Source organism: Carcharhinus amblyrhynchos, chromosome 15 (assembly GCF_965287045.1).
Source record: "Carcharhinus amblyrhynchos chromosome 15, sCarAmb.v2.hapA, whole genome shotgun sequence".
Lineage (NCBI taxonomy): Eukaryota > Metazoa > Chordata > Chondrichthyes > Carcharhiniformes > Carcharhinidae > Carcharhinus > Carcharhinus amblyrhynchos.
Window position 1 is genome coordinate 32,407,318 of NC_137338.1, and position 144,179 is coordinate 32,551,496.

Sequence of the window (144,179 nt, forward strand, 5' to 3'; positions counted from 1 at the left end):
TACCTCATTCCTGTACTCTGTCTCATCAAATGGAATCACGTTCCAAACAAAGTTCACATTCCTTGGGTAGGTAGTAACTTCACTTCACCTTTGAGCTGTGAAGTGAGTGATCGGGAGGAATATAAAGTATACAGGAAGGTCGAACATTGACTATTTCCTTGCAGAATCTCACAGCAGTTATTCTCAGTATTTGTCAGAATCAGAAGTGTTGGAGGTCTTTTGGCTTCATGAATTACTCAGGAACACATCAAGAAAAACTTGCATCTATATATCTATCACAACCACAGGATGTCCCAAAGCACTTAACAGCTAATTTGTTACAACAATGACTGTACTTCAAAAGTACTACAAAGGGTCGTGAATGAAGCCCAGTCCATCATGCAAATCAGCCTCCCATCCGTTGACTGTCTATACTTGCCGTAGACTCGAAAAAGCAACCAGCATAATTAAGGACCCCACGCACCCCGGACATACTCTCTTCCACCTTTTTCCATGAGGAAAATGATATAAAAGTGAGACCAACTGACTCAAAAACAGCTTCTTCCCTGCTACCATCAGACTTTTGAATGGACCTGCCTCGCATTAAGTTGATCTTTCTCTATGCCCTAACTATGACTGTAACACCAGATTCTGCACTTTCTCCTTTCCTTCTCTAAAAATGGTATGCTGTTTGTATAGCATACACGAAACAATACTTTTCACTGTATACCAATAGGTGACAATAATAAATCAAATCAAATAATGTGGATAACAACATTGTGGAGTACACCAGGACAAATATAAATACTACATCAATTTTGCCATTATATGCATATCTCCAAAGCTCCCTGATGCTTATAAAACTTCTCATGGAAATATATCTGCTTAGAATACAAAAGTCCAAAGTTCCTACGGGTTTGGATCAATAATTTTATTGTTTTATCAGTGTTCCATTTGTTACCAAAAAAAAATTAATTGAATTCAGTAACTAAGTGCACTGTGTAGCAGAAATGTAATGATTAAAGAACAGGAAAATCACAGCTTTGACCCTTGGTTTGCATTGCTGTAAGGATGGTACAGTTGGTCTCAACACCCAGCAACCATGAGAAGGATGGAGCAGAGGAAAGAATGTAGAAGGGAAATAATCAGTTAGGTGAACCTGGTCTTGATCAATTTTTAGAAAAATATATTGATATCTGGTCAGGACCGGTCTGGACAGACTAAACCCACCTCTTCCCACTGATAGATCAGCTGAGGTGGTGTGTTTTGGCTTCTCTGCAAAGTAAGCAGTCTGAACATGCAATGGTTTTGCAGCATGTGCGGTGCTTTCAGCTGGGGACATCACTAAAGGATAAAATACATTTTAGATTCTGCTAGAGGATGTCAAAATTCAGTCATGATCTTACTGAATGGCAGAGGAGATTTGAGGGACTTTACAGCTGACTGCTGCTCCATCCTCTTCCAATGCTGTGCAATTATCTACATTTCACTTTGTCTGGGATCCAGTTTGAATTCGGTCAGGCTTTGACAGACATGTTAAGAATCTTATTTTCACTTCTAAGTCAGGATTTTGGGCATCCTCTATTTCCCAACCAACCAAGGACTGTTTCATTCTTCTAAAAATGGTACACATTATTTCAGATCTCAGAATTATACCAATTATCATAGAATCTCTACAGTGCAGAAGGAGGCCATTCGGCCCATCGAGCCTTCACCAACAAACTTCCACCCAGCCCCTATCACCGTAACCCCACATATTTACCAATATGATCCCCCGACACAAAGGGGCAATTTATCATGGCCAATCAACCTAACCCTCACAGGTTTGGACTGTGGGGGGGAAACCGAAGCACCTGGAGGAAACCCATGCAGGCAGGGGGAGAACTTGCAAGCTCCACACAGACAATGACCCAAGGCCAGAATTGAATCCAGGTCCCTGGCGCTGTGAGGCAGCAGTGCTAACCACCGTGCTGCCCCAAAAATATGGAAAACCTCATGAATTTGCATGTCATCTTTGCGCAGGAGCCAGGTTGGTCTTCTCTGTATTGTTCCCATTTTAGTACATGTGCTACCTTCTTTAAAAAATGGTACATATCATTTAAGATCTCAGAATTACACCAATTATCATACAATCGTAGAATTCCTACAGTACAGAAGGAGGCCATTCAGCCCTTCAAGTCTGCACTGACAACAATCTCACTCAGCCCCTATCTCCATAACCCCATGTATTTAAGTTGCTAATCCTCCTGACACTAATTTAGCATGGCCAATTAATCTAACCCGCACATCTTTGGACTGCGGGGGGAAACCGGAGCACCTGGAGGAAACCCATGCAGACACAGGGAGAATGTACAAACTCCACACAGATAGTGAACCTGAGGCCAGAATTGAACATGGGTCCCTGGCACTGAGAGGCAGCAGTGCTAACCACCGTGCCGCATGATCAACAGTCCCTACGTCCTATAAGTGATAACCAGTGTAGTTCCCAGGAAGACCTTGTGGTGCAGTGATTGTGCCCTACCTCTGGACAAGAAGCTCTGAATTTGAATCCAACACCAGGACTTGCTGGCCACAGAAGGAGCATTCAATGTGGTTCAATGTGTTGATAATCAGCTCGAGAATCTTTCCAACACTTTCTCACCATTCACCAAAGGTTAAAAAAAAGTGTGTGAAGAAACACTAAAAAAGTACAGATCCTAAATACACATATATCTTAAATAATCATTGACCATCATTTAAGCGCACCATGATTAACTCTTCCACAAGGATTGCACTCCAAACAGATTTTGTCTTATGTTCTTTGCCATCTTGCAAATATAACCCAGTAGCCACAGTTCCTAGTTGATAGATGGTTAGCTAAAGCCAACCAGTTTTCTGATTTCATGGTACACGGGACCTGCCAATTCTTTTGCTTTTTCAGCTCCACGATTTAAGACTTGTTCGAGGAAACCTTTCTCTGCTCTAAGTTTTTCAATTTCGTTCTTAATTGGTGCAAATTTCTCAATGACAGCCTCTGCCACCAGATATTTGTAGCGGGCAGTGTCCAGCCCTTTGCTTTGATGCACAACCTCTTTGACAGTCATTCCAGTCACTGCTGAGTGCACAGCTACCAGATTTGATACCCCGGGACGTGTCTCTGGGTCATACGTCACTTCGGAGGTGAAGTCTGTCACTGCTTTGCGAAACTTCAATAATATCTCCTCGGGTGTATCAGTGATATTCACAGTTGCTAACTTTTGAGGGTCTGACTTTGACATCTTTGCAACAGGGTTCCTCAATGATTTAATTTTTCTAGTTTCACCTGCGTAAAAGAAAGGAATAATGGAAAAATGCTTATTAGTGAATTAATACTGAAACATTAAATGAATATTCAATATTGCAATCATTCTTTCATGTAGATTCATTCTAACAGTGGTTGGATCTGATGTTGCTCCACTTCAACATGGACCAGGCAAAAACAATTCTATTCACTTCACATCTGTAACGTCATGCCCAAGATTTCCATTCTATCCCTTTTCCTGACAGCTTTCTTGTATTGAATCAGTGTGAAACCTCAGTGCACTGTATTGCCCTGAATCAAACTACAAACTTCACATCTGCATTGCCATCAAGACTACCCCCTTTATCTGATCCAATGCTGTCCTGCGTATACAGCACGTTGGCACAGTGGTTAGCACTGTTGCCTCACAGCACCAGGGACCTGGGTTCGATTCCTGGCTTGGGTCACTGTCTGTGCAGAGTCTGCATGTTCTCCCCATGTCTGTATGGGTTTCCGCTGGGTGCTCCGGTTTTCTCTCATGGTCTAAAAGATGTGCCGGTTAGGTGCATTGGTCATTCTTTCTCAGTGCACCGGAACAGGTGCTGGAGTGTGGCAACTAGGGGATTTTCACAGTAACTTTATTGCAGAGTTGATGTAAGCCTACTTGTGACTAATAAATAAACTTTAACTTCAGATGCAATGCAAAAACTGAACTGTAATCTCCAGTGGAGATCGTGGAAGTTGATTACCTTTTCAGCAATGACTTATATCCCAGACTGTGGACATAATGTGAGTTGCAAGAAAGTAGCTTCTGGGGGAAAAGACATGTTTGGTGTTTTCCCCCTTCCAGGAATACATAACAAAATGAGTTAAATACCAACTGCAACGCTGGCCTCTGTGTGCTAGTCTGGTGTTTTAATTATACTGTATTGGTGCGTGTGCTGTGAAGGTCACAGCTGAAGAACATTCACTAGGCACCCGTGCGCTTGCAGGTAAAAAGATCTCACTCTCGGTTTCCTGGAAGCAAGTCACAAATCAGCAAACCCACAGTGGAAAAGGAAACAGAGCAACTCCTTTCAGCTAACCTGCAGAACAAAGAATCGCTGAACCAGCTACTCAAATGCCAAAATGAGCACGACCAGAATCACCCGACTCAATGTCTACAATATTTTACCATCTCCTTCTCATGGACAAGCCAAAGGCTGATTCATTTTCTTAAAAACTTTTATTTTTGGACTCACTTCTCATTTCTAATGTGTGTGTATGTGATTGCACTTTTACCATTTGTTTCTTCATGTTTTAGTGACTAACATATTCACTCTTTTTAGCTCAAAAAAAAAAGTGGTTAAATTGTCTTCTTTTAAAACATAAATACATTTGGACTGGGAAAAGATATCCAAAAGGGAAGGGATTATTTTAAAATGTACTTTGTAGTGACGAACCAAGGGGGTTGAGTAAAGGGGAGCAAGTTCACTGTCTCCTCCCCACCCCCTGCCTTCATCAGGAGGATAACAATTTGGGACTTCTCATCCAGAATCATAAACTGAGGGACCTTGCCTGGGTGGGGGCTGGTCGAGACAGGCAAGAGTAACCGCCCCTTACCTCAAGACAGTATTTAACTGAGTGTGGCATTAAAAGGCCTTAGCAAGACTGGAGTCAATGAGAATTGGGGGAAAAACTCTCCACTGGTGGGAGTCATACGCAGCACAAAGGAAGATTGTTACGGTTGCTGGAGGTCAATGAACTCAATCACAGGGCATTGCTGGGTTCCTCAGGGCAGTTAGCATCTGAGGACAGACCACTTTTCATCCATCAGATCAGAAGTGGGGATTCTGATTGATGTTGGAATAATTTCAATACCATTTGCAATTCCACAGAAACAAGACCTAGACAACATTCAGGCTTGAGCTGAAAGTTGTCAAAAATAGTCACACCACACAAGTGCCAGGCAAAGACCATCTCCAACAAGGGAGAATCTAACCATCATCCTTTGATGTTCAATGCATTACCATTGTTGAATCCTCACAATGAACATCCTGGTGGTTGCCATTGAATAGAAACTGAACAGCATTAGCCACATAAATACTGTGGTTACAAGAGCAGGTCAGAGCTAGGAATTCTGGAGCAAGTAACTCATCTCTTGATTCCTCAGCCCCCCGCCCCCCAAAAGCTTGTCCAACATTTACAAGGCACAAGTCAAGAGTGTGATGAAATACTCTTCACTTGCCTGGATGAGTGCAGCTCCAACAACACTCAAGAAGCTTGACACCATCCAGGGCAAAGCAGTCCACTTGATTGCTAATTCTTCCTCAAACATTCACTGCTTCCACCAGCAACGCGCAGTAGCAGCAGTGTTTATCATCTACAAGATGCACTGCAGGAACGCACCAAGGTTCCTTAGACAGTAGCTTCCAAACCCATGACTACTACCATCTAGAAGTCACGATATGGAGATGCTGGCATTGGACTGGAGCGACACAGTAAAAAGTCTCATAACACCCAGGTTAAAGTCGAACAGGTTTATTTGAAATCACAAGCTTTCAGAGTGCTGCTCCTTCATCAGGTGAGTTACCTGGTTGTTGTGAGACTTCTTACTGTGATCATCTAGAAGGACAAGGGTAGCAGACACATGAGAACACCACCACCTGGAAGTTCCTCCTCAAGTCACAACCATCCTGACTTGGTTGTCAGGAAACCTGGTGTTGTCAGACTTCTTACTCTTCTAAATGATCACAGTATTGTCGTTCTTTTACTGTTGCTCTGTCAAAATCCTGGAACTCACTCCATAACAGCACTGTGGATGTACCTACACCACATGGACTGTAGCGGTTCAAGAAGGCAGCTCGCCAACACCTTATCAAGGGGAACTACGGATGGGCAACAAATTTATATAGATGATCTGGAGGAGGGAACCGAGTGCAGGGTGTCGAAATTTGCTGATGACACCAAGATTGGGGGAAAGGCAAATTGTGCGGAGGGTGTGGAGAGTCTGCAGAAGGATCTAGATAGGCTGGGCGAATGGGCCAGGAAATGGCAAATGGAATTTAATGTTGGCAAGTGCGAGGTGGTCCACTTTGGTAGGAAGAATGGTAGGAAGGACTATTACTTACGTGGCGAAAAACTGCAGCAGGCGACGGTGCAGAGGGACCTCGGGGTCCTTGTGCATGAGTCGCAAAAACCCAGCTTGCAGGTGCAGCAGGTGGTCAGGAAGGCGAATGGGATGCTGGCCTTCATAGCGAGGGGGATTGAATATAAAAGTAGGGAGGTCTTGCTGCGGCTGTATAGGGCATTGGTGAGGCCGCGGCTGGAGTACTGTGTGCAGTTTTGGGCGCCGCACCTGCGCAAGGATATTTTGGCCCTGGAGGGAGTGCAGAGGAGGTTTACTAGGCTGATACCGGAGTTGAGGGAATTGAGCTATGAGGAGAGGCTGAATAAACTAGGCTTGTACTCGTTAGAGTTTAGAAGAATGAGGGGAGATCTCATTGAGACGTATAAGATGATGAATGGGATGGATAGGATAGAGGTGGAGAGACTCTTCCCGCTCAAAAAAGACAGTAGGACTAGGGGGCACAGCCTCAAGATAAAGGGGAGGCGGTTTAGAACGGAGTTGAGGAGGAACTTCTTCACTCAAAGGGTGGTGAATCTCTGGAATTCTCTGCCCGTTGAAGTGGTGGAGGCTGCCTCGCTAAATATTTTTAAGAAGCGGGTTGATGGGTTCTTGATAAGAGAGGGGATTAAGGGTTATGGGGAGAGGGCGGGAAAGTGGAACTGAGCCACAACAGATCAGCCATGATCTTATTGAATGGCGGGGCAGGCTCGAAGGGCTAGATGGCCTACTCCTGCTCCTATTTCTTATGTTCTTATGTTATGTTCTTATGTAAATGTTGCTCTAGCCAGAGACACTGACATTCTGTGAAAGAATAACAAAAATAAATCCTGTAGCTATTTTGATTACTTGGTAAGCTACTGCCTACTTGGTTTACTCCAATACCCTGTGAAACTCTTCACTCATGTGTTACATGAAAGGAACTGTAAGAGTGTTAGTGGGTCTTATTGTACTCACTTAGAATAGCTTTCGGTATTGGAAAGAAACAGCCATATTGATTGTTGAAGATTCGGGCTATATCCTGTGCCAGCTCCAAGTGTTGTACCTGATCCTCCCCAACAGGTACATGCATTGATCTTATAGGAGAAAAGAAAAATCAATAATGATGAGATCCTTCCAAAAGAATTAAAAAGATAACCGTTTAAAGAAAGGGTTAATAACAAGAAATTTAGCAATACTATAATGCGCAATGCTTGCCTGGAGCACTGGGTCTCCTCGGGGTTAACACACAAACGGGGTTCCTCGAGTATTCCTGCCCTCCAACAAATGGCAATCTTTGCACCAAGAGCTCATTGGTAGCACTGAAATGAGGCCTGGTTTCCAAAACGTTTGGAAGCTCTCAATGGTAACTTTATGCCAGTGGTGCGGGCACTCTATCTACGTCAGAAACTCCCCCAGGCAGGAGTCAAAGACTGTATCAGAGAAGAGCCCTGACTGATCACTCATGACACAGTGGTTGAAAAGGTTTTAAGACAACAGTAGTGAAACTATTGCAGACTATATTCAGATGGTGAGTCTGTCCAGAATCTTGGGTGGAAAGTGATGCAATATTGCCGAGAATGGGCAGTCTCACACCAGTTGAATTTGACACCAAATGATTTGCAATTCCGTTGTGGTGGAAAACTGGACTTAAGGTACCCATGGAGTTCCTTAAGTCTCTTGGTCTATTTTCAAATCTATCTCCAGTTAACTTAATATTTACTACGTGCAGGCACTGCTGCCTGAACTCCCTAAACATTTCAAAAACCTCATCCATGGCATGTGGGCATCACTGGCTAGGGCAGCATTTATTGTGTGTTATGGGTGGTGCAATCAGCAGTAATTATCCCCATTTCTAACCATATGATGTCAGGAAACAGGGGTAGTTTTAAAGTAAGCAATATTTCAGTTGAGACAAAAAAGTATGTCTCAGGAAGATGGTTAAAGGAACGAAGAACAAGAAGCTGAACAAAGTCTTGTTGGGTAAAGTTAAAGTACAAAACGGAGAGAGTGCTCCGAGTTAAAGAAACATGGAAGGTAGGAGCAGGAGGAGGTCATTTGTCCTGTTCCGCCCATTCATCACGATAATGGCTAATCGATCAACTCAATAGCCTAAATCCTGCTTTTTCCCCATAAACTTTGATCCCATTTGCCCCAAGTCGCCTCTTGAATACATTCAATGTTTTGGCATCAACTACTATCTGTGGTAATGAATTCCACAGGCTCACCATTCTTTGGGTGAAGAAGTGTCTCTTCACCTCTGTCCTAAATGGTCTACCCTGAATTCTCAGACTGTGACCCCTGGTTCTGGACTCCCTCACCATTGGGAACATCCTACCTGCATCTACCCTGTCTAGTCCTGTTAGAATTTTATAAGTTTCTATGGTATCCCCCCTCATTCATCGGAACTCCAGCAATAACAATCCTAACCTAGTCAATCTCCCCTCTTATATCAGTCCAATTATCCCCGGAATCAGCCTGGTAAACCTTCACTGCTCTCCCTCAAAAGCAAGAACATCCTTCCTCAGAAAAGGTGATCAAAACTGCACACAATTCTCTAGGTGTGGCTTCACCAAGGTTCTGTATAACTGCAACAATACATCCCTGCTCCTATACTCTAAACCTCTTGCAATGAAGACCAACATACCATTTGTCTTCTTTACCACCTGTTGCACCTGAATGTTTACCTTCAGCGACTGGTGCACAAGAACAACCAGTTCCTGCTGTACACTCCTCCCTGCCAATTTACAACCATTCAGGTATTAATCTGCCACCTTGTTTTTGCTTCCAAAGTGAATAACCTCACATTTATCCAAATTGTACTGCATCTGCCATTGATTTGCCCACTCACCCAACCTGTCCAGATCATGCTGAAGGATCTCTGCATTCTCTCACAGTTCAGTCTCCCACCCAACTTTGTATCATCTGCAAACTTTGAGATGTTACATTTTGTTCTTTTATCCATATCATTAATATATATTGTGAATAGCTGGGGTCCCAGTGCCAATCCTTGTGGTACCCCACTAGTTACTGCCTGCCAATTTGAAAGGCACCCATTAATTCCTACGCTTTGTTTCCTCTCTGCCAACCAGTTTTCTATCCATCTCAATACACTTCACCTAATCCCATGCATTTTAATCTTGCATGATTTAATCTTGATGTACCCCAGGATACTGTGGGAGGCGAGGGAAGTGATTGCAGAGCCCCTGGCGATGATCTTTGCATCGTCAATGGAGACGGGACAGGTTCCGGAAGATTGGAGGATTGCGGATGTAGGTCCTATTTTCAAGAAAGGGAACAGAGATAGCCCGGGACATTACCGACCGGTGAGTCTGACCTCAGTGGTTGGTAAGCTGATGGAGAGGCTTTTGAGGGACAAGATTTACGAGCATTTGGAGAGGTTTGACATGATCAGAAATAGTCAGCATGGATTTGTCAAGGGCAGGTCGTGCCTTACAAGCCTAGTTGAGTTCTTCGATAATGTGACTGAACACATTGATGAAGGAAGTGCAGTGGACGTGGTGTACATGGACTTCAGCAAGGCGTTTGATAAGGTCCCCCATGCAAGACTTCTTGAGAAGGTGAGAGGGCATGGGATCCAAGGGCCTTTGGCCTTGTGGATCCAGAACTGGCTTGCCTGCAGAAGGCAGAGAGTGGTTGTGAATGGGTCTTTTTCTGCATGGAGGTCAGTCACCAGTGGAGTGCCCCAGGGATCTGTTCTAGGACCCTTGCTGTTTGTCATTTTCATAAATGACCTAGATGAGGAAGTGGAGGGATGGGTAAGTAAGTTCGCTGATGACACGAAGGTCGGTGGTGTTGTGGATGGTCTGGAAGGATGTCAAAAGTTGCAGCAGGACATAAATAGGATGCAGGACTGGGCGGAGAAGTGGCAGATGGACTTCAACGCGGATAAATGTGTAGTCGTCCATTTTGGCAGAACCAACGGGATGAACGAGTACACTATCAAGGGCAGGAGTCTTAGTAGTGTTGAAGAGCAGAAGGATCTTGGGGTCCGGGTCCACAGGACTCTTAAATCGGCCTCGCAGGTGGAGGATGTGGTCAAGAAGGCGTATGGTGTACTGGCCTTCATTAATCGAGGGATTGAGTTTAGGAATCGGGAGGTAATGCTGCAACTTTATAAGACCCTTGTCAGGCCTCATTTGGAGTACTGTGCGCAGTTCTGGTCGCCTCACTACAGGAAAGACGTAGAAGCTATTGAAAGGGTACAGAGGAGATTTACAAGGATGTTGCCTGGACTGGGAGGCATGCCTTATGAAGTTAGGTTGAGGGAGCTGGGACTCTTTTTCCTGGAGAGACGAAGGTTGAGAGGCGACCTGATAGAAGTTTATAAAATGTTGAGAGGAATAGATAGGGTGAATTCTCAGAGGCTATTTCCCCAGGTTGAAATGGTCGCTACGAGAGGACACAGATTTAAGGTGCGGGGAGGAAAGTACAGAAGTGATGTTAGGGGTAAGTTTTTCACTCAGAGGGTGGTGAGTGAATAGAATCGGCTGCCATCAGTGGCGGTGGAGGCGAACTCGCTGGGGTCTTTTAAAAGACTTCTGGATGAGTATATGGGGTTTAATGGGATTGGGGGTTATAGATAGGTCTATAGATTGGTAGGTGTTGATGTGATCGGCGCAACTCGTGGGCCGAAGGGCCTGTTTGTGCTGTAGTGTTCTATGTTCTATGATAATCTCTTATGCGGGACTTCGTCAAACACTTTCTGAAAGTCCAAATATGCTACATCAACTGGCTTCCTCTCATCAACTCTACTAGTTACATCTTCAAAGAATTCAACAGATTGGTCAAGCATGATTTCCCTTTCATAAATCCATGCTGACTCTGTCCGATCCTGCCACTGCTTTCTAAATGCTCTGCTATAAAGTTCTTGATAATGGTTTCGAGAATTTCCCCCCCCACACACCCCCCAAGCTGAATGTCCAGGGGTATCAAGTGTTTAGGAAGGATAGGAAGGAGGAAAAAGGGGGGGGCGTAGCTCTGCTGATTAAGGATAGCATCAGGGTGGTAGTAAGGGATGATATAGGAACCAAAGAGCAGAACGTGGAATCGTTGTGGGTGGAGATTAGGAACAGCAAAGGGAGGAAGACATTGGTGGGTGTCGTTTATAGGCCCCCGAATAATGATCTGGAGGTGGGGCGGGCTGTTAACGCACAAATAAATGCAACGTGCAGGAATGGAATGGCGGTAATTATGGGGGATTTCAATCTACATATTGATTGGTCGACCCATGTTGGACGCAGTGGGCTTGAGGAGGAGTTCTTGGAATGCTGCCGGGATAGTTTCCTCGAACAGTGTGTGTTGGAGCCGACGAGGGAGCGAGCTATCTTGGATCTGGTGTTATGTAATGAGGCGGGTAGAATTAGGGACCTTGTGGTGAAGGATCCTCTTGGGAAGAGTGATCATTGTATGGTGGAGTTTCTGATGCAGTTGGAGGAGGAGAAAGTGGGTTCCCGGACATGTGTCCTTTGTTTGAACAGAGGGGAGTATGGTAGGATGAGAGAGGAATTGGCAAATGTTGATTGGGGGAGTGTGTTGGAAGGTAGGTCTGCTGAGGAACAGTGGACGATCTTTAAGGAGATCTTTCTTGGTGCTCAGCAGAAATTTATTCCGATGGTTAAAAAGGATCGGAGGAGGAGAGGTAATCAGCCGTGGATAATGAAGGAGGTGAAGGAAAGTGTTAAATTAAAAGCGGATGCATTTAGAGTAGCTAAGAGTAGTGGGTGAGAAGAGGATTGGGAGAGGTTTAAATGTCAACAAAGAATGACGAAGAAATTGATAAAGAAGGGTAGGATAAACCATGAAGCTGGGCTAGCGCTCAATATAAAAAAGGATAGCAAGAGTTTTTATAAATACATAAAAAGGAAGAGGCTGGCTAGGGTGAACGTTGGACTCTTAGAGGATGAGAGGGGGGACTTAGCGGTAGGGGATGGGGAAATGGCTGAGGCCCTGAATAACTTTTTTGTTTCGGTCTTTATGGAGGAGGACGTGAATAATTTGCCAGGTGTTAGCGATGGAAAGATGGTAGGAGTGAAGGGCCTGAATGACATTATTGTTACTAGAGAGACGGTGCTCGACAGACTGGAGGGACTGATTGTGGACAAGTCCCCAGGACCGGATGGAATGCATCCTAGGGTTCTGAAGGAAATGGCGGAGGTGATAGTGGATGCCTTGGTGATTATTTTCCAAACGTCGCTGGATTCCGGAGGAGTGCCGGAAGATTGGAAAATCTCAAAATTACGCCGTTGTTTAAGAAGGGTGGCAGGCAAAAGGTGGGGAATTATAGGCCGGTTAGTTTAACGTCTGTTGTAGGAAAAATGTTAGAATCTGTGATCAAGGAGAAAGTAGCGAGGCATCTTGAGGAGAATTGTTTGATAGAGCAGATGCAGCACGGTTTCGTTACGGGGAAGTCGTGTCTGACGAATTTATTGGAGTTCTATGAGGATGTGTCTAGGGCGGTGGATAGAGGAGAGGCGGTGGATGTGGTCTTTCTTGATTTTCAGAAGGCTTTTGACAAGGTGCCTCATAAGAGGTTATTGCAGAAGGTCAGGGGGCATGGAGTTGGGGGTAGGGTGTTAGCGTGGATAGAGGATTGGCTGTCAAATAGAAGGCAGAGAGTGGGGGTCAATGGGTGCTATTCGGATTGGCGGTTGGTGACTAGTGGAGTGCCCCAGGGGTCGGTGCTGGGGCCTCAGCTATTCACCATTTATATAGATGATGTAGAAGCTATTGAAAGGGTGCAGAGGAGATTTACAAGGATGTTGCCTGGACTGGGAGGCATGCCTTATGAAGTTAGGTTGAGGGAGCTGGGACTCTTTTCCCTGGAGAGACGAAGGTTGAGAGGCGACCTGATAGAAGTTTACAAAATGTTGAGAGGAATAGATAGGGTGGACTCTCAGAGGCTATTTCCCCGGTTTGAAATGGTCGCTACGAGAGGACACAGATTTAAGGTGCGGGGAGGGAGGTTCAGAAGTGATGTTAGGGGTAAGTTTTTCACTCAGAGGGTGGTGAGTGAATGGAATCGGCTGCCGTCAGTGGTGGTGGAGGCGAACTCGCTGGGGTCTTTTAAAAGACTTCTGGATGAGTATATGGGGTTTAATGAGATTGAGGGTTGTAGATAGGTCTGTAGGTTGGTAGGTGATGTGATCGGCGCAACTTGTGGGCCAAAGGGCCTGTTTGTGCTGTAGTGTTCTATGTTCTATGTTCTATGATCTGGAGGAGGGAACCGAGTGTATAGTGTCAAAATTTGCTGATGACACCAAGATTGGTGGAACGGCAAATTGTGCGGTGGGTGTGGAGAGTCTGCAGAAGGATCTAGATAGGCTGGGCGAATGGGCCAGGAAATGGCAAATGGAATTTAATGTTGGCAAATGTGAGGTTGTCCACTTTGGTAGGAACAATGGTCGGAAGGACTATTACGTACGTGGCGAAAAACTGCAGCATGCGACGGTGCAGAGGGACCTCGGGGTCCTTGTGCATGAGTCGCAAAAACCCAGCCTGCAGGTGCAGTAGGTGGTCAGGAAGGTGAATGGGATGCTGGCCTTCATAGCGAGGGGGATTGAATATAAAAGTAGGGAGGTCTTGCTGCGGCTGTATAGGGCACTGGTGAGGCCGCAGCTGGAGTACTGTGTGCAGTTTTGGTCGCCGCACTTACGCAAGGATATTTTGGCCTTGGAGGGAGTGCAGAGGAGGTTTACTAGGCTGATTCCGGAGTTGAGGGGGTTGAACTATGAGGAGAGGCTGAATAAACTAGGCTTGTACTCGTTAGAGTTTAGAAGAATGAGGGGAGATCTCATTGAGACATATAAGATGATGAATGGGATGGATAGGATAGAGGTGGAGAGGCTCTTCCCGCTCAGAAAGGACAGTAGGACTAGAGGGCACAGCCTCAGGATAAAGGGGGGGGCGGTTTAGAATGGAGTTGAGGAGGAACTTCTTCACTCAAAGGGTGGTGAATCTCTGGAATTCTCTGCCCGTTGAAGTGGAGGCTGCCTCGCTCAATATTTTTAAGACGCGGGTTGATAGGTTTTTGATAGGCAAGGGGATTAAGGGTTATGGGGAGAGGGCAGGAATGTGGAACTGAGCCACGACAGATCAGCCATGATCTTAACGAATGGCGGGGCAGGCTCGAGGGGCTAGATGGCCTACTCCTGCTCCTATTTCTTATGTTCTTATGTAGTTTGAGTACAATTCTGCTGCTACTGAAGGCCTACAGCGAGTCATGGTTGTCCAGTCTGAGTTGTTAGATCTGATTTGATTTATTATTGTCACATGTATTAGTTTTACAGTGAAAAGTAATGTTTCTTGCATGCTAAAAAGACAAAGCATACCGTACATAGGGAAGGAAAGGAGAGAGTGCAGAATGTAATGTTACAGTCATAGCTAGGGTGTAGAGAAAGATCTACTTAATGCAAGATAGGTCCATTCAAAAGTCTGATGACAGCAGGGAAGAAGTTGCTTTTGAGTCGGTTGGTACGTGACCTCAGACTTTTGTACCTTTTTCCCGACGGAAGAAGGTAGAAAAGAGAATGTGCAGGGAGCGTGGGGTCCTTTGCGAGGTAGCGGGAAGTGTAGATAGTGTCAAAGGATGGGAGGCTGGTTGAGTGATGGACTGGGCTTCATTCACAACTCTTTGTAGTTTCTTGTGGTTTACGACAGAGCAGGAGCCATTGCAAGCTATGATACAACCAGAAAGAATGCTTTCTATGGTACATTTGTAAAAGTTGGTGACAGCCGCAGTGGACACGCTAAATTCCTTAGTCTTCTGAGAAAGTAGAAGCAGTGGTGGGCTTCCTCAACTGTAATGTCAACATGGTGGAACTAGGACTGGTTGTTGGTGATCTGAACACCTAAAAATTTGAAGTTCTTGACCTTTTAGCACAAAGGCAGTGCCACACAACATGATGGTGGGTATCCTCAATGTGAATTTGTCTTCTAAGGACAGTGTGGTGGTCACTCCTCATATTGTCATGGGCAGGTGCTTTTGCAACAGGCGGGTTGGTGAGGATGAGATTAAGTACTTGTGTCCCTTTTATTGGTTCCCTCACCACCTGCCGCAGACCCAGTCCAGCAGTTATGTCATTGAGGACACTGCTGACTCAGTTTGTAGTAGCCACTCTTGGTTATGGACATCCCCCAACCAGAGCACATTCTGTGCACTTGACACCCTCAGGTGCACAGGGATAACTTCTGCACAGAATGATTGAAGTTCCATCTAGGCAGTTTAAATGAGGTACCAATAGACCGATGTATCAATAGATCGATGAGCAAATCCGCAAATCTAATCAGAGCTACTGGTACGCTGATAAATATCTCTTACTTGTATAACAGAATATCTGCGGACTGCAGGACTGGATAAGTGAACAGTCCCAAACTTCCTTCGTCCTTCTGGCCAGAGCTTTTCATCTGCAAAATGATAGTAAAATACTAATCATTACAAGGATTCAACAATTTGCTTTTAATTTAAAGCAGTTTTCTGCTCTCAATAGTTTTACTCTGGCTGGACTTTTAATGCAGTCTTCGTTGAGGAAACTGGAGTCTTGCTTACAGGCATGTTCTGAAGCTGCCCTTTACTTCCTTCTGAACAAAAACATACATAAATAAAATGCTTATTATCAAAACACAGAAGGATACCTAATGTTTCACCCTTTGGGTAAGATGAAAGAAATTGAACCCATTTTAGAAAGCATCTTTAGATCCACAGGATATCCAAAATGTTTTACAAACAATGAATAACTTTTGAAGAGTAATTATTGTTATCTAGGGAAACACAACAGCCAAGTTATACGCAACAAGATCCAACAAACATCTACAATATCTGTTTTTGCTGGTTTGGTTTGAAGGAAACATGTTGGGAAGGACACTAGAATCATAGAATCCCTACAGTGCAGAAGGAGGCCATTCAGCCCACTAAGCCTGCGCCAACAACAATCTCAACCAGGCTCTATCCTCATAACCCCAAGTATTTACCCTGCTAGTTCCCTTGACCCCCTAAGGTTCAATTTATCATGGCCAATCAAACAAACCCCCACATCTTTGGTGTGTGGGAGGGAACCAAAACACCCAGAGGGAACCCATGCAGACTCAGGGAGAATGTACAAACTCGACACAGGTAGTGACCCAAGGCTGGAATTGAACCCAGGGTGCTGGCGCTGTGAGAGAGCAGTGCTAACCACTGTGCCACCGTTAATGCCACTGTTTTTCCCAATTAAAGCAATGGGATTTTTTACATTCCTTTGAACAGATAGATTTTAAACTGATGTCCTACCTATCTGAAGAAAATCACCCCCATTAATATGGCCTTCTCAGTACTACATTGAAGTGTCAACTTTGATGCTTAAATCTTAGAGCTGGATTTAAACCAGTGACTTTTTGACTCTGGGACATTTGTTTTGCCACATAGCTAAGGTGACACATTAAGACTTAACAAGCGGAACTGCACACTTCACACTGTCACGCTCATGTTTAGCCTTTATAGAGTGAGAGTACAAAATGAGTTGCACCAGTTCAGAGTTTGGTCACTTTGTAACTTTCTTTTTGAACTAAAAGACAAGTTGAAGCACAGCCAATGGTTCTTGAAATAAAATAAATGCTACTTAAAACCCACTAATTAATTAATCTCTTTGCTAAACAATTTAACAAGTTTAAAGTTTATTTATTAGTGTCACAAGTAGGCTAACATTAATACTGCAACGAAGTTACTGTGAAAATCCTCTAGTCGCCACACTCCGGCACCTGTTCGGGTATACCGAGGGAGAATTTAGCATGGCTAATTCACCTAACCAGCATGTCTTTCGGACGTGGGAGGAAACCGGAGCACCCGGGAGGAAACCTACGCAAACACAGGGAGAACCTGCAAACTTTACTCAGAGATCCAAGTTGGGAATCGAACCCGGGTCCTTGCTGCTGTGAGGTAGTAGTGCTAACCACTGTGCCACCGTGCTGTTTCTGAGGTTCCTGATTGCCATTGACTGAGTCTGAAACACTAATATTTAACTTACTTGAAGAAAAGTTTAAATTTAATGCACGGAGACAGGATATGTGCAACTGCAATCTGAACTTATTTTTTTCTTTCACGGGACATTGGCGGCACTGGTGTTGCCCATCCTTAATTGCCCTTGACGTTTTCCAATACCATTGCCTATATTGCCGCAGGAAAACAGCAGCTGTTCGAAGTAAAGTCTGTCGGGACTCATTACTATCAACGATTCAACAAGAGAGAGTACCTTCCACTGAGGTAAATGACGTAATCGTGGCATACTCGTCAGACAACATAGAATCCAAGCTAGTTCTGTATGTTCAGAGACCTGTAAGAAAATACATGTAAGCAGGTTGGTGGAGTAGGAAATGTATACCGAGTTTGGGAAGCTCCCAGCCATTGGAGCAGGTGACGGCAACTGATGGCATGCACGCCAACGGGGGCATGCTTGCCAATGGAGGCACACGATATGATTTTGGGTGGCACTCACACTGCTAGTCCAATTAATGGCACAATAAGTTCTAAATCTAATATTTTGTCATGTACTTATTCCGAGGAAGTATGTTACATTTGTGATCAAAGCGTGACACTTATTCATCAACTAACCTATTTTATAAAGTCATTGTTTTCCCCTGTGTCGTCAAAAATGGAGATTTGCTGAACTAGCAAGTGGTCCAGCCAGACACCTGATGCCGTGCAGCAGTTTCAAGACAACAGCCACGGCAACGAAGAGTTTGGTCCAGCTGCCTTTTAATCAAGGAAAAACGTTCTTGAGACGTCATCTCCCACACTGGTGCTAATGGCCAAAATACTGGCATACCAAACACTATGATTTCAACAAAAAAAGCGGCAGTTAGTTCACCCGATACCCATGTCTCCAAAAATGAAAAGGAATCAACTCCAGTTAAACACCTAGATTTCAATCTTGGGAATATATATATCCTGTGTCTAATGTCGAGTAAGTATATCACTTGACTGTCCCCAAGCTGTACAGTGATAACATCTTCCAGCAGTTACTGTCTGACCCCAAAGTGAACAGAACTCCAGACAAAAGCCTGTGCTCTCTACCATCCAGCTCCTAAGAAAGCAGGTTATCAGGGCTAGTAGATTTGTCACCACTAATTTAGGAATTTCTGTAGTACTTTTTTTAAACTGGTTTTTCAAATTTCCTCATTCTCGCTAGATGCTTAATTTCCCATTGTGCTCAGAATGTCTTTTTTGAGACTTTTACTATGAAGACAGAAACAACGTATCTGGTTAATGTATCTGCCGTTTCTTTATTCCTCATTATAATTATAATTTCACCTTTCTCTGCCTCTAATGGGCCCAGGTTTACTGTCACAACTTGCTTCCCATTTACCTAGCTATGAATGTTTACAATCATTTTTTAAGTCGCCTGATAGTTTACTCTCAACTCTTACCATTAAAAAATAATTTTCCAACTATCAGATCTTTCATTTCTCAAGGGTTTCATGGAACAAAATAAGATGATCCTAAAGTCATTTCCATCATGCATGCATGGCCAATCCACCTAACCCACACATCTTTGGGCTGTGGGAGGAAACCAGGCACCCTGAGAAAACCCATGCAGACACTGGGAGAATGTGCAAACTCCATGCAGACAGTGATTCTTGCCAGGAGTCAAAGCTGGGTCCCTGGCACAGTGAGGCAGCAGTGCTAACCACTCTGCAACTGTGCCCCCTTTTAGCCTCCTTTTTTTTTAAAAAAGGATGAAATTTATTAATCTTGCATTTTCATTGTAGTGGGGAGGTGGGTTCCTCTGATAGATAGTGAGTGGATAGGGAAAATGGTTTGCACAGACATTGAGTTGGGTCAATATATTTCCACACCCCTAGGCTTTTACTAGAAATCCAGCAATGTAGATTAGGACAATTATATTTTCCCAATCTCTCACTCATGGTTACATAGTTTCAGTAACGAGTATTCAGCCCCATAATCACAGAAGCCAGTTTTCAACCAATTTGATTCACTTCAACATGATATTAAGAAACGGCTGAGTAAACTGGATACAGCAAAGGCTGTTATACTCTGGATCGCCAGTGGGTAAAAGAAGAAATCACAGCTAGTCTTTATTTGGAAAAGATTTATTCACAGGGTGAAACATTACAAGTATATATCACCTGACTTCACTCTACTTCTGTGTCAGAAGTGTCACTTTATATATTGGTGAATAACCATCTAATCAACGCCCTCCACCTGTATGTACTTAACCTCAACTGATACCATTAACAAAGGCTATAGATTGTGACAAAAATTGCAGCTGGAGTATGGAAGACATCCAGAATGAACACATCTCCAGCCAAGTGGATTTAGTTCAGTTACAACAACACTGGCATCCATTCAACAAAGTGCAAAACTGTTCAGTATGTATGTCCTGTTCACAAAAAGCAAAACAAATCCAATCCAGCCATTTATCAGCCCATTATCCTAGCCTCACTCATCAGCAGTATGATGGAGGAAGGCATCAACAGTGCTATTAAGTGACACGTACCCTGCTCATCGAGGCACAGTTTGGATTCTGCCACGGCCACTTCACTCCTGGCCTCATTACAGCCTTGGATCAAACATGGACGAAAGAGTGGAATCCTAGACAGTGAAACAGTCTGAGACCTGGGCAACATTCACTCTTGGGCTGATCAGTAGCATTCATCATTCATGTTATGCAAGCACCAAGCAATGACTCTCTCCAAAAAAAAATCTAATCACCTCCCCATGACATTCAATGGCATTACCATCACTGTAGCATGACATAAAAACAAAACTTGCTTTGGAAAAACAATACCTTAAAACATTTCAGATGATCTTGAATTCAATATTTTAGAACAAGGTAAACGTGGTTCTCAACTAAAATAACACGCACTGAGTGAATTTTCACAACGATAAGAATGAACTGAAACATGACTGCAAAAAAATTACAATTTACCATTACAGTAGAGCTCCCCAGCTTTGTATTGTAATAAATACTACTCACTACTTTAAATACTACTTTGAAACAATCCTATACTGGAAAGCTGAGGCTTGAAGTGCCACAGCATAAGGCCTCAATCAAGACCAGAGTGAGCATGATCAGGAGCAGGAGAAAGCAGATTTAAGTAATAAAATGCTCTGAAGCAGAAAAAGGAAAAAAAAATTTTTAAAAATTCAGCCACAAGATTTTGCAGCAATCCCTATAAAAACATCCAATTAATGGCATGAAGTTATTTTCCCAATTCAAGACACATTGTAACAACCACCTGTGTGTCCAACTACAAAAAGCTGGTTCAGTGCTGCCGAGTCTGTTTGGATCTTAAAGCCCAGTTAAGTCAAGTATTTTCTTTGGATGAATGTGTTATTTGTACATGTGGAATGCAAAATGTTCAATAATCTTCAGGAGGTCTACAGCTCTGCCAAAGTTAAGGGGGGAGCGAGAAATAAAAAGATTTAGACGTTAGCTGGAACTGACCTTGGATTGTTGAAAGAGGACTGATTGCTCAGGGTTAATACCGCATGCCAAGAGACTGGCTGTCATGTCGAGAATGTTTTGCCTAAGTGCGCCGGCATCCTGAGGAACAGTGATGGAGTGCAGGTCCACAATGCTATATAGAATGGAGCTGTATGCATCTTGCAGCCTTACCCAGCTCTCTATAGCTCCGAGATAGTTTCCTAGGTGAGGGACTCCAGTTGGCTGGATTCCAGAGAAGACTCGGTTAGCAACCTGCAATTGAAAAGAAATATAGCTTGCCTTATAATGTACAACTTACTAAATAATTGGTCTTAAGAGTATACAATCGTGTATCCAGCCAATGGATTATATCAGCACTTTGAACAAACCTGTAGCACGACTGTATAATGATCTGGATCCATGCACTGATTGTATAATAATCCAGATCAGTGCACTGTTTGTATAATGATGTAGATCCGTACAATGATGGTATAATGATCCACATATAGGTTATTTTTGCATTATACATTACATTCTCAATTTACTCTTTCCCCCTCAAATAACGCTGACACGCTTTGGTATATAGTTGCAAGGATACTGGCTACCCCATTAGAAGTCACCCAATTGACCATTTTTCACGAGTGAGTCCAGGCATGGAGTATTTTCGGGCTACTTGATGACAGGGTACATATTTCTCAGCCAAGCCCACTCTGGTCCTCACTCAAAACCCAGGTTCCAGGTGGTGTCAACAAGTAGCAAGAAAGAGCTGGAACGCTAGCCCAAGGAGCCAGGGTCAATCACTGCAGCAGAGGTCAGCTAATTGAAATCCGGGGCTGTTCTGCTCATACACCTTAGTGCCATACTGGAGACTGCACACATCAACATCGGCTCTGAATTTTAGCTTTAAACACAGCACATTTTATTCAAAGAAGAAACAATTTCATGCATTGCACCGTTGCAAAAGTAATAGCAGAGGGTCAAAGGTTCCTCCTTCCTCGAGATCTGTAGGTGATGAAAAAGATTTGCCTGAAGGCACAATGTCTTTATGGAATGTTGCGGTTTAATGCAAAACAACGAACAGACAACTGGAAACTGAAAAATCCCATCTCAGATCAAACTACTTGTCCGAAAAACTAAGACTATGGATTGGCTCTCTCAGGAAATTTTAGTTTCAGAAGAATGGTGCAAGGAGACATTTAAGTGGGATTAGCTCAGGCACTATTTGGAAACATTTGCTGCAGGGAAGGTGCTGAGGTTTTAATTTGAAGGTTGGCTGTTGGTTTTAGGATTTCTCAGTCAACTGCTTGTGAGTGAATACATGTAAGCAAAGAGGTAGAGGAAGGGCCCAATGGAAAGCTGGGTTCTATGGTACTGTAACAGGACCATATAAAATCTTAAGACTGTTCCACACCTCAAAGTGGGACTGTTTATAAATGCGTATCAGTTTACTCCTGACAAACAAGTACTGGAACAAGTGCATCCAGAGTTCCAGCTATCCTTAGGAACTGCATTCACAAAACATTTAAGCTGGTTTAGTTGGTGAGGTCCGAGTGTTGGACTAATCAAAAGAGTGAAGTGCTAGATCACATGTTACGAATTACGCTTACGCTTTCCCTTTCAACATTTTATCCGTTAACAAGTCACAAGACTGAGGTAAAAAATCAATTTGCATTTCTTTACAGTAATGCATCCCGGAAGCATTACTCTACGTGATGGAAAAGGTTAAATGCTGAATCATATGAATCCCTGCAGTGCAAAATGATGGTCTGATGTCTCAGGCAAAAGAAATCAACGCAGAAACATTCAGATATACACCTGCCAAAAAAAGTGGCTTCTTGTTTTGGTATGGTGCGTTTTCAAAATTTGAATCAATTTATGCAATTTAATGTTCCAGTGCAATGAAGTTCCTACAATATTAATAGTAACATTTGTACAGCCTTTTCATTTCACACCAAATAAATGCTAATGGACTACTAATGTGTTTCTGGAATGCCAGAATTTCATCAGGTTAAAAATGGGTTCACACAGCTCCTTCAAGCCTGCTTGCAAAGGCATAAAAAAGTTAAAAAAAAATAAAGCAATGGCAGTTTTACAGCCATGTTCCATATGAAAGCCATTCAAGGCAGGAGAGTTTTACCAAGCTGGCTGAGCAACCCAAGAATAGTCAGGAGTTTCAGTGCCACTGTTTGAGTATGACATTAGGATCATCTCTCAGTAGCACATCTCATTTAGCATCGTGGAAGATGTCTGTGCAGCAGACACAGTCACATCAAATTCCAGAGCAATTTCTTGTTACACCTTCAAATTGCAGTGATGCCCTCTGCTATAAGTGCCCAAGTACTGAAGTCGCTATCATAATTCCAAGAGCATGTTGGGATTGTTTTCCATAAGAGCACATTTGATTAGAAGTGTTAAGAATCATGAACAGGCTCAATAATGAGAAACTTTTTTCAGTGGCAGCTGGGTCAGTAACAAGAGGGCACAGATTTAAACTAATTGTCAAAAGAAGCAGAGACAACATGAGGAAAATATATTTTAAAGTATATCGGGTGGAATTCTCTGGCTGTTCACGCCAACGGGATTCTCCCATCCTGCTGCGGTGAACAGAGATTTGGCTGAGCGTTAAATTCTCTGTCCTCTCTGGCAGTGACGATGGGGCGTGAACGGCCGGAGAATTGCAGCCATAATATGTACATATATATGAACTATACCAAAGAGATGGCACAGACACGATGGATTGAATGGCCTCCTTTGCAGATTCTATGAAAGTGAGTGCTTTATTGAGGCAGAAGTAACCAGACATGGTAAATAACGGCCGAAGCTTTCAGGCTGTTCACGATGGTGGGATCCTCCGGTCCTGCCATTAGCTTGCCCTCACTGCTGGCTTCCCGGCAGCAAACCCATTGACAACAGTGAGACTATGAGACACTGCCGCCGGCCAATGGTGGCCACCTCCCGCTGCTATGAAACACATGGCGGGTTGCGCAGTAAATCCTACCCAATGGTTAAAGAGCTTGGGATGGTGGCCAGAAGCAAAAGGAACAGTTGGCTTCAGGAGGGGAAATAGCAAAATGGAGATATTTATGGCGAGGGTTCCATAGAGCGCGACTGAGATGGCTGAAGCTTCTACACACTGATGGAGCAATAGAGGAAGGAGGCGCACAAAAGGGGACAGAGTTGAAAGAGCGAAGGGCAAATGTTGAACCACGACTAAAGAATATTTAATGGCATAAAACTGAAACACAGTTCCTTTTGTTTTGGACACAGTCAAATGTAATTATAATAAACTCTATTACAATTCTCTTCTTACAACAAGCCATCTCACTGGTCCCCAAAGCGATTTCCTATAGTCAGTAAAGTTCAAACTTTAATAATACACCCCCACAAATAACCACTTGCCAACTCACTGAATTAATGAAGAAATTTGACAGTGCACCACAGATTCAATGCCAGCTTTCAATAAAAATAATTCCAACAGTCCAGCTAACTTCCCTAATATAACAGAGTGTGTTCACCACTCGATTTATAAAAACATTTAAATTCACTGTGACAAATGCATTGACTCTTATGCAGTATTTGAATGTGATTTAGCAGCAAATTTAACTGACATTTAAGAAAAATTCTGTGCTATTAAGTCTGGCACAATAGAGTAAACTCATCTAATGTCCTGTGCTCTGTGGAGATGAGACAAAGGTTGGAGTCTCAGTCCTCATCACAGGGAGACTTTGCTCTTCACTGACTCATTGGGCACATGCCAAGTTGAATTAAGGTGCATCTTCACATGAAGGGACAAAAGGTTAAACACCCACCAAATGATAAATGAACACAAGCTGCTCTCACACAAACCATCAGTTACAAAATCACAAAAACAGAAATCTCCTTAGGTAGGAGTGCTTCCCCATGGAGTGAGTGTGTGTGTGTGTGTGTGTGTGTATATATGTGCATGATTGCGGATTTAGAAGCAGAAAAATTATCTTTTCATTTATAAACTTGAATGTTAATAATATAGTTTACTGCTTAGAGATAAGTCAATCTTAAAGAGGTGAAAACTGGACACTTAAAGGCACTCAAGGTCCTTGGGAAGAGTCAGCATGGTTTTATGAAAGGGAAATCATGTTTAACCAAGTTGTTACCAATTATTATTAGGTTAGGTGCAATTGCCTGAACAGGCACCGGAGTGTGGCAATTGGGGAATTTCACAGTAACTTCATTGCAGTGTTAATGTAAGCCTTACTTGTGACTAATAAATAAACTTTAGAGTTCTTTGAAGGAGTAATGTGCTATGGATAAAGGGAGTCCGTCGATGTACTGTATTTAGAGTTCCAGAAGGTATTTGATAAGGCGCCACATCAAAGATCATTGCAGAAAATAGAAGCTGATGGTGTAGGTGTTACATGCACACCTGGATTGAAGATTGGTTGGCTGGCAGGAAACAGAGAATATGCATGATCTTTGTCTGTTTGGCAACATGTGATGACTGAAATCCTGTATTAAAGCTGAAGAGAGCAAAGGCATGGTGGGTAAATTTACAGACGGTACAAAGATAGCTAGGAAGATATGTTGTGTAGAAGGCATAAGGGTCAAGATTCTCCAGCTTCCCACCTGCATGTTTCCTGCTGATGGGAGGTGGCGTGTTGTTTGCTAGCGACGGGGTTCTCTGGTCCCGCCGCTGTCAATGGAAATTCCCAGCGCCGTCACTCCAAGTCAGTGGGAAACTTGTGGGTGGGGGCACACAGCCAGTGGGACCAGAGAATCTGATCAGTGTGAATGGCTGGAGAATCCCAGCCAAGGAGTTTACAGGCGGATATAGATAGCTTGAGCGAGTGGGCAAAAATCTGTTAACTGGAATATAATGTGGAAAAATGTGGAATTGCTCACTTTGGCAAGAAGAGTGAAACAGCAATATGCTACTTAAACAGAAAATGATTGCTGAATGTTGGGGTGCAAGTGTTGTGCCCGTCACAAAAAGTTAGCACGCAGTATAGCATGCAATCAAGAGGACTAAAAGAATGCTATCCTTCACTAGAGGGGTCCAGGAAAAGTTGGTGAGCGCAGGGCCCCGTTACCTGTAAATCTATTTCTGGCTTCGAGCCAAGGCAACTGACATAATGATCAGGAATGCTGCAGTGAGTAAAATCAAGGATGCACCTGAGGCCAGAGTAGGAACAGCACATTGATCTCAAAGTGTAACCTAGAACTCGCTGCCAGGGGAGGTAGTGGAAGCAAATATGATAGTGACTTCTAAGGGGTGTCTTAACAAATACATGAATTAGGGTGGGAATAGAGGGATATGGTCCCCAGAAGGGTATGGGACTTTAGTTCAGTCGGGCAGCATGATTGGTGCAGGCTTCATGGGCTGAAGGGCTTATTCCTGTGCTATAATTTTCTTTGTTCTTTGTAATGAGGGCTCAAGTTAGAGAGGCTGGCAAAAAAAAAAGAATATTGTCAAGTCTGAAGGTAACAAAGCCATGAATGTGGATTTCAGCAGATCAGATAGAGCGGAATGGAGGTTGACAATGTCACAGAGATGTCTTATTTGCCACATTCTCTTCTTTACGCGGTCTCACATATAGTGCAGGACTGGCAGACTGGCACCCATGGCTGAAAACCAAGGCTAAAGTCGTCATGATGGTGGCAACGTTGGTTCAAATCCAAGTTATTCCAACAATCATATAATGCTTTTATGGGCAGTATGGTGGTACTGTGGCTAGCACTGCTGCCTCACAGTGCCAGGGACCCAGGTTCGATTCTGGCCTTGGGTGACTGTGTGGAGTTAGCATATTCTCCCCGCTTCAGCTAAATTGTCCCTGGGTGTCATAAGAACATAAGAAATAGGAGCAGGAGTAGGCCATCTAGCCCTTCGAGCCTGCCCCGCCATTCAATAAGATCATGGCTGATCTGTCGCTGCTCAGTTCCACTTTCCCGCCCTCTCCCCATAACCCTTAATCCCCTCTCTTATCAAAAACCCATCAACCCGCGTCTTAAAAATATTTAGCGAGGCAGCCTCCGCCACTTCAACGGGCAGAGAATTCCAGAGATTCACCACCCTTTGAGTGAAGAAGTTCCTCCTCAACTCCGTTCTAAACCACCCCCCCTTTATCTTGAGGCTGTGCCCCCTAGTCCTACTGTCTTTTTTGAGCGGGAAGAGTCTCTCCACCTCTATCCTATCCATCCCATTCATCATCTTATACGTCTCAATGAGATCTCCCCTCATTCTTCTAAACTCCAACGAGTACAAGCCCAGTTTATTCAGCCTCTCCTCATAGCTCAACCCCCTCAACTCCGGTATCAGCCTAGTAAACCTCCTCTGCACTCCCTCCAAGGCCAAAATATCTTTGCGCAGGTGCGGCGCCCAAAACTGCACACAGTACTCCAGCTGCGGCCTCACCAATGCCCTATACAGCTGCAGCAAGACCTCCCTACTTTTATATTCAATCCCCCTTGCTATGAAGGCCAGCATCCCATTTGCCTTCCTGACCACCTGCTGCACCTGCAAGCTGGGTTTTTGCGACTCATGCACAAGGACCCCGAGGTCCCTCTGCACCGTCGCCTGCTGCAGTTTTTCGCCCCGTAAGTAATAGTCCTTCCTACCATTCTTCCTACCAAAGTGGACCACCTCACACTTGCCAACATTAAATTCCATTTGCCATTTCCTGGCCCATTCGCCCAGCCTATCTAGATCCTTCTGCCAGGGGAACTATATGTGGGGTTAAGTAGGTTAGGGCCTGAATGGGATTGTTATTGGTGCAGGCTCAATGGGCTAAATGGCTTCCTTCTGCACTGCAGCATTTCTACGATACGCTAAACCAACTTATCTTGGTTAATAGAAAGTTCCAACATGTTCACATGATACACCTGCTGCTTATATTGCCAGGATGGAAATACGATCACCTAATTTCCATCATTGCACTTTCCAACAAAGGTGTCTGGAACTCATTTCACCACACTGGCAGTAACTCTAGCACTCTGGAATCTGACCGTGTGGCTAGCTTTTTGCACTGCATTTGTACCAGACTTTCTGTTGGTTCTGCTCCAGATTCCTCAAAAGTGTGTCTGCCAAAGTAATCTGTTCTCTATTAACTGGAGAACATATTCAACTACATGCCTCAGTGGACATAAGCTCGATGGCAATCTGGATATCCGGGCGCATAGTTTGCCATTGTCAATTCAGTGGTTTGTGAGGTTGCCAGGGGATCAATCATATCCGTAAATGACCTTTTAAATGGTTCCTTAATTATGGATTTGCATCTAGGTTTCAGTTAGCTATTCACCCTATTCTCTGGCACAGGTCATATGGTCTACTACAGTCTCAACTGAAACTTGCTTGCACACAACAAAGAGATCAAACCCTGTGGGTCTGGATGGATCAGGATATTCACTGTTTAAACTTGGTAGGGGAAGATTGTCACTGCACACCTTGTGTGGTAAAATCATAGGCCAGCTGATTAAAAAGTTATGATTTTGTTCAAATGCGTTTACCTGCCTCAGAGCTCCCACACGTGAAGATTTGATGACTGTTTGACATTTTCTATTCAAATTTACCATAATTTGACAAATAACCAATTCTTATAGAATCATTGTGTCACGATTTCTGAAACTGTTCCAAATGTTGAGAGAGAGAAAATGGTTTATTGTGCGCAAATATGGTCTCCAAAGGGTCTTACTACAGTGACTATACTTCAAAAACTACTTCTTTGGCTGTAAATTCTTCGATGAATTTGAAAGTCGCTAGATAAATGCAAGTTTTTTTTAAAAACACAAAGCTATCATGCAAATTTGTTGGATCCCTTCATTTATTTCTTAAACTTCATTCAGCAATTCCAAAAATATCAAATTCCTACATCAGAATGAAAAATGTTTTTGCTTCATTCTTCTGCCCTCCCCCATTTTCTCAGAGAACAGATACCTCCATTCAGGAGATCAATGGGCACCACACTGGAGTCAATCCAGGCTTGACATCGACGTGGTACGATTAGTTCTTGAGACAGGAATATCAGGAGGGTTAGTGTGTTAGGCAGCCAGGGTGACAGCAGGAAAGAAGACAATATTAATCACTCAGCCATGGCACTCTGCATGAGTGATTAAATGCAAAGAATACATGCTAGGGCTATAGTAGGATATGAAATTTAACCCATCACTGAGCAATAGCTAATAATTCATATCCAACAAAGTCATTCACTTTCCATGCAAGCATGGTGGCACAGTGGTTAGCACTGCTGTGTTACAGTGCCATGGACCGGGGTTTGATTCCTGGCTTGGGTTGCTGTCTGTGAGGAGTCTGCACGGGTTTCCTTTGGGTGTTCCAGTTTCCTCACAGCCTTTAAGATGTGCTGGTTTGGTGCATTGGCCATGCTGAATTTTCCCTCAATGTACCCGAAAGGTGCTGGAGTGTGGCAACTAGGGAATTTTCAAGGTAACTTCATTTCAGTGTAAGCCTACTTGTGACACTAACAAAATAAACAACTTAATGATCCACCTAACCTGCATATTTTTGGATTGTGGAAGGAAACTGGAGAACCTGGTGAAATCCCACATGTACACAGGGAGAACATGCAAATTCCACACAGACAAGATACCCAAAGTTGGAATCAAACCCGTGTTCTTGGAGCTGAGAGGCTACGGCGCTAACCACAGCACCACTGTGCCACCCAGCCAACAAAGTAACTTTGATAAATAATTTATTCAACAAGTAAATGGGCGGTACGGTAGCACAGTGGTTAGCACTGCGGCTTCACAGCTCCAGGGACCTGGGTTCGACTTCAGGCTTGGGTCACTGTCTGTGTGGAGTTTGCACATTCTCCTCGTGTCTGCATGGGTTTCCTCCGGGTGCTCCAGTTGCCTCCCACAGTCCAAAGATGTGTGGGTTAGGTTGATTGGCCATGCTAAGAAATTGCCCTTAGCGTCCTGAGATACATAGGTTAGAGGGGTTAGTGCCTGAGTATGTAAGGATATGTAGGTAGGGCCTGGGTGGGATTATGGTCGGTGCAGACATGATGGGCCGAATGGCCTCTTTCTGGACTGTAGCGTTTCTATGATTTCTATGATAAGTAAATGAAAGTTATAACCTCCAAATAGAAAACTTTGTTGAATCCTTGACATGTTGGAAGGAGCAAATATTTCAGAAATCGTATTTCACGAGATGCCCCCTTTCAACAATGTCATTGGTTAGAACCCAGATGTGGACATCCAACTGGAGGCAATTTTTCCCTTTTGGAATTCTAAAGGCTAATAAATATGCACATTGATACATTCAAAAAACAGGGATTCCTTGACCAGTAAGTGAATGATTATTGTCTCTTCTATTTAAATTTTGTGAAGGATTAATGCCATGAAAGAAACTTTCCATCTCAGCTATTATGGGCTGTCAATCGCCACTTCAATTCTGGAATCATGCGGTGCTGTTCCTTGTTCTGAAGCGATCATGTTTCCGCGCATCCCCATTTGTTGAAAATCTGCCAAATCATTGCTACTGATGCTGGCAGTGGTGTATTGCTATTGTCACTGGACTAGTAATCCAGAGGGCCAAGGTAATGCTTTGTGAACTTGGGTTTGAATCCCACCATTCAGATGATGAAATCCAAATTCAATAAAAATCTGGAATTAAAAGGCTAATTAGGATCATAAAACCAGTCAATTGTTGTAAAAATGCATCTCGTTCACTAATGTCCTTCCTGTGACGTTTCATTTTTTCTAGTTGATTGTTGTCAAATTGGATTTTTATACTTGCATTGTTTAACATGACATTTACAATCCACCTGCCGTAAGATTTCAAAAGTCAGAAATTAACACTACATATTGATATTGGTTCATACAACATAGCTAGAAAGCCCTCGACTTCCCACCAAGATCCAGGGATTTTAACAAGATGCATTTATTTAGCAGTTCTAATGGAAGCAAACATCACAAAAATATTATACTTAGGAATAAAGAATAAAAAAGATGTGAACCAAAAGATAGCCAGTTTGGAAGGCGTGACCAACAGCTTGGTTGAACGAGTGTATTTCATTGAGCCTCAAATACTATTCCCCTTCAGAGAAATGGAGGAGGAGTTCCATAATCACTACCTCACTTGCTAGATTCAAGAAAGACTTGTACTTAAATCTTGCCTTTCACAAGCTCAGAACATCCCAAAGCACTTTACAGTAAATTAGGTCTCTTGTAGTATAGGAAACATACCATCCAACAGATGCACAGCAAGCACTTAGTCAAAAACTGGTCATTATCACAACATTTTTTTTTGAGAGATAGATACAGGTCAGGACACTGGGGAAAATCTGCACTGTTCATCTTCAAAATAGTGCCATGGGATCTTTTCTGTCCATTTCAGAGAGTAAGCTGGGGTTTAAGAAGTCTTAACAATACAGCTCTCTCCTGATACTTCACTGGAGTATCAGCATATTTTGTGTCCAAGGCTCTGGGGTGGGACTGGAACCAACATTCTGACTCAGATGCTGGGGCTACCCAGTGAGCAACAGCCAACACTTAGAAGCAATATACTGTAATGCAACATCTTGTGTATTGATCTGCCACTACTACGTAAATCCTGTTCTGTTAGCCACATTATTCAATCATAGGTCTATCCTCAGCATGATGGCTAAAGGAAGCTGATTGATCAGTTGCCGAGAGAAATGACAGCTTTAAAAAAAAAATACAATCAGCGGTTTGTGATAGAACCTCTTGAGTATCAGCAGTAACAAAGTGGTCTGCAGTCAAGCTGCTCATTGCAACAAGTCTTAGAAAGCAGAGGCCAAATGATAAAAGCACTTGTCACAAAGGAGTCGTGAGGAAAACAGCATTATGGAGATTAATGCTGTCATAGGACAGAATATATTAGGTGGGAACACATTGCATGAACTTTAATGTTTTTGTCTGATTTGCATTTTCTACCAAAAATTGAAAGAAACTCTTCCCAAATTAAAAATTTGGTAAGAATTAAGTAATAATGAGTAAAGACTAACTTCATTTTCTCCATCATCAATCCTGCAGACAGACATAAAGAGCTCCTGTGTTCAATAGAATACCCCAGAGCTGGAGAACAACTCCAACACAAAGGGGGCAGGAGAACTTAAGGGTTGTAGCATCACAAATTATGAACCTACACTACACCAAGACAGTTTTTATTTTCCTTTGGAAGAGACTGCCTCAACCTTTAAACTGCTACAATTAATAAACATATGCAGGAACCCAGTCCTACTGCCCTTAACATGCCACCTCCCCATCAAAAACAGTACACAGGGTGAGACAGTTATCCTGTTGGAAGCTTGCTCGAAATTTGACAGAGCCTCGGAAATTTACTGCAATCGACTGTATGCCAAACTTGAAGTCCAGTGAACTCAACAGTAGGAAAATACAGTTTTGTGTGGATGGTTTTTGTACACTCCCAACATCAGTCCACACATCTGTCCCCTATAGCAAATGGTAGGTTATATTCTTTTTACAGAAACAAATACATAATAGAAATCTAATTAAGGAGCCGAGCAGCATGGCATATGACCCAAAAACAAAGTAATACACAGCTGGATGTTGTGAATTACCAATCGGTACAATTTTTAAACAACTCGTTTAACAACCTGTCGTTTGCACTTCTCATGATATAGTATTCAAAGTCAGCTCAGGGAGAGGAAAGAGAAAAGGCTCTCCAAAAAAGGACTGTTAGCCCAATGCCAGCCTAAACTCTGCGATTTGTTCATTACTCACCTGTAGTGTTCCACCTTCTCACCTGAAGGGGAAGTTATCTAAAAGCAGAGAACAGAAAATTTATAAACAGCAAACCTCTCTTTTCATTTTGTTCAGAAACAATGTTTTTTAATTTAAAAAAATTAATACATCTCAGCAGCTGACCTTTGTGAGACATTGATTACATTGAACTTTGAGCTGCTTGCGAAGCAAATATGATCGCATGTCTTGAACACTCATTTTATTTTAAAATATCACCAACTTCAGTAGACTTATACAACTTGCATCCAACACCGTCTTTATTCCGATGAATGCAGGAAGAATAGGGATGGAAAGAGAAGTGGTATGAAGAGGTGGTATTGAGGGGGAGAATGGTACAACTATATAGCCTTTAACATAAAAACATACCAAGGAACTTCATAGGAGAATTACAAAATAAAGCTTGACATCAAGCTATGTGAGAACAAGTTTCAGATGATCAAAAGCTTGATCAACGTGTTAGATTCTATGTAACATCTTAAAAGGAGGAAAGCAAGGTAGAGAGGCGTAGGAAGGGTATTGCAGAGCATGTGGCCTAGGAAACTAAACATGGCCACCAATGGTGCCATGATTAAAACAGACTTTTTACAATGCACTAGGAGCCAGAATTAGAGGACAGAGATATCTTGAGGGCTGTGGAGCTGAAGCAGATTACAGAGAGATAGGGAGGGGCAAGGAATCAAGACATTGCTTGACTGGGAGCGATTGCAAACACGGGGCAATAGGGAAATGGGACTCGGTGTGGGTTATGACAAGGGCAGCCAAGGATGGCCTCAATTTTATGGAGGGTAGAATATGGGCAGCCAGCCAGGGGTACATCGGAGAAGTCAAGTTTTGAGGCCGCTAACCAGTTATGCCGATTGAGGATTTCAGCAGCAGAACAGCAAAGTCAGGATCAAAGTCAAGTGATGGTTGAGCTGTAAAAATAGGTGGATTAGTCATAGAGGTTTACAATATGGAAACAGGCCCTTCGGCCCAACTTGTCCATGCCGCCATTTTTTTTTAAAACCCCTAAGTTAATCCCAATTGCCTACATTTGGCCCATATCCCTCTATACCCATTGTACCCATGTAATTATCTAAATGCTTTTAAAAATCAAAATTGTACCCGCCTCTACTACTACCCCTGGCAGCTTGTTCCAGACACGCACCACCCTCTGTGTGAAAAAATTGCCCCCCCGGACACTTTTGTATCTCTCTCCTCTCACCTTAAACCTATGCCTTCTAGTTTTATACTCCCCTACCTTTGGGAAAAGATATTGACTGTTTAGCTGATCTGTGCCCCTCATTATTTTACCAACCTCTAAAAGATCACCCCTCATCCTCCTACGCTCCAGAGAAAAAAAGTCCCAGCCCATCCAGCCTCTCCTTATAACTCAATCCAACAAGTCCCGGTAGCATCCCAGTAAATCTTTTCTGGTTTATCTCGAGGGCTGTGGAGTTTCTAGTTTAATAATATATTTTCTAGTTTAATAATATACTTTCTATAATAGGGTGACCAGAATCGCACACAGTATTCCCAGTGTGGCCTTACCAATATCTTGTACAACTTCAACAAGACATTCCAACACCTGTATTCAATAGTGACAGCAGAAATATGGAAGTCGGAAGTTGTTCTCATCAAATGTGACACCAAAGTTGTGAACATACTGACTTAATCACAGACTGTTTCAAGGAAGAGAGTTGGAGTTGGTACCTAAGGAATGCAGTTGCCTAGGGACCAAAAACAATGCCTTTAGCCTTCCCATACTTAATTGGAGGAAATTTCTGGATGTCAGGCAAGCAGTCTTATAGTTTAGCAACAGCAGAGGAGTTGAGAGAGGTGGTGGTGAGATAGAGCTGAGTGCCATCAATATTCATGTGAAAACTAATGTTGTGTCTTCAGCCGATGCCACAAAAGGGCAGCATTTAGATGAGAATAAGGGGCTAAGGACAGATCTTATACTCCATCTGCCAGACCCTTGCCCATTAACTAAGACTATCCATATCCCTCTGCAGACTTTCAGCATCCTCTGCACACTTTGCTCTGCCACTCATCTTAGTGTCATCTGTAGTGACATACTACACTTGGTCCCCAACTCCAAATCATCTATGTAAGTTGTAAACAATAGTGGTCCGAACATTGATCCCTGAGGCATACCACCAATCATTTATTGCCAACCGGAAAAACACCCATTTACTCCCACTCTTTGGCACTATGAACGGAACAGAGATCACTCAAGCTACAGTTATCTAACTAAGGAATATAATTTAATAATAATATTAATTATTTAATTATAAATATAATTATAATTTCCATAATTATTCTCGTTATGGAAAGAGAATAATTTATAAAATGGAACTGTATGGAAAAAAAGATCTTACTCTTGTCGAACAATCTCTAGATCCATAGGATGGCACGGAGGTTAGCGCTGTCAGTGTGGAGTTTGCACATTCTCCCCATGTCTGCGTGGGTTTCCTGCGTGTGCTCTGGTTTCCTCTCAGTTCGAAAAGCTGGCTAGGTGCATTGGCCATGCTAAATTCTCCCTCAATGTACCCAAACAGTGTGACAACTAGGGGATTTTCACAGTAACTTCACTGCAGTGTTAATATGCGCATACTTAAGAACATAAGAACATAAGAAATAGGAGCAGGAGTAGGCCATCTGGCCCTTCGAGCCTGCCCCGCCATTCAATAAGATCATGGCTGATCTGTCGTGGCTCAGTTCCACTTTCCCGCCCTCTCCCCATAACCCTTAATCCCTTCTCTTATCAAAAACCCATCAACCCGCTTCTTAAAAATATTTAGCGAGGCAGCCTCCACCACTTCAACGGGCAGAGAATTCCAGAGATTCACCACCCTTTGAGTGAAGAAGTTCCTCCTCAACTCCGTTCTGAACCGCCCCCCCTTTATCTTGAGGCTGTGCCCCCTAGTCCTACTGTCTTTTTTGAGCGGGAAGAGTCTTTCCACCTCTATCCTATCCATCCCATTCATCATCTTATACGTCTCAATGAGATCTCCCCTCATTCTTCTAAACTCTAACGAGTACAAGCCTAGTTTATTCAGCCTCTCCTCATAGCTCAACCCCCTCAACTCCGGTATCAGCCTAGTAAACCTCCTCTGCACTCCCTCCAAGGCCAAAATATCCTTGCGCAGGTGCGGCGCCCAAAACTGCACACAGTACTCCAGCTGCGGCCTCACCAATGCCCTATACAGCTGCAGCAAGACCTCCCTACTTTTATATTCAATCCCCCTCGCTATGAAGGCCAGCATCCCATTCGCCTTCCTGACCACCTGCTGCACCTGCAGGCTGGGTTGTGACACTAATAAATAAACAAACTGAAAAAAGGAAGTCACAGCCTGAAGAACTCTTCCATAAAGCTGCTGATATCTGCGACTCAAGAGCTAAACAGATGAAGTATAAACATGAACATGTGGAATAGGAAGTTAATTATCAGTTGTGGTTCTGTGCTTCTCAAAAATTGAACAACTACTTGAAAAACTGTAGGCAAAAAGAACGACAACACTGGAGACAGAGAGACAGAGAGAGAGAGAGAGAGACCCCAGCACAATGTACCCAACCCATGTCACAGAATCAATGAACTAAAACATCCCACAGGCTGCCATGTTGCAAGAACCCATGCGATACACAGTGCCCTAAACCTGGGGAACATCTTCCAATGAAAACAAGTGCAAAATTATAACAGATTTGGGCACATTCTAACCTCTTCACATCTAAAGTGAAGCAAATTCCTGCCTGCCCTCCTCCACCTGCTAAAACAAAGGATTCATACACATTCTAACCCCTTACTAAAGCATTCCAGCACTAAATCCTCACCCTGAACTGAAAACCAATGCCGAGGTGGAACAGATACATAATTCAGTGCAGCTTCATTAACTTGGCACTCTCATCCTCTAAAATGAGAAGAATAATTAATCTGATCCAGTGATATCCATCCCATGGGCCATTATCTATTTTTGCGCAGTACCCCTGGTTTGCTAACTCTCTCCTCACTTGCTTCATTTCTCTGAAGAAATTGGCCATTTCCCATTCCGTCATTGTCTTCTGTTGGTCCCTCTCCTGATCATCATCAAGACACATGCTTCCCTTAATATAGCAAAATACACCATGGCACTTCACAGGTATGTTATCAAAGAGAAGTTGACCTGAGCTGTGCAAGATGACCGAAAGCTTTGTCAAAGAAATAGGCTTCAAGAGACCTTTTAGGAAAGGTCTCAATGAGAGACAGAGGGCTTTAGGAAGGGAAGTCTAGAGTTTAGAAGGCCAGGTAGCTGAAATCACCAAAACCAATGGCAGAGTAATTAAAATAAAGAATGCACCAGAGGCCAAAGTTTGAGGAGCACAGAGGTCTCTGAGCATTATAGGCAGCACTCCCTCTAACTTCTGTTTGCTGTGTGCAGCTGGCTTGGTGCTTGCATGGCAAATTCCTGATTGCTATGTAGGGAATGTTAACGGTATGGCTAACTGCAGAAATAGAGAAGAATAAGACCGTGAAGTGTTTTGAAAACAAGAATGAGGATTTTAAAACTGAAACATTGTCATGCTTCAGTGAGCAAAGGGTGATGGATGATTGGAAATTGGGCTGTAATTGAACTGGGACAGGGGTGGAAATAGGTAGTCTTGGTGATGAAACAGATATGTGGTCAGAAGGCTATCTTGGGTTCAAATACAACACCAATGCTGTGAACAGTCTTTACCATTAAGGAGTGGGATGGAGTCAGTTATTAGGGAACGGTGCTTGTGGCAGGGACTGAAAACAATGGCTTTGGGCTTCAAACTACATTGTTGGAGGGAACTTCTTGATCATCCAATATTGGGTATGATACAAATAGTCTTGACGTTTTCAGCTTTGACCTTAAATCTGCTGTTTCAAATGGATGTGAATTCCACAGCAATATTTCACATCAGAGCATGGGGATTATTCCCGATATCCTGAACAATATTCACCCTTAATCAATGTCACTAAAAAACCTGATTATCTGGTCATTATCACATTGTTGCTCCAGAGAGCCCAGAGCCCACTGTGCACAAATTGACTGCCACATTTATTACAATAGTGACTGTATTTCAAAAGTATTTTGGTGATTATAGAATATTGTGGTATGACCTAATGTTGTGGAATCATAGAATCCCTGGAGTGCAGGAAGGGGCCATTGGAACCACAGTCTGCACCGATTCTCCAATAGCGCATCTTACCCAGACCCTATTCCCATAACTCCACATATTTACCCCGCTAATCCCTCTATTCTACATAGTTTTGGGCACTAAGGGACAAATTTAGCCAATCCACCTAACCTGTACATCTTTAGACTGTGGAAGGAAACCGGAGCACACAGAGGAAACCCACACAGACACGGGGAGAATGTGCAAACTCCATATTAACAGTCACCCAAAGCCAGAATCAAACCTGGGTCCCTGGTGCTGTGAGGCAGCAGTGTTAACCATCGTGCAATGCAAATCATTTTTCTTCTGTGCCAATTTAGAGGCAGTGGTTGGGCTATGAGAGCTGTTGCTAAAATAAAACTGGCGATCATTAGTGTACGTGTGGAATCCAATGTGTTTTTGGATGGTTTCGCACAAAATGTTCCCTTATTCAAAACTTCCGAACCCAGCTTCAGATTCAGTAACCCCAACGCTTCCGAACCTTCTTGGCCTGAGAATTAGACTTTCTTGTCAGTTCCTTTGTGAAACATTCGGGGAGATTAGCTAATGAAAATATAAAACTAAGGGCAGAAGGTATAATCTGGAAGGATGACTGATTCAAACTGCATGCTTGTGCCCTATTATTCCCTACCTTTGCATTCCAACTTATCTGAAGAGTGCGTGCACTTCATCTTCACTCCATGTATAATGCTGCTGGAAATTAATGAATACAATATCGATATTCCAAAAATAATTCAACCTGGAAAAGCGATTGCTGCTTCATTCTGGAATATTCTATGCATTACGGGGTGACTTGCCTTGCATTCCATTTACACCCTTACAACCAACTGACAACAGAACAATTGGGACATTTTTAAAAACGTTTCCAGTCCTCAGACAGGTACTCACTTGTCTGAAAGCTAAGCAACCCCCGACAGAGTTGGTCATTGGAAACATGCACATGCTATTGTAACTCTCAAATGCACCATTTCTGGGTTTCAGGAAACTCCTCATATTCAATAAATGTTATTCAACCGATTGCAAGGAGGCACTTACATGACTTTTATAAATGTACTACATGGCAGAACCACAGTTTAGTAAATTTATAGGAGGAAAGTCCTAGTAAATGGTGAGCAGTGGCATTGTCACAAACCACATTAAGTTACATGCCATAATTTTTTTTGTCCTTTGCAAACAAGCCGTTGGTTTGAGTAATGCTCACGTGGCAAAAGAAAGGATCTGTTCATTAAATTTGCGGTTCGTGGTCAAGACAGGTAAGATTGATGCTTTCCTCCATAGTTCCCACTGAGAAGGGCGGAACAAGCACAGAGACCTCTTGTAAGAGCTGGAGTGTTTGGGGGAAACTACACTCCATGGGGTTCTGTCATAGAAAGCATTAACACTTAAACTGCCTGCTTGGACTTGACCTGAGGAGCACTGGAACATCTTTCTGGGCTTCAACAGATACAAAATTTCCTTCATATAACACCTGTATACTGTAGTGTAATGTTCTCTAAAACAGACAATTTGAGAAGTGCACTAATCCAAATGGTGGTCATGGACTGATTGAGATATACTATTTTCAGATAAAGGCTTTCCCGAGTCCTATCTAAATCCAGACTATATTTCATCACATAAATGACAACAAGTTAACTTTTAAATACACATATTTGTCCACATTCAGTACAGAAAAGTGTAAAATGTGAGAAAAAAGGCAGAAAAGATATTGCACGCAAAATACTCATTAATTATTTCAGAACGCCATCAAAATAATGGAATCAATGTGAATGTTTTCTATTTATTTTTCCTTGGTGACTCAGAGCAGTTACGTCAAATTATCAAAATTATTTTATGGAGATAAATTATTCAATTGAAATGGATTTGACAATAGAATGAGCACGGTACCTCATTAAATATTAATGGCCAACTCTTTAACAATTCTTACTAACAGAGTTTTAACAAGCTCTAAATTGGTCCATTTCTATAATCTTTACATGGGGACACATAAAAACAGGCAAACAGGATTAGGAATGGAACAGCACACAGTGGGTCTATACAAGTTTACTTCAGACCAAATTCATAGACACATTCATAGTCTGGACATTTCTACTGATGACAGATCTTTTTTTTAAAAATTGATAAGCTGTTGCTTAATTTTGTGCTTGCACATAACTATTCTGGATGTTTGACGCAATGGAAATTTCACAACTACGATCCAAACCCATGACAAATGTTTAAAACAGAAGTTCCAAGTTTTCTTCTTCAGCATTGTGCTGCTGTCCTCGATGGTGAGGAGGTAGTGGCTGTCTGAGTCACATGCATTCGGCGGCTGCCTCTATTATATAATTCCATGATCCGCTAAACCAAAGACTGCATTACTTAACAAGGTAGTTTTCACCCTGAAATAGCAGTGAGATTGGGAACAATCTAAAGCAGATAGTTGGAACTATCTGCTTTAGAAAACAAGTTGGAATATTGGTTTAGGACAATATTCCTGACTCTTACCTTCATTGAATGGAAATCAGATGCTCCAGATCTAAAATTACTGGGGCACTTCTCTAATGGAACTTATGGACTTCTGTAACAAAACTTCCATGCAAAGGTTTCTACAAAGTCTTCATGGGGCAATTTTGGTCGATTGCACATCATGTTCGGTGGGCATGCAGTGTTCTAACCTTTACAAAAAAATTACTATATACACCATCATACAAATTATTGGGGTGGTTAGTTGACAAGTAAGCAATTTTACTTTTTAATCTTTTACTATTGTTCCCAAATGACAGGCCAACCTAAGCTGTGTATTGGCTGAGAGACGGCCAGGAGATCTTTCCCTCCAATCCTCATTCCTTTTCTATAGAGACTGCCAATTACCTGACAGAGGCAAGACTCAGACCAAGAGCTTCTTGTATAAGGACTGGTTGGGATAGGTCTGAATTCAGTAATCTGGTGATTACTGGCTCTTCAAAGTTGCAGAATTTCAATAAATGAATTTAAGGATATAATCATAGAGTTATATTTCCAAGCCAGAAGAAGCCTTTAAGTTTTATTCATAGTAAGACTACTTGCATAGTGGTTGACTATGTTGACACTTTGTATCTAAGCTTGGAACAAATCCTGTCATGGATAGCATGATGTTAACTGTAAGCAACTCAAGTGGCAGGGGATTTTCCAGTTCCTCCTACCTAGTGGGACATCATGGATTTTACTGAAATACATGGCAATTTAGATGACCTGTGAGGTGAGGTGAAGTGAAGTGACGTGGGATGCTGTGGAGTGGGGCGGTGGGGTGGCATTACAACAGTGCTTGCATTTCAAAACTACTTCAATGACTAAATAATCATTTTGAGGTACCTTGAAGTGAAAGACACTATAAAAATACATTCTTTCACACCCATAGATGGATATGGGCCAAATGTGGGCAATTGGGACTAGCTTAGGGGTTAAAAATAAGAGCAGCATGGACAAGTTGGGCCAAAGGGCCTGTTTCCATGCTGTTAACGTCTATGACTATAAAATTAATTGTAAATCTATCCAGTAAATCAGAATAAAAGCATTTTCTATAAGCATTTTCAGCAGACACTAGTATTGAAATCGTCCAATGACAAACCAAATTCACTTTCCCTTTGACTTCGCCCCACTACCTCTTGGCATTGTCTCCCACATTGCACCCGATAACATACCTTTCCTTCTGTTCTTTTCTCAACCTTAACTATTTGATCTCCTTAAGGCTATCACATTTGTAAATTTTCCCACTTCGGATGTGCGTGAAACATTAACTCTCTATCTCCCTCCACAAACTTTCGGGAAGGGAATCTGCCATCCTTACCTTGTCTGGCCTACTTGTGACTCCAGATCCACAGCAATGTGGCTTACTCTCAAATGTTCTCTGAAACGGAGGGCAGTTAGGAACAGGCAATGAATACTGACCCAGCCAGTGACATCCCATTAATGAATTAAAAACAAAACATCTGTTGAGCATTTCCTGATTTTGTTGTAACTATGAAGACTGGAACTGAATCCAGGTTTCAGAGGAGAAAGGAGAATGAACAATAGCCAGTCGTTAACAACAGGGACAGTTTACTTTATTTATCCTAAACTTAAATCCAGTTCTCAGTGATTAAAAAATGCACTCCTTTTTTCAGTATGTTCCTAGCTCATGCATTTTTAAATGTCTAAACATTCTTGCAAAGAGCATTTGTACTGTAAATGAGGTGGTCATTTAAAAGAAAAGTAGCGGGACACTGAACCCAGAGTTGTACTGTAAATGAAGCCTGAACTTGCATTCAGAAGCACCTTGCCACACTGGAGTGAAGGAATGCCATTCTAATTCAACCCAGAGATATGCTGGCCCGTACTCTGTACTATTCTGTACTATGTTGCAAAGCAAAAATTGCTTTCCAATAACGCCAATCTTACAAGCTTGCATTTAAATAATGCATTAGTTACAAATTTATTCTTCAAATAAAACTGGAAAACTTTTGATTTATAGATTTTTTTCAAAATTTTGCCAAGAAATTGTGGCATCCAAATGATTGGACTTGGTTGTAAACACAACTAGCAACTCGGGCACGAATAGCACCTATTTTGCAAAGTGTTTTTTTTAATTGAGTTTCTGCTCAAACTAATTTATCATCTATTTAACTTTGAAATATCTCAAAGTGCTCAGCACAAGGGGGAAAAGGGAATGTAGACAGATAGAGCTAACATGGGTTTTGAAAAGGTCAGGAAAACTTAGAAGAGGAGCTTTATTTAAGGTGGTGTTGTCTATGAAGAGGGCAGTGCACAAGGAACAAAGTTGAAGATAGAAGGGTGCAAGTATAGAAATGGTTGAAGAAGTTTCAGTGGTTGGTTGGGATGAGGCTATGAAGGGATTTGAAGATGGGGGGCAGGGGACAGGGGTGTAGTGGAAAATGACAAGAAACTCAGATTCAATATGTTGGGGGCAATGTGGCAGTTAATCTGCACATCAAGTCCCAGGAAACAATGAGGCAAACGATCAGTCAATCTTGTTTGATGCATATGTCCAGCCTATTATGTTTTATTTTTACTTCAGATTTTCAACATTAAGAGATGTCCTTTTATCTCTTATTTAAAACAAAATGTCTGGAATACTGGGATCTGCTATTGTGAATTTCAGAACTGAACTTGACTTTTAGGGTTCGTCAAAACCATTTGACCTGCCCATAAAAAGGAACAACACCTGGTGGTTAAAAATTAATCTTACACCAGCACAGGGCCTTGCATTCAAATGGAACGTTGACATCAATATCACGATAATCAACCCAAACAAAAGCCGTACGCTGATTCAAATTGCAAAGAGATTTTACTACGTGCAAAGTTTTCAATTAATCGGCACCCTTAACCAGAGATTTGATTCATACTTTAGATTAGAACAAGAGTCACAAATTGGAGTTTGTCATTCTCGTTGATAATGAAGTGCTGCTGTGTGTATGCTTGGCAAAAATCCAGGAACCCTGCAGCCAACAAGAACAACGTTGCCCCAAAACCTTTACAAACCAACTCCTAATGAGGTTTAAGAGCCCCATGGTTAAGTTTCTGTAATAAATCCTGAATAACACCATCATTACCTACAATTTCTCTTATTTCTGACAATGGCTTAAAACTCTGCATTGTACGCTGAAGAAACCTCCAATTACCTTCCGACAAGCAGACTGATTCACAATTAGCAATGTTGCTTTTTTAAATGAAATCATTCATTTTCATAAATACCTAGGGACCTGTGATTTGAGTTAGCACTCCATAAATTTCTGGAGTCACATGCCTCATCTGGCACGGTCACTGGAATGCATTAACCTTCAGGGGAATACAGGGCGACATTTGTAAACCCAGAACAACAAAACTAAAGCAAGCTTTGAATCTTCCAATTTGTTGCGAGGAAGAATGCTGAAGGACAGGGCTGATGGAATAATTGTACAATATTCAAAGGTTCATCAGCATCTGAATTCATAAGAATAGTTGGGTAGCTTGGGGAGATCCTTCATGTGATGAAGACGTCCAGCCAAATCATATACCTACTATTGTGATTCAGATGCTGACACAGGTGCCGTATATTGCTAGCACTTGCTGTCATTTGTGGCTTTTCTTATCTCTTTGTATATTCTCACCGAAGAAAGTCAGTTTAGAACAACGCTTCTGTTCATCTGCCTTTGTTACTTGTGGAATAACACGACTGCAAAAATGTGTGGGGCCATATCACATGACCCAATGCTTTAGTGTCAGAGCCACACCAATCACTGTAATAGAGGGAAGCAAAGGAAAGCAGAAGTATTAAGTATACATTACAAATATCAAAGGATGATAAAGGTACATTGGAATGTTGCCTACAATAAATCACCTAAAACATCTGGAGCTGTCTCATACTTTTTCATCAAGGCTGCTTATGAGCTGAGATCAACAACTTAACTACTTTGTAATTAGTGCCAGGAGTAAACTTCCTGCTTTAGTGGAAATGGTTACTTTCATCTGTTCAAGTTACCCAAAAGGTGAACTATTGTTGTCAGATAATTTAACACATTGCATTCAATGTTACTGGGAAAGCAAAATCATGTATGCCAATATACTTCAATAATGTGTGAATATCTCATGAAATATTCTAAATTCAGCATCTTAAATTGCTCTTCCTGGATGATTCTCTAGCCACGCTCGTGTGAGAAATGGAGATTCTCGCCCCACCTTTACATGGTCCCCGCCCATTAGAAATCCAATAGCGGGCAGGATAGGAGAATTCCAGCCCCCTGTGTCTGCATGGGTTTCCTCTGGGTCCTCCAGTTTTCCCACAGTCCAAAGACGTGCAAGTTAGTTGAACTGGCACAGTGGTTAACACTGCTGCCTCAAAGCACCAGGGATCCAGGTTTGATTCTCAGCTTGGGTCACTGTCTATGCGGAGTCTGCACGTTCTCACTGTATCTGCGTAGGTTTCCTCTGAGTGCTGCAGTTTCCTCCCACAGTCCAATGATGTGCAGGCAAGGTGGAGTAGCCATGCTAAATTCTCCCTCAGTATACCCAAACAGGCGCTGGAGGATGGCAACTCGGGGATTTTCACAGTAATTTTATTGCAGTGTTAATGCAAGCCTACTTGTGACACTAATAAATAAACTAATTATCCACAGTAAATGTGTGGGGCCATGGGGATAGGGCTTGGGTAAGATATTCTGTCAGAGAGTTGGTGCAGACTCAATGGCCTCCTTCTGCACTGACATAATTCTATGGTTGCTACCATTAGTAGTTGTCTTCTAACAATCAGTATTTGACCCCAAGGTGTTCAGAACATATTCCAGTGTCATTGCTTGTGACATAATGAGCTTTGTGCAACCATAGACACCTCCATATATAAATTCCCTGGCCTCTGCACAACCGATGATAGTACCAATTCCTGTTTTTGTGGGGTGCCAAAAGTGCTGGCAGAATATCAATCTCTGCTTTGGTTGCCACCTCTGCTGCACTGTTTCAAATAGCCAGTATTACGTGTTGCAATCTTAACTTGAATTAATAATATAATCGGCCTAGGCACAATAGAATGACTCAGCAGAGGCTCACAAACTTGCTTTTGTTTCAGCTTCAAGAATCACCTGCACAACTACATACAACTTGCACGAATGCATGTGCCAGCTCTCCACTTTCGAAGCCAAGCTCCCAGTGGATCTACATTACTGGACTGAACATCCTTTGCATGAGAAATTAAACTCACGATTCCTCTTTCTGTTCCAGTGCAGAGAATTTTCCCAGTTTCCCCGTCAATATCCCTCTTTTAAGATAAAATGCTGCAACACTTAAAAAAAAAAGCTTGACTGGCAATTCATCCTATGGCAGTTTGTGGGACATTGCTGACACATTCAACTTCACAATAACAAACATGGCACTTAAAGTTACATTCCCAAGCCTCACTCTGGCACCTGTTTGGATACGCTGACGAGAATTTAGCATCGCCAATTCACCTAACCTGCACATCTTTGGACTGTGGGAGCAAACTAAAGTACCTGGAGGAAACCCACGCAGACATGGGGAGAATGTCAGACTCCACACAGAAAGTGATCCAAGCCAGGCATCAAACCCAGGTCCCTGGCGCTGTGAGGCAATAGTGCTGACCATTGTGCCACTTTGAATATAAGAACATAAGAAATAGGAGCAGGAGTAGGTCATCTAGCCCCTCGAGCCTGCCCCGCCATTCAATAAGATCATGGCTGATCTGAAGTGGCTCAGTTCCACTTTCCCGCTTTCACCCCATAATCCTTAATTCCCTTGCCTACCAAAAACCTATCTACCCGCGTCTTAAATATATTTAGCGAGGTAGCCTCCACCACTTCAACGGGCAGAGAATTCCAGAGATTCACCACCCTTTGAGTGAAGAAGAGATCTCATTGAGACGTATAAGATGATGAATGGGATGGATAGGATAGAGGTGGAGGGACTCTTCCCGCTCAAAAAAGACAGTAGGACTAGGGGGCACAGCCTCAAGATAAAGGGGAGGCGGTTTAGAACGGAGTTGAGGAGGAACTTCTTCACTCAAAGGGTGGTGAATCTCTGGAATTCTCTGCCCGTTGAAGTGGTGGAGGTTGCCTCGCTAAATATTTTTAAGAAGCGGGTTGATGGGTTCTTGATAAGAGAGGGGTTAAGGGTTATGGGGAGAGGGCGGGAAAGTGGAACTGAGCCACGACAGATCAGCCATGATCTTATTGAATGGCGGGGCAGGCTCGAAGGGCTAGATGGCCTACTCCTGCTCCTATTTCTTATGTTCTTATGTTACTCTGTTCTAAACTGCGCCCCCCCCCCCCTTATCTTGAGGCTGTGCCCCCTAGTCCTGCTGTCCTTTCTGAGCGGGAAGAACCTCTCCACCTCTACCCTATCCATCCCATTCATCATCTTATACGTCTCAATAAGATCCCCCCTCATCCTTCTAAACTCCAACGAGTACAAGCCCAGTCTATTCGAAGATCATTGCAAACACATGAAACAAAAACCATCACAGTAAAAGGAGTATTTAAATGTCCTCGTAAGGAACAAAAACTTGCACTCATATAACATTTTTCCGAAAGCAGAGCACTCCAAGTGCTTTACAGCAAATAAAGTATTTCTGAAGTGTCGTCATTATTGTAACGCAGGATACATGCCAGACAATGTTGTGCACAGCAAGTCCCCATAAACAACAATGCAATGATGAGCGGTTAGTTTTATTTCTTTTTATGACGTTGATTGAGGAATAAACATTGCTCCAAACACCAAGGAGAATTTGGCTGCAAATAGTACTATAGGAGCTTTTACATCTACCTTAGAGGGCCAACAGGGTCTCAGACTAACATCACCTGAAAAACAGTACCTCTGTTTTTGAAATTAGTTGAGGCCAAAATGTTGTCTGATTTCAAGGAGAAATTACATATAACTCTCGGGGCTAAAGGAATATGGGAGAAATGGGGGTGATCAGGATGCCAGGATGGAATCATAGAGTTTTACAGCATGGAGACAGGCCCTTTGGCCAAGCTGTACATGTTGTCCAGTTTTTACCACCGAGCTAGTTCCAATTGCCCGCATTTGGCCCATATCCCTCCATGCCCGTCTTACTTATGTAACTGTCTAAATGCTTTGAAAAGATAAAATTGTACCCACCTCTTTTACTGCCTCTGGCAGCTCGTTCCAGACACTCACCACACTGAGCGAAAAAATCTCCCCCCTCTCATCTTAGCCCTATGCCCTCTAGTTTCAGACTCCCCTATCTTTGAGAAAAGATGTTGACTATCTACCTCATCTAAGCCCTTCATTATTTGATAGACCTCTAAAAGATCACCCCTAAGCCTTGTACAGTCCAGGGGAAAAAGTCCCAGTCTATCCAGCTTCTCTTTATAACTCAAACCATCAAGTCCCAGTAGTATCCTAGTACATATTTTATGTGCTCTTTCTAGTTTAATAATATCTTTTCTATAATAAAGGTGACCAGAACTGTACACAGCATTCCAAGTGTGGCCTTACTAATGTCTTGTCCAACTTCAACAAGACATCCCAACTCCTGTATTCAATGTTCTGACCAATGAAACCAAGCATGCCGACTGCTTTCTTCACCACCTTGTCCACCTGTGACTCCACTTTCAAGAAAGAAGTTATGACCTGTACTCCTAGAGCTATTTGTTCTATAATTCTCCCCAATGCCCTACCATTAACTGAGTAGGTTCTGCCCCGATTCAATCTATAAAAATGCATCATCTCACATTTATCTAAATTAAGCTCTATCTGCTATTCATTAGCCCACTGGCCCAACTGATCAAGACCCCTTTGCAATCCTAGATAACCTTCTTCACTGTCCACTGTGCCACCAATCTTGGTGTCATCTGCAAACTTACAAACCATGCCTTTAGATTCTCATCCAAAGGATATCAAATTTGATGATCAATCATAATCAAAATGAATGTCAGAGCAGGCTTGAAGGGTCAAATGGCCTACTCCTGCTTCTAGTTTCTACATTTCTATAACACAGTTCATTAGCATACTTCTTTAGTATCTGAAAAGTCTATTCAATAGCTCTTATATAATAATACAATATTAAAATATAGATTTCATATCACTCTAACCCTTAGATTATTTAAAGCTTCTTGCACATTTTTGAGCGCCACGGAATGAATATCAATACTGGAAAGGATGTTAAAATTGACAGCTCTCCTTGAATGGAAGCCCCCCAAAATGATTATCCAACGAACAGCGAGTATTCAGGTTATAATATGAATTGATGAAGTAGAAATGAAAATATTTACCCTTCAGTCCTGTCATAGCTTGACAATGATATTGTTTCTATAGTAAGGAAAACAAAAGCCGGAGCTTTGAGAAATAAAACAATGAGTTTATTTTCCTCATGCTTGCAGCCAGTACTATTATGATAAATTACCAATCTCGTGCCAGGAGCAAAACAAATCACAAGCTGGACAACCAACATCCCATTAGCAACTTTACTGCCACATCAATCATACACAAAAGCCAAATTAACCAATTCAAAGTATCTCCTGCATTAATCAGATTCATTTACCACCCAATCAGCTGAATGTTAATAGCTGGGGGTGCAAGAGGCCTATTCAAATCAAATTAAGCAGCCAGCATAATCAAGGACCCCATGCATCCCAGACATACTCTCTTCCACCTTCTTCTGTTGGGAAAAAGATACAAAAGTCTGAGGATACGTACCAACCAACTGGCGTTTAGATAGTGCTTTTAAAATAGTCAAATGTGCTTCAAAGGAGCGTTATCAAACATAACTTGACACCAATCCACATAAGGAGAAATTAGAACAGGTGACCAAAAGCTGGAAGCAAGAGGTCAGTTTTTTGGCATGTCTTGGAGGAGGAGAGGAGTTTAGGGAGAGAATTCTTCCCTGCTGTCATCAGACTTTTTGAATGAACCTACTTCGCATTAAGTTGTTCTTTCTCTACACCCTAGCTATGACTGTAACACTACATTTATGCTCCTATGAACAGTATGCTTTGCCGCATGCAAGGAACAATACTTTTCATTGTATACAAATACATGTGACAATAATAAATCAAATCTGGCATTTCTGCTTTTCAGATGGAGTGATAACCACAGGATAGGGGCTGCAGTCATCAACAAATGGAAGCCATCATTTTCAATCACACTTACTGGGGCCAGATATAAGTTTTGTAATGTCACAGAAATGTCACCAATTATCAACAATTCTTTAAGTATCCAACTATTGTTCTTCAGAGTGGACATCACGAGTGGGACTCTTCAGAAAAGTCAGGATGTAATGCAACTGCTGGACTTGAAGCAAATGGCCTATTTTCAGCATTATCCAATAAAATGAAATTAATGGAATTGTAAATTATAGCGGGTGAATTCAACTTCAAATCAGGTACAGAAAGAGGAATAAATAGTAAGATAAATTGCACTGAGAGAAAAATAGGAGAAAATTATTTAAATTTAAAGTTCAACAGTTTAAAGAATCTCTAACAATAACTAAAGTAAGAAGAAATGCGATCTTCCATTTGTAGAACAGTTAATTTTTAATGCCAATCAGATTGTTTGGCACTAATTGACCCATATCATGTCATTAAGGATACTTAGACTGCAACCAGCAAGACTTCCTTTCTGTGGCGAGTTCAGTTCCTATCTACTGCATAAGTACAGCAACTTCATACTATTCCATGGTGAAGCAGGTAGTCGAATACTATTTTCACAAAGTTAATGTCAGAGTAGCATGCTTCTGACAGCAACTTTGAAATTATCACGTTTTTCCATGCATCTACCCATAGTTTCAGGATAAGGGCTAAACCTTTTAGAACTGACATGAGGAGACATTTCTTCACCGAGGGGGTGGCGAATGTGTGGAATTCACTATCACAGGAAATAATTGAGGCCAAAACATTATCTGGTTTCAAGAAGAAATTAGATACAGCTCATGGGGTTAAAGGGATCAAGGGATTTGGCGGGGTGGGGGGAGAGATACTGAATTTGATGATCTACCATGATCAAAATGAATGCAGAGCAGGCTCGAAAGGCTGAATGGCCTACTCCAGCTTCTAGCTTCTACCCTCACCTACTGACTGCATTTGCACATAAATAAACATGTTTAGACACATCATTATGATCATGAAAGTTGCCTTTTCTCTGCAGTGTTCCAAGCTTCTTGCTCAAGGCTTTCTGTCGCTGAAGTGGCTGTGGGGGTACAAAAACAAACCTTATTAAAACTAATTTATTGTGGCTCCAGAGTGTGCTGCAAGTGACGTAGTACAGTAGCTTCATAGCAATTTCTGCTAAACTACATTCCTTTGAGCAATCAGGACATTATTGGACAAAACATTAAATATCGAGTCAGGTGTCAGTTGCTGCTGCAATATGCATTAAGTTATGGGAAATCTGTTGCTTGTCAACACCCTCAGTAAACTGACCAATGGCCTTTGCTACAACTTCCAACCTCTCATTTTCCACCCGTTTGAACAGGGAGGAGAGCAAGAAAAATCTAAAACAATGGACAAAAGAAACCGCTCTGAAATGGCAATTACTGGCTGGTCTGCTTCCTCCAGAATCCAAGGTCCTTAAATATAAAACAGAAACAGAAAATGCTGGAAAAATTCAGCAGGCTAGCCCCAAAAACTAATGACATTTGCTACTGAATAAACCTGATGGACTTTAACCTGGTGTTGAGAGACTTCTTACTGTGTTTACCCCAGTCCAACGCCGGCATCTCCACATCATGAAAGAGAGTAGAGCCAACATTGAATCTGAAACGTGGCTGTACTCTCTCTCCACAGATGCTGTCGGAACTACTGAGTTTTTCCAGCATTTTCTGTTTTTGTTCTAGATTCCAGTGACCACAGTATTTTGCCCTTACTTTCAAATATAATATTGTTGCTCCATAGGGCGTTACAAGCACGAGCAAAGAATGGATTTTACAGGATTGAGATTGCTCTAGAGTTGGTGGCACAAACCAAATGGTAATAGTATTTGGCAAAATGTATCTTTGGGTATCTGCAGCTTTTTCGCTATGGCCCAAGGCCTTGAAGAACAGGTTTTGAACCCTAAGGGGAGCAGAGAATATAAAAATGATTTGTAAAACATAGAAAATAATGTGATCATGCAAATAGATCTCTTAAAATTCTCAGGCAGACAAGTGTATGTGCAAGTACTAAAAGAAGAATGGTGTAAAGAAGTTTAATAGAGTATTATTATTAGGGCAGCCTTCCTTTCTACACTCCTTCCCACCGCCTATACAATGTTACGACATTGGTAACCAGACAATACTAACATGTAATAAAAACAAGAAATGCTGATCATATACAGCAAGTCTGTCTGAAAAGGCAGGTTAACACTTTGACCAGAATTTGGAGAAAGGAGTCATAGCAAAAATATTAACCTATCTTTTTCTTTCTAAGTGCAGACAAACCTGCAATATATTTCCAGAATTTTCATGTTTTAGCTCAGCGCTGCACATTCCCCCCATGTCTGCATGGATTTCCTCCGGGTGGTCCGGTTTCCTACCAACTTCCAAAGATGTGCGGGTTAGGTTGATTGGCTGTGCTAAATTCCCGTAACAGAGAGAAACAAGATTCAAGCTGACAAGATAAGGCATTGCATCCCATCTTGGGCTTGATCTGATGCTTGATCTTAGCCAAAAGACTGCAAATGTGCAATACATAATGTTCCGTCCAACTGAAAAATATGCAGAAAGCTGGAGTGGTATTTAATACTTAAAGGATGGTTTTAATGATGTGAATTCTGTTCCCGCAAAGCCAAGCGATATCCCTAGCCAAGAGCAGGAACAACTGAAACCATAATTCCACATATTTATCCTGCTAATCCCTCTAACCTAGGCATCCCAGGATACTAAGTGGCAATTTAGCACGGTCAATGCACCTAACCTATACATCTTTGAACTGTCGGAGGAAACCACAGCACCCGGAGGAAACCCACGCAGACACAGGGAGACTGTGCAAACTCCACACAGACAGTGACCCAAGCCAGGAATCAATCCTAGGTTCCTATCGCTGTGAGACAGCAGTGCTAACCACTGTGCCGCCCATTAAGGAGAGGGTACAGGTAAGGGAAGAGGCCGAGGATGTCCCAATAATAGAGGGAGTAGGGGGCGTGAGTATAGTTGGTGGCGTTGCGGCAAATAGGGTCCAGGTGAAGGCTGGGATGAAAGCGCTTTATCTGAATGCACGAAGCATTCGGAATAAAGTGGATGAGCTGGTGGCGCAGATCGACACAAATGGATACGATCTGGTGGCCATTACAGAGACGTGGCTGCAGGGTGACAGGGACTGGGAGCTGAATGTACAGGGCTATCAAGTGTTTAGGAAGGATAGGCAGGAGGGAAAAGGGGGGGGGCGTAGCTCTGATGATTAAGAATAGCATCACGGTGGTAACAAGGGATGATATTGGAGCCAAGGAGCAGAGGGTGGAATCGTTGTGGGTGGAGATGAGGAACAGCAAAGGGAGGAAGACGCTGGTGGGTGTCGTCTATAGGCCCCCGAATAATGATCTGGAGGTGGGGCGGGCTGTTAACGCGCAAATAAGTGCGGCGTGCAGGAATGGGACGGCCATAGTTATGGGGGATTTCAATCTGCATATTGACTGGTCGACCCATGTTAGACGCGGGGGGCTCGAGGAAGAGTTCTTGGAATGCTGCCGGGATAGTTTCCTCGAACAGTGTGTGTTGGAGCCGACGAGGGAGCGAGCTATCTTGGATCTGGTGTTATGTAATGAGGCGGGTAGAATTAGGGACCTTGTGGTGAAGGATCCTCTTGGGGAGAGTGATCATTGTATGGTGGAGTTTCTGGTGCAGATGGAGGAGGAGAAAGTGGGTTCCCGGACACGCGTCCTTTGTTTGAATAGAGGGGAGTACGGTAGGATGAGAGAAGAATTGGCGAATGTGGACTGGGGGAGCGCGTTGGAGGGAGGGTCTGCTGAGGAGCAGTGGAGGATCTTTAAGGAGATCTTTCTTGGTGCTCAGCGGAAATTTATTCCGATGGCCAAAAAGGATAGTAGGAGGAGAGGTAATAAGCCGTGGATAACGAAGGAGGTGAAGGAAAGTGTTAAACTAAAAGCGGAGGAATTTAGAGTAGCTAAGAGTAGTGGGCGAGAAGAGGATTGGGAGAGGTTTAAATGTCAACAAAGATTGACAAAGAAGTTGATAAAGAAGGGTAGGAGAAACTATGAAGCTGGGCTAGCGCTTAATATAAAAAAGGATAGCAAGAGTTTTCATAAATATATAAAAAGGAAGAGGCTGGCTAGGATGAATGTTGGTCCTTTAGAGGATGAGAAAGGGGACCTAGTGGTAGGGGATGGGGATATGGCTAAGGCATTGAATAACTTTTTTGTTTCTGTCTTCACGGAGGAGGACGTGAATAATTTGCCGGGTGTTAGCAATGGAAAGGTGGTAGGACTGGAGGGTCTTAATGACATTACTGTTACTAGAGAGGCGGTGCTCGACAGACTGGAGGGGCTGATTGTGGACAAGTCCCCAGGACCGGATGGAATGCATCCGAGGGTTCTGAAAGAAATGGTGGAGGTGATAGTGGATGCCTTGGTGGTTATTTTCCAGACGTCGCTGGATTCCGGGGAAGTGCCGGATGATTGGAAAACGGCTAATGTTACGCCGTTGTTTAAGAAGGGTGCCAGGCAAAAGGCGGGGAATTATAGGCTGGTTAGTTTAACGTCTGTGGTGGGTAAAATGTTAGAATCTGTCATTAAGGAGGAAATTGCGAGGCATCTTGAAGGGAATTGCTTGATAGAGCAGACGCAGCACGGTTTCATTAAAGGGAAGTCGTGTCTGACAAATTTACTGGAGTTCTATGAGGATGTGTCTAGGGCGGTGGATAGAGGAGAGCCGGTGGATGTGGTCTTTCTAGATTTTCAGAAGGCGTTTGACAAAGTACCTCACAAGAGGTTATTGCAGAAGGTCGAGGGACATGGAGTTGGGGGTAGGGTGTTAGCATGGATAGAGGATTGGTTGTCAAATAGGCCTCAAATAGGTTGTCAAATTAGCCCTCCGTATACACAGGATTTGCTCAGATGAGGAGGATCGTGACAGACACCTCCAGACCCTGAAAGATGCCCTCATAAGAACAGGATATGGTGCTCGACTCATAGATCGGCAGTTCCGATGCGCCACAGCGAAAAACCGCACCGATCTCCTCAGAAGGCAAACACAGGACACAGTGGACAGAGTTCCCTTCGTCGTCCAGTACTTCCCCGGAGCGGAGAAGCTACGACATCTTCTCCGGAGTCTTCAACATATCATTGATGAAGACGAACATCTCGCCAGGGCTATCCTCACACCTCCACTTCTTGCTTTCAGACAACCACACAACCTCAAACAGACCATTGTTCGCAGCAAACTACCCAGCCTTCAGGAGAACAGTGACCACAATACCACACAACCCTGTCTGTCACAGCAACCTCTGCAAGACATGCCGGATCATCGACATGGATACCATCATCACACGTGAGTATACCATCCACCAGGTACATGGTAAATACTCTTGCAACTCGGCCAACATTGTCTACCTGATACGTTGCAAGAAAGGATGTCCTGAAGCATGGTACATTGGGGAGACCATGCAGACGCTACGACAACGGATGAATGAACATCGCTCGACAGTCACCAGGCAAGACTGTTCCCTTCCTGTTGGCGAACACTTCAGTGGTCACGGGCATTCAGCCTCTGACCTTCGGGTAAGCATTCTCCAAGGCGGCCTTCACGACACACGACAGCGCAGAGTCGCTGAGCAGAGACTGATAGCCAAGTTCCGCACACATGAGGACGGTCTCAACAGGGATCTTGGGTTCATGTCGCACTATCTGTAACCCCCGTGACTTGCCTGGGTTTGCAAAACCTCACTTACTGTACTGTCTGGAGACAATACACATCTCTTTAAACTGTGATCAGTGCTCCTTCCACTCACATCATCAGCCACTTCAGGTCTTGAACAGCAGGTTAGGTGTAAGGATTCGCATTTTAATCAGTAATCTCTAAACTGTCTGTGCTTTATATGCTCTGTCTGAGGCCAGAACTCTCCATTCACCTGACGAAGGGGGTAACCCCGAAAGCTAGTGAGTATATTATCAAATAAATAGGTTGGACTAAAACCTGGTGTTGTCAGACTTTTTACTGTGTTTACGCCAGTCCAACGCCGGCATACCCACATCATGTCAAATAGGAGGCAGAGAGTGGGGGTCAACGGGTGCTATTCGGATTGGCGGATGGTGACTAGTGGAGTGCCCCAGGGGTCGGTGCTGGGGCCTCAGCTTTTTACCATTTATATAGATGATCTGGAGGAGGGAACCGAGTGTAGAGTGTCGAAATTTGCTGATGACACCAAGATTGGGGGAACGGCAAATTGTGCGGAGGGTGTGGAGAGTCTACAGAAGGATCTAGATAGGCTGGGCGAATGGGCCAGGAAATGGCAAATGGAATTTAATGTTGGCAAGTGTGAGGTGGTCCACTTTGGTAGGAAGAATGGTAGGAAGGACTATTACTTACGGGGCGAAAAACTGCAGCAGGCGACGGTGCAGAGGGACCTCGGGGTCCTTGTGCATGAGTCGCAAAAACCCAGCTTGCAGGTGCAGCAGGTGGTCAGGAAGGCGAATGGGATGCTGGCCTTCATAGCGAGGGGGATTGAATATAAAAGTAGGGAGGTCTTGCTGCAGCTGTATAGGGCATTGGTGAGGCCGCAGCTGGAGTACTGTGTGCAGTTTTGGGCGCCGCACCTGCGCAAAGATATTTTGGCCTTGGAGGGAGTGCAGAGGAGGTTTACTAGGCTGATACCGGAGTTGAGGGGGTTGAGCTATGAGGAGAGGCTGAATAAACTAGGCTTGTACTCGTTCGAGTTTAGAAGAATGAGGGGAGATCTCATTGAGACGTATAAGATGATGAATGGGATGGATAGGATAGAGGTGGAAAGACTCTGCCCGCTCAAAAAAGACAGTAGGACTAGGGGGCACAGCCTCAAGATAAAAGGGGGGCGGTTTAGAACGGAGTTGAGGAGGAACTTCTTCACTCAAAGGGTGGTGAATCTCTGGAATTCTCTGCCCATTGAAGTGGTGGAGGCTGCCTTGCTAAATATTTTTAAGACGCGGGTTGATGGGTTTTTGATAGGAGAGGGGATTAAGGGTTATGGGGAGAGGGCGGGAAAGTGGAACTGAGCAGCGACAGATCAGCCATGATCTTATTGAATGGCGGGGCAGGCTCGAAGGGCTGGATGGCCTACTCCTGCTCCTATTTCTTATGTTCTTATGTTCTTATGTTCATTGCAAGAAGCAAATTGCTCCTAGATTTTTAACATTTCATTCCCCTTTGACTTTTCATTTCTGGCTTTTCTTCCTATCAATCCAATTTTACATTCCCTCTATTTCCCTCTGTACCCAATTTGATTCTAATTTGCCACATTCCTTCTTTGTTGTTCCTCTGTTTCTTTCGTTACCTTTAAATTTAGTTGGTTGAGAATACTGTGGTCCCCTTGTTCACCGAAGTCTGAGGTGCTCTGTTCCCCTCACAGATTCATATCAGGTCTTTTATCACCTCACACTTCCAGCAAAATGTCTATTTAACAAGGCACATGACGCTATGCCCAATTCAACAAATTTCTGGGCCAATTATTTACTTACAATATTTTCCTTAGTTCTTCCTAACTGAATTCATTGATTAACTTTCTGACTATGAATGTTGTACTTGAACATACTAGATTGCAGGTGAATTCAGGTTAAAATAATTGGAAGAAATTAGAATGCCAAATTATAAGTAATCTTTATTTTAATTAATGTTGTGCCTATTGATGCTGTTGGATGAATTGAATTAATAAGATATTCAGTTCATTCCAAAACCCAGTTGAGGACAAATTTTTGTAAGTGTAGTGAATGGTTTGTAACTGAATCAAATTGTACATTAGAAACTCCTAAGTGATGGGCATTAATGGGCTTCGAGGAACTTGTCAAAGGAAGCATCACCTAATGTGTCCAACACATAGTCCTAAGAATGAGACAACCATTGGAGACACAATAATTGCACAGTGGATCAGAAATTCACTTAATATCCAGTGCCAGAGAATGAATTACATTTAAATTGAATCAATTAACTCAGTATTCTGCTAATCCTGAACCCGGGTCCTGAGTAACCAAGAGCATCTTTTTAATTATCTGTTGCAGTTTTATAATAGAAATCAATAGCCCAAGCTACCATTGAAGCTGCCACATCAGTTCCATTCCCATTATTGAATCAACATACTTCTGCATCAGTTTCTCATTTACTCGTAGCTTTTTTCTAAGTCTTAGTCAAGAGCACATTTTTCCCCTTTCAAAGTGAATTTTCTTTGATTTGTGAAGGATAAAGTGGTGCAATTATTGCACTTAAAACCATACAGTATGACTCTAAATAAGACCATATTGCTCATTTAACACGTATTACGAGACTTTTTTCCATTATTATGCGAGGACACTTGGGACAGCCCTCCTGGTGTTTCTAATATTACATCGAGCCACAGTTCATGGTTTGATCCTGTGTTGCTTTATAATTCAAGCTTCTAGAATTTTTTATTTGGGTGGGGGAAGGAAGACGGGAAACATGTGCTTTGAAGCAAAAAAAAGATGGGGCACAAAAAAAACTGGACAGAACATTTGGGGTCTGCAGAGAAAAATACAAGAGGGAAAACAGGTTTGTCAGGAAGTTATGAATTTCTGAGCAGTCCAATAATGAGCTGATGCAAGGGTAAAATCTGTACCATGGTGACAGCACACTTCTGCATGTCTTGTGTACATTAATGATGCTAACTGTTATTGTATCGTATGTGTGCGCAAGGCCAAAATACAGAAAAGTACTTGGTGTGGAGCATCATACCTCCTCACACATTCCATGTACAACATTACATAACAGAACAATTCAATCTCTTGGCTATGGTGGATCTTCTACTGACAGGTGACAAACTGACTCTCCCTTCACTATTCTCTGCATTATCATACAATAGAATCATAGAATCCCTACAGTGCAGAAGGAGGCCATTCGGCCCATCAAGTCTACATCGACCACAATCCCACCCAGACCCTATTCCCATAACCCTCTCCATATTTAGCCAACTAATCCTCCTGACTCTAGAGTCAATTTAGCACGGCCAATCAACCTAACCCACACATCTTTGGAAGAAACCAGAGCACCCGGAGAAAACATGGGGCGAACATGCAAACTCCACACAGACAGTGACCCAAGCCGGAATTGAACGCAGATCCCTGCACTGTGAGGCAGCAGTGCTAACCTCTGTGCCACCATGCCGCCCCAATTTGAATCTTATTCAATATGGCACAAGGAACCAAACTTACTTTTTGAAGAACGCTGTCAAACTTTACGTACACTTTCCTGAGCAAAATCTAGCATCATTCAAACTCATGAATTGTGTCAACTTCCATGTGAATCCATCCTGCTGTTACGCTGCTCTCCCTCGGCCCTGTCGTCCACACACACACCTTGGTTAATTCATCAATCTCACCCTGTTCAATTCACTCCGATCTGATTTCCAATCCTCCAACTGCACTCAGATAACCCTGAGCAACATTACCAATAAAGTAAAAAGCAAAATACTGCGGATGCTGGAAAATCTCAGCAGGTCTGACAGCCTCTGTGGGGAGAGAGTAGAACAAGTCTGGATGACCCTTCATCAGAGCTAAGAGCAAAGAGAATCAGTGGAGATTTACACTATGGAGGTTGGGCCAGGCTGGCGGGGTGGGTGTTTGAAATGGGACAAAGGGGATGTAGACGAGATATAGGAGACTGAGAAAGTTCTTAAAAAGTGTCCATTAAGCGATCAGAATGTGGGAATGACAGAACAGAGGTGCAGATTATTAAAGGACTGCCTGAGGGATGTGACAAGTGGCAAAGAGAGCTGAAATGGAAAGCGGAGAAATGGAAGTGAGAAAGGAAGATGTTAAAATGGATGAATAAGATGAAACAAATTGAAATAAAATAAATGGAAATGGGGTGAAAGTGGAGGACAAAGTTCATGCTAGTGTGGAGCATGTCCCCTCACCCTCTCCCACCACCCCCACTCCCCAACCCCTTTCAGAGCATCTGCCACATTCCTCAGGCAGTCCTTTACCAATCTGCATCTCTGTTCTGCCATTCATGCGTTCTGGTCACTTAACGGACACTTTTTAGCACCTTCTCAGCATTCTGTATCCTTATTCACATTCCCTTTGTCCCACGACACCTCTCCCCCAAAACTTATAGTATAAATCTCTGCTGATTCTCTTTGCTCTCAGCTCTCATGAAGAGTCATCCAGACGCAAAACTTTGGTTCTATTCTCTCTCCACAGATGCTGTCAGACCTGCTGAGATTTTCCAGCATTTTCAGTTTATATTACCAATATAGTCTTGGGTTACTCTATACCTTGTTTCACTTATCCATCATTTTGGATTTTGGAGGGACTTACTCACATCTTCTCCATGGCCTCTCTTCTGGTGATCCATTTAATGGTAATACACTCTGCCTTGTTTCCAACCTAATTATTCCCATCATAGTTAATTACTTCACCACTTGACTGATTTCCCCTCCTATGCCATTGCTCTCAATTTTCCACCTCCTATTTAATACCTGGGGCACAAATTATTTTGGTCTCCCACTTTACCACACCAGATTTATCCTGCAGATCCTTACTGTGCAATGGGCACAAACAGTTTGATTTGATTTATTATTGTCACATGTATTGATATACAGTGAAAAGTATTGTTTCTTGTGCACTATACAGACAAAGCATACTTTTCATCGAGAAGGAAAGAAGAGGGTGCAGAACGTAATGTTACAGTCATAGCTAGAGTGTAGAGAAAGATCAACTTTATGCGAGGTAGGTCCATTTAAAACAGCAAGGAAGAAGCTGTTCTTAAGTCGGTTGGTACGCGGCCTCAGACGTTTGTATCTTTTTCCCAATGGAAGAAGGTGGAAGAGACCATGTCCAGGTACGTAGGGTCCTTAGTTATGCTGGCTACTTTTCCGAGACAGTGGGAAGTGTAGGCAGTGCCAATGGATGGGAGGCTGGTTTAAGTGATGGATTGGGCTTCATTCACAACCCTTTGTAGTTTTTTGCCGTCTTGGGCAGAGCAGGAGCCTTAACAAGCTGTGTTACAACCAGAAAGAATGCTATCTATGGTGCATCTGTAAAAGTTGGTGAGAGTTGTAGCGGACATTTACCAACAGAATCCCAGGTTATTTTAATACCTTCACATCTGCTCCATTACTCCACACTAGTCAGACACTAAGCTCAGTCATTGACCAAAAGAAAGGGAGTCACCATTTGCTTAAGGAAAAGATATTTTAACACAATATATCAATTATTTCCTCAAGACTTAAAAAAATGTTAGCTGCATGGTTATTACATTTTAATGGAAAAGAGGGAGCAACTTTACACAAATCACTGAAGCATTGAAAGTTCATTATTTTTCATGGATAAAGTAATTTAAACAGAAGGAAGGCAAAATACTAGGTACAAATATTTTGGATACTCTCACCCCTCTCCTGGGTTTTACCAATACCTCAAAACTATTCAGATGTAAATTGGTGGGGTATCAATAGTTCACATTCAGAACTTTGCTTCATCCTACAAGTACTCCTTTTGCTATGTGAAGCAATGCAGCAGAACCGCAGGAATACATCTACTCTGTAGCGCTGGCATGCGTTCTGTCAGCTCACAGAATTACAACAAAACGAAAAAAATGCTGTTACAAATAAAAAGATGGCTTGCATAATGTCTGATTAAGTTCATGATCCTGGGTGTGCAATTTCCACAATTCAGAAGGAAAATCCTCACTGCTTAATAGCTGGCGGCTTGTCATGATCCCTTGTTAGTGGGATGCACCATTACAGTTAGTAGTTCCCCTAGAACGTGTCCTCAAAATAAAATCTGTTCCACATCTGTTCTCTGAAAGTTGAAGTGACTGGCACAGTTGCACGTTGCAAGAAAACACACATTCTTTCAATCTTAATTCAAATGTACCTGTAAATTGCTACAGGGTCTAACAAGTTGAAAAGCATGATAATTTTGCAGTTTATGTTTTATTCAGTGCGTTACGGTATTGGAGAGAACCAAGTGCTTTCCCTCATGTATCTGAAGTTCCAGTTGTAATTAAACAGTTCACAGAAATAGTCCTGGGAAAGGAAGGAACGGAGAGGGCAAGAACCACTTTGGAATTACTTTGGCAAACAAGAGAACAGGAAGACAATAAAAAAAGGAAAATGACAGTGGGGAAAAATAGAGACATTACAGGCAGAGCCAAGTAACAAAAGGCCCAGAAAGAAGATGTGCATACGATACGGCTGGGAATAGCAAAGGCACAAAGTATTATCTGATTTAGTCTAATTATATTGTTTTGACAGAGTAGAATCCAATATTCAAAATACATGGAAAAATTTATGAGAACATAGATTGTGTGTATGTTTTTCCAGTACTTGAAAAGGATAAAACATTTAAAATAAGATGCTATCCATATTCATTCCGATGATTAACATGAATAACCATATGTCACATTAAGACGTCTAATCAATTATTGAAAGCAATAAATATTTGAATATTCCTTTACTGTGGAAACTGACTTATTCCAATCCTAGGTAGGAAACAAAGTTTTTTATTTCTCTTAATACAAGACAGATGAGAAAGTTTGTTCAAATGTCTCTCATACTTATTAAATCTGTTACTGTAACTTTTTTAACTGTGGTCTTGCGAAGACAGGAACTGGGACCAAATAAAAACAAAAATGTGCTGGAGACACTCAGCAGGTCAGCCATTATCTGTGGAGAGGGAAAGAGAGTTAACAGTTCAGGCTGATGAACTTTCATCAGAACTGGAAAAAAGGTCACTGATCTGAAATGTTAACAGCTGCCAGGATTATCTTGCCTCCCTGTGGCGTTTTCTTTGGCGGTGCACCATTGGCAAGTGGTGGGATCTTCTGGTCCCACAGCTGTGAATGGGATTTCCCAGTGACTTCACCCAATGTCCCGTTGGTGACAGGTCCAGAAGATTCTGGCACCGTGAAGAGCCATAGATGCCTTTGTTGTCTAGGTGCTCCAGGGTTGAGCGCAGGGCCAGGGAGGTGGGTCTGCTGTGGACCTGTTGCAGAGGTAGGCAAACTGTAGTGGATCTAGGCAATCCAATTCACAGTGTGAAGAGCCAGAACATCATGCCTTATACTTCTCTCCACAGATGCTATCAGATCTTAAAGTTTATTCATTAGTGTCACAACTAGGCTTACATTAACACTGAAATGAAGTTACTGTGAAAATCCCCCAGTCACCACATTCCAGCACCTGTTCGGGTACACTGAGGGAGAATTTGGGATGGCCAATGCACCTAACCAGCACGTCTTTCGGACTGTGGGAGGAACCTGGAGCACCCGGAGGAAACCCACGCAGACACGGGAAGAACGTGCAAACTCCACACAGACAGTAACCTAAGTTGGACCTGCCGTGTCCCTGGTGCTGAGAGGCAGCAGTGCTAACCACTGTGCCACCCAGTACTTCCAGCACTTTCTAATTTCAGATTTCCAGCATTTGCAGTGTATTAGAACTGGTATAACATCACTTTACTGTGTACAAATTCAAACAATGAAGTTTAACATCTAAGGACAGCCAATTACCTCATTTAGATTGAAGTGAAGATGACTAACCAGTCAGTTTAATTGAAAAGTTAGGAATGTTTCTGTAAAGTTTCTTAATTAAAGCTCATGTTGATTGGCTTAGTCTACAGAGAAACAAATTTTATAAAATCTGATTGTTCATAGAATTCAAATGTGTAGAGTGCGAAAATCATGGCTAGTCCCATTTCGGTTCACAAGAATGGAGTTCAAGTGTTTCAAGTCAAAGACATTTTTCCAGCCTGAGATTAAGGAATACTCCAGAACTTGCTTTTGTGGGGAATGTAGACGTGTTGTATTTAGCAATTTCACCACAAGAAAAGAACCAAAGTAAAGCTAGGCAGTGTGCCTTAATGACAATTGTCTGGTGGCTCTGACATCCATCTTGTGAAGTGGTTGGAAAGGTTAGTCATGGCACGAAACAATTCCAGCCTCCCAGTGTGCCTGGATCCACTACAGTTTGCCAACCAGCGCAACAGGTCCACAGCAGATGCCATCTCCCTGGTCTTAAATTCAACACTGGAAAACCTAGACAACAAAGATACCTATGTCAAATTCCAACGTATTGACTAAAGCTCAGCCTTCGACACCATTATTCCTACAAAACTCATCTTCAAACTCCGTGGCCTAGAAGCACTAGGTTCCTCCCTCTGCGACTGGACCCTAAACTTCCTAACCCACAAACTTCAATTGGTAAGGCTAGGGAACAACACCTCCTCCATGATTATTCTCAGCACCAGTGCCCTACAAGGTTGTGCTCTTAGCCCTTACATCTTTTATACCTTTTTCCCAGCAAAAAAGGTGGAAAAGACTATGTCCGGGGTGTGTGGGGCCCTTGATTATGCATCTATGACTCTGAGGCCAAATTCCCCTCCAACTCGATTTTCAAACTTGCTGATGACACATAGTGGGTCAGATCTCAAACAATGATGAGACAGAGTATAGGAATGAGATAGAGGGTGGTATTTTACCATCGGGTTGCAACTGTTTTTGGGCGTAACGTGGTCGTAAAGTGATGAGCACCATTTTATGACAGCAGGATTTCTGGCGCGCTCAGCCTCCTGCCAGAAATGGGCAAGAGGCAGGTTAATGTATTCAAATTTATTTAAGTACATATTTCAATGTGTTTAGCGAGCCTGGCATGCAATCATCTGGGCTCGCCTATCTTTATGGCTTCACTGAGAGGTTCTTGCTAGCAAGGAATAGACATACTCCCCATGAATGGGGAGCAGTTGACTTGGCCTTACCAATGGAACTGGAGATCACTGAGGCCCCCCATGGAGGCCAAAGGCAAGGAGAGGCACCCCTTGGGCAGTGCCACCCTAGTTCCTTGGCAATGCCACCTGAGGACCTAGGCAATGCCCACTGGGTAGTGATCAATGGGAGAAGGGCAGTGGGACCACAATCGGGGGAGGAAGGGAGGGAAGAGGGCCCCCTGCCACTCTGCAGCAATTGGTGGGGCAAAGGCAGTGAGGTGCAGGGGTGGGGTCAGGGTTGTATCTTGAGCCATGGGCCTCTGCGAATGTTGGGGGGAGGGGGTTGTCGGGGGGAGGGGGTTGTCGGGGGGAGGGGGGGTTGGGGGGGGATGCTTCAGGCTGCCTGTAGCAGCAGGGGACTGACAGCTCCCTCTTTAACTGTCAGACTCCTGTTAATGCGCACATACAGCATCAGAGAGCTGCACATGCACACTACTTCCCTCTGCATTTGGGTGCAATAAGCCCCACCCACAGGCTTCTGCAGTGAGCAACAGATTTGCTCAAAGTTTTGCAGCCATCATGTGCATAGGGTGAGAAGGGGGGGCAGCCTGAAAACGTGCCCAAAAAAAAACAGATCTGAAACTCTCCCAGTTCCATGCCTGCCCGGCACTTAGAAATAAAACTGTAAAATTCCAGCCAGAGTGTCTGTCGCGGCAATAATAATCTCTCCCTCAATGTCAACAAAATGAAGAAGATAGTCATCAACTTCAGGAAGCATGGTGGAGTACATGGCCTGTCTACATCAATGGGGACAAAGTGGAAATGGTTGAGAGCTTCAAGTTTCTTAATGTCCAGATCACCTGGACAACAACCTATCCCAGTCCCCCCCCATGCCAACCTATAGTTAAGACAGCCACCAGCGCCTCTACTTTCTCAGGAAGTTAAGGAAATTTGGCATGTCCGTTGACACTCACCAACTTTTACAGATGCACCATAGAAAGTATTGTTTCTGGATGTATCACAGTTTGGTATGGCTCCTATTCTGTCCAAGACCACAAAAGACAAGGGTGGTGAACAAAGCCCAGTCCATCAGTCAAACCAGTCTCCCATCCACTGACTCTGTCAACATTTTCCGTTGCCTCGGAAAAGCAGCCAGCATAATCAAGGGCCCCACACACCCCGGACATACTCTCTTCCACCTTTTTTGCTGGGAAAAAGATATAAAAGTTTGAGAACATCACCAGCCGACTCAAGAACTGTTTCTTCCCTGCTGCCATCAGACTTTTAAATGGGCCTATCGCACATTAAGTTGATCTTTCTCTACACCTTAACTATGACTGTAACACTACATTCTGACCTCCTCCTTTTGTTCTCTATGTTCAGTATGTTTTGATTGTAAAGTGCATCATAAACAATACTTTCTACTTTATACTAATACACATGGCAATAATAATTCAAATTAGCTGTGATTGAGGGGGCCCAACTGAAGATTAAGCGGGAGATGCTATTGCCTCACAGTTACAGTAGTACAAATATCTCTCTTTAAAAGCTTAGCTACATTTTCCTCTTCCTTTCCCCTGACTTTTTTGTAACTACCTACATGCCCGCGCACACTGAAATTCCCCCTCCCACTCCCTGCACCCCTCCCCAAAACCATGCTTTATTTTGTAGATTTTAGGCCTTGGCTTCCTTTTTTCAATCTGCTTTTCACTTCTTGCTTACTCTCCTTTTAATCTGTGGTTTAACCGGAACGCAATGGGCTGGGAAAGCATTACAATAACAAAGTTTCACCAAAGGTAAAGGAAAAATGCAGCTGATTGCTCAGTTCTTACCAGTCAGCATCAAAACCTTCTGACCAAAAGCTGTATTCAATATTTGCAAAGAAGACAAGCCTGAGACTGTGGTTGGGGATTGGTGATAGGGAGGGAGCAGAAGGGCCACAGGATATAAGAGGTAATGGGTGATCCCTGTTTGGCTGCTTTAATGCAAATAAATTTGCATTTTATGGCTAATGGGATAGATTTAAGAGCAAACGTTCTGATTAATTCCACCCCCCCCCAAAAATTTACAATGTACCTATTTGTAAGGTCATTTTTATTGGTTTCCAGTGTAATATATGGGGATCCATCACAGCTGTTCAAAAGGACTTTTACAGATCAACTGTTTCCATTTAAAATGAATCCTATTCCCATTTTTTAAGACCACTTGTCCTGGCTTGGGTCACTGTGTGGGGTTTGCACATTCTCCCTGTGTCTGCATGGGTTTCCTCTGGGTGCTCCAGTTTCCTCCTACAGTTCAAAGATATGTAGGTTAGGTGGATTGGCTATGCTAAATTGCCCCTTAGTGTCAGGGGGGGGCCAGCCAAGGTAAATGCATGGGGTTGTTGGGATAGGGCCTGGGTGGGATTGTAGTCACTGCAGACTCTATGGGCCAAATGGCCTCCTTCTGTACTGTAGGGATTCTATGTCTGGTTGCTTTAATGCAAATTAATTTTGACCCATTCAACACTGTTGACATTTACACGGATGGTGTCGAATATGAATATTCTAACATGAAAGGTATTATTCTTTGACTATCACATTGGTTGTCCTGCTGAGTGGTAGTCATCCCTTCAAATGTAGCCACTGAAATGTCAATCTTTCCTTATCCTTCACTCCCATATGTTGGCCTTCTGCATTGAGAAGGAGTAAGGAACTAATGGTTATGGTTCAGTAATGCAACAAAGCCTATGCTTTCAACTGAGGTTGATAACTCAGCATTTTATTACCTTTGAGTATTGTTATTTAAAAATTTCAAAGATTACATATTCAACAGCAATGCAATTATGTAGCCTCACTCATCAGTACACTTTTATAAAATAATAGTTGTACATTATTAGAAGAGAATAAACCTGCATTCAGATAGCACCTTTCATACCTTTGATCGCATTTCAAAATCCAATTAATTACTTTTGAAGTGAATTCACTGCAATGAAGGCAAATGCAGCAGTCAAAATACAGATACGATCAGATCAATGATTTAAATTGAGTTAATCTGATGCTGGAGATTTTGGATCAGGGATAACTGCTACTTTCTTTGACTGGTGCTATGGGAGGTTTTACTGAGCATTTAAACAAGAACAGAGGGCCATCGTTTTGTTTCTAATCTGAAAGACCACACCTCCAACTGTGCACTACGCTCAGGATGGTGCTGAAGTGGGGCTTGAATGCCCATCTTTCTGACTCAGCTGCGAGCGAGCTAAGACTAATCCAAGCTACATGTATAATTTTAACAATATATGCATTACTCTGCATAGAATGAAAGCATGATGTGGATATGCCGGCGTAGGACTGGGGTAAACACAGTAAAAAGTCTGACAACACCAGGTTTAAGTCCAACCAATTTATTTGATAGTACACTCACATCCTCTGCGGTTAGTCCCTTCGCCAGGTGAATGGGAATGAGAATGGGAATTTTAGAATGAGAGCAGTCAGTTCAAATGCTACAGCTTTAACAGTATTGTTCATGCTGAGAGATGACAGCAATATTACTGCACAGTAATGCAAGGAATATCCAATTCCATAGTGTAAGAGACAGTGATCTTATTGAGGTGTGAAAAGGATAGATGGTTTTCAACAGCTAAACACCACAAATGATGTTATCATCTTGTAACCACTTTATAAATGATGATGTTCAAATTATTTTGCCTAAAAAGAAATCCATTTTGTGATAAGAAAGACATCTTCACTCAGTAACAAGTCACCCAGATGTACAGTTTGTTAAAATTGGCAGTGTTTATCCTCCATAAAGTTCAGTTTATCTGGAGCTCTGCTGCCCAGATCTTGACACTTATGACTTTGCCCAAGTTTCTATCCATTTTTCCTAAAGCCTCCTCATGTGGGTCTGTGTTAATCTTGTTTGATAATGTTCTTGTGAAATGCCTGGCATGTCTTAATTTGTTTGAAGTGCCACATAATGCAAGTTTTTGTTGTAATGACTGAACTGTGGAAATTTGAGGTTATGGTTCTTCCTGAGAAAATGAAGAGAGATGGAGTGCAAATGGTTAATTTGCTCATAGGCCTCACTAACAAGCAGGTTCTCTTAGGAAATGGAAACACAATGGCCCTCAAACCAAAACCACTCCAAGTTTATGCTGGCATTCTTCTTTATTCATTCGTGAGACATGGTCGTTGTTGTCTGGTCAGTATTTATTGCATATCCTGTGTTGCCCTTGAAGGGGCAGTGAGAGTCAACCCCATTGCTGAGGCTCTGGAGTCACACGTAGGCCAGACCAGGTAAGGATGGCAGATTTCCTCCCCAAAGGACATTAATGAACCAGGTGGGTTTTTCCAACAGTTGTTTCATGGTAATCAGTAGATTCTTAATTCCAGATTTTTGTTATTGAATTCAAATCCCACCATTTGCAATGGCGGGACTTGAACCCAGGATCTCAGAACATTAGCTGAGTTTGCATGAGTCGCAAAAACCCAGCTTGCAGGTGCAGCAGGTGGTCAGGAAGGCGAATGGGATGCTGGCCTTCATAGCGAGGGGGATTGAATATAAAAGTAGGGAGGTCTTGCTGCTGCTGTATAGGGCATTGGTGAGGCCGCAGCTGGAGTACTGTGTGCAGTTTTGGGCGCCGTACTTACGCAAGGATATTTTGGCCTTGGAGGGAGTGCAGAGGAGGTTTACTAGGCTGATGCCGGAGTTGAGAGGGTTGAGCTATGAGGAGAGGCTGAATAAACTAGGCTTGTACTCATTAGAGTTTAGAAGAATGAGGGGAGATGTCATTGAGACGTATAAGATGATGAATGGGATGGATAGGATAGAGGTGGAGAGACTCTTCCCGCTCAGAAAGGATAGTAGGACTAGGGGGCACAGCCTCAAGATAAAGGGGGGGCGGTTTAGGACGGAGTTGAGGAAGAACTTCTTCACTCAAAGGGTGGTGAATCTCTGGAATTCTCTGCCTGTTGAAGTGGCGGAGGCTACCTCGCTAAATATTTTTAAGAAGAGGGTTGACGGGTTTTTGATAAGAGAGGGGATTAAGGGTTATGGGGAGAGGGCGGGAATGTGGAACTGAGCCACGACAGATCAGCCATGATCTTATTGAATGGCGGGGCAGGCTCGAAGGGCCAGATGGCCTACCCCTGCTCCTATTTCTTATGTTCTAGGTCATTGCCTCCCCTCCCATAACAACATAACTTGGTCTTTGAAGAATTAACCTACAATGTGTGTTGCAGCAATTAACCAAGGTTACCTGATAACACCTTTCATCCCACTATCGTTGGTTAAACCAACAGCTCATCTTCCTGATGTGCTCAATGGGTAGCATTTCAGATGAGCTGTTGAAGCTCAACCATCTCAGGATGTCAAGGATCCCACAGCATTATTTTGAAGATGAGCAAGGAGGCCATCCTGAAAGACTTGGCCAATAATTATCCCCACAAACAACATCACAAATCTTCATCAACTGGTCACTATCACATTGCTGTTTGCGATAGCTTGCTGTGTGCAAATTGGCTGCAGTGTTTGATTATACTTCAAAAATGCTTCATTGATTGTGAAGAACTCAGATACCTGATGGTTAAACACAGCAGTATACAAAAGTTTGTTTTTACTTTCTGCACCTCCTTTCCTAAATTTGCCTCCCTCACAGTTTCTGTCTTCATCTTTATAAATCTCAAACCTACTCTTTCAATTAAGTTTTTCATCATTTCTCCTAAAAGTCACACCATGGCCTAACAGCAGCCCTGTAACTATTATCCATTTCTCTTTCTTTCCCCTTCTTATCCAACCCCTGAAAATTGTTGCAGGGTCTACATTTCAAAGCAATAGGGGAACAAGGTGCTTTTTTGCTTTCTAACTTTTTCATGCTTCAGGAAGTGGTCTCATTCTGCAGAAGAGACTAAATATCTGATGGGTATTTCAGCTGCTGTGAGGCAGCAGTTGGAAAAAAAGACAAACATGGCAACAAAGGTAAGTTGATTGGCCAGTATGTGCTCAGTGAGGGGCAGTGTGTAAAAAAACTACCATCTGAAATATGGGAAATTTAGGACCTATAAAAAAAGGTAATACAAGTAATCCAAAGTAGAATAGGGCTAATGCATGAGAAGTAAAGAACAAATTGTCATGGTACTCCTTCTGACTACTTTGAGACACATCTCAGAGAAATGAGAAAATGTCAAATAAATGAGAATGATTTTTGTTTTTCTGTGAATGATGAGAACAGCAGAACAGCAGCCAGCTAGGATTTGCAGAGCTTGGCACCATTAGAAGGTTGAATTAGGTCAGTTCAAATGACGACCACTGTGGACTACTAATTCACCTTTCTGTCATACAGATTATAATATTTCCTCTCAAAAATTGTTCATTAGCCTTAACTGTTTACACAAAATAGCATCCTTAGCATAACAATCACAGAATTAATAATAACTCATTTCCTTTTTTTTTAAAGAAAGGAGGCACTGTTCAGATTGCACTTTGGATCATTACAGTAAAGAATGCTTCAATGTGGTAAGAGAATATACTCTACTTAGCTTTTATTTACACAGACCCAACAGTTTAATAGTAATGCAGGTGTAAGAGATGGAGTACAGGAAAGAGGTAGAGAATCTTGTGAAATGGTGCAATGACAATATTCTTTCCCTCAATGTCATCAACTTGAGGAACTGTAGTGCAGGGCATGCTCCATCCACATCAACAGGGTTAAAATGGAAATGGTTGAGAACATCAAGTTTCTACGTGTCCCGATCACCTCCAGCTTGTCTAGATCACCAACAACCTGTCCTGGTCCCTTCATGCCAATGCTATAGTCAAGAAAACCCACTAATGTCTCTACTTTCTCAGGAGGCTAAGGAAGTTCAATATATCTGCTACAACTCTCACCAACTTTTACAGGTATAGAAAACATTCTTTCCAGATTTGCCACATATCAGTGATTCAAGAATTCCCTACTGCCATCAGACTTTTGAATGCACGTACCATATATTAAGTTGATCTTTCTCTACATCCTAGCTATAACTGTAACATTGCACTCTGCATGGTCTACTTTCCTTCTCCCCTATGTATTCAATAAACGAGATACTTCATCTGTTTTGCACGCAAGAAACAATACTTTTCACTGTATCCCAATACGTGACAATAATAAATCAAATCAAAAACCTAATAAAATCAATATACGTATTTTAAATTAAGTATTAAAATTAGGTGCACACCAAGCCAAATCACACCACAATTGGTACATGAGACGATAAAAGAAGCAGTGCACCTTCTTTCCTACGCTCACCAAATTGTCCCTGGATGATGGATTACAGACCTTTAAAACTGCAAGTGGGGGCCAGAGAGAAACTACAGTGTCTGCAGCATTCTGGCTTTGCTCAGCACAGACAAAATAATTGCGCATCGGGAGAAGGATCCAACCATCATTTAACATTAAAATGAGCAACGGGTGAATCCAGAGCAGCGCCTGTTAATGAAGTGACCGACCGGCTCTCAGACCCCACAGGCCGCCCACTGCCCTGGGAGGAGGGAGCGGGGTGGGGGGGAGTCGCCGCTGTTTCACACCGAGAGGCTCCGGATGGGGCAAATACCTTTGGTGCCGGACTGGCTTCGCCGCTGAAAGATTTCATCCCGAGTTTCAAAGCTGACAATCTGAGAAACTTCCTCAGACTGGGCGCCGCCATCTTGAGGTGAAAGGTGAAGGGTCAAAGTGACAGCGTCTGACGTCACCCTCCCCTACACTCTTGTTGTGGGGATCAGGTTGCAGCTGAAGGCTGGACAGTGTCTAGTTTGAGGATTAATTCAGTGTAATTCTCCCAGAAAATGTTATTGGTCATTAGAGGTCATGATAAAATAAAAATACAGTACATACTGGAAATCTGAAATAAAAACAGAAAGATCTGGAAATACTCAGCAGATCTGGCAGCATCTGTGGAAACTGAGTTAATGTTTCAAGTCCAGTATGACTTATTCGAATAAACAAATTCTCTTGCTATAGAAGACTGTGTGTTATTCTGCCAGAATTCTCTCTCTCTTCCTCTCGAAGAACCCTGCGTTTCACCATATCTGAAGTTGAAGTTGAAACTTACACCTTTTCAACTATATATTGTGACTTAGTTGAAGGGCCAGTCACGCAGGAACATATGTTCAAGGTGAGGGACAGGAGGTTTAGTAGGGATGTGACGAAAAACTTTTTCACGCAGAGGGCAATGACGGTCTGGAATGTGCTGCCTGGGAGGGTGGTAGAGGTGGGTTGCCTCACCCCCTTGAAATATCTGGATGAGCTCTTGGTACATCATAACATTCAGGACTATGGGCCAAGTGCTGGCAGATGGGATTAGGTGGGAGTTCAGGTGCTTCTAACATGCTAGTGCAGACTCAATGGACTGAAGGACCTCTTCTGTGATGTATGATTCTATGATTCCACTTGGTGTAGCTCCCTGCTTTTGTCATCATTCTTTGTAGCAATTGTGAAATAGTTTCAGCTTGCCATCCATACACTGTTCAAACTCCTGTCCATGGTCAATGTCTTGCTTGTAGATTCTTTGTAACACTGAGTCTTTCACTGTTTCAGCACTTGCTTCCTTTGCATGCATCATAAGCATATTGTTCTTTAGGACATTCCCATGTCACATCTTCAACAGCTCAGGTAGCGCAGCTGACACTATTGCAAGCTCAGGCTGAAATCACAAGTAGAATTGGACTATACCTAGAAAAGTTCTAAGCTTAACCACATCTTTTGGTTTTTGGAAATTACTAATAGTTTTTACTTTCTCCTTCACTGGCTAAAGTTGTCATCCATTGATCTTTAGGCCAAAGTTCATTGCTTCAGATTGCACAAGGCCACACTTACACCTTTTGAACTACATATTGTAATCATTGAGCATTTTTACCACTTCATCCAACACTTGAAGATTTTCTTCCTCCGCTGTTGCACATCATTCTGATTGTATTGTCCAAACATGGCATACCTTGCAAAATCATACCCATTGAAGCTTAGAGGATTTTTTGGATAAGATTTCACATAGCCTGGACTGACTTAGAGGCGATCAGTCATAATTGCTCAGATGGTAGCTTCACACTATTGGCTCTTCAGCCAAGCACATACACCAATTGTCTGAACCTGTGGTTCCTCCCGTATTGAGCAGGACTACTATGGCAACAATACTTTTTATCATCAGTAGTTTCAAATTGACCTGCCTCACTACGGTCTAAACCAACTCAAGTTCCCTTTTAGTGGGTGAACAATCCAACTCTTGGTGAATTCTGCTTCACTATGGTAGGAAGATCCTATATGTAAGAGTATGTGTGCATTTTCTATATGCTACACTGAGCTATACATAAACATGAGACATATTCAACCTTGCAAATATCTTAGTTCCACCTTAATTATAACCTCAGAGCTGTCCTCAAATATATTGCTGAGGCTATTCAATAGCTGGTTAAGTATCCTGATCAACTTGAAAAGCGGTCTTTCAGTTCTTCAGCTTGTAAAGCCAATCTTTATCCATTAATGTTGGTCCATTGACATATGTCACAACAAAGATGTATAATCTGAGGAACTTATTCTTATATAGGACATTGCATTCCATTTGTCCACACACTTATGACACACCACAGTAGGTTTTCAATTGAACTATTCACTCAGTTAGAGCCACATCATTGACTTTGTTCTCATTGAAAAAAACACAAAAGTCTGAGGGCACGTATCAACTGATCCAAAAACAGCTTCTTCCCTGCTGCTGTCAGTCTTTTGAATGGACCTATCTTCCAGTAAGATGATCTTTCTCTACACCCTAGCTATGACTTAACACCACATTCTGCACTTTATGAGTGGAGGTTTTCTTCTCTGTATATGGTATGCTTTGTCTGTATAACGCGCAAGAAATAATATTTTTCACTGTATTAATACATGTGATAATAATAAATCAAATCAAATTTTCTACTCATAATGGAACAATCTGCAGGTATAACAATATACATGTTGATGTACCTTTGAGTAACCAACGCTTTTGTACAAAAGTTTCTGACATTTGAGTGAGTGCTTGTCACATAAATGTACAGCATAGCTCCCTTTCTTAAGCACTCTGGAATCATTTCAAAATTCTGAACTCAACCTTTATGATGTCGCTGTTTTCCATTACCGCTGGAATGAGTTCTCTTTCATTCTTTGGCTACCCAAAGCAGTTGCAACATTTTGGCAATTAAAACATTTGATATTTCTGTACCGACATGCCATTGAGTTGCTATTACAGCAATAGCAATTCACTAAACCATTATCATCACCACTATTCTGACCAGGTCTCCCCACTTTAGGCTTGATGAAAATGTTCTGACTTTGGACAGAAATTGAGTCATGTGTTTAGGACGAAATCCGAGAGTGTCATTGGAAGCCATCTCCATGGAGGCTGCAAGCCTCTATTATAGTTACATGTAAATAAACGTTGCAGTTGTTACTTGCCTAACTGGTGAACCAGAATCATTACATACTTTTGCTGAAATGTTGTGGAGTTGCCAACATTGGACTGGGGTGGGCACAGTAAGTAGTCTCACAACACCAGGTTAAAGTCCAACAAGTTTACTTGGTAGCACAAGATTTCGGAGCACGCATCTAATGAAGGAGCAGCATTCCGAAAGCTCGTGCTACCAAATAAACCTGTTGGACTTTAACCTGGTGTTGTGAGACCACTTATTTTGTTGAAATGTGAGATGTTGGGTGTGATCTTACCAGCCCTTCACATTCCACTAACACTCCAAGCAAGGACAGAGAATTTGGCACTCAGCCAAATCTCTGTTCACTGCAGTGGGATCAGAAAATCCCGCTGGCAAGAACGGTTGAAATATTCCAGCCATTGTGTGTTCAGTAACTTCAATTAGATTCTTTCATCCACCAGTCCACACACAAATCTGTCTCATAGCACATGTAAGAAGTCTCACAATGCCAGGTTAAAATCCAACAGGTTTATTTGGTAGCAAAAGTGGCTTTTGCTACCAAATAAACTTGTTGGACTTTAACCTGGTGTGGTGAGACTTCTTATTGTGTTTACCCCAGTCCAACGCTGACATCTCCACATCATAGCACATGGCCTAGGATTGTGCCAAAGTTGCAATTTTTCAGTGCCACAGTGTACTCACCAACTGTGCTGCCATTTTTCTGGATTCTGGCTCCAAATTTGTAATATTTTGTTTTCTCCACTGGCTTTGGGTTGAAATATTCCTTCACTTGTTGATTATTGTAAATGCCACATCTTTTGTCTTGTTCAAAGAAGGTTTATTTGTATGCCTTAAACTTTCAGACCAATCTCCAGTAGAAAAATTAAAATTCTGCTCAAGAACTGCCTCATTCCAAGTCTGAGCTTCTTCACATTCGCTTTTCAGTTCTAAAAATTAGCAGCTCTGGAAAACATGTCCATACTTTCAATACATGACCTGGATGGTTCTTGAACTTTTTCTTATGTTCTTAGCCTTCCTGTCTCATGGGTGTGGCCATATTGTCTTTTTTCAAATGTAACAGCAGCACTGTCACCTCGCTGTCTACCTTAAACAGTGCCGCAAGCTGAGATTTTCCAGTCCTGCCACAGGGAATATGGCGAGCCAGCCAAAAGGCCATTGACTTCAGTGGGACCAGAAGATCCTGCTGCCAATTGCGACCGGAAAATCCCAGCCACAGAGGCTAGTGCTGGGATTCTACCGCTCCATCCACCACAGGAATCTGAGTGATTGAGGGGCAGACAATTGGAAGGTCTGTTGGCCTCAGGTGGGATTTTCTAGTCTTGGATTGAGCGAGGCTGTAAAATCCTACCCTATGTCACCCTCAGCAACCCAAAGTCATCCAGAAACAGTCTAGGTGATGGGCGAATATGACAGACACTCACACACCAGCCTATTCAAGTAAGTGTAGCCATGCAACATCAGAAACACTGGTGGTCATAATAATTCACCACCTGAACTGATAGGTCACTGGGAACCAGCTGGTTATTTCATCAAAGTCTCTGTACTTTTTCTACTTTTATTCTATTTCATTGCCAAAATTTGTTACCTATTGGGAGGCACTGGCAAAGAAAGACAGACAAGATGTCCAATTTGTGGGTTTAATTATGTAATTGTGCACTGTGCATTGTGAACGTTCATGGGGCGACACAGTGGCGCAGGGATTAGCGCTGCTGCCTCACAGCGCCAGGGACTCGGTTCGATTCCGGCGTGGCTCACTGCCTGTATGGAGTTTGCACATTTTCCCCGTGAATGTGTGGGTTTCCCCTGGATGCTCTGGTTTCCTCCCACAGTCCAAAGATGTACGGGTTAGATGGATTTGCCATGCTAAAATGCCCCTTGGTGTCAGAGGGATCTAGTTAGGATAAATGCAGGGGGTAATGGGATTGTAGTTGATGCAGACTCAATGGGTCAAATGGCCTCCTTCTTCACTGTACGATTCTCTGATAACATATGAACACATAACAGGAGCATGAGACTGTAATGATGTCAGAAGTTGAGACTGCTCTTCAATTAATAATGGAAGGAGGATCACAACCTCCCACAGTGAACAAAAATGTGAAATCGGGCCTCACCCAGCTGGGCAGCAAAGGTCGCAGGCAGCCTGCACAGGGAATCCATGAAATTTTATAAAATCCTATTGTGCAGTATATGCCTACAGCCTGTATGCCAAGTCTTCCACACAAGTACAAATTAATGCTAATTTTGCTTACGTTCAGAGAACAAACGAAGTGGAGCATTTCAGGGAACCATGGGAATTAGTGTTATGGTACAATGTAGGGCACGGTGTATTAGCCGTTACGATTTTCCAGTGACATTTCAGTGATTGTAATCAATATTTTGTTGTATTAGCCATCTCCCTCTCTCTCCCTACACATCTTTTGATTTGATTGTCTTGCCTGTACGCCCATTCCCTCTAAGCGGACATTCCCTCATCTAAAAGTATGATGGCAACCGAAAAATTTGCAACATTTGTGCTCTCTGTGTTTGCCACCTACTAGGTTCGTTCAGGGCCAGTTCTGAGTTGTTGGAAACAGGCCACAGATTTATAGGGCTCTTCAGGACATGGAAACTCCATAAGCTTTAATTGGAATTCCACCCCAATTAATAGGATTGAGATTTTTGAAAGCGATTCCTTAACTCCTTTCCAACACTGAGAACTGCAAATACAAAATGTGCTCACCCTAATTATGAAAATGACCAAGCTGAAATGCATGGTAATAACACTTTCAGGTGTCTTTAGACTGTCAGCAAAATTCCAGACATCTGGAAACTTGCCTACAAAAGAAGACTGACAAAGGTCTGTGAAATAGGTCACCCACCCACCCCTATGCAGCAGGAAATGATATATGGTGCTGGGGATCTAAAGAGGAAGTGAATAAATAAAATTTCTCCTCTGCTCAGTATGATTTATATTGACCCTGTTGTGTTCCTCCATGCTCCCTGGCCCTTTTTTTTTGTTTAAAAACATACAGACTTTCTTAAGTCATTAACAAGTATTAACTCGCATTTACAAACTCACAACGCCTGCTCACATTATACCGTTTCAGCTATTTTCACATTCACAAGGATTTGCCTGTTAACTGGCAGGAGGTGGAACTAGCCAATTTTCCATTGAGAAAAGGAAACCAAAGTTTTATAAGTGGCTTGGTAAAAACTGTTGTGAATTGATTTTAACCCAACCTGATTGACTCAGTTTATCGGTACACTCCTAATGTAACTGAGCTGGCTACCATTTTAACTGCTTACTTCATTTAGTTGGATGCATGGCCGTTGGAAGCATGCAGTTACCACCTGAGCAATAGTGTCGACACGGTGGCACAATGTTAGCACTGCTGCCTCACAGCTCCAGAGATCTAGGTTCATTTTCCTGCTTGAGTCACTGTCTGTGTGGAGTCTGCACATTCTCTCCATGTCTGCGTGGGTTTCCTCCAGGTGCTCTGATTTCCTCCCACCGTCCAAAGATGTGCATGTTGGGTGGATTGGCCGTGCTAAATTTTTCCTCAGTATACCTGAATGTGGCGACTAGGGGATTTTCACAGTAACTTCATTGCAATGTTAATGTAAGCCTTGCTTGTGACACTAATGATAAATAAATAAACTTTATGTTTCAAGTCCTCGATAGATCAGAAGGATGGAAAATCTACAACGCTTCCCTGATTTCAGAAGAGTGATCTTTTATTAAACTGGTGGAAGATTTGGGTTAATTGGTTAAACTTAATGGATGGTGATCAAACCAACTTGGAATAGATTTTACGAATAAGATCAAAGATGAGGAAAGAATATTCATCCCCAACGACAAAATAAGGGAAAAAGCTAGAGATGTGCATCTTATTTTACAATGCAAATGATTACATTCTCATGTAGTTAAACTAGTTGTGCTGTTCTTCGGATATCTGAGAAGACCCATGTTTATTTTGCAAACCGTGAAGTGTCCAGGATGTCTTGAAATTCCAAAGTGTTGTTTTGTAGTTTGGGGCTTCTAGTCTCCAAATTGTTTCAGTTTCCAATTACAGCTGTGCCATTGGCTGAGCAGAACAGTCAGTGAAGGTAAGGATTTCCATTGGAAGGTGAGCCACTACAGGCCACACTCAAAGATTTCACACACTGCGGCTATCAGGTGGCATCATGCATTGTTTTCCTGAACCGATTCAGAAATTCTGTCATTCACATCTCCACACACACGTTATGTTTTTTGTTTCTTCACTTATCCCAACTTCACTTGGCCCTGCTCCATCAATTCTTTTGTCAATCAGCCTCTACTACTTTCCACCCACCCAGACCTTCCCTTTTGACATAAATGCAAAATACTGCGGATGCTGGAATCTCAAACAATAGCAGAAAAATACTGGAAAATCTCAGCAAGTCTGACAGCATCAGTGGAGAGAGAATAGAGCCAACATTTCAAGTCTAGATGACCCTTTGACAGACCTTCTGTTTTGTTCTTTTTCTATCCATGCCCCTTTCACTTGCTTAGAACCTATTTCATTTCTATCCTTTTTCAGTTCTGATGAAAGGTTTTTATGTCAAATCTGTCCCTTAATTTCTCCACAAGTGACAGCAGACATGCTGAGTGTTAATATCCAGCATTTCTGTTTTTATTACAGAAATCTGAGGGCAGATTGCTTGACTAGGTTTTCAGACTAACTGTGCTAAGTCAAATTGAATCATGTACATTCAGGTGTAATTATGGATTGTGCTGAGTCAGTTGCTTTTCAGTCTTCACAATGTTTATAGTACTGTCCTGCATCTCTTGGCTAGAGAGGGATAAAGTGTGGCATGATTTCTGATTACTATATGATTATCTCTGTTGGAAAGTGTAGGTGTGTTAACAGTAAGAACATAAGAACATAAGAAATAGGAGCAGGAGTAGGCCATCTAGCCCTTCGAGCCTGCCTCGCCATTCAATAAGATCATGGCTGATCTGTCGTGGCTCAGTTCCACATTCCCGCCCTCTCCCCATAACCCTTAATCCCCTCTCTTATCAAAAACCCATCAACCCGCGTCTTAAAAATATTTAGCGAGGCAGCCTCCACCACTTCAACAGGCAGAGAATTCCAGAGATTCACCACCCTTTGAGTGAAGAAGTTCCTCCTCAACTCCGTTCTAAACCGCCCCCCCTTTATCTTGAGGCTGTGCCCCCTAGTCCTGCTATCCTTTCTGAGTGGGAAGAGTCTCTCCACCTCTATCCTATCCATCCCATTCATGGACGTGAGCAGGACTTTTTTCATCTCTATTCATGTTACTATATGTCAAGTTTAAAATCAAAGGTACATTGAGGATTTCTAAAGTGAACCTTAAAAAATACACTGCAGTATTACACTGAGCAGCATTAAATTCAACAGAGACATAATCACAAGGCGGAGTTTCCCCAAAATCTGTCAGCGTTGGCTCTGATTGAGAACCGGCATGTATCTCTACAGAAATCCAGCCAAGTTTCCAGACCAGGTTTTCTGGTGCTCAGTGCACAAAAGATCTTGTGGGGTGGGGTCTGATAGAGATGGCACGACTCCACAGAGATCAGCATGCCATCGTGGAAGGGTGCCCCGATCTGCATTTAAAATATACTTCCCTCAAAACCCCTACAGACACGGAGCACCCTCCACTCCCCAATGGGCATTGAAGTGACTCAGCTCACCACACAAGTATCGGAGGCACTGTCCCTCCTCACCCCTCCACCATGGCAGCATCGCGGTCACTCTGTCCATTCACAGGCATCAGCCCTCCCACCCCCACTACACATAAGGGGAGCTCCCCCAATGGGGCTCCCCAGAAATCCGGCGTAACATCACGTCGGATGGGTGGAATGATATGACGAGGGCGGAAGGAGCACATTAAGCCCTAAAATATTATCCAAATATATTTAGAAATATGGCAATCAGGCTCACGCCCTTCATAGGTTTGAACCTGATTGCATCATTGGTGCGGGGTTGGGAAGGTCACACACTGAAATCCTGCTGCCACAAATCCCAGTTTCAGCTCTCACAGGATTTAGCAGCCATTTGGGTATTTGCACCCAGGGCCAATGGGACCTTTAGATTGTAGTCACAATGTTATTATTGATACTACGTATAGAATAATGACTACTTTAATGACGTATTCAAAGTCCTAATATCCAGGGATCTCCACTTGATACAAGTCTTCTGAAGAAGATTAGAAAAAGTAAAAAGAAATAAAAACATTGATGAGGTATTACGGTGTATTTCAAAATTACACACAATTACAGGCTAGTGTTTCAAAATTACATACAAACATGGGCTAGTATTTCAAAATTACATGCAAACGCAGGCTAGAGTTTCAAAATTATACACAAACACAGACTAGTGTTTCAAAATTACACACAAACACAGACTAGTGTTTCAAAATTACACACAAACACAGGCTAGTGTTTCAAAATTACACACAAACACAGGCTAGTATTTCAAAATTACACACAAACACAGGCTAGTGTTTCAAAATTATACACAAACACGGGCTAGTGTTTCAAAATTATACACAAACACGGGCTAATGTTTCAAAATTACATGCAAACACAGGCTAGAGTTTCAAAATTATACACAAACAGGGGCTAGTGTTTCAAAATTACACACAAACACAGACTAGTGTTTCAAAATTACACACAAACACAGGCTAGTATTTCAAAATTACACACAAACACAGGCTAGTGTTTCAAAATTATACACAAACACGGGCTAGTGTTTCAAAATTTCAGACAAACACAGGCTAGTGTTTCAAAATTATACACAAACACAGGCTAGTGTTTCAAAATTACAGACAAACACAGGCTAGTGTTTCAAAATTACACACAAACACAGACTAGTGTTTCAAAATTACACACAAACACAAGCTAGTGTTTCAAAATTATACACAAACACGGGCTAGTGTTTCAAAATTACAGACAAACACGGGTTAGTGTTTCAAAATTACACACAAACACGGGCTAGTATTTCAAAATTATACACAAACACAGGCTAGTGTTTCAAAATTACAGACAAACACAGGCTAGTGTTTCAAAATTACACACAAACATGGGCTAGTGTTTCAAAATTACACACAAACACAGGCTAGTGTTTCAAAATTACACACAAACACGGGCTAGTGTTTCAAAATTATACACAAACATGGGCTAGTGTTTCAAAATTACACACAAACACGGGCTAGTGTTTCAAAACTATACACAAACACGGGCTAGTGTTTCAAAATTACACACAAACACGGGCTAGTGTTTCAAAATTACACACAAACACGGGCTAGTGTTTCAAAATTATACACAAACACAGGCTAGTGTTTCAAAATTATACACAAACACGGGCTAGTGTTTCAAAATTACACACAAACACGGGCTAGTGTTTCAAAATTACACACAAACACGGGCTAGTGTTTCAAAATTACACACAAACACGGGCTAGTATTTCAAAATTACACACAAACACGGGCTAGTATTTCAAAATTACACACAAGTTCACAGGAGAGATTGAATAAACTGGGATTATTCTCCCTGTTAAAATGGAGGCTGAGGGGCAACCTGATAGAAATTTATAAAATTATGGGAGGTATAGTTAAGGTGATCAGTTGGAAGCTTTCTCTCAGGGCAGAAATGACAATTACAAGGGGGCACAAGTTCAGGATAAGAGGGGGAAGGTTCAGTGGAGATGTGTGGGGGAAATGTTTTACACAGAAAGCGGCCGAGGCCTGGAATGCACTGCCAAGTAAGGTGCTTGAGGCAGTTACGTTGGCCACATTTAAGACTTATCTTGATAGGCATATGAGCAAATGGAGAATAGATGGGGAATAGAGGGATAGAAGCAGTTAGTTAGATAGGTAAACCTGATTGGTGCAGGTTTAGATGACCAAAGGACCTGTTCCTGTGTTGTATTGTTCTTTGGTCGCAAATGCAGGTTGTGTTTCAAAATCACACAGAAATACAGGTTAGTGTTTCAAAATCACACACAAATACAAGTTATCGAGTCATAGAGTCATAGAGATTTACAGCATGGAAACAGGCCCTTCAGCTCACCTTGTGCATGCCGCCCAGTTGCTATAACTAAGCTATTCCCAATTGCCCACATTTGGCCCATATCCCTCAATACCCATCTTACCCATGTAACTGTCTAAATGCCTTTTAAAAACCTCTATTCTTGCCCCGGCAGTTCATTCCAGAACACTCACCAACCTCTGAGTGAAAAAAGTGCCCCTCTAAACTTTTTTGTAGGCTCCCATTTCACCTTAAGCCTCTGAGTGAAAAAAGTGCCAGTCTGGACTATTTTGTATGTCTCCCCTTTCACCTTAAGCCTATGCCCTCTAAAAGATGTTGACTGTCTACTTCATCTATGCCCTTCATTATTTTACGGGCCTCAATAAGATCACCCCTAAACCTCCTACGCTCCAGAGAAAGAAGACCCAGTTTATCAACCCCTCCTAATAACTTAAATCATCAAGTCCCATGGCATTCTAGTAAATCTTTTCTGCACTTTTTCTAGTTTAGTAACATCCTTTCTATAATAGGGTGGCCAGAACTGTACACAGTATTCCAAGTGTGACCTTACCAATGTCTTATACAACTTCAACAAGACATCCCAACTCCTGTATTCAGTGTTCTGACTGATGAAACCAAACATGCTGAATGCCTTCTTCACCACTCTGACCACCTTAACTTCATTTTCAAGGAGCTATGAACCTGTGCCCTTTCGTCTCTTTGTTCTATAACTTTCCCCAACATCCTTCCACTCACTGAGGAAGTCCTGCCCTGGTTCGATTCACCAAAATACATCACTTCACATTTATCTAAATTAAGCTCCACTTGCCATTCATCGCTCCACTGGCCCAATTGATCACGATCCCATTGCAATTCTAGATAACCTTCTTCACTGACCACTATGCCACCAATATTGGTGTCATCTGCAAACTTACTAACCATGCCTTTTAAATTCTCATTAAAGTCATTAATATAAATAACAAATAACAGTGGACACAGCACTAGTCCCTGAGGTACACTGCTGGTCACTGGCCTCCAGTTTGAAAAACAAAAAACCACCCTCTGTCTTCTGTTGTCAAGCCAATTTTGTATCCAATTGGCCACTCACCCTGGATCCCGTGAGAGTTAACCTTTTGCCGTAGAGTTATAGTGTTTCAAAACTACACACAAACACAGATCATTGTTTCAAAATTACACACAAATACAGGTTAGTACTTATTGTATCTTTACAAAGTTTCTGCAACCGAATCCATTGTTAATGTTCCTCCCTTATTAATCTCTAAAAGGGAGTGAAATGAAGAAGGGGGAAGAAAGGCAAATTGTTACTCTTTATTTTCTACCTTTATGTGTATCTCTCTATTGGAAGGTGCACTGCCTTCCATCTGTGTCTCTGCTTGAGGCTGACATAAAAGCTATTACTAAGACAGATGATCTTGTATGGCACTGTACAATGCACATCTTGTTTCAATCAGCTAGTAATAAGACGAAAGATGTAATATCCACCTTGTTCAAATCAGCTGTGCAGTCCTCTACCATACAAAGCCCAGAAAATACAAAACTGATCACTTTGTTCTAAACACCTCCTACCCCAATACATTATGCACAATGGGAATTTTTAAGTCACATGAATATGCATTTATTCAATTTAATTCATAAAAAAAATTATAGTTGCATTGTTTTCATATGTTATTTGATACAGTCTTTAAGAGATAGTTTTGTAGACGTTTGCTTGGTCTTCAAAGAGTTAACTCTGAATAAGAGGATTAGTATCTAAATAAACATGTCACTCACCAATTTGACCTTCTTTGGTACGCAGTTTCTTCAACTTTGCTTTCTTCGCCATCTGAATTATTCAAAATGTGGTGGGGAGCGACCACCTGCACAAACATAACCATTCAGCAGAGTCAGACACTCCAGTAGAGGCATCTGATACTCTTGTGCATGGGCTTAATGCACAACAGACCCAACACCATCTTGTGCCAGGCAACGTCAAAAACTTCAGCTTTGCAGTTGGGTTGACAGGGTGGGCCTGATTGACAGACATCTGGCTGGAACTGGGGGGCTGAAGCCACCCTGGGAGATCATCAGTGGTTTGAAATACTCTGTGAGAGCCTTTGTTACAGATCTGATACAGTAGAGTCCCATTAAGTACACAAGCCTCGAGGCTGTTCTGTAAATGGTGCAAAGTTCAATAAATGTGAAATATACTGAGTGAAATGTGTTGGAGTATTGTTCCCTTACATCCAATCTTGTTATAAATAATAGTATTGCTGACATTTCTATAGCACCTTATTCTATGGAAAAACCCTCTTTTTATGCAATGATTTATTTTTGTAATGTTGCGGTTGTTCTTATGTCAGCACATTGATGTGTACAAGAATATACATGTACCAGGAAAAGGAACATTCACGGGAATCTACATTAGTCAGGCACTTAGGTTAGCATTTTCCATTCTGGGACTAAGTCCCGTGGAGGGGGTGGGGAGTGATTTGATTTGACTTGATTTATTATTGTCACGTATTAGCATGCAGTGAAAAGTATTGTTTCTTGTGTGCTATACAGACAAAGCATACCGTTCATAGAGAAGAAAAGGAAAGGGTACAGAATGTGATATCACAGTTATAGCTAGGGTGTGGAGAAAGATCAACTTAATGCAAGGTAGGTCCATTCAAAAGGCAGCAGGGAAGAAGCTGCTTTTGAGTTGGTTGGTACTTGTCCCCAGACTTTTGTATCTTTTTCCTGACAGAAGAAGGTGGAAGAGATAATGTCTAGGTGCATGGGGTCATTAATTATGCTGGCTGCTTTTCCAAGGCAGCAGGAAGAGTAGAGAGTGTCAATGGGTGGGAGGCTGGTATGTGTGATGGACTGGGCTTCATCCATGACTCTTTGTAGTTTCTTGCCATATTGAGAGATGCCAACCCCATTAATTATGCAAACCAGGGGTTTCCCCATGTTTTCGCTGTGGGGCAGACTGGATAGCCCGCATCCTGTCATTGTACCTGGGCTCTACATTTAACTCACAGTTGTAAAAGAATATGGCTCACTGTTCACAGGGGGCTCCAGCCCCCAGCTTGGTTGACTCATCCTTGGAAGTCCTTTTGCAGTGGAGGCCAGGTGGGGGGCATCCTCTACCCAGTGGAAGGAATGAGGGGGCCAAGCCATCACACCAATCCAACATGGGAGGAAGTCTCCAGGAGGGTCAGTTCCCAGGGCCTTCACTGGGCGATTGCTCTGCAGTGCTGCAAATGGATGAATGACTTCATCCATTCATCCAAGGTAAATGAATTCTTGATTGCTCCAACTCACTTCACTGAATGGTATCGGAAACGGGCCTCAGTGGCAAGGACACCATCCATGTGGCCTATGCATAGAAAAGCAACTGCAGTCTGCAGATGGAAAGATCTCAACACCTAATTCTCTCCACTGCTCCACTTCCAGATGACATCTGAGGTTTCTTAGTGGAAGGCTCAGGGGTCCCTGAACCTTCCACTAAGAGACCTCAGATGCCATCTGGAAGTGGAGCAGAGGAGAGAATTAGGTGTTGAGGGCACTAGCAAACACTATTAATGACATAATTCTATGAGCCTTATCATTCATCTGCATGGATATACTGCTCTGGAGGGTCATGAATGGTGCCATGGGATCTCTAGCATCAATCTGAGAGGACTAACAGGGCCTCAGATTAAGTTTATTTATTAGTCACAAGTAAGCCTTACATTAACACTACAATGAAGTTACTGTGAAATTCCACTAGTCACCTGTTCAGATCAATGCACCTATCCAGCACATCTTTCAGACAGTGGGAGCACCCTGAGGAAGCCCACACAGCCATGGAGAGAATGTGCAAACTGCACACAGACAGTGACCCAAGCTGGGAATCGAACCTGGGTTCCTGGCATTGTGAGGCAGCAGTGCTAACCACTATGCCACCGTGCCGCCCAATGTCTCATCGAAGTCATCAGCTTTGACCGGGGCAGCACTCCTTAAGTACAACAGTGAAATGTCAAACTAGATTTCATGCTCAAGTGTTGAGATGGAATTTTCCTAGAATTGCACGAAGTGCAGTGGTGGGCGTGAAAAAACACATTTTTCCTGCTGGCTGCAAGGGCTGATTTTTGCACTGTATCATCCACTTCCCTCCTTATTAATTATGCAGGCACAGGAAACACACCATATCACCGGTGGACAGCTTCTGAATCACCCGGCTTGACATTACCTCATCGTTTCCTCACTCTCAGTGCCAAGTCCATACAGCAGCCATGCATATAGTTCCTAATGCTTATAACCTAGGGCTGCTCCATTGAAAGCATGGCCCCAAAAGCCAACAAGAGTTCCTTACCTGGAGTACCTTCTGGAGGCCAGCTGTGATATCCTCTACCCCCACTTTGGCTGTGGGCGATCCAGCAATCTCACCACTTCAGTTTGGGAGGTGGTGAAATGGTGCTCAGCTGCACAGAAAAGGTTGGCCATCCAGTTTAGAAAGAGGTGCCAACAGGGTAAGGCAACCATCCCATCACTCTGAGGTCATACACCCACAAGGCCATCACACATTACTGGCATCTCACTCACTGCCATCACTCACTCACTGGACACCATCACTCACTCACTGAAACACACTCTCACACCCTCATCTCGCCTCATGTCCTCTGAAGTCTGCCTCCTCAGCCCTCATCAGCTGCAGATCAGTTGCAAAAATCAAAGTGTCTCCCCACCCCCCCACACACACACACGCATTGGGATATACCTCTCTTCCCCAAGCAAGCCTTAGCCCTGCATATGCCCTGGAATACTCCCGCTTTCCTGCTGGTGTGGCATGTGTACCCATCTCTTTATTTTATTTCTGCTCATCCCCCCAACCCCTGCCCCTTCCAAAAGCAATGAGATACTTCCTGCAAAGCCTGGCACTAATGCTTGAAGCAAGATGGGCAAACAAAGTTCTGATCCAAGTGCAGGTCGCTAGGTGCATTCACACTGACATGAGTTCATGATCCAGTGTGGGCTGATGATTCCAGCGAGCAGGGCTTATAAGGAGATGCTAAAGTATTGAAAGTAGGGTGAAATCACCCACTGAGGGAATCGTAGTTGATGGGGCTGAAAATCTGGTGGAGTGTAAAGGTCCATTAACCTTGGGTGGGAATTTCTGGTTGTGCGGCATGCGGGGCCTGGAAAATCCAGATTCCTAACCTGCGACAGTGGAAAATGTGTCCCTGTTCCCCTGCCCTGGCCCATTGACAACAGGAGTGGACAATTGCAAGCTGGGTTTACGATGATATGAAACCGATTTTTGCAAACTCCTGATATTTTCCACTCCCACCCTTTCCGATGCCCGATGTAAACAGAATCAGAAAATCCTGGCCCTGCTGCTTGAAAGAGAATCTTCGCAATTTCTCCATCCCAGGATTTCAATCATTCAAAATCGCACTCAGTGCTCTGTAATAAGTTTTAATAATTCTTATCTTAACGATTAAGCAGGAGGAGGTAAGAAATTAAATGAAGATACTGAATTGTGGAGCGGCATCATAAGGCAACACAAAGAAATACAAATCCTTGCTTATATTTTACTATTGTGCATTTGATGTTGGATTGCTTCTGGAGGATTAATAGGGTTTAGAGTAGGTTTTTGCCTGTGTTAGGAATTGCTAGATAAGTTGTTGCACTCGTTGGGCGGATGGTGTGGGGGGAGGTTGCAATTCAACATCAGCAGGGTGCAAATTGGACCTGAATGGCGCTAAAGAAATACAGGCTCTTAATTTGACTGATTGGAAAATTAGACACAGCATGTGCCAAAGTTTCCAATATGTAGTGCCAGTGGACAATGGTTCCTGTCAGCAGCACCAAGTCAGAAAGTTATTAGTTCTGAAATTGCTGTAAGTCATTGAGACGCACTGGAGCTGAAGAAATTAAGTTAAACAAAAGCAATAAACACTGAATCAGGAGGAATATATAGAACAGGTTTAAGTTAGTGGAAAAATGCAATGAAATTTCATTGCAAAGAACAACAGGCCGGGAATGTGATGTGATACTTCAACATGTGGTTTTCAATTAGATCACAGGCAGTAACGGGAAAGCTTAAGCCGTCAATAGAACAAAAGAAAGAGTTGCATTTATGTAGTGCCTTTTGTGAGCTCAGAACATCCCAAAATGCTTTCCAGCCAATGAAATACTTCCAAAGTGTAGCTGCTATAGGAAACATGGCAGCCAATTGTGGACAACATATCCCAAAATGTAGCTCATTGATAATCTGTCAACTGGTTGAGGGATAAATGTTCATCAGGATACCAGGGAAAATTCACAATTATTTTTCACATAGCAATATTGAATCATTTACATTCATCAAACCAGACAGACTTTAGAGCTTTGACTTCCCATCTAACTTGAAAGACGTCAGCTCCGACAGTGCAGCAACACTCTTTCAGCACTGCAATTGATGGTCAACCTCCATTGTAGGAACACAGGAATTAGGAGCAGAATTAGGCAAATACAGCCCCTCGAGCCTGCTCCGCCATTCAGTCAGATCATGGCTGATCTCTCCCTGGTCTCAAATCCATTTCCCCAACTGTTCTCTACAACTCTTTCCCTTCTTCTTATTAGAAATATATCCATCTCCTTCTTGAAACTTCAACGATTCAGACTCCAGTGCGCTATGGGGCAGCAAGTTCCACAAATTCACCACACTTTGCAAGAAGTAGTTTCTCCTCATCTCAGTTTCAAATCTACTGCCTCTCAGCCTATGCCTGTGACCTCTTGTTATAGATTTCCCCATTACAGGAAACATTTGATCTGCATTTACTTTATCAATGCCTTTTAAAATTTTATATACCTCGATCAGATTCCCTCTCATCCTTCTAAACACCAGTGAGTACAAATCCCCCAACTGTTGAATCTCCCCTCATACGTTTTCATGTCTTTGGAGTGGGACAACTCTCTGACCCAGGACTGACACCTCAATATGTTAAATATATATATAATATATAACTCTGAAAACTATATTTCACAGCCAGTCATTGACTTAAAAAAAGTTGTAGCTTTTATATAGCTGTAGTATAGGTGTCATTAAAAAAAGTCTTATATTTGAGCCAATAAACTAACTGCTATATGCATATAAATATAAATTACCTAATAAACTAGCTATATAAAACGAGTACTGCATTGTACAATACCTTTGGAGCGGTAGGGTGATTGTGACAGTTCAGCGATGGTTGCCATAGTTTCTGTAAGAGGTTCTGATTAAATCTCACAGGGAATGTTATTTTCTCCATTGCAATGGTTTTCCATCATGGATTCAGCCATGGTGACATTTCGAAAGGGTGTCAGTACCAGTGCTTTCAGACAAAATGTAAAAAAATGTCAAGGGAGTTGTTCTTTAAAGAAAATATTAAAAGAATATAGTGGATTGAGAAGTGATTCCATGAAGTTCTCAAATGTCCCAGAATAATATGGAGCATATAGCAGTGTTTGTACAAAGATCTGCAGCACTGAGCAGTGTCTTGCTCCAGGGTCTATCTCAGGAATGTTTCAACACGCTACATGACAAAGTGATGGAGTGTGGGTCAGTGCCCAGGGTTTCCCACTGAGTGAGCTCCTGAATTTAAATATACCACCCCAAGCAATTGTTGGGTGGAGGCCAATCGCTACCCCGTCGGAAGTGGGAGAAAAACCATAGGACACTTTCATTAAAACAACCTCTCGAACAGAGTTAATAGTCTCTTGGTTTGTTTTTTGGATGCTAAGGTAGCCTATGCCCTGTGACTGTTCCCTTACTTCCTGTTACTGGATAGCAAGAGGAGCAGACTCCCAGCCACCCCCATGCTAAGTTTCTCTTCTCATCGTAGCTGCCTGTTTTATTTATTTTGTGCCTCCAGTACTCATTATAGAGTAAATGTTCCAAATTCAGACTCGTCACAAGTGAGCTTTGTGAATCACAAGCAAGTTTCCGGAATTCAGTTACAGAGTACAGGATTTTCCAACCATTCATTTAAAGGAACAGAGAAGCTTCCACATTCTGCAGGGCTCTGGGTCTCAATTAAAGAAAAAAATTGCCAGATTAGGAGTGTGGGCTCATTAAGTTCAAGGGCCTGATATTATCTGAAAAGGAAGAATGTGCACGGTCATAGGGAGAAGTCTGGGGAATGGCATGAGGCACATTCGCTCACAGTGGATGTAGTGAGCCAAGCCTAAAGTCCACTGACTACAGCAGCACCAGGAAATCACGCTGTCAGGCTGGGATGGTAGATCCTGATGGATGGTTCAAATGGCCTCCTTCTATGCTGGAAGGATTCTGTGATTTTGGGGACTCAATTGTGCCAAACGAAACAGCTTGGGACATTTGCCCACTCTACAGTTCCACTCTACATTCTGGGGTCAGTTAGTTTCAAAATCGAAAGACGTGAAAGTTGCTGAACTTCAGATATGCTGAGGAGGATGGGTTGAGGGATGGGGGGGTGCATTCATGGGAAGAAGTAGACCACAAATAGGCCTGAATATATAGTTAATACAAAATCAACTCCAACAGGATGCAAAACCTCTGCTGGTTAAAGGAGTTACCCAAGCTCTGGAGAAGAAGATACGTGGCACTCCTTCATTCATTACTCTTCAAGTATAGATGAATGTCAATGGATTTTGACCTTGGGGATCAAAGGGTCCACATAAATTTCCTTGCTTGCAAGGATGTTGACTCATATCTCTGGATTCTTGTTCAAATAGATGAATGCAGAATAAACATCTTTCATGGAAGAGATGAAGAGCACCTTGAAGAACCTGAGAGACAGATTATAGGAGTCATCTGGGGTACATCTGACAAAATGACCGCCCCCTTCCCCTCAGAAGATCAGAAGTGGGGATGTTGGCTAATGCTTGCACAATGTTCAGCACCATGTGTAACTCCTCAGATACTGAAGCAGGCTATGTTCTAATACAGTAAGATCTGTACAACATTCAGGCTTGGGCTGATAGATGGCAAGTAACATATGTGCAACACAAGTGCCAGGAAATAACCATTTCAAAAAGAGAGAATCTAATCATTTCCCACTGACATTCAATGGCATTATCATTGCTGAATCCCTTCCATCCATGTCCTGGGGCTTACCAGTGAACAGAAACTGAACTGGACCAGCCATGTAAGTGTTATGGCTACAAAAGCAAGTCAGAGGGTGGGAATCCTGTGGCGAATAACTCACCTCTTGATTTCCCAAAGACTGTGTGTCATTTACAAGACTTAAATCAGAAGTGTGTTAGAATACCCTCCACTTGCCTGAATGAGTGCAGCACCAACAGCTTTCAAGAAACCTAACACCATCCAGGACAATGACACCAAGATGACACCAAGATTGGTGGCACAGGGGACAGTGAAGAAGGCTATCTAGAATTGCAATGGGATCTTGGTCAATTGGGTCAGTGGACTGATGAATGGCAGACAGAATTTAGTTTAGATAAATGTGAGGTGATGCATTTTGGTAGGGCACGACTTACTCAGTTAATGGTAGGGTGTTGGGGAGAGTTACAGAACAAAGGTTCATAGCTCCTTGAAGTTGAAGTCACAGGTGGAAAAGGTGATGAAGGCATTCACCATCTAGAAAGACAAGTGCAGCAGATATATGGGAACATCAGCATCTGCGAGTTTCCCTCCAAGCCACACATCACCCTGATTTTTAAATGTAAATCCTGGTACTCCTTCCCTAACAGCACTGTAGGTGTATCAACACCACATGTACTGCAACAATTCAAAAAGGCAGTTCCCCACCACTTGTTCAAAGGCAATTAGGGATGGGTAATAAAATGCTGTCTCATCACTAGCAATGTTCAAACTTCATGAAAGAATAATACCTGAATTTGACCTACTAGACAGAAAAACCAACCTAGCTCACCAGCACATCCAAGGTTATGCTTTGATTCCTGACATTAGCATTTTGGGGAACATTGGTTAGTACTTCTCCCCCACAGCACCAGGGACTCGGGTTCGATTCTTGGCTTGGGTCACAGTCTGTGTGGAGTTTGCACATTCTCCCCATATCTGCGTGAATTTTCTCTGGGTGCTCAGTTTCCTCCCACATTCAGAAAGACGTGCTGATTCGATGCATTGACCGGGACAGGCGCCAGAGTGTGGCGACTAGGGGAATTGCATAGTAACTTCACTGCAGTGTTAATGTAAGCCTTACTTGTGACTAATACATAAACTTCAACTTCAACATTCGGGAAAACAATATTAATTGGTCCCCAAGATCTTTTACAGCTCCATCTTTCAGGGACCACAGCCTGCAATTGATACCATCAGCTCTACCTTCTACTAAACATTGAGAGCTCCATTATAAAACACAGCTCAAGTTGTGTGGCTCGCTCCTGCCTTCATGGTGCTATCCTTTCTCCTGACTACATCTCCTTGAGAGTGCTTCCCCAGATACCTGCTCATGTGTGTTTCAGGCTACAGGCCCAGACTAACTGAAGTGGTAATGCATTCTGCTAAAGCACCTTCCCTGCATTGAGGGCCACCCCAAGAAACATTTGTGGCCTCAGATCAGTCAAGTATCATATTGAAATCCATGGCAAGGTCTCAGCATGGGAAGGGAAGGAGGGGAAAGAGTTCACTTCGTGAAGCAGTGACTAGCAGCTTTCAGAATCCTTTCTAATCGGTTCAGTCAAAGCTGATATTCCAGACAAATGTTGCATGTATTTGAAACCTGTGAACTCAAACAATTCCTGGTTTAAGGTCATACAGGAAACTTACTCCTCTTTTCATCAGGCTGTAGCTATAGTGGGTGTATTGTTGGTGTAAAATGCAGAATTTCTGCCACAGTAGCTTTCCCCCTTACTATTCTGTCATTTGTATGGGTGCAATATTAGAAATTCGAGTAATCCCAGAGTTTTGGCTAAGATCAAATGCAGTTCTGCTGTCCTTGATAGAAGTCAATGAGGTTACACTGAGGCTTCATTTAAAGCAATTTATAAAAATGTCATCTCAGCCTTTTGGCTAAGATGGAGCTGGGGTCAGGCACTGGGTGGGTTGTAATTCCTGCTCTGAGCAGCTTGGATCTGGTTGATTGAGCCCAAGCCAGGAAATGGGCAGCCTGTCTTGTCAGCTTGGGTCTGTAATGTCTCTCTTGTAGGGACTTTAATTGGACTTTGATTGGATTTTGATTGAATATAACAAAAAACTAAAATAGCCCCTGAGTAGGGATGATCACAGGCTGGAGGGTAACAAGGCTCCTTGGGCATATTTCTGTTTAATACTCAGGCAGAGGGACCGCTGGTGAGATAAAGCCATACAACTGTTTTTGTGGAGAACGCACATGCTTAAAAGTTTTACGCTTATTTATTAGTGTCACATTAACACTGCAATGAAGCTATTGTAAAAATCCCCTAGTCGTCACACTCTGGTGCTTGTTCGGGTACACTGAGGGAGAATTTTGCATGGCCAATATACTTAACCAGCACATCTTTGGATTGTGGGAGGAAACTGGAGCACCTGGAGGAAACCCACACAGACACAGGGAGAATGTGCAAACTCCACACAGAGAGTTACCCAAGCCGGGAATCAAACCCAAGTCCCTGGCACTGTGAGGCAGCAGCGTGAACCACTGTACCACTGTGGCCCCCCCAACACATGGAAGATGTGAAATTCTGCTTCAATCTCTGATGAAAAATTGCAATAAAATTACAAAGAATATTAAGACGTTCAATGGATGAGAAAATATTTAAAGAAAATAGGTCTGTCAAAGATCATGCATATGCAAAGACAAGAGCCCCAAGCCATGTATGCACAACTGGAGCTGACTGAAGGGTAAAGAAATAAATAACAAAATCCAGGTGAATAAATCAAGCTGCAGGCAAGGTTAAAAGTGAGTGTCAGGCCCAGGAGACATGCATTGCCCTCTAGAAAGCCAATAGTTTAGGAATAACCTGTTTGTCAATGTTCAGTTCTTTGGTTCTGGCAGAACCAGTTGGCCCCAGACCTGGTCACAGTCTTGATTTGAATGGACGTAAGAGTTGAATGCTGGGGACGAGGTAAAATAAATTGCCTTCAAAATCAATGCACTTCCTTTTTAATGGAGAATAGCATAAACGAGTGCCTGAAAAACTGAGTCAATGCAGATTAAAGTGTCAGGAATAATACCCGGCAGAGTATTGTAGTATAGCTGATGGGGACGCATCACATTCGCCCCATGACATTCCTGCCAGAAAGCCTCAGGGAACGTTGCTCCAAAAAGCTTCATCAATCAGTTCCCCTCCATCATAAGGTGAGAACTGGGGCTGCTTGTTGATTCTACTCCATCCAAAGTTCTTCTAATAACGGCCACAAAAATGAAAGGGAAAAAACAAAACAAAAATGAAGGAGATAGTCATCGGCTTCAGGAAGCACAGTGGAGGACCCACCCCTATCTACATCATTTGGGACACAGAGAGAGATGAGAGCTTCAAGTTTTTAGGTGTCCAGTTCACCAACATGTCCTAGTCTCTCCTTGCCGACACTATAGTTAGGAAAGCCCACCAACGCCTCTACTTTCTCAGAAGACTAAGGAAATTTGGCTTGTCCACTACGGTTCTCACCAACTTCTCCAGATGCACCATAGAAAACATTCTTTCACATTGTATCACAGCTTGGTATGGTTCCTGTTCTGTCCAAGACCACAAGAAACTACAAAAGGTCGTGAACGAAGCCCAGTCCATCACTCAAACAAGCCTCCAAACCATTGACACTGTCTGCACTTCCTGCTGCCTCAGAAAAGCAGCCAGCATAACTAAGGACCCCACACACCCCAGACATACTCCCTTTCACCTTTTTCCGGGAAAAAGACACAGAAGTCTGAGGACACATACCAACTGACTCAAGAACAGATTCTTCCCTGCTGCCTTCAGACTTTCTTTGCGCCTTAGCTGTGACTGTAACACTACATTCTGTACTCTCTCCTTTCCTTCTCTATCTATGGCATACTTTGTTTGTATAGTGCGCAAGAAACAATACTTTTCACTGTATGCTAATACATGTGACAATAATAAATCAAATCAAATTATCAGCTTGAATTTATATGATGCTTAGATGTGATTGACTTTCAACTGCCTTTGGTCAATAGGGATGGGCAATGAATACTGACCAGCCAGCGAAGCCCATGTCCCCCAAATGAATAAATAAAAGGTAGCCAAATATACCATGGTGCTTCTTAGGAGTGTTATCAAATAGAGTTTGAGCGGCAAAAGGAGACGTAAGAACAGGTGACTGGAAACTTGGTCAATGATGTCGGTTTTAAGGAGCGCATTAAAAAAAAAAGCACAAAGATAAATTGGGGACTATATAAAAGGCTGGGACAGGAGGAGGATGAAGTTCTCAGACCATTGTAAGGTGGTGGCGGTTACAGAGATGGGGAGGACATGGAACAGTTCAAAGACATGGATTGGAATTTTATACTTGCAATGTTTGCTGAATTGGGAGCCAATGTAAGTCAGTATGCACTGAGGTATAGGTGAATGGGGCTTGGTGTTATATGAATGGAACAATTCATGTTAGATTCAGCAGCACCTGAGCAACAGTCACTCCTTGTCTAACAAATAGCAGGCAACACTTGCACAACAAAACACAAATGTTTGACCAAAATCTTTGAAACTCCTGCTTAATACCAATTTGGACATATCATCAGCGCAAAGGACTGCAAGGGTTCAAGGTCTGTGTGGAGTTTGCACAATCTCCCCATGTCTGTGTGTGTTTCCCCCGGGTGCTCCGGTTTCCTCCCACAGTCCAAAGATATGCAGGTTAGGTGGATTGGCCATGCTAAATTGCTCCTTAATGTTCAAGATATGCAGTTTAGACAGATTAACTATGAATGGGGTTAGAGTAGGGGATTGGGCCTTGATAGGGCCTTTCCTGCATTATGGGGATTATATGATTCGGTGAAGAAGGCTCCTTTAGCTCTCAGGACAATGTAGGAAGGACGATAAAAGTGATCTTGCCCACATTTCCCACATCCTGATCACAAATTAGTTACAAGTGAATTTAATGATTTCCGGGAAAATCATTTCATTTTTCTATCTTATAATTTAACTGGGTCAGATTTCTGTCACCCTGAGTCCTCCTTTGCTGTACTTGAGCTGTTGAATAGTGGATCCAAGAATTTTCCTTTAACATCTAAAAAATCTTTCCATATATTTATGAAGTTGACTTACTTTGCTCAATCTTTAATAATCCCCCCTACTTGCTTGAACACAGGAACATCACAATTACAATTAGATTCTAATTGGCTGAAAAACATCAATGGAAGATTCATAAGCTTTAAAACTAATAATTTACTATCGTAAGTACTAAGTACACCCAGAAAGGCATTTTAATACTACACTCTTGCGTTTTGCTTAAAGTCTTATGAGAAACTTATATTTCTTTGATAACTCCCTTAGCTTTCATACTTATCAGAGCACTTTACTAATATTTGGGTCTATTTGATTTAGGATTTCATAACTGGGATTCTCCCAAAAAAATTCTAAGTATTGAATTGCTTAAAAACAGGAGTAGCTCCCACTGTTTTTTTAGCAGGATTTTCAAAATGAATCTCCCACATTCTGTGCACTGCAGAGTGCCTCATAGAGATTCTTGTTGAAAATCAGGCGGCAGGTCCTATTCCCGCTGGAGAGGCCAGCAGCATAGTGCTGAGTGGGCCACTGCGCATGTGCTGGTCTGTCAGAGCAGAGATCAGCACATGCACAGCAGCCCCGCACTGCTGGCTTCCCGATTGCTAGACAGCACAGCAATCCCACATCGCTGACCATGCAACACCCCCACTCCCAATTCATGGCCTCCTGGACACCTCCAGGCTAGTCCTGACTCCCTCCCGCTCTCCAGATGTGCCAATCTCACCCTCCTGCCACCTTCAGCCCAGCCCCCAGCCCCCCCACGGCAGTCCTGACGGCCCCTAACCTCCGGAATTTCCAACCCTCCCCTGATAGCATCCCCCTCCCCCCCCACCCCCAAAATAGTCAGCTCCAATCAGCCCCTTTCCTTCCCTCTAACCATGATCCCAACTGTAAAGTGGCAGCAGGAGCTTCCAACCCCACCGATCTCTCCCCCACAAGCCTAGCCCCCTTTTAGGCCTTGCCCTCTCTTGTCCTGCTCCTTGGCATTGCCTGATGGGCAGTGCCAAGTGCCCCTTTGGCATTTCATTTTGTCTGTTAGGCAGTGCTAGGGGGCCAGGCTGGCACTGCTAGGTTGGGAATGCCAAGGGGGCATCACCTCTCTTATCCATGACCTTCTGTTGGGTCTCCCTGGCCTCCCTTCACTCCAGTGGGATCAGCCACCTGGTCCCCCTGTTAGTGGGGAGCTGTTGTAAATCCCGCTGGAATGAACCACTCCTGGCTGAAGGAGGAGGGGGGGGCGTGGGGGGGCGGTGTGCGGGGAAGGGGGTGGGGAGAGGGGCAGGAGAGATTAGTCCTGGGCCCGCTAATGATATTAAAATGCTTGTTTTAATACTTAAATCAGCTCCACTCTGATTTCCGGCATGGAGCTGATGACGCCTGAAATCTGGGGCCTGGAGACGCGCGGAGGCTGTGACGCCCAACGGGGGCTCCCCTTAACAGCCTCCGCAGCACAGCGGGTTAGGAGAATTGCCCCCTTGAACTTTTTAAGAAAAGACACCTGTTTTCCTTAAGTTGTAATATTTCATTGTTTATAAAATAGCACATTTTTGCAAACATTTAGTGGCATAATAATGAAAATAATTATGAAGCCAACTCATTCTAGATGCAACTTGTTCATGTTTGTATTTGTTTTGTGATGGGATGGTCGAAGTTCCTGGGCTATAAAGTGTTCAAAGATAATAGTTTTACCCTGCATGTGTAATAGTTCAAAAAGGACATGTGTGTTTCCATATGAAAGTAAATCCTATTTCTGTCATTCAGACATAAAACTGATTCATTTAATTAAACAATCGTCTTAAGGGAATTAATTAGTTATTGGTAGGTTGTCAGTATCCAGCTTGGACTGTCAATATTTACTTTGATTTGATTTATTATTGTCACATGTATTGGGATACAGTGAAATGCATTGTTTCTTGCACACTATACAGACAAAACATACCATTTATAGCATACATGGGGAAGAAGGAAAGGAAAGTTTGCAGAATATTCTAGAGATAAAAGCCATGAATTTTCCTGAGGGCATTCTTATTCTGTTATCATAACTATTTGGAAGCTTATTAAAAACTCCAGTTAGGCAAGTAAGTAGGGTTTCTTCTGTCTTTGGAGAAAGTAATGGCAGCAAAGTGGGAGACGGTCCAAGGAAATTCATGGCCTGTACAGAGGTTTGAAGCTGGGTGCACTGAACAACTGTCATGACAACGATACAGGAGTGTGCCAAATTCATGTTCTGCCAGTAGATGTCACTTGTACTATTAATAAAGGAAAGCTTACAGTTTTATAATGGAATTCATATCCTCAGGATGTCCCAAAGTGCTTCCTGACAATAGTTATTTTGTAGACGCCAACAGCAATGAGATGAAGGATTAAAGATTTTCTTATGTTGTTGCAGAATGAATATTTACAGAGCACACCATGGATTCAAATACAAGAACGGCCAGAGGTGAATGATCTGCGTTGATGCTGGCAATAAGGTTTCTCAACCCAACCAGCACCCATCAGAATCTTATGGATGCACTGCCCAAAAGATTTCCATCCATTAAATAGACAAGCATTGCAAACAGACCCATGAGTTACTTTGCACTGGTGTCAACTCAGAAAATGCATGCTACTCTTCCCATATTTAATTAAAAACTTTGAAACAAGAGAACAATATTCCATTGTGGCTTGAAAGCACAATGCAATTTCCTGTTGAGAACCTTTACAATGCATTGACATTATGATTAGCCTTATCCTATCCATTACATAGTTTAATATCGTTACAATTCATAGCATTATTAAAATCATTTAAATCTCATCTCATTAGCCATTAACTTAGTTCTCATGTGTTTACCATACTACCCTTTCCCCAAGCCTGACAGTAAGCAGCCTAGCAGAGAGGGAAAATTAACTTGATATATCCATAATGAAAATAAATGGTTGTAACAAAACATAAAAATATGTCTGTTTGGGTCGTTTTTTTCTTAAATAAAAATTCATTTGCACCGGTATTGATCACAGCTAAATATTTTTGTTCTTGCATGTAGTCAGACTGATTTTTGAGATAAAATACCAGAATGACATATTAAATAACACATTGCTTTGAAATAGTGACCATACAATAATGAGAATAGCAACCAACCCATCCTAGAATCCTTTGCGATCTATTCAATTAGCATTAAGTTGATGAAAGAAAACGTTTCTTCCAAAATGCCCCTCTTTGGACAGGTAGAACCATTTGACTCCTCCACGGAGGACTGGAGGCAATACATAGAGTGCCTTGAGTATTACTTCCAAGCAAACAAAATAGGAGAGGAGGTGAAGTGCAAGGCAATTCTGCTGAGTGTGTTTGGAAACCAAACTTACAATCTGATTTGGCAGTCTCATAGCTCTAAATCATTCGTGCCCGACCCTAAATCCAATTTGTGGATTTGGTAATGTCACGTTTCCAGCCTGTCAGTCATATTCCAGCGATTCAAGTTTAATTCAAGGGGTTAATCCCCAGGCAAAATGATTGCTACTTGAACAGTAAATTGAAACAGATATCAGAATATTGTGATTTTGGAGTCCTCTTGAATGATATGTTATGGAATAGATTAGTCTGAGGAGTGAACATAGAAATGATTCAACGGAGATTACATGCTGAAGTTGATATAAATTTTAAGTGAGCAATAGATGATGCGGGCAATAGAAAGTGGTGAAAGGAAATGTAAGGGTAACAGAACACATAAAATGGTCACCAGTTAGGGCGAGAAACTGCTCTCAGCAGTGGCGCCAAAACCAAAGAAGTAGCCATGAGATAGGAAATGAGTTCAGCCTCAAATAGGACAAAAGGATTTAGCAAAGTTTGAAGCAGATGTTACCGATATGGATGTAACCACTCCCCTGAATCCAGCAGGTATAAGAAGACTGAATCTTTTTTTGTTATAGGAGAGGCCACTAAAAGCATAGATGCAGAGCCAAGACAAGTCTACTGAGTAGCCAATTAAATAATGCGTCACCAGTTACAATGTGGAAAACTATAGCATCAACAATTTAAATACTCGGTCACTGTTTAATATAAAAGCCTGCAAGATATCTCCTATTACAGTACTGCTCCGGGTAAATGGGAAGCCTCTTAAGATGGATTTTGATCCAGGGTCATCAGCTACTGTGATGGGTGAATGTGCATATTAGTATCCGAGAGAAGGAGCTCCATCATTGAATTTGAAAAGTACTGTGGCTAAGTTAACAACTTATTCTGGAGAAGGACCAAGCCTTCAGGGCCACAACTGGCTTTAGGAAATCAAGTTAAATTGAACCCAGATTTTCCAAGTGCAGGAAGGAGGACTTCTCAAACTGATGGAAAAATATGAGAGTGCCTCGAAGGATGAATTAGACATCAGGAAAGGTTACTGGCTGTTTTAACGCTGGAGTACCTATTCATCCTGTGGCAGTCTCCATGGAAACAGATAGAACTGAGCTGCCTGTGTCTGAGAGGCACTTATTGTGATTTCAGCTGACAGCAACCCTGTGGAAGTGTCACAGACAGAGGAGTTACACTGCTCTACAAGGATTTGGAAATCCCAGAAAGAATTAATTGACTAAATTCAAGTATTAAGAATATAATTATGTGGATTATTGACATTTGTATAAAAGGACATAAAGGGGGAAGGATGTGGTGATTTTCTCTTTAAGGATCAATCTGCAGAGTAAGGGTTGAATGACCTGGGTAACCAATCAGGGAGCAGGATGAGAGGTCACCCTGATTAGATCAGGCTTCTATACTCAAGCGTTCTCTTGGAAGCTGATCACAGCTGCAAGGCTGCAAACCTCTGTCTAATTTTAACCTGTAATTAAATGAGTTGTATTTTCCCTAACCTGGTGAACAAGCATCTTTACAACTTTTACACCTGCTTCTTTGCCTAAGTAAAAGGCTTTTCATCACAAGATTTGTTTTGAGGGTGTGCTTCCACTGTGTTGGTGTGATTTGCCAGACAGGTCCTTTCTGCTACTTAAAACCGATTTGGACTTTTACAGATGCACCATAGAGAGCATTCTTTCTGATTGTATCACAGCTTGGTATGGCTCCTGCTCTACCCAAGACCACAAGAAGCTACAAAAGGTTGTGAATGTAGCCCAATCCATCACGCAAACCAGCCTCCCATCCACTGTCTCTGTCTACACTTCCAGCTGCCTCGGCAAAGCAGCCAGAATAATTAAAGACTCCATGCACCCTGGGCATTCTCTCTTCTGCCTTACATCGGGAAAAAGATAGAAAGTCTGAGGTCACATACCAAATGACTCAAGAAGAACTTCTTCCCTGCTGTCATCAGACCTTTGAATGGAACTACCTCTCATTAAGCTGATTTTTCTCTACACCAGATCTATGACTGTAACACTACATTCTGCACTGTCTCATTGCCTTCTCTATGAACTGTATGTTTTGTCTGTATAGCCTACAAGAAACAATACTTTTCACAGGTATGCTAATATATGTGACAATAATAAATCAAATCAAATCAAAGTTGCCTTTATCTGCACTCTTCAGCTATCAACTTTCAGATCAGCATAGGATCAGTTCATGAAGCTCTACCTTTGATTACATGAGGAGTAGCACTTGCAACAGTGACACTGGAAGACTAACTATGCCTCAAGCACCATCCACTTAACAGGACTGGACTGGACAACTCTTAGTTGCACGTAGTGATCCCCCAACAGAGGGTAGATAAAGAATCAGTTTCCTGGACATGACCGAGCAGCTGTGCTGCAGAGTTTCTTGGCAGGTCATTGCTCGGATCTGTGACTTCCTGGTGCTGCCCTCAGCAGCAGCCCATCTTAATGAAAATTCTGGACATCAACAAAGGAATGCTCAGCCTTACTATCCCTCTAGACCTATGTTTTATCGGCCTCCAGCAAACAGAGCAGAGGACCTCCCATTCAAAGGTAAATAGCACAATTCACCTCTGCGCTGGTTCCCCCTTTACCAAGGGCTGAAAATGGCCGCTGTTGGGACCAAGCCCAAAATCAGCACGACGCCAATGTAAATGCATTTGCATTTAATGCATGTGGGGGAAGAGAGTTGGGTCGGATGGTTTTCTGACTGACATCAGTGGTGGTGAGTGGAGAGGGAGGTGGGTCAGTTGGCTCTCTAACTCAGATGGGGGAGGAGAGAGGCAGGCCGGATGGCTCTCTGACTCAGCTCGGTGAGGGTGGGGGCGGGGGGAGTGGGGGGGCGGTGGGGGGACGGTGGCAAGGAGATCTGCTGCCACTCTGTGTGTGATCGATGGGGGTGAAGGGGTCAGGGGGCCATGATTGGTCTAGGTAGTGTGGGGATGGGGGAATAAAGGGGTCATTAATGTTGAGGGGGCAGGGCACTGTCTGTGGGTGCCAGGGGAGGGGCATTATCTGGCCCGGGGGCGATGTGGCAGGGGAGCGTTTCTCTATCTTCTTCTTCTATGTATGTACAATTGAAGAGCTGCAGTATTTCGGGCACAGTAAGCCCTGTCCACAGGCTTCTGCAGCGTGATTCTGAATCATTGCTATTTTATGGGGGCACCTCAGAACGGGTCTAAAATTCGCACCTGAAACACTCCCAGTTTCAAGTCCGCCCAGCACTTAGAATGAAAATGGTAAAATAGGCCCTTAATGTGAACGTTCTGAAAAGAAAATGACACTGTCACTTAGTTGTCCCATCCAAATGTGATGAACTGTAATGTTGTATATGTCCTTCAGTACATATATCTGAACATACTATACAGTTTTCATGTATTATTATTTTGTATTCTACCATCAACAAATGAAGTGCGAAATTATAGCGTCAAACAGTAAAATAAAATTATATGAAAGAAATGGCTAGACTAGGTACAGAGTGCAGGTCATGAACACAGCAAGAAGCATTGTGTTGGAAATTCCTTAAGCCCATTTTTGAATGGGACTTTTTTTCATTCATTCGTGGAACATGGGCATCACTGGCTGGCCAGCATTTATTGCCCTTCCCGAGTTGCCCTTGAGAAGGTGGTGGTGAGCTGCCTTCTTGAATCGCTGCAATCCATGTTCTGTGGGTTGACCCACAATATCATTAGGGAAGGAATTCCAGGATTTTGACCCAGCGACTGCGAAGGAACGACGATATGTTCTGAGTGGTTTGGAGGGGGACTTGCAGGTAGTGATATTCCCATATATCTGCTCTCTTTCTCCTTCCAGTGGTAGTGGGTTTGGAAAGTGCTGTCTACACACAGAATGCACCAGATGTCCAAGGATAGCCAATTATCATGTCAGATATTTTTGCAGCACACATTGAGAGGAGCATATTGTTCACCAAAACTGGTCCTCATTGAACCATTTTTAAGTCTGTTCATCATGTACAATCATGTGCAATTTCTACCCCACTGTGTGAAACAGTTATGACTCAGTAAACATGTTCAGCTGTGGAGTGACGTTAATTTTAAATGGGGTATACAATTAGAGCATGCAATTAAAGATAATATACACTTCTATTGCACAGTGAACAATTTGAAATTAACAGTTGCCTGAATAGTTCTTTGAATTCAGGTTATTTAGAACTATTTAATAAAGTTCTACTTCTATAGTGCATTTCATGACTGCAAGACATTTGCAATCAATGAAGTACTTTTGAAGGGTTGTAGCAGTTGTAATGTAGGAAACACAACTGTCAATTTGCAAATAGCAAGCTCCCACAAACAGTAATGTGATAATCATGAAGTATTCTGATTTTGATGAAAGGATGAATATGGCCAGAACACCAGCAGAAACTTCCCTAATCTTAATCCGACTGGGAGGACAGACAGGAGCTTAGTTCAATGTTTCATCTGAATGACCTGACAGTCCAGCACTCCTTCACTACAGCAGTGGAGTATCAAATTTGAATTTTGTGCTCAAGCCCTGGAATAGAATTTGAATTCATAGCCTTCTGACTCAATAGTAGAAGTGCTAGGAGTAGTAGGAGGCACAGCTGGAAATGTAGTTAAGCAGTATTTTTTTGCTTTTGTAACTCAGGGACCAAGTATACCAATTTGATGGGGGTACAATAAAACTGTGATTGACAAGCATGACCTGAAAATTCTGTTCAATGCAAAAAAAAGCATGTTGCACGATGATATAATATTTTCTATCCTAATATTCTTCCTTCCATCACAAGATCAGAGGTGGGGATGTTTACAGTTCACTGTTCAGCACCGTTCATGATTCTTCAGTTACTGAAGCAGTCTGTGTCCAAATGCAACAAGATTTGGACAATATCCAGACTTGGGCTGACAAGTGACAAGTAACATTTGCACTACAAGTGCCCAGCAATGACCATCTCCAATAAGAGAAGATCTAACCATCACCCTTTGATATTCAATGGCGTTATCATTGCTGAATTCCCCCATTATCAAGCATCCTGGGGGTTAACATTGACCAGAAAGTGTACTGGTTTAGCCATGTAAATACTGTGGCTACAAGAGCAGGTCAAAGGCTAGGAATCATGTGGTGAATAATCCGCCTCCTGACTCCACAAAGCCTGTTCACCATCTACAAGGCACACATCAGGAGTGTAATGGAATATCCTTCACTTGCTTGGATGACTGCAGCTCCAGCTACCCTCAAGAAGCTCAACACCATCCAGAACAAAGCAGCCTATTTGATTGCTACCCCTTCTATAAACATTCAATCCTTCCACTGACCAACAGTGGCAGCTGTGGGTAACATCTACGAGGTGCATACTAGAGACTCACAAAGCTTTCTTAGGCAGCAGCTTCCAAACCCAAAATCACTATAATCTAGAAGGACAAGAGCAGCAGATACCTGGAAGCATCGCTACTGGAGATTCCCTGCCAAGCCATTCACCATCCTGATTTGGAAACATAGCGTTGTTCCTTTACTGTCTCTGGATCAAAATCCTGGAACACCCTCCCTCAGAGCACTGAGGGTGTACCTACACTTTTGGGACTGCATTGAATCAAGAAAGTTAGCCATCACCGCCTTCTCAAGGTCAACGAGAAATGGGCAATAAATGCTTGTCTAGCCAGCAACTATTCTATAAATGAATTTAATAAAAATCCTCCAACTAGCTTTGATTAATTTAGAGGAATGTGTTTTCTCAGCGATTATTTTCACAGATTATGGGATATTTACCAAGTTATCATTGAATCACAGAATGATACAGCACAAAAGCAGTCCATTCAGCCCATCATGCCAATACCGGCTCTTTGGTAGGATCACCCAATTATCCCTACTCTTTCCCTTGGCTCTATGATTTTACATTTTCCCTGCAAATAATTATTCAATTCACTTTTAAAAGGTACTACTCAATTTCACCATCCTTTCAGGCAGTGCATTCTAGATCCCAATAACTCACGGTGCAACACAACAGTCGGAATTCTCTGGCTATCCTTGCCCCGCTGCTGCTGTCAGTGAGGATGGAGAATTTGATGCTCAGCCAAAACTCCATTCACTGCAGCAGGATCAGAGAACTCCGTTGATGTGAATGGTCGGAGAACCCTGGCCAACATTCCTTCACATTGTCCTCCGGTCTTTGCACTTCAATCCTCTGGTGTCTGATCTGTCTGCCAGTAGAAAAGGTTTTCTCACTCAAAGGCGTCCATGAATTTGAACACCTCTGTGAAATCTTAATCAAATTTCTCTGCTCTTAGGAGGGCAACCCCAGCTTCTCCAGTCTCCAAACGACTGAAGTCCCTCATCTCTAGTACCATTCACATAAGTTCCTTTCGCACTGTCCCAAAGACACGAGCATTCTTCCAATAGTATGGTGCTCAGAACTGAACTGAATATTCCAGCTGAAATCTAAACTGTATTTTATACAGTTTTAGCGAAGCTTACATAAATGCCATTCTCAAACTGTCAGGATAATCCCTCTCCCATCGGCACCAGTCAATCGTGTAGGCAGGTAATGGTTCAGCTGAACAGATCATTGTTGTATCTTGTACTTAAGGAAAGCTGTCAATGTGCTGGAAGCAGTTCAGGGAAGGTTGGCTGGGCGGCATGACAACATAATGGTTAGCACTGCTGCCTCACAGCCCCAGGGACCTGGGTTCAATTCCTGGCTTGGGTCACTGTCTGCGTGGAGTTTGCACATTCTCCTTGTGTCTGTGTTAGTTTCCTCTGGATGCTCTGGTTTCATCCTACAGCCTGTGCTGGATAGATGCACTGGCCATCTAAATTCTCCCTCAGTGTACCCAAACAGGAAGCGGAGTTTGGTGACTAGAATATTTTCACAGTAACTTCCTTGCACTGTTAATATAAGTCTTCTTGTGATGGTAATAAATGAACTTAAAAATCTTAATGCTGGGTTGCGCATGTTGCCTTATGGGAAAAGAATGGACAGGCTAGGCTTCTATCAGCTGGAGTTTGGAATTCTCAGCCTTTACTATACACACCCATGACTGTGTGTCCAAATTCACCTCCAATTCGATTTTCAAGTTTGCTGATGACACCACCATAGTGGGACAGGTCTCAAACAATGACGAGACAGAGTACAGGAATGAGATAGAGAATCTGATGAACCGGTGAACTGGTGCGGTGATAATGATCTCTCCCTCAATGTCAACAAAATGAAGGAGATTGTCATCGACTTCAGGAAATGTAGAGGAGGACATGTCCCTGATTACATCAACAGGGATGAAGTAGAAGTTTTTAGCTGTTTGGATCACCTGTCCTGGTTTCCCCATGCTGGCACTACAGTTAAACAAACCCAGTAATGCCTCTACTTTCCCAGAAGAATAAGGAAATTTGGCATTTCAGCTATGACTTTCACCAGCTTTCATAGATACACCATAGAAAGCATTCTTCCTGGTTGTATCACAGCTTGGTATGGCTCCTGCTCTGCCCAAGACCGCAAGAAACTATAAAAGGTCATGAATGTAGCCCAATCCATCACACAAAACCAAGCTCCCATCCATTGACTTTGTCTACACTTCCTGTTGCCTCGGCAAAGCAGCCAGCATAATTAAGGATCCCACATACCCCAGATGTTCTCTGTTCCACCTTCTTCCATCGGAAAAATGATACAAAAGTCTGAGGCCACGTAACAACTGACTCAAGAACAGCTTCTTCTCTGCTGCTGTCAGACTTTTGAATGGACTTACCTTGCATTAAGTTGATCTTTCCCTACACCCTAGCTATGACTGTAACACTACATTCTGCACTGTCTTGCTTTGTTCTCTATGAGTGGTATACTTTGTCTGTATAGCGCTCAAGAAATAATGCTTCTCACCGAATGCTAATACATGTTACAATAATAAATCAAATCAAATTAGTTTAGAAGAGTAAGAGATGACTTGATTGAAACATACAAGATCCTGAGGGGCCTTGACAGGGTGGAAAGGATATTTCCTCTTGTGGAGAATCTAGAATTAGCCATCACTGATTAAAAATAGAGGATTACCCATTTAAGGCAGAGATGGGGACACAACTTGTTTCTCTAAGGGTATTGAGTCTTTGGAACTTTCTTCTTCAAAGGCAGTGGAAGCATAGTCTTTGAATATTAATAGGGTAGAACTAGATGAATTTTTGATAAGCAAGGAGGTGAAAGGTCTTCGGGGGTAGGCAGGAAGTGTGTTGAGGTTATAATCAGATCAGCCATGATCTTATTGAACAGCACAGCAAACTTGATGGGCTGAATGGCCTACTCCTGCTCTTATTTTGTATGTTTGCATATTTGCTTCAAAACCTGGGCAGGTAAAACCTGGGTGAAATGAAAGGATTGTTCTGTCAGCTCATACTCTTAGGAAAAAATGCAGGTGCAATGATTTAAGTGAAAAGATGTGTCATTAATGGCTGGTAGCCAGTAATGTTAACAGGTAGTGACAGTAATGTTTGTAAGAACAGGCAAAAGGGCTCCTGCAGATGCAAATATAGCTCTGCCAAATACTCTTCCAGTGCTTCTATCGTGAAGTCCATTACTGCAGCTGGTTTCTTTGATTGCTGCTCTCCTTGCTCCTGTTTCTGCTGCCAATGACAAGATTAGTTAATGTTGAAATTAATCCTGACTTTAAGCCAGTGTCAAGTTTTGGCTAACAGGGGCATTTGTCATGAGACTTCAGAAGTGGAGTGCACATTTTCTCAACTTCACGTCTTTAGGCTAGGAAGAAGGAAGAATCTGGACCTATATAATCTACCCATAGCGCTGACATAAAGGGACACCCTTCATTTTTCTCCCTAAGAGTGCAACTACATTATAGGGGCTTGAGCACAGGGACCAAGCAAACCTGGTTGGAAGTATATAGGGTAAAATGTGATCATGAAGACAGAGAAGAAAGTAAATTTGCCTCGCAGTAACTATTTAAATTACTTAGTTTTATGTGTTATTTTAAGTGCGTATAACGAAAATTTCAGCCAGAATTTTCCAGCGTTCACACCAACGGGATTTCCTGGTCCTGCTGCAACAAATGGAAATTTGGCCAAACGCCAAATTCTCCATCCTTGGTGCAGCGGCGGTGGGGCATGACCAGCCAAAACATTCCAGCCCACGTTTTGAAACAGAATCACAAATCATTATGGCACAGAAGGAGGCCATCTGATCCATCATGTTTGCACCAGCTTCCTAAATGAGCATCATGGCTTAATGCCATTCTCCAGCCTTTTCCCTGTACCTTTGCACATTCTTTCTCTTCAAATAATCACCTATTGCCCTCTTGAATGCCTCAAAGGCATTGTTGGAGACTTTTCCTCATTGACGCCACAATTCTAGTACTTTGTTGAAGTTACAGCCAGCCAGGGAGATGCTAGTTGTAGTTCCAGTGACACTGTTAGAAGCATCATCAACCTTTATCTGCTGGTTTACTCTTCATCTCAAGTTGTTTTGTTTGACCAGAGTGGATTTCAAACCTTTCAAGAGAACCCCTGCGAATATTAACCAACTCCAAGAAACTGGTGCAAATATAAACAAATTCTCAGGAAGTAGCTGCAAATACTAATAAACTCCCAGAAGCTCTGGGGTCTTCTGCCCTAACTTTTACAAGATAATGTTAGTCATGCAAAGTCAAATAGTAGAATCATTCCACAATGTGTGTATTAGGATTTAGAAACGGAAGGCAACAAATACAAAAAAAACTTGCATCTTCTTAAAGAGTGAGTGAAATGTAATGAGTTCAGGGACACTAGTTTGAAAACCCATGGTCAGCTGCAAACAGTTTGAGCTAGTGAAATCAGAGACAAGCTGGGAATTCATTTGTTCATAAATTCTACAGTGAAAAAAGAGGCCATTTGGCCCATCGAGTCGCCACCAACAACAATCCCAACCAGGTCCTATCCCCACAACCCCACATATTTATCTTCCTAATCACCCTGACACTTAGGGACAATTTATTATGGCCAATCAACCTAACCCGCACATTTTTCATCTGTGGGAGGAAACTACGGCATCTGGAGGAAACCTACACTGATGTGGGGAGAACGTGCAAACTCTGCACAATCATCTGGTGCCAGAATTGAACCTGGGTCTTTGGCGCTGTGAGGCAGCAGTGCTAACCACCGTGCCACCATTATGTTACAGGCAAGTGAAAAATTGATCAACAGCCAGTGAAGTTATTACCAGTGGAATTACAACCATACAATTATTTCCTAACTTTCTGCACTACCTAATGCTTCAGCTCCAGCAAGCTTGAAAATCATCAATTGTTACATTTATGCATGTTTAGCAGATGCCATTAAGTGGAGTAAAAAGTCTCCCAAAAATGGATGTCCCAGTTCACCAAAATTGAGAATAGTATTTCTGGTAGCACCAACTCCCACAGTTGTGTAGATTGTCAAACAGACAGTACCTATGAGGGTGATAAAAATAACGTCCATTAATGCGTAAGGCTTGGAAATGAAGACATTTTGTAAGTTACTCCGCTGTAGAGGAGATCCTTGGGCATTATTCGAAATCCAGTTTCAGTATCTATTGTTGAGTTGGGCTGGCGTTTTTGCCATCAGCCTTCTACAAATAATTACAATGAACAAAGCCCAGATGAGAACTATGTAGCACAGTGGCACAGTAGTTAGTACTGCTGCCTTATAGGGATCCAGCATCAATTCCGACTTTCTGTGTGGAGTTTTGCACTTTCTGCCTGTGTCTGCGTGGGTTTCCTCCAGATGCTTCAGTTTCCTCCCACACTCCAAACACGTTCAGATTAGGTGGAATGGCCATGCTAAATTGCCCCTTAGTATCCCATGATGAGTAGATTAGGGGAATTAGTATGGTGAATATGTGGGGTTACAGGGATAGGACTTGGTTGAAATGCTCTGTCAGAAAGTCAGTGCAGACTCAATGGGCTGAATGGCCTCCTTCTGCATTATTAGGATCCTATGACTTACAATGAGAGTTCTACTTTGCTATAAAACTTTTTACTTCAGAATATTAGTGAACTGCTTCACAAAATAAAAATGGTTCACAAACAGTATTTGAAATGAATATTTTTTCTGGAATGATATTCTTTTTGCATTTGGCATTATGATGGAACTCCCAGAGCAGATAATTCAATGTAATGTGGTCCCAAAACATATTCTTAAACAAAAACTCAAGAGAACAATTATATCAGCGTAATTTCCACGTCAGCCTCTGTAAGTAAGATTCTCGGTTTTGTTTTTAATTGTGCAGTTTTATTCAATGTACTTTGACCACAAGGAACTGGGAAGTGATTGTCTCATCTCATTGCGAAGAAAAGGCTTAAAATGCAGCAGAATTAAAAGACTTTCATTCCTTTAATGAGATGGATTTGAACCCACATCCCGGGGTGAAGAGAGCCAACCTATTGTACAACTATTTACTCGGTTCCAGGTGTATTTTGAAGTTCATCATTCTGGTTCCCAACCTTTCAGGACTTGGGGACTACTTGTTTAATTCCCTCCCTAAACGTAAGGTGTCAGAGTTCATGGCCTATCACAGATGGTTTCTGTCTAGAGAAACAAGCCATGAACAACATGGTTTGAGATTAAATATTTGATATGTCGGGCATAGTTTCAGTGAAGGGCTATTCTGTACCTTTGTCATTGGCTAACTCTATAATAAAATTGAATCTCTAGTATAATAATTCATATGTACCAGTTTTTGCACTCCAACTTTAATTTCCTTCCTTACTTGCTTCTGACTTTTGCCAAGTTCCAACTTTCCACAAGTCAGTCTTCAAGTGGTGAAATTCAAGTAGATTTGTTTTAAAAAAATAAGAACCCTTTTGCCATCACTCTAATTAATTCTGAATCCACTGTTAGCTGATGTAATTTATAAATTTGTTCTGCGGAATTAGGTGTCGCAGTTGACGTCAGCATTCATTGACCATTGCCTGAGAAAGTGTTCCTGGACTTTCTTCTTCTTCTGTTGCTGTTCTCTATGCAGTGAGCAGTGTGATACAATGGATGAATTTGGAGAGGTGTCATGGTGTCTCAGTGGCTAGCACTGCTGTCTCACAGCACCAGGGACCCAGGTTTGATTCCCAGCTTGGGTCATTGTCTGCGTGGTGTTTGCATGTTCTCCATGTCTGCGTGTCTTTCCTCTGGGTGTTCTGGTTTCTTCCTGCAGTCGGAAAGACGTGGTCTTTAGGTGGATTGGCCATGCTAAATGTGTACTTGAACACTGCCTGAGTATGGTGACTAGGGGATTTTCACTGTGACTTCATTGTAGTGTTAATGTAACTTGTGACAATAATAAATAAATAAACTTTAAACTTTTTGTTGGGCCATTTCAGAGGGTAATACTTGGTGTGGGATTGGAGTTGCTTTAAGATCAGGCTGGGCAAGCTTTTTATCTTTTTAAAACACAGGTCAATATCGCTGGCAGCACCTCATCATTGTCAGATTTTTAATACTGAATTCTGATTTTCTAACTACGATGCTGTGGTTTGAACTTGCGCTGTCTGGATTATTATTGTAGGTCTCTGCCATCACTAGTCCAGTAACATAATCGCTATCATGGCCCACCGCCACTTATAATGTATCATATATCATATGAAAATACAAGCAGTTGAATAGAGGTAATGTCTCTCTCTTTCCTTTTTCCCTCTTCTCTCTCATTTAAAAATAATTGCTCATGAGCTTTGAGCATTGCTGGCAAGTCCAATATTTGCTTCCCCATCCCTAATGGCCCTTGAGAGCTTTAAGAGTCAACCACATTGCTGTGGATCTGGAATCACATGTAGATTGGGTAAAAATGGCAGATTTCTGCCCATAAAAAGGCATTCGTAAATCAGATGAGTTTTTCCAAGAATCGATGGAAGTTTCATGGTGAGGCATTTTCCACTCCTGCCAGCGGCAGCCAAAGTTGTGGTGGGACGGGAAAATTTGGAGACCAGCCAAAAGCCATTGGATATTTGGCCGCTCTCCAAATTTGCCCACCCTGCCCGCTGCCGACAGGACCAAAACATCTCATTTATTGTCAGTGTTACTGAGGCTATCTGTGTAATTCTAGATTTGTCCATTGAACTTAAACTCCACCAACAGTTATGGTGGGAATTGAACCTATGTCCCCAGAACGGTATCCCTAGTGTCTAGATTACAGTGGTATTACTACCATCACCACCAACTTTCCTCTGAAGTTACAGCATGGCTGTCGGGCATGGACTCATTCTTTATCTACGACTATTTCACTGTTGGGGCATCACAGCTGAGTCTGATGTGGTGACCTGACATCCACATGTGAGCACTTCCCTGTAGGGGATTATTGCACCACGAGCAACAGTATTTTGGGGTGCTACAGTGGTGCCGGTCGAAGACACATTTCTTCCACCTCCTGTGTGCTCTACATTCTGTGGTGCTCTTCCAGCTGCTGTCGATTTATAGTCAATAAACTCAGCAAAACGTTGCATCATTATTTATAACAGAAAATGTGCCAGGGGTGCACTGACTTCACCTAGTTGTTATGCATGTGAACTGCTCAGAGCCCCTTTGTTCTGTCTTCCATCTCCAAGCTCTATGGCTTTACATCAGCCTCCAACGTGGTCTTCATTAGAGAGGCTGGGATCAGTTTACACTGAAGTAATGTTCCTCGCCCTTGGGCTCTGACACCAGACTCAGGGAATTTTTTTCATTTGCATTTCATTTAAGTTCAATCCATTCCTGTTCCCAGCATCAAATTAAACTTCACAATCAGTTCCAGCACAGCTAAGTATTCTTCAGTTTAAAAAAAAATTAAAGAAGTGCACACATGTGTTTTTTTTCTCTCTCTGACTTATCTGGCCAAATAATCAGAGCCATGAAATAGGATTAAAGTTTCTGGCTTCTATCACCCTCTGAGTCCAAACACTGTGGCACTTTGTAAATCTGTGAATGCTTCACATTTAAAAATGTAATACTCTCAACTGGGACTGGGATGGAGAACCTGATAGTTGTCCCATTCCAGCAGCTGTGAATTTACACAGCTGTTTAACAGAACACCATGACCAAATATATCCTGTAGGAAGACCCAAGCAGCTGAGAATTCATCCTTCACTAGGCCTGTAAAAACTTGCTATTGCTATGACCCCAATCCCCCACCCATGTGTATCTGTGAGATCTCCCCGATAATATTTGCACAAATTAATTAGTCGCCCTCAATAAATAAACAAGTTCTTAATACATTTCTCTTTCCTCCTGCACCCAACTCCTTTCTTCGTCTTGCCACAACACTTGCAACATTCTGGGCTTTGATGTCCTCTGGCCTTTATCAACGACAATCTATCTCCTGCTGTAGTTGATGCCTTTCACTATATTGGGATCAGTTGTATGTTGCTACCCAATGTTCCTCCCCCATCAGACACTGAGAGTTGCCAAAACTCGTCCAGTATATGGGTGAATTGATGGGTCCAATGAAGTTGAGACAGCTGAAATTCATTGCAGAAACCAAGGCAATATTCAAAAATAGAAACAGTCTCAGAATATTAACATTCTAAACACTTCTGGAAAGAGTTGTCACTTTCTCATGAACTATTGAAATGAGGGAGAGTTTCACATACGCATAACAAAACATTGAACATTTCATTGTAAGATTTACCAAGAGACTGTTTGCTCAGATTACTCTTGAAACATCAACAAAAGTTTTTCAATGCAAGTAAATGGATACAAGCCCCTAGGACCCTCCAAAGATGAATTGTTATACCTGATTAGCATTGTCACTCTTTTAGTTATTCATGACTTTATCATCTTAGCCATTGAACTATAGGTGAAGGCTTCATTTTAGTTTGACCTAACAGAGCAATCAGCAGATGACATGCACTCTGAGAGTTCTGAACGCTTGTGCTGTAAGGCTACTAATTGGTGTAGCTTCATATCTGAGTGCCTATCTTGCCTGGATCAATCGATGGCGCACCAGCAAGGGAGATCTTCCAAGAGACAACTGATTAGCCGGCTGCCTCTGTGTGGCCATGGGCAGAACAGGGAGGTGGGAGAGGCAACGTGAGTGCCAGGATTCACTTGGCTCTCCCAGTCACTGAGCAGCCACACCAGGAGAAGTTCATGTTTATACACACAAACACAAAGGGGGGTGGGGGGGCAGGGGGAACGGTGAGGCAATGGGAGCGAGAGGAACGATTCTCCTCGCCCGCTGCGCTGCTCGAGTGGCTGAGCTGGGGAGATCTGGGAGGCCAGCGATTGGGTGTTGGGGTGTCAGAAGGCCAGCAACGGGAGGTTGCGAGCCTGGCCAGTGATCGGTTTGTCAGCAATGTGGGACTACTGTGTATGCTCTGATCTCAGCAATGACTGATTGGCACTTGCGCAGTTGGCCGCTCAGCACTATGCTGCTGGACTCTCAGGCAGGAATAGATCCCGCCCCAGATTTCAGAGGGAATTCCATTAGAGCACTCTGTGATTCATTTTGAAAATCACGTTAAAAGAATTGATGGGTGTTACTTCTGGTTTCACACAAATTCGGGACTTCGAAAATTTTTGGGAGAATCCCGGCCAAGATCTCTTCATTGAGTCATCAGACAAACTCACAATACAAGATGGTGCTCATGCTGTCACCATAATACAACAAGGTGATAGTAGTGATATGAAAGCTGGTATCATAATACAACAACGTGGCACAGCATGGTAGCACAGTGGTTAGCATTGCAGCTTCACAGCTCCAGGGACCTGGGTTCAATACCTGGCTCAGGTCACTGTCTGTGTGGAGTTTGCACATTCTCCTCGTCTCTGCATGGGTTTCCTCCGGGTGCTCCAGTTTCCTTCCACAGTTCAAAGATGTGCGGGTTAGGTTGATTAGCCATGCTAAAAATTGCCCCTTAGTGTCCTTAGATGCTTAGGTTAGAGGGATTAGCAGGCAAAATATGTAGGGATATGGGGATAGGCCTTGGGTGTGATTGTGATTGGTGCAGACTCGATGGGCTGAAGGGCCTCTTTCTGCACTGTAGGTTTCTATGACATCTATAACAACTGATTCTGTGGTTTAACTCCATTTTCCCCCTCACTCCCCATATTGCTCATTTCTCTGAGAGACCAAAAATCTCAGTTGTGAAAATCCTCAACAATGGAATACCCACAACCCTTTGGGATGGATAATTCCAACCTTTTGTGTGAAGAATTTTCTCATCTCAGTCCAAAATGATCAAAGCCTTATCTTGAACCGTGCCTCATGTTGTATATTCCTCAAGCAGGAGAAACAATATCTCGGTATCTATTTTCTCAAGCCCCTTCAGTGTTTGGTATGTTTCAATGAGATCATTTTACACTTCTAAATTCCAGAGAGTATAGGACTTACCTGACAAAAGAGCAGAGCCCTGAAAGCTAGTGGCTTTTGTTACCAAATAAACCTGTTGGACTTTAACCTGGTGTTGTGAGACTTTTTACTGTGTTTAACGCCGACATCTCCACATCATGGCTACCGATACATGTGACAGTAATAAATCAAATCAAATAACTAACTCACATATTAATACTGCGTGTATCTCAGGATCAGGTAGAGGCCAGATTTGCATGTAGTTCAACACCATGGGTACATGTGCATCGCAGCCAGAGTAGTGGCCAAAGATGCTACTGGTGCCAGTTGGCCAAAGGGTGACGTCACACATGAATTCTTCCAGAAGTCTCAGTGAGAAAACTGGAGTCCTTTTCATTGTAAAATTCATCAATTTTCCTTCCATAATGTTAATTAGGCCTCATTTGGAATACCATGTCCAATTCTGGTCACCACACTACCAGAAGAATGTGGAGGCTTTGAAGTGAGTACTGAAGAGGTTTACCAGAATGTTGCCTGGTATGGAGGGTATTAGCTATGAGGAAAAACTGAATTAACTGGGATTGTTCTCCCTGAAAGACAGAGGCTAAGGGACAGCCTGATAGAAGATTATACGATTATGAGAGGTATAAATAGGATGAACAGTTGGAAGCTTTTTCCCAGGGCAGAAATGATAATTATAAGGGGGTACAAGTTCAAGGTAAGAGGGGAAAAGTTCAGTGGAGATGTCCAGGGGAAGTTTTTTACACAGAGGGTGGTGGGGGCCTGGAATGCACTGCCATGTGAGGTGGTTGAGACAGTTACATTAACCACATTTAAGACTTACCTTGATAGGCATATGAACAAACTGGGAATAGAGGGATATAAGCAGTTGGTCTAGATAGTAAACATGATCGGTGCAGGCTTGGAGGGCCTAAGAACCTATTGTACTGTTCTTTGTTTTTAGTTCTTTGTTTTCTATCTTTATGTACACTGAGGACTCTATTAGCTTTGGATGAAGTACAAAAGAACCAGCAAATGTTGTACGTTGTCAAGCCACATGAAAATAATAGACGGGAAAAGATTTTCTTCTCTATCTAATCTATCCCATACAATTGTGATTCCTTTCACCCCTTTTTTGAGTACTATGAGTTCCATTAAGTATTCCAAAATGATGTATATGTTGTATGCACATATGCCTGACATAAAGTTTGATAAATATCATACTGATGAAAGCATTGGCCAGGTCCAGCTATTGTCTGCTGGAAGTACGCAGAAAAGGGAGATCATAATATCAATAGAAGGGTAATCAGGTGGGATCTGTAATAGGTGGGTGATGAGTTCTGTCACATTACTGACCATGAGATGAAGATGTAGATTTACCCCACCATCTCTTCAACTAGTCTGCCAGGAATTAAACAATGGCAGGGAGACTGGGATTGAATGCGGCAGTGCTCAAACCTAGGCTTGAAGCAAATATGAATGAATGGGATGAAAGTCCACATTGAATGGTGGTGGTGATAGTTGGGGAAGGGTGCTCAAGTGAGGTGAACATTTGCATTGGTGGGTTAGTCACAGCAAGGTTAGATGGCCACTCTTTGGGGCCCGGATTGTGGCAGTAAATCACATGACCTAATTTTATTCTAGCTTTGTTTTGTTAAGTGCCACAAACTATTCAACAGAAAATCCAGGTCCATAACTCCTTTCAAAATGGAATTAGCCAGACTCTTCAAAAAGAATAAATTACTGAAGGCTGTGTGAAAAGCAGGAGAGTGGGGCGAGAAGAGATGATGTGTAGAGAAAATTAAGCTTACAGACTCGATGAGCCAAAACTGTTGCAACGTTGTATTCGGAAAGACCAATGTCTTCATCTCCCTTTAGCAATAGCAACAGTTGGATGACAGAACTGCTCAATTCCATCAGACTAATGCCTTTCAGTAAGAATTGTGAAGATGATGCCAGTAATGTGTTTCTCAGTGACGTTTCCTCATCTCACCAGGTCCTGCGGCCCAATGCTGTGACCTAGCAGGAACAAAATTCCCAGGCGGAAAATGTCAAAAAAACTGTCCCTCAGATTTCTGGACAGGTAAGGGAAACATTAACAACAGTCATTGACCTCCTCAGTCACCACTTCCTCTTGGTGACAGAATAGTGCCTCGAGGGCTTTCTGAATCCGAGAGGATGTGCAGTAGTTCCAAGCTCAAAACGCAAAGCCTACTGTAAACTAGAAAGAAATAAGTCAATTATCAATTTTAATTGCCATCTGGTTAAAACATGTACAGAATTATCGAGTATTTCTGTTGCCAACTTCCAAATATCACAGCCAACATATTATGCAGAATGTCTGTATTCAAAGGTGAGTGAAAAGATATGTTACTTAACCTGCCTATTTATTTGCTTATTTATAAATTGCTGTATACGGTGACACCAGAAGTTTTAGTTAGAATGGATGATTGAATGATTATTTCATCAATCACACCTGCAGATCACATTACTGTAAGCATTATGTTATTTAGCTATCCTCCACTCATTGTATTTTGCAGGAGAAATAAACCCACTTTTATCAGAAAACTTTGTTTAAATAGACTCTGTTTGTTGTTTGCTGAGCAAATAGACTCTGTTTGTTGTTTGGCCCACTATAGGCTTTAAATGCCTCCAACTCATTCATTGACACAATGGTTAACACATTGTTTGTCAGGCCTTGCCTCTCGTGTCATTTCTGATAATAGAAAAAAACTGTTGTCCATTTGTAAGAGAGCATTTCAGAGATACATGTGGATTGCAAGCAAACATTTCCAAAGCAGCTGCTAAAAGGGTAAGTTGGTCAGCGATTGCTCTTTCAGGGACAAAGCCTAAGTTACAACTACGAACAAAGAACCTCCTCATACAATACCATACTGAGATAATTAATAGCCTAGATACTGAAAATATTTCAAATCATCGCGCATCAAAATTGCAGTAGTTTTCACTAAGGTGGGGGGGAATCATAATGGATGGCAGACCCATGCAAAGGTCCGCACACCTTGGGCGAGATTTTCCAGTTTGGGGGGCGAGCATAGCCTAAAAATCCGGCCACAGATATTTATTCTTTTTCAATATCTTGATATGTAAAATGATGATATGTATATCCTTCTCTAATTTATAGTCTCCTTTAGGATTTAGGGAGGTATTATCGCTAGACTATTAACCCAGAAACCCAACTAATGTTCTGGGCAGCTGGGTTCGAATCCTGCCATGGCAGGAGGTGGAATTTGAATTCAATAAAAAATATCTGGAATTAAGAATCTACTGGTGACCGTGAAACAGTTGTTGATTGTCAGAAAAATTTATCTGGTTCATGAATGTCCTTTGGGGAGGGAAATTCCCCCGTCCTAACCTGGTCTGTCCTACGTGTGACTCCAGAGCCACAGCAATATGGTTGAACCTCAACTGATCTCTGAGCAAGGGCAACTAGGGATGGGCAATAAATGCTGGCCAGCCAGCGATGCCCATGTCCCACGAATGGATAAAAAAAGTTAACGTAAAGACTATTTTCGCACTCCTATGCTCCGACACTGGCTGGCTCAGAGGACTGGGGCTATAATGCTTTAGCTCTGACTGACATTTTCTTCAAGTACAGCTTTTCTGTTTAACCTTCTGGGTGGGGTTTTACAGCCTCGCTCATCCTGAAATTGTAAAATCCTACCTGAGGCCAACAGACCTTTCCATGTTCTGCTCTTCACCTGCTCCATTTCCCACTGTGGGTGGGGTAGTAAAATTCTGGCCTATATTTATATTAACCTTTTATGAGACTATGATTGTTCAATGATAAGATTTCAATAAATTAAGCCTCCTCTCAGATCACATTCTAAGAAACAGTTAAAGGATTCATGTTTCCTTGGATTAAATTGATTTAAAGATGTATTTTCCAGTAGAGTCCTCCTTGTTATGGCTTTAGAGTCATATATAGAACAGACCAGGTAAGGATGGCAAATTTCCTTCCCTAAAGGACATTAATGACCCAGATGGGGCTTTCCAACAATTGACAGTGGTTTCATGGTCATCACTCGATTCTTAATTCCAGATATTTTAATTGACTTCAAATTTCACCAACTGCCGTGGCGGGATTTGAATCCGAGTCCCCATAACATTAGCTGAGTTTCTGGATGAATGTTCTAGTGATAAAACTTTGATTTGATTTATTGTTACATGTATTAGTAAACAATAAAAAGTATTGTTTCTTTTCATAGCGAGGCTATACAGACAAAGTGTACCATTCATAGAGAAGGAAAGGAGAGAGTGCAGAATGTAATGTTATAGTCATAGCTAGGGTGTAGAGGAAGATCGACTCATTCAAAAGTCTGAGGCAGCAAGGAAGAACCTGTTCTTGAGTCGCTTGGTATGTTTTCTCAGGCTTTTGTATCTTTTTCCCGACAAAGAAGGTGGAAGAGAGAATGACAGGGATGCATGGGGTCCTTAGTTACGCTGGCTGCTTTTCTGAGGCAGCAGGAAGTGTAGTCAGCGTCAATGGATGGGAGGCTGGTTTGAATGATGGATTGGGTTTTGTAGTCTCTTTCCGTCTTGGACAGAACAGGAACCATATCAAGCTGTGTTAAAACCAGAAAGAATTTTTCTTCTGTGTGCATCTGTAAAGGTTGGTGAGAGTTGTATCAGACATGCCAAATTTCCTTAGCCTTCTGAGAAAGTAGAGATGTTAGTGGGCTTCCTTAACTATAGTGTTGGCATGGGAGGACCAGGACAAGTTGTTGGTGATCTGGACACCTAAAATCTTGAATCTCTCGGCCATTTCTACTTTGTTCCCACTAATGCAGATAGGGGCATGTTCTCCTTTATGCTTCCTGAAGTCGGTGACAATCTCCTTCATTTTGTTGACATTGAGGGAGAGATTATTGTTGCCTCACCAGTTCACCAGATTCTCTATCTCTATCCTGTACTCCGTCTCATTGTTGTTTGCGATTCGACCCAATACAGTGTGTCATCAACAAACACGAAAATCGAGTTGGAGGGGAATTTGGCCACACAGTCGTAGGTGTATAAGGGATAGAGTAAAGGGCTGAGGACACAGACTTGTGGGGCACCGGTGTTCAGGAGGAGGTATTTTTGTCTATCCTTGCTGATTGTGGTCTGTGGGTGAGGAAGTTTAGGATCCAGTAGCAGAGAGAGGAGGCAAGCCCTAAGCCACTGAGTTTGGAAATGAGTTTCGTAGGAATAATGGTGTTGAAGGCTGCACTGTAATCGACAAATAGGAATCTGACATAGGTGTCTTTGTCATCTAGGTGTTCCAGGGTTGTGTGCAAGATCAGGAAAATGGCATCTGCTGTGGACCTGTTGCGATGGAAGGCGAACTGTAGTGGATCCAGGCAATTTGGGAGGCCGGGATTGATTTGTGTCAGTCAAAGCACTTCATAATGATGGATGTTAGAGTCACCGGATGATAGTTATTAAGGCATGCTGCTTGGCTTTTTTTTGATATCGGGATGATGGTCGTCTTCTTGAAACAGATGGGGCCTCAGATTATTGTAAAGAGAGGTTTAAGATGTCTGCAAGTATCCCTACCAGCTGGTCTGCGCAGGACCTGGGTGCTTATCTGGATACCCCATCTGGGCCAGTCCCTTTCCATGGGTTGACCTCTGAGAAGGCTGCTCTGACATCTGCAATGGTGACCTCAGCTATAGGCTCATCTGAGGCTTCCAGGATGGAAGACATGCTCTCGCTAACCTCTTGCTGAAAACGGGCACAGAATGTATTGAGCTCATCGGGGAGGGGTGCATTGGTGCCAGTGATTTTTAGAAGTTTATCAATTATTGTCAAGTAGGCTTACATTAACACTGCAATGAAGGTTCTGTGAAAATCCCCTAGTCAAGAACACTCAGGCGCCTATTTGGATACACTGAGGGAGACTTTAATACAGCCAATGCATCTAACCAGCACATCATTCGGACTGTGGAAGGAAACCGGAACACCCGGATGAAACCCATGCAGACACAGGGAGAACGTGCAGACCACACAGACAGTTACCCAACACAGGAATTGAACCCAGGTCCCTTGCACTGTGAGGCAGAAGTGCTAACCACTGTGCCACCCCATGCCTTCATCTTGTAGCCTATTATTCCTGCCATAGTTGGCGGGGCTCCCTGTGGCTAGCCTGGGACTCTAGCTTGGTCCTGTACTGTCTTTTGGCATCTTTATTGGATCTCCTTAGATTATATCTGGATTTATTGTATAGGTCAGGGTCACCTGACTTGAATGCCTCAGAACTAGACTTCAAGCAGCAGTGGATATCACTGTTCATCCATGGTTTCCAGTTGGAAAACATGCAGATTTGTTTCTTTAGCACAGTCATCTACACACTAACTAATGAAGCCATTTACTATATTGGCGTACTCAATCAAACTGGTCACAAAGTTTTTATATACTGACCAGCCTACTGACGCTAAGCAGTCCTGTAGGAAATCATCTGATTCCTCAGACCAACATTGCATGAATTTCTTTGATAGATTCTCCTGTTTCAGCTTTTGCTTGTAAGCAGGAACAGGAGCACAGCCTGGTGGTCTGATTTACCAAAGTGTGGGTGGGAGATAGAGCAGTAGGCATGTTTGATATTTGTGTAGCAGTGGTCTAGGATGTGTGGGCCTCTAGTGGAACAGGAGATGTGTTGGTGATATCTTGGTCTGATTGAAGTCCATGGCCTTGATGAACAAGACCTCAAGATGTTTTGTCTCAAAGCTATTTGCGGTGGTGTATATTTCATCCAGCGCGATCTTCATGTCTGGGTAAAGTGGGATGTAAACTGCTGTCAGGATAACGGAGGTGAATTCCTGTGGAAGGTAGTAGGGGCAGCATTTTAGCGTCAGGTATTCTCGATCCAGGGAGCAGAAACTTGCAAATGTTGCTACATCTAGGCATCATGAAGTGCTGATTGGGAGGCAGACCTCACCTCCCCTAGCCTTGCCTGAGGCCACAATATGGTTCATTCAGTGGATTGAGAAGCACTCGGATTGTAAGGCACAGTGAAGCAGTGAGCAATGTCTCCATTAAACAGAGCACACAGCAGTCCCTCAGTTCTCTCTGAAGATTGCGTCTGGCTTTAAGTTCGTCCAGCTTGTTTTCCAGAGATTGGACATTTGCCAGGAGTAAGTGGGGGTGGGGGGCTTTGGGACTGCTTTGTTTCATTCTCATACACTTGGCCATTGCTTCCCCATCAAGTCCATAATAGCCTGGAGCATTCTTCATGATTTACTGGCCAACCCAACTCATTGCTGTTGTCTTGAGTTGGATGGGATATAAAAAAGTTTAAAACAAATCAACTTGATGTTAGTCCATTTCCAGTTTTAATGGAGGCAGGATAGATAGAGGGTAGTTAGCAAACCTACTTCCAGGAGGTCAGTTCCTCTTTTCAATATTTTGATGATGCCTGAGATTTATCTCTGTTTTAGCTTTAATCCTGATTGGCCGGGTTTCCCAGCAACTACAGGGCGATAAGGACTCTCGATGGAATGCACTGCTTGTAGGAGGAGTAAGTATGCTTTCCCCATGTTCACCAAATAAACTGTTCAGCTGCCCAATCTTCCAACTCCACTGCCATCCAATGTTCTCCTAAATTTGCTCTGGTGTCTGTGATCTCCCCACCATCCTCCTTCCCTCATATCCTCCAGTTGTGATCTCCTCACTGACTCTCCACTGCCCCCTACCTCTTTGTTTTCCCTCTTCTCTCCTGAAATGGTAACTCTACACATGATAGTCAGCCCCTCAATATGGCTGGTCACAATGGTCATCAAGCCTAGCTATCAAATTCTGCAAAATAGATCTGAGGAAAACTTTTGCTTCTGGATTATCTGACTGCATCACCCACTCCCTTCCAGCCCTCTATAACTACTGGGGCACTGGAGGGATGGAAAAGATCTCTTCCTGAGGGCAAAATGATGGATAAACAGAAAGAGGGCTTGTACAAGACATGGTTGAATGATGGACATCACAGAATGGTTGCAGATGAGCTGGAGTGAGTGTGTCAGGTTAGCGCAAGACAGACCAATGTGACAGATGTGCCGACTACGAGTAGTCTCAGCCTCAAGAGCGGCAGTCTATCTCAGGAGGAAGGTGGTGGGTAGGGGATTCCTCCCACCAGGGCTCTTGATAACCCTCCAAGAAATGCCTTAATGAATGTGACAGCTCGAGAAGCAGTGGGAACTTCATTCATCCTAGTAGTCTGCACAGTTTTAGTAGATTAAGCTCCAAACCATGTGACTTCCTGGGGTCCTTTGCTTGGATTTTGCCTGAACTCTCTTGTGTCTGTATATGGAGAGAATATTGACTTCATGAAAGGCAAATGGAAACAGTGCTGGTGTGAATTTTTCAGTGATTGTTAACGATGAAACAGAGAAATTGATGACAAAAAAACGTGTTTGCTGATTTTTTAAGTTTAAGTTGATTTATTATTGTTACAGGTAGGCTTACATTAACACTGCAATGAAGTTACTGTGACAATCTGCTAGTCACCATACTCCAGTACCTGTTCAGGTACACTGAACAAGAACTTAGCATGGCCAATGCACCTAACCAGCGTGAGTTTTGGACTGTGGGAGGAAACTGGAGTACTCGGAAGAAATCCACGCAGACATGGGGAGAATATGCAGACTTCACACAGACAGTGACCCAAGCCAGGAATCCAACCCAGGTCCCTGGTTCTGTGAGGCAGCAGTGCTATCCACTATGCCACCATGATTTTGTATGTTAGGAGAGATATGTTTCAATAGCTGAACCCAAAATTACAACCTGTAACATAGTCCCAGGTACCTTTTCCTTTTTTATAGTGATTGAACAGTTTGTTTAAAATTCATTTGCAGGACGTGGGCGTTGCTGGCTGGACAGAATTTATTGCCCACTCCTAGTTGCCCTTGTTCAGAAGGCAGTTGAGAGTCAACCACATTGTTGTGGCTCTGGAGTCACATGTAGGCCAGACCAGGTAAGTATGGCAGATTTCCTTCCCCAAAGGACATTGGTGGACCGGATGGGTTTTCCAGACAATCGGCGTTAGTAGATTCTAAATCCCAGATATTTTTTATTGAATTCAAATTCCACCATCTGCTGTGACGGGATTCGAACCCAGGTCCCCAGGGCATTAGCTGAGTTTCTGGATTAATAGTCTAGTATTAATACTATAGGGCCATTGCCACCCAGAAAGAAACCAGGCTCAGACGGTGTGTATGTGGGTCAGTGAATCAAAGGTCAGTATTGTAGACCTAGCACAGATTTTCCAGCGGCATGCAATGTTGTAAAATCTGCTTTGCTGCAGTGCGAATGTCATGTTTGCGTTGTCCACCTAGGAAATTTTAACCTCAGTGGTCATATGCAAAACCCACAGGATTGAATGGAAAAGCAGCTTTTGCTCCAGCTAGTATTAATCTTGATTGATTTCAACAGAGATTGTCTAGGGTGTGCGCATCCAGCTTTGCATCTAATTTTGTCTGTTTTCTAATGACTATGTTATCTTAAAATCGTTCCCATAATGCCTCCACTGGTTTTATCAGCATTTTTGTTACTATTTGGTAAACCTTCCTTAAGTTTCTCTCCTGCTGGCAAGCAGTTATGCAGTTCCACAATGCAGAAAGACTTTTGAGACCTCTCTTAAGGCTTTTCTTCATGCGTAACCATGGATAGTCCAATAAGCAATTAGGCTGTGTGGTATTTCGCAGATGATACAATTTACACTAACTCTATCTACACTTGCACACATCCTGCATGAATATTGATCAGGAGTCAACATTCCAATTTTCCCCAATTCCAACTAAGGATCATGGATCCATTGTTGAGTTGCACTATTGTCCCTGGTGAGATTAGCTCACTGGGACGTATTCCTACTCTGTTTTACCTTGCATGCTTTTTAAATCAGGAAATACAACTTTTGACCCCAGCAAGTACAGAAATGAATGATCTTAGTGAGTAAGAATTCTCTGCATATACATCAAATTTTCTGACTTCGGGTATTACATTAGAATTCAATGATTGATTCTGCATTCTTTAACTTGGCATTGTCATTATGCTTTCCACTGTCCTGTCTAGTCACGGAGATATTTCTGTACTCAAGGGATGTGGTTGTGAGTGACAGTCAGCTCTGCAAAGGAGGGACACATTTTGCAGTTTGTAATCCGCAATCTGCACAACTGCCTGTTAACTTTCAGAATTAGGAAACGCTTATTAGTTGTCCGTTATTAGAAATTCACCTGTGTTGTCACTCTGCCACCTTAATGTAACGATAGAATGACATTTTTGCCAAGCCTGGTGGGAATCTTATCTCTCCCCTTTGCCAGAAACAGGGTCGGTAGGAAGTTAACGTGGATTGGGTGAAATACTCCATTTTTATTTTAAATGACCGTATTTCAGGTACTTGGGGTTTTAGCTTGACTCAGATGATAGGCCTTCCATTGGGTGATCAGCCATGGTCATAATGAATGGGGGAGCAGGCTCGAAGGGCCAATTGACCTCCTCCTGCTCTTATCTTCTATGTTAATACAAATTGGGATATTATTGTTGCATTATTAGTTGCCATTCTTTAATGCATAAGAAGTGAGTTAGCCATTACAACTGTGTCTGAGAAACATAAACTTTTTGGGTAGACTGATGCCCACAAGTAAAACCTATACTGAAACATTAAGAGACTGATTAGACAGTTTAATTGTGAAATATGCACCTCACTTCTGTTTAAATTCATATTTTGGACATCAGAAATTTAATTTACTGGGTAAGCAAAAGATAAAATTAATTTACTGGATAAGCATTTTGAACAAATTTTTGAGGAAATGCTATCACTGGTGGCCGTTTTGGATAATTATAGGCTGATAAGTTCTTTCATAAAGAACAAGGTTTTAGGCAAACTGGGTTGGAACTGGTCAATGCCAATCGTATGAAATAGGCTTATAGCAAATTGGCATCCCAATTGTCCTTTCCATTAAAGCTAATAACTGTCTCTCATATACAGATGCATTTAGCAGGTCATTAACGCCCTACCATAAATATGGAGCAAAGCATTGTCTTCCCATAACCTCAGATGTTAACAGGATTGAAATTTACTTCCCACACATCCATGTTGTCATTGAGTCCAGATGATGCCATCATGGTATCAATGCCCTGTTTGTGAACAGAACTCCCACTTACCTGACGAAGGAGCAGCGCTCTGAAGGTGAATGGCTTTTGCTATCAAATAAACCTGTTGGACTTTAACCTGGTGTTGTGAGACTTCTTACTATCAAAACACTAGTCAGCAATACTCATCACGAGGGTAGGAAACCCCTCCATTGACGTGCAGCTGGTCACTAAACACAGCAGCACCATTCATGAAGATCTGTGCAAAGTACTTAGGAATCTACCACAGTGAATTTATCCTGAGATTATCTAGCATCTCCTAATAGTTAAACCTGTGAGGAACATGACAGGATTGGCTGCAGGGCCAAAGAATACCCCCTACATAAATGGCTTATAATGTCCTTCCCAACCTCACCATGCTGTGTGTCATAGATAGAATCAGAGGTGAGGAACTTCCAGGGTCAGTAAAGAACACATTACAGGAAGGCTGAAACAGAAATAACTTAATCAGCACTCCTTTCAGTTTACTTCATAATATATTCAAACCATCCAGTCAACTTCTAAATTAATGAGTTACTGAAAATCCAGAAATCCTGTTAGATACAGGGTGGCACGGTGGCACTGCTACCTCACAGCACCAGAGACCCAGGTTCAATTCCAGCCTTGGGTCAGTGTCTGTTGGAATTTACACATTCTCCCCACGTCTGCATAAGTTTTCTGTGGGTGCTCCAGTTTCCTCCCACAGCCCAAAGATGTGCAGGTTAGGTTGATTGGCCATGCAAAATTGACCCTAGTGTTCAGGATGATTAGCAGGGTAAATAGGTGGGGTTGCAGGAAAAGGGCCTGGGTGGGATTGTGGTCAGTACAGACTTGATGGGCCAAATGGCCTCCTTTTGCACTGTAGAGATTCTATGAATCAGGACATGCGATAAAGGTGATTGATTTAATGTTAAATGTAATAAATACTCAGCCAAGTGCTTGCCACTGGCCCAACAAAACTGGTAGAAAGCTACCATTCCTCCTTTCAAGGACCTTAAGTTATATTCATGGCTGATGAATCCTGAAAGTCAGCCCAGTTAATAAGAGCTAGGATGCAGGTAGAAGCTGGACATTTACGGTTGACAGATTGGAAATGGAGTTTAAAGTTGTGATGATTGCTACCTGTTTGCTGAGTTGAGTGAAATGACACAAGTAATGTGAAAATACTCTGCTAACATATGTCACCAACCTATCTTTTCCCAGCACTCTGCCTGCCTCTGTGATCTCCCTGGCTTACTTCTCTGCAGAGCTGAGTTCAGTGTTGATGGGGATGCCTCCACCCATCTTGGCCCTCTCAGAGAGAGTGGGTGCAGGTTTGTCTGTCTGAGAAAGCTAATTGGGAATATATATTTCATGAGCAGAAAGAGGGAGAAAAAAATAAATTGGAATGAGAATGTGCAGATGATGAATATCGAGTTAAGTGTGTGTAATGTGAATTGGGAATGTGCGATGATGGAAGTTGGTGGAGGACAAGAATGGTGAAAACTGTGAAGAGAGGTAAGGAAGAGGTGAATGTGTTTGTATGGTGAATGTGTTGCCGTGCACCTTTGTGATTGTAATTGAAGTGTGAAGGATGGGTAAAAATTAAAAGGGGCGAGGGAGAATTTAGCAGAATGTTGTGAGGTATTGATGAGAGAGATGAAGAGATGTAGAGATGGACACAATTTTACTTGCATATGAGTTTTCTTCCTGCATTCAACAGAAATCACATTGATCCTTTCCAACACCTCTGTCAATGTCTGGTGTTATTCATGGAACGCTGTTGGAGGTTTTTGGGACACAGCTATTGCTTCCTTGGTTCTTACTTATTCTAGGAGACATCTGAAAAGCAGATTATGATTCATCCATATCCAGAAAATGTCTTTTATAATTATATAATGAATAACGAAGTCAGGAATTGGAATCTCGTTTTGTTATCCATAACTTAATTAATTTCCTGACTAATTACAGCCACTCCGATTTGCCAATGTGTAAGTGGCTTAATAAACCTACTTTTGTTTGTACAAGACTTAACCAATTAAGGCAAGGACAGTACCACTTAGATAGTAAATTTTAGGAAGTTTGTTCACAAAAAGGTATACTGAACAACTTTGGACAATAATGTTTACAACTTCAGCTAATTGCGTTGTCTATTGAAGTGTTCGTCATTTTGGCCCTCTCTCTGGTCTTGATCTTGAAGCTAGTTCTGGAGATTAATACTCTTGAACGTTCAGAATCTTGGCTAGCAATGGAACCTTAAAGAACCCCTACTTTTATCCCTTTGATGACCATCATGTCATGCCATGTCTTTCTTTTTTTTATTCAGTCAAGGGATGTGGGCTTCACTGGCTAGGCCAGCATCCCTAACAGCGTTTAAGAATACGGTGAGCTATTTTCTTGAATTTTTGCAGACCATGTGATGTAGATACACCTGATGTGAAGATGGCGGCATTGGACTGGCGTAAACACAGTAAGAAGTCTCACAACACCAGGTTAAAGTCCAACAGGTTTATTTGGTAGCAAAAGCCACTAGCTTTCGGGCTTCTGACCCTTCGTCAGGTAAGTGGAGAGTTCATGATCAGAACTCTCCACTCACCTGACGAAGGGCCAGAGGCCTGAAAGCTAGTGGCTTTTGCTACCAAATAAACCTGTTGGACTTTAACCTGGTGTTGTGAGACTTCTTACTATGCAGATACACCCACAGTGCAGTTAGAGAGGGAATTTAACATTCTGACCAAGTGACAGTGAAAGAAAGGTGGTATATTTCCAAGTCAGGATGGTGAGAGGCTGAGATAGATCATCCACTCAGCACTTCTGGCTGAAGCTTGTAGCAAATGCTTCAGCCTTAATTGTTGCACTGAAGTTCTCAGCTCCTCCAGCATAGAGGTTGGGAATATTTGTGGAACATTCTCCTCCAGTGAGTTGTTTAATTGTCCACAACCATTCACAACTGGATATGACAGGACTGCAGGTCTTAGGTCTGATCTGTTGGTTGATGAATCACTTCGCTCTGTCTATTGCATGTGGCTTAAGTTGTTTGGCACGTGAAAAGTCTTGTTATAGCTTCAGCATGTTGAGAGCTCATTTTTATGCAAGACTGGTGATGCTCCTTGCATGCCTTCCAGCACGCTTCATTAAACCATGGTTGATCCTCTGTCTTGTTGATAACTGTAGAGTAGGGGAAATGCTTGGCAATGAGGTTGCAGATTGTGGTTGAGCATAATCTTGCAGCTGCTGATGGCTTGGTGCCTCATTCTTGTCCAGTCTTAATTTGCTGGAACTATTTGGAATCTATCCCCTTTACCACAGTGAGGGTAACCTCAATGTGAAGGCACTTATTGAATGGTTCTTGCTTTCTTTAGATAAAATTAAATGTTTCTTCATGACATCTTTCTGTTGATAACAACTTGGTTCAAAAGGACATCAGTGTTCCATCCGTGGGAGACACGAGTTTCTTTACTTATGTAATCTTGATCTGAATGTGAACAATTCTCCATTCATAAGTCAGACTCTTGTCATTGCTATGCTGTCTGTAGTTTACCCAAATTAAAAAGATTCTCTTGCCTAAACAATTTCTACCACCTCTGCATTTTCTTGAAACATTCAGTTCTATATGAAAAGGAAAGTATTTCCAATATACATATTAATTATAACAATTCATTAATTAGAACATAAGCTACCTTATTTTTATAATCATCTGTTTCATGACTGGTTGCTACTTGATACAAAGACCAATACATATAGTAAATACAGAATACCAATTACAGGATTGGAAATGACAACAAAGACACACGTTAGTGTTAAGATGGCTTTTTTGACTTGCTCCTTATTACAGTATAAACAGTGTGAAAAAGACTGATTTTAAAACTAAATCTGTCGAGCAATGTCAGTAATCCATCTTGCATGTATTAGCATCTCATGCATGCTTATTAAAAGGCCACTTCAATGTGTTGGAGAAGTTTGTGATTTGATTTGATTTATTATTGTCACATGCATTAACATATAGTGAAAAGTATTGTTTCTTGTACTCCATACAGACAAAGCATGCTGTTCATAGAGAAGGAAAGGAGTGTAGAATGTACTGTTACAGTCATAGCTAGGGTGGAGAGAAATATCAACTTAGTGCAAGGTAGGTCCATTCAAAAGTCTGATGGAAGCTATTTTTGAATCAGTTGATACGTATATTCAGACTTTTGTATGTTTTTCCCTACGGAAGAAGGTGGATGAGAATATGTCCAGGGTGCTTGGGGTCCTTAATTACGCTGGCTGCTTTTCTGAGGCAGCAGTGTTGGTGGGTTGAAGGGGGAGGTTAGTAAGTTTGGAAGGTAAGTGCCCTATTTTTCAAATCTGATTTTGGTTTCCTTCCACAGTCCAAAAGATGCGCTGGTTAGATACATTGTTCATGCTAAATTTTCCCTCAGTGTACCCACACAGGCGCTGGAGTGTGGCGACTAGGGGATTTTCACAGTAACCTCACTGCATTGTTAATGTAAACCTACTTGTGACACGAATAAAAAAACTTAGGTGTCAGGCTGTAAATCCCTGCATCACTAGACTATTCATGAGCAGAAACTGCGCGGGACAAAATGTTTCAGCATTGTGGTATTTGACAGGTACTAAGCTTTGACCAGCAATAATAACTTGTTGAGTAGCTGATCTGGATCATGTGGGGGAGTGATTGTGGCCTGTTGCCTGGAACAGGCTGAGCTGCTTTATTAAACATCCTTGCACATTTACATAGAACATAGAACATTACAGCGCAGAACAGGCCCTTCGGCCCACGATGTTGCGCCGACCAATTAAAAAAGCAATGACCTTCTAACCTAAACCAATCCCTTTCCATCCATAAACCTATCCACGGATCTCTTAAACGCCCCCAAACTAGGCGCATCTACAACTGCAGCAAGTAGGGCATTCCAATCCCTCACCACCCTCTGGGTAAAGAACCTACCTCTGACATCCGTCCTATATCTACCACCCCTTAATTTAAAGCTATGCCCCCTCGTGCTAGCTTTCTCCATCCGAGGAAAAAGGCTATCACTGTCCACCCTATCTAAACCTCTAATCATCTTACACGTTTCAATAAGGTCCCCTCTTAGCCGCCTTCTTTCTAACAAAAACAACCCCAAATCCCTCAGTCTCTCCTCATAGGACCTTCCCTCCATACCAGGCAACATCCTGGTAAACCTCCTCTGCACCTTCTCCAATGCCTCCACATCCTTCCTATAATATGGGGACCAGAACTGCACACAATACTCCAAGTGCGGACGCACCAGAGTTTTGTACAGTTGCAACATGACGTTGCGGCTCCTAAATTCAATCCCCCTACCAATAAACGCCAAGACACCGTATGCCTTCCTAACTACCTTATCTACTTGATTCCCAACTTTCAGGGAACTATGTACACATACACCTAGATCCCTCTGTTCATCAACACTATTCAGAGTCCTACCGTTAGCCCTATACTCTACACATCTGTTTTTCCCGCCAAAGTGAATTACTTCACACTTTTCCGCATTAAACTCCATCTGCCACCTCTCGGCCCAGCTCTGCAACTTGTCCAAGTCTCTCTGTAAACTATGACACCCCTCTTCACTATCTACCACTCCTCCGACTTTGGTGTCATCAGCAAATTTACTGATCCACCCAACTATACCCTCATCCAGATCATTTATAAAAACTACAAACAGCAGTGGCCCCAAAACAGATCCCTGAGGCACACCACTTGTAACCGAACTCCATGACGAATACTTTCCATCAACCACCACCCTCTGTCTCCTATCTGCTAGCCAATTCCTGATCCAATTAACTAAGTCACCCCCAATCCCATATATCTGCATTTTCTGCAGAAGCCTTCCATGATGAACCTTATCAAACGCCTTACTAAAGTCCATATATACCACGTCAACTGCCTTACCCCCATCCACCACTTTGGTCACTTTCTCAAAAAACTCAATTTTTAAATTAAATTATTTATTTAAGCTCTATGCACCCACTATGCCAGCCCCGATTCGGGGGGCAGGCTCGGCTCGGCTCAGAGAATGGCATTCTCAGTTGGCCTCAGGCAGGATCGTGTGAAACTTGGGCAGGTGTGCTGGTAAAATTCCGCCCTGAGTGCGTATAACCATTAGTTGAACATGTAGAGGAGTTGCTCACTTGAACATTCGTATGAGATAATGACAGTCGGCCTATCCACAACTGCAAACCCTGTTCCTCACTCGGAATGACAAGCCTTTCATTTACTGTGAATTCTTTTCCAATATACGTCATTCGCAAAAATAAACAAGAAATGTGAATATGTTCAAAGGGCTTTGCAGTTTGTGTCACCACTGCAGATTGTCTTTACAACTGACATAAATTGATGCTTGTGCCTCAGTTGATTAAAATTGGTGAGCTGCCAACCCTATGTGCACTATTCTTTGGCAGCTTGCCTAATGGGGGAGGGAGGAAAGAGGGTATCACTAACACTATTTAATGGCAGACTGTACTTTTTAAAGGGGGATGCATTTTGGCTGGATTTAATGAAATTGCGACCAAATAGCGGAAATAAGAGGTAATGTTAGCGCAGGAAGGGCACCCTAATTTTTTGATGTTACTCTGCAAGTTTTGGCAGAGGTGCTCAGCTGGATGAGGAAGATTCTGTTTCTCATCAGCATCTGAATGGTTTCCAAGCAAACTGCCAAGCATGAGTGGGCAGAGATGGCAGAGTTGCTTAACACAAGAAGGGTGCACCAGGACTGAGTTGCAGTGCAGAAAGATGTTCAGTGATCTGACGAGAACTACGAAGCTAAAACTTCTAACTCACATCTTTCATTATTTTCCACTTATCCCTAAACCACCTGTAACTCTAGCATGCACAGCCCTTCTCTGTCCCACTTCCTGTCTCTTTCCTCGTAACATTGCAGCACAATTCACTGCACCACCTTCATGTAACTCTTAACCTTATTCTGTCCGAGTATTACTTCTCTCACTTTCTCGCAATTGTGACACCTTTCAAATACCGTCTGCACTATTTGAATAAATATATCCTCAAAACATCTCAGTTGACCAACAGCTTTCTTGCAGGACAAGTTGGCATGTAATGATAGGAGGAGGTGGGTTACCACCAATCTGCTCAGTGTCCCCACTGGAAAAGGGAATCATGAATATTGTCAGTGGGGTTCATTGGGATTGTGGTGACTGGCGAGGCTAAGGAATATACTCCACAGTGCTTTTATTGGCCATCGTATTTTTTTTTGACATTGAAATCTGATCCTCACAAAATCTGCATGACAAAGTGCTACAACCCATCTGTCTCAGTCCACCCTTGCCAATAAATGCTAATTCATGTCCTTCTCTTTCAAATGTAATATATGTAGAGGGTAGAATTGGAGCAAAGAAAATGGAGGACAGATCCTCGGCCTTTTAGCTAAGATCAAGTGTAGTATGGGCAAGCTGCACTTCGTTGAAGTCATTAGGTTACATTTCAGCTTCATTTGAAGCAATTTTTTAAAGTGGCATCTGGGCCTTTTGGCTAAGATGCAAATTAGATCAAGCCTTGGAAGAGGAGCTACACCTACTCCAATCAGCTTGGATCATGTAGATCAAGCCCAAGACAGGAGGTGAGAGCCGTGTCTTGTCAGCTTGGATCGGGAATGTCCCAACTTGTTGGGACTCTGAATTGGCTTTAATTTGACTTGATTGGATTGGAATAAAGTTTTAAAAAAAAGAAAAAGGAGGCCATTGCTTCAGACAATAAAGCAATTGTGATCGTATCGAATGTGGAATAGGCTTGAAGGGCCACATGGCCTATTCCTGCTCCTAATTCTCATGCTCATCACTCAATCTTAACAGCACCAACTCTGAGACTGTCACCTTGGGCAGCTTCAAGGGGGACTTGTTAGGCCTTTAATGCAGTGTTTTGCCAGAGCTGTCTGGACAATAGAAGCTTTCTTTTAAAATCCCAATGATTTGTTCTGTTGGATGTCTGACAATATTGCTCAGCCTCGTGTTATGGGTGAGGAACAGGAAGGAATTGTGATCTCCATGGAATAAAAGTCTCACGACTACAGACTTGTATCTAATTCATTGCTTGTGGTCATACATGAGTTGTACGTTTAAAGAATACAAAACCTTTTTGTTGTAGTACCACATGCACAGTGGCACATTGGCTAGCACCAGGGATCTGGGTTCAATTCTGACCTTGGGTGACTCTTTGTGTGGAGTTTGCACAACCTCCCCATGTCCGCGTGTGTTTCCTTCGGGGACTCTGGTTTCCTCCCACAGTCCAAAGATGTGCAAGTTAGGTACATTTTCTCCTTAGTGTCTAATGATGTATAGATTAGGTGGATTAGCCATCGCAAATGCACAGGGTTACAGGGATAGGGTGAAAGGATGGATCTGGGTAAGATGGGCTTTCGGAGAGTCGGTGCAGGCTTGATGGACTAAATGACCTCCTTCTGCACTGTAAGGATTCGATGGTTGGATACATACAGAGCGGTCTCCATAAACATAATGATGTCCTGAACCTCAGGAAATCCAGGAATTCCAAATTAAAAGTTTGTTGTTACTCAGAAGGTGTGATAATAAAATAGCATAATTCATTTGAGAGTGACTGATATCATTAGTGGTCCAGTCAGCATAAAATGTTTGGCTTCCAGGACTGTTTTACAATGGAACTAAGGTGCATTGTACAACTCACAGAGACAGTTTTTCTTTAACAATTAGATACCTACCGAAACAATAAATAAACCAATATTTTGAGCTGCTATTACTTACATTTAACGTTGAAATCCAATCAAGTTACAGCCACGTAAACTCTTGAAAAAAGCAATGTAGAACAAGTGAGGAAAAAAAGCATTGGTTACCATAGAAGCATAGTAACAATGAATAATACAATCCAACCTCTGCATGTGGCAAAGAGATGGAACAAATATTTTACGGGAACCCTGACAGTATCTATTTATGTAACTATTTTCTATTGTGTAACTAGGTATCTCATTTCTGTCCATTGCTTTCCTTTTGTAAATTTAATCCGTGTTAGAATTAGAATTGGCTCCGAACTGAGAGGTTTCCACAAAGGCACAGAGTTTGGGAGCAATTGACTTATAATATAGTCTTTCAATCCTGACTAAATGAGTGTAATTTAATCCCTATTCCTGCTATCTTGTGGATTTCTTGGTTAGAACCCTGCTATAACATTGCTGGTTTTGTCTGTATTTGATTCTCCACTTTCTTCCTCACTGCAGCGGAAGTGTAGCTCTCCCTGCAGGGTGATTCCAATTTTTTGATGTGAGAAAATCCCTGCCGTTTCTTTTCATCGTGGTATCATACCACAACTCGTGCCCGATGCCAAGAGCTGTCTGATCATATTTGGAAGCACATTAACCAGTCTGAATATGAAAGCTCTCCAGTTACATTTTAAAGACATGGTATCTGGAACATAGGGAAAAACAACTCTGTTCACATGCCTTAATTAAACCTCTAATGCAGCATAATTAACAAATCTTTACAATTTTGAGCTACAGCGCTTTGCATTAACAAATCACTTTGTACTTATGCCCAATGATCATGTTGACGTTTATTTATTGCAAGCAGAATCCATGTAAACACATTAGTGACATTTTTTTCCAGACAATGTTTTACTACAATATCTGAATATTGGAATTGAATAATTTGCGATGACATCTGTAAAACATGAAAACGTTTGTGCTACAGGCAGTGCATATAGAATACCTGCTCACTCTCACTTTCTGATTAGGAAAACTTGCTTTGATCAACTAATTTAAGCATGTCCTGAAGCACACTCCTAATTGGCTGTGCTGCTGCAAAGATGTAGTGACTTCAAGCAAAGTCGATGTGTTCCACGGAAGAAGATAATAATTGTCACCGTTCTTCTTTGAAACCAGCCTACCGTATATATTCATGTAAAAGTCACATTTTTTAGGCCTATTTTTTAAGGTCCAAAAGTCACAGGGTCAACTTTCACACTGGAACGTTTTCAAGGGAATGACAGACGTGTTTCATTTCAGCCCAAAAAAGGCTGTCACGATGGAATTAAGTTAAAGCAAGCAAGGCTATAGATTTCATATTAATTGGCCAACGTTTATTTATTTTATAACATTACAAATGATGTATACTATAGCAAGTTAACTGCAATACTTCACACTGAAATGCTTTGAAATCACATTGAAATCACTACTTGAAACACTGAAAAATTTGTGCCAATAGGCAGGTTGTAAAATATTGTCATCAGAATCTTCCTCATCTTCATCATCATCATTAGAACCTAAAACATTGGTGTCATCATTTCAAAGTAATTGCCACCACAGGACTCTGATTTAAATAATTCAGATGAGTCAGAGTGTAGAATTCAGAAATGCACAAGCAATTATAGTTCCAAATTTGATTACAAGTAATTAGCATATACCAGTAAAAGTCTAGGAATTATCTCTATTCACTCACAGTTATTGGTGAAGGATACACCATTTATTAAGTACAGTATTTAAAACAAATCGCAATCACCTTACACTTGCCTAATAATAATATCCAATCGGCATGAGGTTTTTAGATGCATCAATTGGGTATCGTTTTCAACTAACTTTAAACATCCCAACGGTGTCTGAATGTTAGAACACAAATTAACCCAACATCTGCCTCAATGGCCTTTGCCTAGGCTAAGCCTTCTTTATCTCCCCCTCTTCTTCCCCTTTTCTTATCTGGAAGGGCATTTGTAAAAACAAATCCCCCTTTTGTCTGTCTTAATGGCTTTTCCCCAGCCTTTTTATCTGAACGGGCATTCTTTGTGAAAGAACTTGGTAGCAAACTATGTGCATGATACATGAATGTATATATATATTTTTATCCCATAGTCACTTAATATGATTGGGTCATTATTGTCTTCCATAATTATTGGTATGGGTATTATTTCCCCTCATAACACATTAACTCTAACACTTCACACTGAAATCCTTAGAAATCACACTGAAATCACTACTTGAATCATTGAAAAATTTATTCCAGTAGGCTGGTTGTAGAATATCATCATATGGATCTTTCTCATCATCATCAAAATTAGAATCTATAATTTTGGTATCATCATTTCATAAGTCATTGCTCTTGGCACCATTCAACGTATTTAATAGTCCAATTTTAAGAAATGATTATTTGACAATATTGGGCTCAAGTTTATTCTATGAATCTATGACCGGTTGATACAATGTTGCTACTGATGATTTCTCACAAATTTTCACCTTTATCAAATGTTTTCCCACCTTCCAATATGCTATTGTTCCACATCTTTTGGGCTATCTTCTTGGTACTTATGCACACATCCAAGGACTGGATAACACTCATAAGTTTGCTAGCAACAATTGCTGTTGGTTGTTCTGACATCAGAGACTACATTGTTGACAAGGTAGGATTTGAACATAGAATCATAGAATCATAGAACCCTACAGTGCAGAAAGAGGCCCTTCGGCCCATCGAGTCTGCATCGAACACAATCCCATCCAGGCTCTATCCCCATATCCCTACATAATATACCCACTATTCCTCTAACCTGTGCATCACTGGACACTGAGGGACAATTTCTTATCATGGCCAATCAATCTAACCCGCACATCTTTGGACTGTGGGAGGAAACCGGAGCACCCGGAGGAAACACACGCAGACACGAGGAGAATGTGCAAACTCCACACAGACAGTGACCCGAGCCGGGAATCAAACCCAGGACCCTGGAGCTGTGAAGTAGCAGTGCTAACCACTGTGCTACCGTGCCGCCCAGATGAGCAATTTTTTGTCACTCTGATCTCAAATTTGACACTTTTCTGATCCATTATTTCCAACTGCCTTCGTCTATCCAGCCTTTCCCGTGAACATGGGTGACAGCATTTATCTGAAATTTCTCTTCGAGGAGAGCCTGCACTTGAATATCATCATTGGCTTTAATTGTGTGCCATCTACCATACTGGATGGAACCACTGTTCGATTCCCAGCTTGGGCTACTGTCTGTGTGGAGTTAGCATGTCCTCCTTATGTCTGTAAGGATTTCCTTTGGGTGCTTCAGTTTCCTCCCACAGTCCAAAGAAATGCGGGTTAGATGCATTGGTCATGCTAAATCACCCTGGACCCTGGTTAACACACTTTTGAAAGTCTCCCACTTACCAGATGTCCCTTTGCCTGCCAACAGACTTCTCTAATCAACTTCTGAAAGTTCCTGTCTAATATCATCAAAATTGGCTTGCCCCAGTTTAGAATTTTAACTTTTGGGCCAGACCTATAATTTTCCATAGCTATCTTAAAACTAATGAAATTATGGTCACTGGTCCCAAAGTTATCCCTCAATAACATTTCTGTCACCTGCTTTTTCTTATTTCCGAAGAGGAGGTCAAATTTTGCCCACCCTCTAGTCAGGCCATTCACGTAACATATAAGAAATTCCTCCTGAATACACTCAACAAATTTCTCTTCATCCAACCCTCTAATACTATGGCTGTCCCAGTCAATGATAGGAAAGTTCAAATCCCCTACTATTACCACCCTATTTTCCTTGCAGCTATCTGTAATCTCCTTACATATTTGTTCCTCAATTTCTCACTGATTATTTGGAGGCCTATAGTATAATTCTATCAAAATGATCTCCCCCTTTTTATTTCTCGATTTTACCCACTTAGTGGGCGCAATCTCAGAAACACACTTGGAAAGTTTTGAACTGTATTGTTTTTGTGCTTGCTCTTGGGGGCATTGCATTTATTTCAACCACTTTGTATCCCTGTATCAACAAATGCCTAGGAATTAGAAAGATAATGGCTGTGAAATTCAATAAGGCAGGAAAATGGATGTGGGTATCATGATGCACGACTAAAACACATTTATTGCTTCCACTGGAAGGCAACATGTAAAACCTGTGCTGTCTATCTGTTTAGATAATTGCAATATATAACACAAATTGAGCACACTATCAAGTGGCTACACACCATGGATGGATGCATAAAATCAAACTAGCCTGCACTTCTTAAAGGGGAGTGCATTCCAGTTATTCCTTCCCCTGAGAAAGAGAAGAATTCCACAATGTGGCAGAGAACTCTGAGGCAGTAATGGGGGTCTTGGTGGACAGGAAGAGATAGGTCCTTCAAGTGTCCAGGATATCCTCAAACAGACACTGTGAAGGCAATGCCAGCGGATAGCTGTTGTGGTCAATGCCAACAATATAGCCCCATGAACCTGGATGCAGTGCAGCAAGAAGTCTAATGATCTCACATGAGTGATGTTCCACATCTTTCAAATACTCTTCTTGAGAGGCTTATTTATACACATACCCAAAGGCTGGATAAAAGTTCTAAGACCACAGGGAATAACTGCCATGTTGCTGTTGGTAGATCTCACAATATGGATCACATAACTGTAGAAGTGGGACCTGAACATGTCCCTGATGAGCAAAGTTTGTTCTTTATGTAGTTATTCTGATCTCATCTTTGATCTTTTTGTTGTAACTGTGTTCATCTATCCAGCATTTCCCGCGAACACAAGCAACAAATATCAGTGACTATATCTTCAAATGCCATATCATTATCAACTGAACCATTAGTCTCACACACTTTTCAATACACCATCCATCCTTCACTTGCCTACAAGCAATCCTTATCAGTCATGAATTATTTCACATTTGTAACTTCACTTCAACCTCACATATTTAGCCCCACACCCACATCTCACAGCTTGCATACATTATCAGCTATTCAGCCATGACACGGACAAACTGCACTGCAATCACACCGACACACTTCCCTCTCTCTTGCGGGGCAAGATGGTACACAACTACTGCAGCAGAGCCTAAATATTATAGTGACAATTAACATAAGAACATTAAACATAAGATAACGGAACCTAAGAAATAGGAGCATATGGCCCAAAGAATCAATGAATGGGCTGCACAGTGGTTAGCATTGCTGTCTATCAGTGCCAGGGACCCAGGTTCAATTCCAGCCTCAGATCACTGTCTGTGAGGAATTTGCACGTTCTCTCCGTGTCTACATGGGTTTCCTCTGGCTGCTCCGATTTCCTCCCACACTCCAAGGATGTGTGAGTTAGGTGGATTGGGCATGCTAAATTGACTCTAATGTCAAGGGGATTAGCAGGGTAAATGTGTGAATTTACGGGAATAGGGCCTGGGTGGTATTGTGGTCGGTACAGCTGGATGAGCCAAATGGCCTTTTTCTGTATTGTAGGAATTCTCTGATTCTATGAACATGGTCACTCAATATTATCATGGTTGATCTTCAACTCCACTTACGCCTGCTCTCCACCCCCTGCCCACTCCTGCCATCTCCATTATTTCTTTTTGTTTATTGGTTGCTGATATCGCTGGGCCAACATTTATTGCGCATCCTTAATTTCCCTAAGCAACTTGCTTGGGCCATTTCAGAATCATGTAGACCAGACCAGGTAAGGATGGCAGATTTTCTTCTCTAAAGGGCATTAGTGAACCAGATGGGTTTTTACAACAATCAACAATGGCTAAAAGAAGACACATCAACTCAAAATGTTAACTGTTTCTCTCTCCAAAGATGCTGTCAGACCTGTTAATTTTCCCAGTATTTTCTGTTTTCATTTCATTCACATGCTTTATGTGTATTTCATGACCACCAGATGCAGCAAAACGCTTTACAGCAAACAAAATACTTCCAAAATGTAGTCACGATTATAATGTAGAAAATACAGTAAGCAATACACTTATAGTAAACTCCCACCAACAGCAAGGTGGCAATGACCAGATAATCTGCTTTGGTGGTGCCGATTGAGGGATAAATACTGGCCAGATCGCTGGTGATAACCCGTCCTCCCTTTCTTTAAAATAGTGTCATGGGATCTTTTACATCCATCTGCATGAGGAGGTATATGGGGGCCTCAATTTAACGTCTCATTTCTAAGACAACGCAATACTCACTCATTATGGCAGAACCATGTGTTTCAGAGGCAAGAATGTTAGCCACAGCTAACGTCTGCTCATACTGAGGACTAATGACTCATCATAAATCTTACACTTCTGACAGCAAAACCAACAAAGGAATGGAAGAAAAAGCTCTGAAGGGAGTGAAAATAGTTCTTTTTTAATGATCATTGTTTCCCTCTGAGATTAATTGACAAGTCTTCAGGTGTTTACATGCACCTGAATGGAGCTCACTCCAGTTCTCAGCTAATGAAAGTTTTCTTCTGGTGTGGAGGGTAGCTCGAGATGTCTTCATGATTGACCGTTTGACCCTTATCCTCTTCCTCTTTCTGCCATTCAAATTTCCTCCCCACCTTACACAGCCAGAATCCCATTGGAAATGGAATCCAAATGGAACAGTGCAGGGTAGTTTTCCCATATGTCAGTCCATGAAAATATGATTTAAGAGAGCTATGCTAGTTTTCACACCACACCATCATTTCTTGGGACTTTTGCACCACTCATATTCGGTTACACTGAGAACTCACCGTGCTGTTGGTCGCCTGGTCTACTGATTTATGACTCTCATATGATTTTCAGTCTGGGAGGACCATTCAAGCTTTGAAGCCTTGCTCTTGGAATCTGGAATTGATCTCACAGTTTCTCTTTTGTACTTCTCTGCTCTTAAGGTCTCCGGTTTTACTAACCAGAGTTCTGTCAACGTCAGGAGCCAAAATGTTCAGAACTCCAGCCCCTCTCAATACATTCAACAGGGCAAAATTTCCACGGATCAGTGGCTGCCACACTTTTTAAGTTATCCGATTTAACCCTGAATTCACTTTGATATATTCAAGTTACTTTTCCAAAAAGAGTTCACAAATGGAAGCCCAGCATCTATATTATAAGTCACTAATTGCAAATCATAGAATCACTATTGTGCAGAAGGAGGCTATTCAGCCCCTCAAGCCATTACCAACAACAATCCCACCCAGGCCCTATCCCCACAACCCTGTGTATTTATCCTGCCAATTCCCCTGACACTATGGCTAATCCAGCAATTTACACATCTTTGGACACCAAGGGACCATTTAGTATGGCCAATCTGCACATCTTCAGACTGTGGGAGGAAACACATCCTTGTGTCCTTGTGCATGAATCACAAGAAGTTGGTTTTCAGGTGCAACAGGTAATTAAGAAGCAAATGGAATTTTGTCTTTCATTGCTAGAAAGATGGAGTTTAAAAACGGCAAGGTTATGTTGCAGCTGTATAAGGTGCTGGTGAAGCCACACCTGGTGTACTGTGTACAGTTTTGGTCTCCTTACTTGAGAAAGGATATAATGGCACTGGAGCGGATGCAGAGGAGATTCACTAGGTTGATTCCAGAGTTAAGAGTGTTGGCTTATGAGGAGAGAATGAGTAGACCGAGACTATACTCATTGGAATTTAGAAGAAAGAGGCGGGATCTCAGGGAAACATATAAAATTATGAAGGAAGTAGATAAAATAGAAGCAGGGAAGTCGTTTCCACTGGCAGGTGAAACTAGAACTAAGGGGCATGGCCTCAAAACAAGGGGGAGCAAATTTAGGACTGAGTTGAGGAGGAACTTCTTCACACAAAGTGTTGTGAATCTGTGGAATCCTCTGCCCAATGAAGCACTTGAGGTTATCCCATTGAATGTTTTTAAGGCAAGGATAGATACATTTTTGAACAGTAAAGGACTTAAGCTTTATGATGAGAGACAGATAAGTGGAGCTGAGTTCACAAAAAGATCAGCCATGATCTTACTGAATGGTGGAGCATGCTTGAGGGGTCAGATGGCCTACTCCTGCTTCTAGTTCTTATGTTCTTATGTTCTAAACCGGAGCATCCGGAGTAAACCCACACAGACATGGGGAGAATGTGCAAACTCAACCCATGGTCAGTCCCTAGCACTGCGAGGCAGCAGTGCTAGCCATTGTGGCACTGTACTGCCCTGAATGAAGGACAGTTTCATGGCTTTATACTATTTATTTTATAAAATCAATATGAGGCCCTTAAAGAAGATGGATGACATATGTTCTGCATTTCCCTTGAGCCCTGTTTGTTTAAGTTTAATTTTGCGTATCG

General features: G+C 42.4%; 1 protein-coding gene and 1 pseudogene across 1 annotated transcript; both read right to left on the reverse strand.

Moving 5' to 3' along the window:
* Positions 1–610: 610 nt before the first annotated feature.
* wars2 (tryptophanyl tRNA synthetase 2, mitochondrial) lies at positions 611–71,604 on the reverse strand. Its single transcript, XM_080203743.1, has 6 exons — positions 71,506–71,604; positions 20,786–21,037; positions 17,570–17,650; positions 15,664–15,749; positions 7,302–7,420; positions 611–3,280 (listed from the first exon to the last, which is right to left on the reverse strand). Exons 1-6 carry the CDS (start codon positions 71,596–71,598, stop codon positions 2,832–2,834), a joined length of 1,080 nt encoding a protein of 359 aa, XP_080059869.1. The 5' UTR covers positions 71,599–71,604; the 3' UTR covers positions 611–2,831.
* Positions 1,957–2,070, reverse strand: LOC145353578 (U6 spliceosomal RNA; annotated as a pseudogene).
* Positions 71,605–144,179: the final 72,575 nt, after the last annotated feature.

What these genes read in the sequence shown, in the direction of transcription:
- wars2 (XM_080203743.1), bottom strand. Translation starts at nt 71,598, where the DNA reads ATGGCGGCGCCCAGTCTGAGGAAGTTTCTCAGATTGTCAGCTTTGAAA. An exon ending in TCCTCTTTCAACAATCCAAG is followed by an intron (nt 17,651 to 20,785) that starts GTCAGTTCCAGC and finishes ATTTTCTTACAG; the next exon opens with GTCTCTGAACATACAGAACT. An exon ending in GCAGATATTCTGTTATACAA is followed by an intron (nt 7,421 to 15,663) that starts GTAAGAGATATT and finishes TTCTCCTATAAG; the next exon opens with ATCAATGCATGTACCTGTTG.